Source organism: Pectinophora gossypiella, chromosome 20 (genome assembly GCF_024362695.1).
Source record: "Pectinophora gossypiella chromosome 20, ilPecGoss1.1, whole genome shotgun sequence".
Lineage (NCBI taxonomy): Eukaryota > Metazoa > Arthropoda > Insecta > Lepidoptera > Gelechiidae > Pectinophora > Pectinophora gossypiella.
In genome coordinates this window covers 2562757-2676243 of record NC_065423.1, presented here as the reverse complement: position 1 = coordinate 2676243, position 113487 = coordinate 2562757, and the positions used below count along the sequence as shown (strand labels likewise).

The window sequence follows — 113487 nt, the reverse complement described above, 5'->3', positions numbered from 1 at the left end:
CTATATCAAAGCAATTACAAAACAATGTCAAACAAAAAATTACAAAACAATCAGTATTGAAAAATATATGAATCGGTACTTCGTTGTAGCATTTCCTTGGCACCGGCTTCAGAATTATAAATTAATTAACTAATTGAAAATACGTACTAATTACTTTGTGCGAAGTAAATTTATTTATTGCTTTTTAGTTTTGCGTTTGAAGTCGGTTTTTTTTTTGTTAAAAATTTTTAACAAGAGCGACAATAATATTTGTCTACCGGGTCCTGAAAAGGGCATTTCGCTAGACCGATTGGACTAGCGAAAGGCCATAAATTTGTTTGTACAGACGCGTTTCAATAATCGAATCACTGTTCCGGAGCCGGGAAAGTGTAGCCTAAGCATGCTCTGCAGCGCATCGCTCGCAATGCGATAAACAAAACAACAGTATTGGCTACGCGCTCAGAGCTACGCGATAAACGAATTTTATAGGTTCAAATAACTTGACGCGTGCGATATACAATCTCCATGCTACTGATTTTTCCTTCAACAGCGCGTGAGGGAATATTTAAACAGGTATAATTGTTTTTAGAGTTCCCAATCAAAATGGTAAAAAGGAACCATTAGAGTGAAAGTCCGTCCGGTTAAAAAGCGGACGGACTTCCCCCTCCTATATCTCCGAAGTTACAGAACGGAATTTGTTTATATAGTTTTAGTTCATTTATCGCATTGCACGCGATATAATGGTGTCGATGCTACGGCTACCGAAGGATTACAAAAGTGCATTGCCGCTCTTCGACGCTCACTTTTTATTGGATTAATGTTGTTCCCTATTACAGTTCATTATTATCTTAGGACGCTTGTCTAGCAGGGAATGGATTATGGGAGCTTATACATGTATTTACGAATATTATGTACCTGTTTGATTAGTTTAAGTTTTGAATATAGAATAGGATAGATGACTGGGTCGAAGATAAATTATGAAATGCCTATCTAGAAATAGAAGCCACTTTAAGATAAGTAAAAATCAATCTCACTTTTTCTATTTGATTGAGTAACGATTTTGAATTAAGAATTATGTAACTCATACAAGAACACGACGTTTGACCACGTTTGTTGATGACGTCATACGTGTGTATTTTATTCTATACAAATTCCGTAGTAATGCAGTAAAAAGTATCTCATTTGACTAGGTCGCCTATTCGTGCTTTGACCATAAAGGTTGGACCACATCGGGCAGTACTGAATCCCATTCGTTCTTTTGGCATTTATTTAGGTCACTGTGGTCCTGTTCGGACTTGCACCAATGAGTTAGTGAAAACTTTGGATCGACCATTATAGGCGGGGAGACATCTCATCACCTTGGTCTAACAAAAAGCTCGGTGAGGAGTAGGTACTTAGTTCATCTTGCAATGGATGTAGGTACCTCTGACTACCCCAATTGGGATATAGTCGTGAGCTTATGTTATGTTAGTTCGAACGCGCGACAGAGCGTTAAGTCGCCTCGTCGATTCTGCTGCGTGCGGTCGCATTATCTCACTCTACACACCCGTAAGTTAAATAGCCGTAAGCCGCTAAGGAGTAAGAGAGAGCGCGCGTATATTTGTCTCGTTCGCACTTACGCAGTAGGCAGTACAGGTCAGTGACAGAAAAGGATAGAAGTATAGGATAGTGCGGCTCGGTGTGGATCAACCGTGTATACTATAAGGAGGTTATGTACCTATAAGAGCGTCTCGTTAATCTGTAAATCTAGCATGATGACTACTTATACACCAATACATTGATAAGTATTTCATTTAAGTTATAATCCAAAAGGATTGATAAAAGACTAGCCCCTGTATCCTAGAGTATAGCGCTTATAATAAACGTTAGAAACTTGGTTTCTCTTATTTAGCTTCGCAATATAATTTTCAATGTTGCCATTGTCAATAAATAGAGTTGCCATCTGTAGTATTGTGATAGTGCTTGTTATTATACCTTGATTAATATGACAACAGCGCCGGAACTTTCCAGGCTACGTTACCCAATAAAAATATAGGTGGCGTTGTAGAGATTTTCCTGCGTTTAACCTTCTACTTTCATGGATAACAGACATAAGCAACTTTTACCTTTGCTTTTGGGTATAAATGACTACCCTTGTTATTACACCCATACATAACACATCTCTTTCAAGGACAGAACGTCTAAAGACATTCCGATTCCAAGGTGTCATACTACCTATCTATTATGAACCATCAATGACCCATGGTTTCTGCCCGTGAAAGGGCTATTATTATTCTTCTTATCGTGTCGGTTGTGAGGTGGAATACCAGCCTCATCAACCCTGATAATTATTTTGATTAAAATAAAGTGAAGCAATATAGGTAGCAACATAATTCTATACGTATCTGATCCAAATATCAAGCAACAATATATATATTTATATATATGCATCTGCCATTACATTATATTTTTTAATAATTATGTACGCGAGCAATGAGTAAATAGGTAATTATCACTGTTGAGACTCCTATTCTCACTGGCTCGACAATGCACGCACGCCAATTGGGTCGTGTACTAGGTTCAAGATAAATTATGAAATTCTGATTACTAAATAAAGACAGATCTAGAACCAACGAAAAACATTTTCATTTTTCTATTAAACTTATTTATGAATTTTAACAAAGAAAAACGTAAAAATAAGTCGGGCATTTTATCACGTTTTCTATGACGTCACATTGTGCTGTTTCATACAATATCCATAGTAATTTGGTGTTTTGACGTTTAGTAAAAAGTAACTGATTTGACTAGTTGGAAACTAGCCTATTCCACAACGTCCACGCTCGCCCTCGGCTCACGTGACGCTGACGTTTGTTCATTTACGCGCGAACACACGAGACAATGTATGTACGTCTTTATTAGATATACACTACAATCACGTTAAATCTGAACAGCGCCTCAGTTTTTTAGGGAACTTAAGTCTGGAAAGCCCTTCATTTTCTTTATATCAAGGGGTCCAGGACAGAGATATAGGATACAGTCTAGTGCGAAAGAGACATATACACATATCAGAAAAATGTTGCAGCTGTTTTTTTTTCTAATCAATTTGTATTGAGGGTGGTATTAATAAACTAATCTCAGTTGAGACTGCCCTCAAGACCATGCTCATGTCTGTTTTTTTTATTTGCCCATTCTGGCAGGCAAAGGGAACTTAGCCCATACAGCCTAGTCTTTGATCGTCTTAATCTTTTTAGATCAAGTCTCTTTTTATATAAGAAGTGTCACATTGACATGATCTTGAGGGCAGTCTCGAAGCTGAGATTAGTTTATTAATACCACCCTATAACAGACAGATGGCAACCCTATCACAAGGTATTATATTCCAGAAGGGTTTCATTTTATTCATGATTTTATTTTACTAAATTATATTTCCTTCTTAACTAAATGTACTTTATCAACATGATTCCTAAAATACAAGTCTCTATACCTATGTAATTTGGACAACGGGCATTTTTTGTTCTATTGTTTCGATAATTTAAAAAAAACTTTCAAGTGTTGCCATTTTGAAAGAGAATAAATTTTAATGTAGTTCGTGCGGTTTTTTACAGAAGCAACTGCCAGTCTGACCCGGCCAGATTCCTCTTTTTTCTAATGATGAACCGTATATTTATCTAATTTTATACTATAAACAAGATTAGAATATTTTTTAATAGACTGGCAACACAACATTTTTCTTTGGTATTTCAAGCTAAAACTTATATGGTATCAATAAATAAGCATTATTATTATAAATAAATTAAACAGTTTTTATACAAAATTTGGCTACGCCTTATGCCTAATCTTAAACCTATACCGCCTTATTACAAAAAAAATGAAGACTAAAGATATAAAACCGGGTTTAAAATATAGTCCGCGGCACGAAAGAAGTCCCGAGGGCGCTAGTGTCGTTGATTCCTTATAGAAATATGACTTATAAATTAGTTCCAATAAAATCCGTAAGCTTCTTCCGTGGTGCGGACTATTTTAAACCTTTGTTTCGTAATAAGGCGGAGAAAGAACTATATATATATGGCTAAACTAAAAAGCAAAAAATAATTATTCTAGAACATTTCAGAATAATTTAAAACTTCCCGAAATGACTCAAAATTCTAGCTAACTTCCACTGCACGTCATATTGCACAAAATAAAATATGTTCTAATTTGTTGTAGCGAAGTACATACAGAGCATCATGCCTGTATCCCCGAAGGGGGTAGGCACAGGTGTAGTAATATGCCACCTACTCCTCGTCAGCTATGTTCTAGCGAAGTAGTACAAACAATATCGAACACGTAAGTAAAAAAGCTACATAATAGCATTATTGTATAGATCGGATGAGAGCCCTCAGCGCTCTCCATTTGTCCGGCCAAGCGGCTAATCTACAGCAAGTCACGTCAAATAAATAGTTGTACAGATTATACGTATAAACAATTGTATTTTAAAAAGATGGTATAAAGAATTTAGGAACCACTTGTGTATATACACTTCTCATCAAAAAAATCGAAACACTTCCGTTTTCATTGTTTCTGTCCGAATTTAACACAAAAAAGAATTCATACGATGAAAAAAAATACATAAATGTATAGCTGGCAGTTTGGCCATTACAGTAATAAGCGAAAATTCTAAATTCAAAATTAGAATTTCATTTGTTTATCTAATAAACGAAATGAATCACTGTTTTGAGACAAATGTGTGTTTAGGGTTGGAGTACATTTAGCGTTTAAAAACTAAAAATTGGCGCCTATCCTTAAACTTTTTGTTTTTTATTTCAATACTGTGACTTTGGGACGTCTGAAAAAAGGTTTTTTTTTCTAAAACGTATGGATACTTCGCCCACAGAAGCCGCCCAAGTTGTGGCATTGCTGGATTCTGGCCTTAGTCAGCGTGTTGTGGCTGCAAGACTGCATCTAAGCCTGTCATCTGTTCATAGAGTCTATAAACGTTATCGGGAGACTGGTTTGTTCACGCGCCGTTCAGGATCTGGCAGGAATCGGGTCACTTCTGAGCGAGATGATCGATTTATTGTAACAACTTCTTTAAGAAATCGACGCCTTAACGCTTTTCAACTGCAGCAGCGGCTTCGTGTTGTACGAAGGGTGGCTGTAAGTGACTCTACAATTAGAAGAAGGTTGAAGGATCGTGGACTGGTACCGCATAAGCCAGCAAATGGGCCGAAATTAACTGCAGACCATCGAAGAGCGCGCCTTAACTTTGCACGTGAGCACCTAAATTGGTCATACCTACAGTGGAGCAAAGTTCTCTTTTCTGATGAGTGTAAAATTATGCTGTATGGTAACGACGGAAGGAACAAGGTCTACAGAAGAGACGGAGAACGCTATGCACAATGCTGCATTGAAGAAAAGGTCAGCTATGGTGGCGGTTCTGTAGGTATGACCAATTTAGGTGCTCACGTGCAAAGTTAAGGCGCGCTCTTCGATGGTCTGCAGTTAATTTCGGCCCATTTGCTGGCTTATGCGGTACCAGTCCACGATCCTTCAACCTTCTTCTAATTGTAGAGTCACTTACAGCCACCCTTCGTACAACACGAAGCCGCTGCTGCAGTTGAAAAGCGTTAAGGCGTCGATTTCTTAAAGAAGTTGTTACAATAAATCGATCATCTCGCTCAGAAGTGACCCGATTCCTGCCAGATCCTGAACGGCGCGTGAACAAACCAGTCTCCCGATAACGTTTATAGACTCTATGAACAGATGACAGGCTTAGATGCAGTCTTGCAGCCACAACACGCTGACTAAGGCCAGAATCCAGCAATGCCACAACTTGGGCGGCTTCTGTGGGCGAAGTATCCATACGTTTTAGAAAAAAAACCTTTTTTCAGACGTCCCAAAGTCACAGTATTGAAATAAAAAACAAAAAGTTTAAGGATAGGCGCCAATTTTTAGTTTTTAAACGCTAAATGTACTCCAACCCTAAACACACATTTGTCTCAAAACAGTGATTCATTTCGTTTATAAGATAAACAAATGAAATTCTAATTTTGAATTTAGAATTTTCGCTTATTACTGTAATGGCCAAACTGCCAGCTATACATTTATGTATTTTTTTTCATCGTATGAATTCTTTTTTGTGTTAAATTCGGACAGAAACAATGAAAACGGAAGTGTTTCGATTTTTTTGATGAGAAGTGTATTTCGTAGAATGGACGGCCGATGGGCCGTGGGATTCTCGAGTGACCACCGCGGATCGGAAAGCGCAGCGTAGGTAGCCCCCCCCTTACAAGGTGGACCGATGACCTGAAGGTCGCGCGAAAACGCTGGATGCGGGCAGCAGAGCATCGGTCATTATGACGAGCATGGGCATAGAATAAGGAACAATACTACGCATGGAACGCCAACTCTCCGCTCCCCACTAACGGCTAAGCTAGGTTTACCTCACCCCCTCGGTCTTGCTTTAGTATGGTGTCAGACGTCACACACACAGATGCACGTGTACGATAACGTCAATGTGTAGTGTCTGTGTAAAACGACGTATGTTGTATGTGGGGTGTGTCTTGGGGAGGCCTATGTCCAGCAGTAGATGATTTCCGGCTGATGGTGATATTACCTAGACGAAGCTATACTGATTGTCGACGGCGCGAGTGTCGTGGTGCGCACCACTCGCAACTGACAGCGCCTCCAGCTCCGCACGGCGCATGCGCACGTCACTGCCGTGGGTTACCAGCTGGAAATAATATTGAAATGTATTAATTTCATATTTTTAAAGTCGGTAAAAAGTTAATATCATAAAACTAAGTATGTAATTTATTTACATTATTTACTATCTATTTACTACACTTCACGTATATTTCTTTTAAAATATATTTTTTTAAAGGCGAAACGAATAAGGGCAGCCTTGTTTGTGATACGCGTTGGTGCTAGTTCAAATAGTAAGTACACAGTGAGGAAAAAAAAATGAGAATAAGCCGCATAATTATCATCAGGAAAAAGTCTATTTAAGTATGTCCCACTACTGAACATATACCACCCTTCAATCAACCGGAGGGGTTATGGAGCATACTCCACGCTGCTCTTAACGTGAATTCCGAAGCATGGAATCTTACTTATATACTTACACAAAATACAAAAAAAAATGTCTAGTTTAAACAAAATTACATGTTATACAAACGAGCACAAAAGCTACACTAGCATATAGCACAAACAAAATTAATTATAAAAATAAAATAACAAAAGCACACTTACCACACAGTCGCACAAAACAGGCAAAAACAAGACTGCAAATAAAAACACGAAGCCATTCCATGGAAAATAAGTTTAATAATAAAATTTACAACCAAGAAGATTATAATTAAAGCTCGAAAGAACGTGAGTTCGATTTGTACAACTTATAAAACAAATGTATAACATACGTAGGCTAAATGCTGAGTTAGCCGGAAAATGTTGGTATTTACAATGTGCAAAAAAGTATGTTTCATAAGACAAGAGCAAGAGGTTTACAAACCATTGTACTTTTCTTTGTCTAACGTGTGGGATGTGAGGTGGATTACTGATGGCAAGGGAACTATCGAGCTGCCATAGGTCCTTGATGGCTCATGTAACGACTACATACTTAACAAAGGTGGCCCTAATATTTAGGTGGTGCGACACCTCAAAGTGTTGCCAATCAACCCCTCAAAATACAAAACCCAGTTGCTCCCCTTTAGATGGACCAATCTTGTTGATTTTGCCAGTCTTTTTCCGGCTAACCCTTTATAAAACTTCTATTCTAAATGTTGTTAGTATCAACCACAGGTATCAACAGTCCATCGAGTAGAGACTACGAAGGATTAATTCTACTCTAAACTTCTGGCAAACCTCTCATAAGAATCATGAATAACACGATAAGTTGTATCTGATGCAAAACTCAAAAGGCGATGCAAAACATACGTACAATAATACGTAATACTAACCACATAAGAACTATATTACGCAAAAACTACTACTTCAAAATCGCACCCCTGATGCCGGGCAGCAGCGGTATCAGTACTGGTTGGAGGCCGAGGAAATGGACTCTGGTAGGGCTCTAGCTAGAACATCACCGATTAAGAAATTGGTCGGTGTACTGCGGAACGGAAGGCGATTGGGGCAACCACCGTTGTACACGCTCTATCTATGGAGTAATGGCGATTACTCCACCGACAAGAGCGCAGCTCTTAAATAAAGAGAGAGAGAGAACTATATTGGCAATGGCAACCACTCAATAGTCTCTCCCTGTATCTTTGCTTGTGCTGCGCGTGATAAATACACGCACACACACACAACTACAGAAAATCTATGTGTGCGTCGTATCAGAATAAAAGGAATTCGTATAGTGTGCGTATCCGTATAGCTCGGCTTCTGGATGTCTATACACAAATTACCCGTTAGATGGCGTACCGAATAAATTTCATCATCATCATCATCAACAGCCTATATACGTCCCACTGCTGGGCACAGGCCTCCCCTCAATCAACCGGAGGGGGTATGGAGCATACTCCACCACGCTGCTCCAATGCGGATTGGTGGAGGTGTTTTTACGGCTAATAGCCGGGACCAACGGCTTAACGTGCCCTCCGAAGCACGGAATCATCTTACTTTTTCGGACAATCAGGTGATTCAAGCCTGAAAAGTCCTTACCAAACAAAGGACAGTCTCACAAAGTGATTTCGACAATGTCCCCATCTGGAATCGAACCCGGACCTCCAGATCGTGAGCCTGACGCTCTTACCACTAGACCACGGAGGCTGTTAGTTTATTATGTATAAGTATATTATGTATAATAGGCCGAATAAATTTATTATGTATAAATTATAAATTTCGCATCGAACGGTACTATAAGAAAGTTCTTAAAATGAACACTAGATGGCGTAACGCTTAATAAATTTCGTACTTAGGATTTTACTCTGTTTCGTTTGATTTCTTGTATGTGTTTTTTCTTATTGGATTCTAAGGTAGGCAGTGCTTTATTGCTTATTAGAGATACACGCCACTGACTCTGCACCAGATACAACTGTCTCGCCTGACAATAAAGCAAAGTGAATTTATACATTATCATTGTAGAAGAAAACAAGACTATTAACACGAGCTGACTAGCACTATTTGCTGTCTCTTTTTGAAATAAGTCCATATTGCTAGTCACTGTCTCACTCTTTCAATTGTTTCGTTTCTAGGTAAGTTGACATTTTGACACTGCGGCATAGAGTAAAGAAATACTACGCGTAGAACGGACACTCTTCGAACTAAATTTACCTCACCGCTACGCTGGGTCACTTCAGTGTAAATGGCAGTTAGCCGTTAAAGAGTAAGGGGAAGTGCGCGCGGATAGTTTGTCTCGCTCACACTCACGCGGTTGTTGCATACGGTAAAAATAAGATTTTTGCATGGAGTGTCCGGCCTGTGACTTCGAGTAAGTAGTCTTAATTAGTGTTTTAGAAAGTGGCCCTTGTTTTATTCCTCGATGCATATAGAACTTTAGCATTACTACACACATTTGTGAGTGAATCATACTCTTTTACATGATGGACTAATGTTATGGGCGATAGGCTGATCCCTTATCACCATAAGGTTCATCATATCCAGCTTACGACATCGTATCAACAGTGGCTGCAAGTTGTCTTTGATTACTTGTGGCTCTACCCACCCCATTAGGGATTACGGGCGTGAGTTTATGTATGTTTATGTTATGTATCATACTCTTTTAAGAGTACTTTTCAAATATTTATCACTAACGTATAGCAGTATACTAGTCTCTATTAGTACACTGAATATAGATTACAATTATCTATATTTATATAAAAACTTTTATAACTACTCTTGTCATAACAAGATATACCTATATCTTCATAAAATTTAGTCTTAAAACCTATATTAATTATCTTATAATCATATTTATAAATATGAATTTACAATTTATTTAAAATAAATAAAATGCATATGAGGAATCAAAAGTAATTAAGACTTGAATCAATGTTAGTTATCAAATTGATATAATAATTGAGACCACTGCATTGCTTTTTGTTCGACAATGACTGTTAAGTGTATTAGATTTTAAAACGATGTATAAATGTTTATTGCTGCTATATCAGCTATATATATACTTATCAGTTATATATATAAAAACTATATATATCATTTGAACGAATTATTGTGAAATCAATCCTAATCTACACATAGTCGCATACATTGCAAATTAATGCAGGTTTAACATCCATAATGGTGCTAATTCCTGTAAACACCATCTAATTTTATTTTAAGTTATATCTGTCATTTTCTTATCCGCCGAAAAGGAAAGGGACGGGTAATCGACAAGCATAAAATTTATGGAACACACGTCAATTTTAAGCACAAATCTAAAACAACCGTCTAAAAATTCGCCCGGGTTATTCATTTATTTACTCATTCTTCCTAAAATTAAGAGCTGTCAATCATCCGTCCCTTTCTTTTTCGGCGGATAAGAAAATGACAGGTATAACTTAAAGTAAAATTAAGAGATGTCTGCAGGAATCGGGGCCAATATATCGTCTACGTAAGCGCTTATTTGGAAATTCACATTCGGATGTTTTTTTTTTGTTAAAACCGCGCAATAGACAAACTTGTTTCATTCAATCCAGGCAATAAATTTGCGGTCTCAATTTTTACTCGGAATGAAATGAATTGAAAGAAATCGATGTTTTCAGAATGTGATTTTTCAAAATGGCGCTTGTTTTCAAAATAAGGGGGGAGGGGGGAGGTGCGTGGGGTTAAAATGGCCACATCGAAGCAATTCATCTAAAAAAACCTAACTACATTGACATTTGCGCATAAACAAAAAAGTAAGTGCGCAATGCAATCAAATAGCAATATTGTTTTCTTAGATGAATTGCTTCGATGTGGCCATTTTAACCCCCTAGTTTCTATTCGGGCGAACACGAACTTAACCTGATTTTAGTTCGACAGCTCTGAAATTAGTGCTGTCCTTTACTTACTTTGGTGCTAATTCCTGTAGACACCATCTAATTTTATTTTAAGTTTAACCTGTCACTTTTTTATCCGACGAAATGGAAAGGGACGGGTAGTCGACAGAATTAAAAAACCCTCCCAAAATTTTATATTGGCCAATAGGCCAAATCGCCTCTACAACAACAACTTAATTCTATCGAGTAATAACCCGACAAGTAAGTTGACAGCATACGTCATACAGGTTACATATCAGCGAGATGCCTATTTTATTCGCCCGGATTATTCATTCATTTTAAAATTAACAATTGTCAATCATCCGTCCCTTTCCTTTTCAGGGCATAAGAAAATGACGGGTATAACTTAAAATAAAATAAGGAGGCTGGAATCGGGGCCATTAAGTGCAAGAAAGAACTAGTTTTAGTCTTGTCAAAGTTGGTGTTTGCTCGAATAGGCACCTTCATGAAATAGTAGATATAACTACCTACTATTCTTGTGTTTGGGAGTGACTGGTTTTTTATAACAGTCTTATAGTACGGTCACGAGCATTAATATGTATACACTTTGGTACCATGTCACATTAACTTTTTTGACAAATTGAACTGTGAGTCTCACTAAATGTCAAATATGTTAGTGCGACAGAGTCCTAAAGTAGGTACATTATATTGCTCATGACTGTACGTGTGATAAACCGACATATAAAATAACTGAGCAACAAAACGAGACTAGTTGTGGATAAATAGATCAATCTTTCTATACTAAACATTAGTTTTATTATTATCACTCGTCATCAATCAATTTTAGACTGGACATTAGGAAAGAACATAGAGTAGTTTTTATATTATGAATTACTTAGGGGTGGAATAAACATGCCGCGTGCGATAACCGAAGTTCACGCGGACGGAAGACTAGTTTATGTCAAGAAGATACATCATCATCATCATAAATTTAAGAGCCACGCTCTTGTCGGTGTAGCATTTTCCATTCCAGTCTATCAAAGGCCAATTCCTTGACTTCCCTATAAGACACGACGTTAACCTTTTCTTTAATCTGTTCCATGAAGCTCTTCTTGGTCTTTCCCTTCCTCTCTTTCCTATTTATTACTCTTTTATTTTTTTATTTTGGATTATTATTACTATTTTGTACAAAACATAGCATCTGTATCTCCGGGACAGAGGTGTGTAGTACGCACTCACTCCTCGCCAGTTACGTTTAAGTCCAATGTAATAGGGCGCGAGTCTACTGCCATTAACTGGGCAGAAATCCTGGAAACCGCGTGAATTCAATGTACTACTTGACAACCAAGTCAATTGAGATACTTTTTACGAAACGTCCAGACGAAAGTTTTCTTTGGAGTTTGTATGGAGATACTGACCTATGACGTCATGAACAAAATCGGTCAAACGTTGTATTCATTGTTACTTAATTCATAAATAAAATTCGAAAATAAATCGAAAAGTAAAATGAGATTGTTTTTTTATCATCTTAGACTAGCTTCTATTTCTAGATTAGCATTTTATAATTTATCTTTGACCCAATCAAATACCCTATTATCTATGTTCCAAATATGAATTCAAATTCAAAAATCGAATTCAATTCATTGATGTAACGATGTAAGTCACGCCTTCTCCGATCAGGGTTATCACTAATTCTACATTTAAATCGTGATTATATTATTAAACGAGAACGAAATGTCTAACAGAAAGCTCAGTGAGGTGTGGATACTTAGTTTATCTTGTGATGGATGTACCTCTGACTACTCCGATTGGGATATAGTCGTAAGCTTAAGCTTATGAAATTCTTTTTTAAGACTGATTTATTTATCCTTTCTAGTTTAAGCTAACAATCGACCAGAATTCTCTGAAGAATGAAGTAAGAAGTATGTACCTATATAAATTATATGTTTGTAATCGAAATTCTTTACAACTACAAAGTTTTAAAGAAAGAAGAGAATAGAAATGGACAGTATTTGTACTTTGACATATTTTTTAAGAGAATTCCGGTCTTATAGTAACACTAACACTAGTATTTTAAGATGTAAACTCGAAACTTCCTCCACTGGACTCGGCCTCAGCTGAGAATTTTGGTATTTTAAGTTGAAATTTACGTTCTTGACTTGAGGACTTTACTGGACTTGACATTTTTCTTTTTTTTGTGGACTTGCAGATACCGGTGACCAGGCGGTGGGAACCTGCTTATTAGTAATATGTTCTGTTAATGTGTACGTTGTCTTTGTAATTATCATATAATTTATTTTTGTAATTATCGAGCCGTGCTTTTTTTTAATCGTTCTATTACTAACACTAGATTAAGTTGTTTATTGCTTGTTACTAACCTATATGGAACATGTCCGAAATAAACTTTTTTTTTACTGACTGGAGTCGAGCATATCATACTACCAACACAATAATACGAAAATAATGACGTCATGCCTCTACTCGGCCACACTGCAGTAAACGAGATAAGATTAAGGCGTTGTTTAAGAATACCGAGTTTGAGCTGTGTTCCAGGTCTTCCTTAAGATCGCCTCAGCAAAGGACGGAGTCGAGAAAGCTTCGAGTTAACATCTTAAAATAAGGGTGTAAAACTACCGAGCTATATACAACATCGCTAGCGACAAAATACAAACACATACAAGACAAAACACAACAGTACAAAATCTATATTGCAGTTGTGCGAGTTTTCGACAAACATAAGGGTGACCCGAAGAAGAAATATGATAAAAAAATAACGAAATGGGTGAATATCAAAATTGCCAAGTTTGGTGGCGAACTTTCATATAATTTTTTCGTGAAAAATTGGGTTCCGACATGAAAAAGGATCCATAAGGATCCTTTTGGATCTTTTTCATGTCGGAACCCAATTTTTCACGAAGAAATTTTGATATTCACCCAAATATAACTTAGCATTACACTTGTATCAGTGTAAAGGTCATTAGCCCATTTAGACGACTCTGCTCCCACCTAACACCGCCCGGAACTAAAACGACTGCTGGCGGTCAACCACCGAGCAGTCTGGAGGCGGGAAGCTTGCTGACACCGAACTGTCTGCTAGTTTATGTTGTCAATACAAACTATGTCATGCCATGACTTAAAACCCATATTTGAATGATATTTTATTAGTCGTGTAAGTGGGCTGAGGCCATAATAGTACACATTTAAGTCTTGTGTAACAGAGGAGAGCTTATTATTGCTAGTCACTGTCTCACTCTTTCAATTGTTTCGTTTCTAGGTAAGTTGACATTTTGACACTGCGGCATAGAGTAAAGAAATACTACGCGTAGAACGGACACTCTTCGAACTAAATTTACCTCACCGCTACGCTGGGTCACTTCAGTGTAAATGGCAGTTAGCCGTTAAAGAGTAAGGGGAAGTGCGCGCGGATAGTTTGTCTCGCTCACACTCACGCGGTTGTTGCATACGGTAAAAATAAGATTTTTGCATGGAGTGTCCGGCCTGTGACTTCGAGTAAGTAGTCTTAATTAGTGTTTTAGAAAGTGGCCCTTGTTTTATTCCTCGATGCATATAGAACTTTAGCATTACTACACACATTTGTGAGTGAATCATACTCTTTTACATGATGGACTAATGTTATGGGCGATAGGCTGATCCCTTATCACCATAAGGTTCATCATATCCAGCTTACGACATCGTATCAACAGTGGCTGCAAGTTGTCTTTGATTACTTGTGGCTCTACCCACCCCATTAGGGATTACGGGCGTGAGTTTATGTATGTTTATGTTATGTATCATACTCTTTTAAGAGTACTTTTCAAATATTTATCACTAACGTATAGCAGTATACTAGTCTCTATTAGTACACTGAATATAGATTACAATTATCTATATTTATATAAAAACTTTTATAACTACTCTTGTCATAACAAGATATACCTATATCTTCATAAAATTTAGTCTTAAAACCTATATTAATTATCTTATAATCATATTTATAAATATGAATTTACAATTTATTTAAAATAAATAAAATGCATATGAGGAATCAAAAGTAATTAAGACTTGAATCAATGTTAGTTATCAAATTGATATAATAATTGAGACCACTGCATTGCTTTTTGTTCGACAATGACTGTTAAGTGTATTAGATTTTAAAACGATGTATAAATGTTTATTGCTGCTATATCAGCTATATATATACTTATCAGTTATATATATAAAAACTATATATATCATTTGAACGAATTATTGTGAAATCAATCCTAATCTACACATAGTCGCATACATTGCAAATTAATGCAGGTTTAACATCCATAATGGTGCTAATTCCTGTAAACACCATCTAATTTTATTTTAAGTTATATCTGTCATTTTCTTATCCGCCGAAAAGGAAAGGGACGGGTAATCGACAAGCATAAAATTTATGGAACACACGTCAATTTTAAGCACAAATCTAAAACAACCGTCTAAAAATTCGCCCGGGTTATTCATTTATTTACTCATTCTTCCTAAAATTAAGAGCTGTCAATCATCCGTCCCTTTCTTTTTCGGCGGATAAGAAAATGACAGGTATAACTTAAAGTAAAATTAAGAGATGTCTGCAGGAATCGGGGCCAATATATCGTCTACGTAAGCGCTTATTTGGAAATTCACATTCGGATGTTTTTTTTTTGTTAAAACCGCGCAATAGACAAACTTGTTTCATTCAATCCAGGCAATAAATTTGCGGTCTCAATTTTTACTCGGAATGAAATGAATTGAAAGAAATCGATGTTTTCAGAATGTGATTTTTCAAAATGGCGCTTGTTTTCAAAATAAGGGGGGAGGGGGGAGGTGCGTGGGGTTAAAATGGCCACATCGAAGCAATTCATCTAAAAAAACCTAACTACATTGACATTTGCGCATAAACAAAAAAGTAAGTGCGCAATGCAATCAAATAGCAATATTGTTTTCTTAGATGAATTGCTTCGATGTGGCCATTTTAACCCCCTAGTTTCTATTCGGGCGAACACGAACTTAACCTGATTTTAGTTCGACAGCTCTGAAATTAGTGCTGTCCTTTACTTACTTTGGTGCTAATTCCTGTAGACACCATCTAATTTTATTTTAAGTTTAACCTGTCACTTTTTTATCCGACGAAATGGAAAGGGACGGGTAGTCGACAGAATTAAAAAACCCTCCCAAAATTTTATATTGGCCAATAGGCCAAATCGCCTCTACAACAACAACTTAATTCTATCGAGTAATAACCCGACAAGTAAGTTGACAGCATACGTCATACAGGTTACATATCAGCGAGATGCCTATTTTATTCGCCCGGATTATTCATTCATTTTAAAATTAACAATTGTCAATCATCCGTCCCTTTCCTTTTCAGGGCATAAGAAAATGACGGGTATAACTTAAAATAAAATAAGGAGGCTGGAATCGGGGCCATTAAGTGCAAGAAAGAACTAGTTTTAGTCTTGTCAAAGTTGGTGTTTGCTCGAATAGGCACCTTCATGAAATAGTAGATATAACTACCTACTATTCTTGTGTTTGGGAGTGACTGGTTTTTTATAACAGTCTTATAGTACGGTCACGAGCATTAATATGTATACACTTTGGTACCATGTCACATTAACTTTTTTGACAAATTGAACTGTGAGTCTCACTAAATGTCAAATATGTTAGTGCGACAGAGTCCTAAAGTAGGTACATTATATTGCTCATGACTGTACGTGTGATAAACCGACATATAAAATAACTGAGCAACAAAACGAGACTAGTTGTGGATAAATAGATCAATCTTTCTATACTAAACATTAGTTTTATTATTATCACTCGTCATCAATCAATTTTAGACTGGACATTAGGAAAGAACATAGAGTAGTTTTTATATTATGAATTACTTAGGGGTGGAATAAACATGCCGCGTGCGATAACCGAAGTTCACGCGGACGGAAGACTAGTTTATGTCAAGAAGATACATCATCATCATCATAAATTTAAGAGCCACGCTCTTGTCGGTGTAGCATTTTCCATTCCAGTCTATCAAAGGCCAATTCCTTGACTTCCCTATAAGACACGACGTTAACCTTTTCTTTAATCTGTTCCATGAAGCTCTTCTTGGTCTTTCCCTTCCTCTCTTTCCTATTTATTACTCTTTTATTTTTTTATTTTGGATTATTATTACTATTTTGTACAAAACATAGCATCTGTATCTCCGGGACAGAGGTGTGTAGTACGCACTCACTCCTCGCCAGTTACGTTTAAGTCCAATGTAATAGGGCGCGAGTCTACTGCCATTAACTGGGCAGAAATCCTGGAAACCGCGTGAATTCAATGTACTACTTGACAACCAAGTCAATTGAGATACTTTTTACGAAACGTCCAGACGAAAGTTTTCTTTGGAGTTTGTATGGAGATACTGACCTATGACGTCATGAACAAAATCGGTCAAACGTTGTATTCATTGTTACTTAATTCATAAATAAAATTCGAAAATAAATCGAAAAGTAAAATGAGATTGTTTTTTTATCATCTTAGACTAGCTTCTATTTCTAGATTAGCATTTTATAATTTATCTTTGACCCAATCAAATACCCTATTATCTATGTTCCAAATATGAATTCAAATTCAAAAATCGAATTCAATTCATTGATGTAACGATGTAAGTCACGCCTTCTCCGATCAGGGTTATCACTAATTCTACATTTAAATCGTGATTATATTATTAAACGAGAACGAAATGTCTAACAGAAAGCTCAGTGAGGTGTGGATACTTAGTTTATCTTGTGATGGATGTACCTCTGACTACTCCGATTGGGATATAGTCGTAAGCTTAAGCTTATGAAATTCTTTTTTAAGACTGATTTATTTATCCTTTCTAGTTTAAGCTAACAATCGACCAGAATTCTCTGAAGAATGAAGTAAGAAGTATGTACCTATATAAATTATATGTTTGTAATCGAAATTCTTTACAACTACAAAGTTTTAAAGAAAGAAGAGAATAGAAATGGACAGTATTTGTACTTTGACATATTTTTTAAGAGAATTCCGGTCTTATAGTAACACTAACACTAGTATTCTAAGATGTAAACTCGAAACTTCCTCCACTGGACTCGGCCTCAGCTGAGAATTTTGGTATTTTAAGTTGAAATTTACGTTCTTGACTTGAGGACTTTACTGGACTTGACATTTTTCTTTTTTTTGTGGACTTGCAGATACCGGTGACCAGGCGGTGGGAACCTGCTTATTAGTAATATGTTCTGTTAATGTGTACGTTGTCTTTGTAATTATCATATAATTTATTTTTGTAATTATCGAGCCGTGCTTTTTTTTAATCGTTCTATTACTAACACTAGATTAAGTTGTTTATTGCTTGTTACTAACCTATATGGAACATGTCCGAAATAAACTTTTTTTTTACTGACTGGAGTCGAGCATATCATACTACCAACACAATAATACGAAAATAATGACGTCATGCCTCTACTCGGCCACACTGCAGTAAACGAGATAAGATTAAGGCGTTGTTTAAGAATACCGAGTTTGAGCTGTGTTCCAGGTCTTCCTTAAGATCGCCTCAGCAAAGGACGGAGTCGAGAAAGCTTCGAGTTAACATCTTAAAATAAGGGTGTAAAACTACCGAGCTATATACAACATCGCTAGCGACAAAATACAAACACATACAAGACAAAACACAACAGTACAAAATCTATATTGCAGTTGTGCGAGTTTTCGACAAACATAAGGGTGACCCGAAGAAGAAATATGATAAAAAAATAACGAAATGGGTGAATATCAAAATTGCCAAGTTTGGTGGCGAACTTTCATATAATTTTTTCGTGAAAAATTGGGTTCCGACATGAAAAAGGATCCATAAGGATCCTTTTGGATCTTTTTCATGTCGGAACCCAATTTTTCACGAAGAAATTTTGATATTCACCCAAATATAACTTAGCATTACACTTGTATCAGTGTAAAGGTCATTAGCCCATTTAGACGACTCTGCTCCCACCTAACACCGCCCGGAACTAAAACGACTGCTGGCGGTCAACCACCGAGCAGTCTGGAGGCGGGAAGCTTGCTGACACCGAACTGTCTGCTAGTTTATGTTGTCAATACAAACTATGTCATGCCATGACTTAAAACCCATATTTGAATGATATTTTATTAGTCGTGTAAGTGGGCTGAGGCCATAATAGTACACATTTAAGTCTTGTGTAACAGAGGAGAGCTTATTCCCAATAACCGGGCAGAAATCATGGAAACTCAATTAATTCTGTACGGTCACGAGCATTAAGTATACACTTTGGTACCATGTCACATTAACTTTTTTGACAAATTGAACTGTAAGTCTTTGTCAATGTCAAATATTTTAGTGCGACAGAGTCCTAAAGTGGGTACATTATATTGCTCATGACTGTACACGCCAAAAACAGAGTCTTGACATTAATATACTTGAAATATTAAATTTATTTTCTCTAACATAGCATTATTTGGTTTCGTCATAGCACTGGGAATATCGGTGGGGGAAACAAGAAAGTTTTAAAGCTGATTCAATGCTTCAATAATTCTCTTGCTATGAATTGAATTATTCAATATATTGAGTTCAATGACCATAGAGTAAAGAGGTAAAGTGCATTTCAAGACTTTCTTTTTATTGACTTTTTAAAGTACTATTAGTACTCAATATTCTAGATAGATGGCGCAGGGGTCGTCTTAATGACGATACTTAGATCGAAAGATTTTTTTCCGGTGGTGTAATGGTTAACACGCTCGTCCCGGATTGACAACAGCTGCAGGTTCAAATCCTGTCCGAGTCAGACATTTTTTCGATTTAATTTTCTCACATGAGCTAGTGACTTGAATCGGATATTTTAGTCTCAAATTGAAGTAAACTCCACACGTTTTAATGGTTGCGGTTAATAAACCGCCAACTTAATTTCAATTTAATTTACCAGTTCTAATTAGCTTTACCTTTGTTTTGCACTCGTCCGAAGTGAACGGCACTATATTTAGAATTTATAGGACTAAAATTAGCTCTATCTCTTTCTAGCACGTGTTTGTAAGTGAAGGACGGCACTAGTTTACGAGCCGTGAAACTAAAACTTAAGTTTGTGTCCGCTCCAATACCCACCATTGACGGATAAATTACGAAAGCCGAAATACAGTCATATTGTAGTCCTACCTATGTGTAATGAATTCTACAAAATTACTGAATAAAATGAAATTACGAGATTCACCCTTTAGTTTGTATGATTATGAAGAATAAAATGTATGACACTGTGCTGAGTATACAAATTTTAGAGCTCTAGAAAACATTTTACACATAGCTACATTTGTCATATAATTTTTACTCTTATTAACTACTACTTGTAAAGTTTACATTAATTATAAAAGCTATGGCTAATTGGCTAAGGCACGTTGTATATGACAAATGTATATTTAAATGCACTTTTTTGTGATTATGTTTTACATTATTATTATGGCTCGTTTACACTGAGATACATGAGTTTGTTTAACTATTGTGTCTGGGAATCTCGGTACTACGAAGTTAAAAAAAATCGTAAAAAAAACAAATTAATCTTTTTTATCACACCAGTTGACAGTCAAGTACCCAGTGTAAACGAGGCATAAAGCTAGGAGTATCACAAATCATGTGGCCCTCACTTGGTGACGGTCGTCTTGGCAGACGACGTACTGTGTCAGCGTGACGTCAGCAGTGCCCCCTGACTCCAGCGGTATGGGGTTGGTGCGGAAGTGCTCCAGCATCTCGTGGACGTTAGGGAACCAGAGGTGTTGGACTCGACACTGCCCGGTCTCCGAGAGAGTCATTCGGAGGTGCTTTGCTCGACCCTGTGAAAGGAAAAGAAACATCTGAAGTGAAGTCTGTGCACATCCTGGTAATTCTAAAACCATTTCGAGATTTTTAACTCTCTTATTAGTTGGATGATGTTTATTTTAGCAATAATCATGTATTCATTTGTCCTTCATTTGACCATATATAACCTGTATACAAAATGTCGTTGCCAAATGCCGTTTATAATAATTAAATTTCATACAATCTGTGCAATGGCATAAACATCATTCAACCAACTTTAGGAGATGCTTTTTAAAAAATATAATAAAAAATAACTACTACATGAAAAGCAAAAATATTCAATGAAGTTTTATTTTTCATAGCTTAAACTTTCATTTAGAAATATAAAATAATAACTTCAAAAGTTCTGAAGTATCTATATTCAGTAGGTTTATCCTTTATCATTTTTTACATAACAAACGTCTCATACGCCAACTACTACCCTCACAACCTGTATAGCCAGGTAAAAGAATCTGCTGGAAAAACCTCAACACAGGGCCCTAAACATTCTTGAAAAAAAAAAATGCAATACCTTACATACCCTATTTCGTTGCAACACAGTACCTAAGTACTTATCTATCTAAACTCTACCTTGTGCAAATGCAGTATGTGGAACCAACCTGGAAATTGAATGTGAGCACGTATTCCCCGCGGCGCGTCTCGCTCTGGCGCACGAGGTAGCAGCCATGCTGCGCCGCGCCGCCCGCCAGCACGCAGCCAGCCGCCGCCGACCGCGCCAGCGTACCGTGGAACCACGGCCACTCCGACAGGCTCACGCGGGGCTCGCACGCCTCCTCCGCTATCGAACCTGCCGGCCAACATGGTATTACACCCACACTACAACCCAGCTTGGAAGGTTGTTTGTAAAGAATACCTATGGGTTGACGAAAGACGAAAGTCTGATGGTAGGCGAATCACGAGAATGTATGTAGATTGTCTGTCGGTTTTTATAGGATACACTTTGGTGAGTGTGCGCAGGAACTTGACAAGTTAATTCCACCCACTCCATTCCATTTACGGACAACTAGGCGTCGGCGGGCGTTTTATCCTTATTTTGTGGATATGTCGTGGCCAGGGGGGTTAAAATGGCCACATCTAAGCAATTCATCTAAGAAGGCAACTTAACATTTCCGCATATAAGCACAATGCAAAAAAATATCAAATAGCAATAATATTGCTGTCTTAGATGAATTGCTTCCATGTGGCCATTTTAACGCCCCCCCCCCCCCCCCCAGATCTTAGAATTGGTTATTTCATATACCACCTATCCACACTAAACGTTTTGCCTCTTCCTTTTTGATACGAACAGCAAAGGACTGAAACTGTCTGCCGTCAAAGTACACATTAAAAGTGCGAGCGAGACAGTGTGCGGCCCTTCCCCTTTACAGTTTTACGGCCATTTAAAACCTAATATAACTAAGACTGGTATCCAATACCCAATAAGAATTGACGCGGTTCTAAATATAGGGTTATTCTTTATTCTAAGATAAAGGATCAGAAGTGACATGTGGCCACAAATTGGGCAATAGCACTTCTACATTAATAAATTTCGAAATATACCTAGTTCAGCCTCCTCGGGCGTGTCAGTAGCAAGGTCAGCATTGCTAGTGCTAGCTGGCAGGTCCCTTCTCGGTGGCAGGTCGGGTGGTGCGGGCTCGGGCAGCCCCGCCAGCGACTCCGGCGGCGGCTGTGACGTCGGCGCCGACCGCATGCAATACTTGATCGTAGCCAACCATGACTTCATATCGTCCACGTCCGCTGCCTCTATTACATACTCCATGTTGTTGTCTGCCTGGAATTTTATTTACCGCTTGTTTATTTTTTAATGGTAAGGCAGTAATGATTTTTTGGTGACTGTGACATTCATTTTAAATAATTTAAAATTTATTCATTACTTTCCTTAATTTGTTTATTGATTTAATTTCCCACAAATATAAAAGCACTGCATTGCATGTTTTTTTTTTTTTTTCATTTTTTGTGGCCGAAAATGCGATCGGTCGACTGACCATAAGCAGTTTTGATGGTTTGGTTTTAGTGGCGTGCAGGACAGGCCCCCTCATTAGAAGGCTGCCTTCATTGAGGTGCTACTGTATGTTATCCCATATGTGCGTCCTTTTGAGATGTCTCATATAGTGGTTGTCACTTAAACTCCGGGCCAGTTTGTTTTGGTGATGAGTTTTATGTCATCATGTAAGATATCTATTTTTATTCTCCGACCAACTTTGCTTCACTAATGATTAAAGGCTGAATCCTTAAAGAATTTTAACAAATATTATAGGTATACTAATTTTCTTAATTGTAACACTGCTTACCTTTAATACAAATGTATTTTCATGATCAGGCATCTCTAATGCAGTTGTTTCTCTAGCTTCTGATATTAGGAAACAGAACACTCCGCTTCTAGGCTTCTGGGCCTTGGGTGGGGAGTAGAACTCCAGCATATAGCCACCGACAGTCTTTACTAACGCCAGTCTACATTTCTCCCATTTCTGTGGGCCTCCGGGCTGTTCCAAACTTTCCGGAGTTAAATAATTCACTAAGCCCTCTTTCCTACACTCTACCACTATCTTAGCTAGCTTAGTCTTACTTTGTTTGTTGAGATTCGACGACAGTTCCACTTCATCCGAGTGCTGCTTGTGAAACAAACCCTTGCCGCGCCTCAGCCCTTTGAATGACAACCTCCGGAAGAACGGTTTGTGCTGTATCTTCGGAGAGTCTGTATCTTCGGAATAATCACTTTCGTCGTGGGCGTGCGTCCCATTAGGAACCTTGTGTTGAGTTTTTAATTTGACTATTTCGTACTCAAACTGTTCCGAGAAACAGTCGACGAATTTTTTGAGAATATCCTTGTGTGAGGGCGGCGGCGGCCGGACTGGATCGTTGCTGGCATGTACGTAGTGCAGGCACGCCTTGGCGACGTCCTGGGCGGCGGTCTTTGCCTGTCGCTCGCAGAACTCAACCCATCCGTCGGGCTCGCCGTCGGATGGGCCCGCGCCAGCCATGGCGAGCAGTTTCTTGAGCAGCTCCACTTGGAAGGCGATGATATCACATTCCACACAAAAACAAACGGACACCGCAGAAACTATACACAAGAAAACACTTTTTATCTCGATAACATCAGGAATTTCGTTATCAAAATAAAATTCACGATGCTCTACAATCACAAGATTTTCTCGCGAAAACAAGTTTTGTTGCCATACGAAAAAAATAAATAGTAAACATTTTTTATCAAAGACCTTGTATAGAATAGACGGATAATATTTTAGAGTGACGATCAATTTTTTTTTTTTTTGGTTTGGTTTTCCCCGAAGGGTAAGGCAAAGGGAACTATGCCCATACAGCCATGTCTGACGTATTTTTTTTCTTGATGATTAATGAAATGATGAAAGGTGATGATGATGAAACCTAAGCCCCCACCCTCGGAGTAGAATCCTACTCCGAACCCCAAACGAATTAACTCAAAAGTCCGCATAAACTTTTGAGTTATGAAGCGGCTTCCTGACACGAAGCGAAAATAGGCAGATACACTTTGTTTATTGAATACTCCAATATAATAACACTCGCGAATGTCTTCCGACTAACTTAATGCGATCATTAACCACAAAACACCACTTCGTATTAATTATTTAGATTATTCAATGAAGAAAGCAACTGTCCCGTTCCCGCCTCCCGCCAAAAAGCCGAGTGACGATCAAACTATCACAGCTCTCTTTCTTCCCTATGGCAACAATCTCTGTGGAAAAAAGAAACAAACATAGACAAACACCGCTGTCTAGAACGTCAGTGTTTACCGTTTTGAGATGTTGTGGTAGTCAGCTGGATACCAAACCTGCCGTTAGTTTTTTGGTGTTTTGGGACATTATTTTAACTTTTTATATAAACAATCTGTGAAATAGTTATTCATTATGAACCATGGCTTGCGTAGCTATTGGTTGTGAGAGTAGAATGGGTGTTATAATGGAGAACGATCAAACAATGTCTCACCATGGGTAAGTTATCGACCACATAATACATGTTTGTGTGCAAGAAATACATTACCTGGTCTGGTTTTTGTAAAGTTTATTGAGCCCTAAACACGATGCAGACGCATATTTTCAGCAAAGCCGTCACATTTGTACAAATAATTGATTTCACATTTTACGTTAATCAGCTTTGACAGATCATGTACCCAAAGTATTATAAGTAGTGTTGTCCTTTGATATCGATAACATAATATTATGTTTGAATGTAACATCTACATGTTGCGTTATTCTATTCACGTTTAATTTATTTTTCGACCTGTTTCCGATTTGGATGAAGATTACATAAAGATATTGTATTTTCCAGATTTCCTAAATATCCTAATTTACGAAACAAGAAATTAAGAAACAATTAGATTCAGACCATGAAACGAGATAATTCTCTCTTCTGAAGGACGCCTTCTCCTTATTTAAGCCTGTGCTAATTACATTTCGATGTATCTTGCTTTCTATCGAGCAGGATACCAAACAAAAATATTACATAGAGATGCAGTACCAACAATATTCACTCACATATCTCACATAAGGTGAGTTTAAGTTTAGTTATAAGTTTATAGATAAATTTGCAGCTATTTCGTTTTTGTATTCTACATTAGCATGGAAAAAATATTTCAATACAATACAAATATTCTCTATTGCACAAAATAATTAGTATGAATAACTATTTTGGTAATTACCTGTGATTATTCCTTCTATAAATAATTAGTATGAATAACTATTTTGGTAATTACCTGTGATTATTCCTTCTATAAATAATTAGTATGAATAACTATTTTTGTAATTACCTGTGATTATTCCTTCTATGTGCAATGTGTAAACATGCAATGCTTGTGTATTTGTGTGCTCCACGTTAATATGTGCCATTCTTGCAGGTAAAGTTATAACGACCAGAGCCGACACTATACACTTCTAAAGAAAGTGAACAAGAGGAAATATTTTTTTTTTATCACCAAAAGTCGGAATTGTTCAGTGCTTCGTAGTCATTGTATTCTAACTATATTGAATAAAAATCTTATAAATAAGTATTTGCTTTTATTCTTTAATCGCATTGAGATAATCCCCGAAATATACTAGAAGGTCGTCTACTTCTTGTATCGAGAGCCGATTCGATTTCCGGTCAAGTCAATGAAAAACGTGTATTTAATTTTTATAAAAGGGTAGGTATGTGATTTATAGCAACCAAAGGGTGGCCGCAATGTCGTATTAAAATGATACTATAGTATATGTGGACTAGATGGACCGTCCTCGACCTCCTCGGCCATAACACCTTGCGAAATGACATAGATTCAAAAATGATAAATTGACCTTTAACAAGTTTGTCCATGATAATTACGTTGAATAAGTGGTTCTGAATCTGTCACCGCAACGTACGGTTCTTCTTAGGTATCTTTCTATCAGGGTACAAATAGGTATCGTTTTAACTAATTTACTTGTGGTTCTACCCACCCAGGTATGGATACTAGGTCGTTATTTCTGTATTTAATTAATCATTCAATTTGTAATGTATATTTTTTTTTAGATCTTGGACTAACATGAAATATTTAGCCAATAATAATGTCGATAAAGACATGGAACGGCACTAGTGATTCTGATACAAAAACATATACTATAGGTACGTTTCTATAACAAACCCGCTACACGAGTACAAAAGACGTTACGACGATAGTATATTTATCTCTTTTTAACTTATGACGGCTCACATGAATGCGAAAGACAAAACCTATGTTTTTCTTTCGTCTTAAATATGCTCCGTCTATTCTATACAAGGTCTTTGTTTTTTATGATTGAATGAATGAATGGTAAAAATATTTTGGTGAGTTTTCGGCAAATTTAATGATATTTCGGAAATAGCTTCGTCTCTTTTATATTCTAACAAAATCTCCAGAATACTTCCATTATTTTACAGTCAAGGAAGTTTTTAACTGCGCCATCTGTTGTCGAATAGCAAATATAATTTTACGGACATCAGTCATAGAATAACATAGAATAAAGATAATACCGGTAAAATATTTTTCTTGCACAATAGATGTCACTGTTGGTAACGTATATTGTTCGTAATGTTACTTTCAAAAGTGCCATTTCTGTAAAATGTCCTAGCAACATTTTAGAGCTTGCCTGTCCGAAACCTCTCTTCCTCTCTTTAGGGCCCTTTCTCAACAGTCCTGGCGCATGGTGTTTGTGTACAGTGGTGCAACCACAAGACACCAGTAAGGTAGCGTTATACAACTGCACTTTGGTCACTGGTGTCCTAGTGAGATAGGGCACTTAGGCTATAGGGCATTACTCGGTCGGCGCTTCAGGTCAGTTAGGCGAATAGGTAAAAATGATTATTAATTGTACTAGCCCAAATACCACCACCAACCCGCAGCGGAGCAGCGTGGTGGAGTATGCTCCCCTCCGGTTGATTGAGGGGAGGCCTGTGCACAGCAGTGGGACGTATATAGGCTGTTTTTGTTATGTTTATAATTATAAGTACTTATATACAAAGTTCTTATACCATCGTCTTCATATCGCTCACAAAGTTATAAATTTTATTACAGCTGGCCGTCGTTACGTAGACGAATAAATGCATGATATTTGCGTAGGTACTTACCTTGTATGTAGGTAGGTACCTTATGTAAATGTGAAAGTTCATGTACGAACTATTTACGTAGAAAACAGCTGCAATAAACACAGGGTCAATGTCCGTACCTAAATAAGGTAACGGCGTTTCACGTTTTATCCCGAAACCTGACTACGACAAAACAAATCGAAATTCGAAACGGCCTCCGTGGTTCAGTGATTGAGCGTTGGGCTCACCATCCGGGGGCCCCGGGTTTGAATCCCGGTGTGGACATATCACAAAAATCTCTTCGTTATCCCTAGTTTGGTTAGAACATTACAGGCCTGATTGTCCGAAAGTAAGATGATCCGTGCTTCGGGAGGCACGTTAAGCCGTTAGTCCCGGTTACTACTTACTGATGTAAGTATATAGTCGTTATGAGTCATGTCAGGGGCCTTTGGCGGCTCAGTAATAACCCTGACACCAGGGTTGATGAGGTTGGTGTTCCACCTCACAACCCACACGATAAGAAGAGAAGAGAAGAAGAATCGAAGCAGCAGTGTAGCTTTCTCCATTCTTGTCTATCAAAGGCCAAATTCTTTGACTTCCTTATAAGACACGACATTCGCGTTCTCGTCAATCAGTTCCATGTAAGCTCTTCTTGGTCTTCTCCTTCCTCTCTTTCCTTCTAGCTTCCCTTCTAGGTAATATGTTTTTAATAACTTCGACGTGTCTTATTAGAACTTATGTTAAATGTAAATTACCAAAATAACTTTAGTTTTTTTCCTAGTAAATGTGTATTCAATGAAATGTTTATGCATTATTTATTAACGTCGTTATTATAAGCAGCCGAAAACAGTCGAACTCTGTTCTACTCTAAAGCCTTCCTGTTCAATCGTAATAATCTGTGGTATAAACAGCCTCTGTGGTCTAGTGGTTAGAGTATGGGCTCACGATCTGGAGGTTCGGGTTCTATTCCTGATGGGGATGTTGTCCAAATCTATTTGTGAGACTGTACTTTGTTTGGTAGGGATATTGTAGGCTTGAATCACCTGATTGGCCGAAAAAGTAAGATTCCGTGCTTAGGACGGCACGTTAAGCTGTTGGACCCGGCTATTAGCCGTAAAACACTTCCTCCAACTCACAGTGGGAGCAGCGTGGTGGAGCAAGCTCCATATCCCCTACGGTCGATTGAGGGGAGACCTGTGCTCAGCAGTGGGACGTATACATATATGCTATTCATGTTATGTTTATGTTATGTAGTATTACACGAACCAGGGATTGTCTTTGGGTGCACTCCCATAGTGCAGGGATAATTGCCGGTAGGTGTCACACAACATATAGATTATATTGTCTTAAGGGGCCTCTACGTCTTGGCTTCGGCCCCACGTACGCCTTCCAAAAGTTCGGGACTCCATAGGCCCGGATATGGAACTGACATACCAATAATCATCATCATCAGCCCATTAACGTCCCCACTGCTGGGGCACGGGCCTTCCCTATGGATGGATAGGGAGATCGGGCCTTAAACCATCACGCGGGCCCAGTGCGGATTGATGGTTATTAACGACTGCTAATGCAGCCGGGACCAACGGCTTAACGTGCCCTCCGAAGTACGGAGAAGCTAGAGATGAAAACTTTTTATTTTTTTGTGGTCACCCATCCTATGACCGGCCTTTGCGTAACTTCAACAATCGTAGACCGAGCGCGTTTATACCAATAATAATAAAACTTTATTGCACACAACAGAAGACATTTGCCTGAGAAAATTGGGTATTTCAAGGTGGCCAAAGGCGGCCCTATCGCTAAGAGCAATATCTCTGCGATATAAAAAACATAGCTTATACTGATCGATATCAAACGCATCCATAGCCACGCAGCACAGTACATCTCTGGTGGAAAAGCACCCATCTCAACCCAAGGACTTCAGTTTTCTACTTTTTAAACTTTAATTAAGTACCTACATGAAGTTCTCGCAAATTCTCATTAATAGGTATACAAATTATTTGGTGTCTTCGACGAGTAGGTATTTAAAACTCTATTCTATTTTTAAACTTCTATTTTAATAACAAATAGGGGCGTCCTAATGCCAGTGTTATCCATCACTAATTAAGTATAGTCATTTTGTAGAGTTGGTTTGATTTAAAATACCTAGTTATTTTCTTACGTAACATAACATTCTAACATAACGTCCGTCCTAGTACGGCTTTGAAATAGACTAATCTGGGCGCCATCTCACTCGCGTCCGACAGAGTACTGCGGGGTGGAAGGCAAGAGGGAAACCACTGCCCTATTTTTCCTTAAAAAAGTGTCATGGAGAACGCTACACTGACAAGAGCGTGGCTCTTAAATTAATGATGATGAACATAACATCACATAACGCTTCTATCAAAATTGTAAATATCAATTTTTATCTGAATTGAAATTAATTGAAAGAAATTGGCGTTTTGTTGAAGAAAAACATATCAGAATGTAATTTTCCAAAAAGGCTCACTTAACACCGGGCTAGATTGATAAAGTTAAATTCAAATTAAGAATATCCGTTGTACAGAAAGTGGCAATTGACCTTAGACCTGTCGCGTGGAGGGCTTCTAGAATAATAAATAGATCTAGCTGAATGGTACAATCGTTACATTATTTATTTGTTTTTCTGTTGTTTTGACGTGACTTAAGTATTGTAAACTTAATGGTATTAACTACTTGGCCGGGTAAATGGGGAGCGCTGAGAGCTCACCCGGTATTGTTACGTCAGCTCAGAACAGTTTTAGTTTTAAGTTTTGGATCATAAATGATTATCACGTGCTCACCGGTGAAGGAAAACATCGTGTGGAAACCCCAAATTCCCAAGAAATGCATTTTCGGAGGTATGTGACCTAATCAGTATTGGGCTGGTTTTCCCTGCGGGTTGGAAGGTCAGACAGGCAGTCGCTTCTGTAAAAAACCGGGTCTGTCAAATCGTCAGATTAGGTAAACGCGCCTCGGGAAAAACGGGATAATTCAAATACAAATTCAAATTCAAAAATATCTTTATTCAGTTGGTAACATAGTTACACTTTGAATTCATCATCACTTTGTAATTCTTTAATGCTAGGGAGATGATGACTTATGTTATAAAACTGCTGATGTTATTAATGTTCTTCCTAATTTCTCGTAGGTGTATGAAGTTGTGACTAGCTGTGGTAACCCAGTTGGTAGAACGCTTGCCTCTCACTTGAGGTCCCATTGAATAATTATCTACCCGAGTAAAGAGAAAATAGGTAAGTAATGGCCCCGATTCCTGCAGACACCGCCTAATTTTATTTAAAGTTATATCCGTCATTTTCATATCCGTCGAAAAGGAAAGGGACGGATGATTCACAGCTCTTAATTTTAGGAAGAATGAATGAATGAATGAATAACCCGGGCGAATTAAAAGGTACGTCGCTGGTATGCAATCCGTTTGACGTGCTGTCTACTTAACTGTGTCGGGTTATTGACGGATGTAAAATTTTTAGACGGTTGGTTTAGATTTGTGCTTAAAATTGACGTGTGTTCCATAAATTTTATGCTTGTCGATTACCCGTCCCTTTCCTTTTCGGTGGATAAGAAAATGACAGATATAACTTAAAATAAAATTAGATGGTATTTACAGGAATTAGCACCAATTATCACGTTAAACCTAGACAGCGCCACCTATATTATTTTTGGGGAATGTAGTCTGAAAAGTCGCTCATTACAAGTGAACAAAGCATAACAATCTAGTCTAAACAATATGAAACACTAATCAATAAGTTCTCCAAAACGCTACACGAATGGCCATTGCAAAATTTCTTTTATTCTCTGGACGCTATTTTTAAAGACAATGTTTAATTCACCAGGGCAGTTCACTCAATCAGTCAATCTTTTATTTACAGGATATATGGTGGTGAAGTTCAGAATATTACATCTAGGTACAGAATGTTTCGCCAGAATAGGCACGTAAAGTAAAAATATACATAATAAAATTAAAATAAAATAAAAATGTCCTTAAGTATATAATAATAATTACAAGTAATAATTGGATAAATTCATTAAAATTATAGTATAATTTTTCATTTAGCCATTGGTATAACTTTGTCTTAAATAATTTTATTGATAATTTTTTTTTTGTCATTAGGTAACTTGTTATAGTCTGACAAACATACATAAACATTTTCGGTTGTATTTCTCTGTACGTGGTGTCTCATAAAACCGCAATCTGTGGAGGTCTCGACGACTACATACATACATAAACTCACGCCTATTTCCCACCGGGGTAAGCAGAGACTATAGAATTCCATTTGCTTCGATCCTGACACACTTATCTTGCTTCCTCCACATTCATCAATCGCTTCATACACGCACGTCTGTCTCCTGTCGCCTGTTTCGTCGACTTCTGTGACTAATTTCAGCAGCTCTTGTACATAGGTCTAAGTGTTGCCTCACAAAAACACAGGTTTCATATATGTACAGGGCAGGCAGGGGTAACAAACCAAGATTTTTGAACAAGGGCTCACAGGAGTCGAGCGGTGATTTAGCCGTCATAGCTCGTATAATTTTTTTCTGTGCAAACAATACCCTGTTGACGTTTGTGTTAATGCATGGCTTAACCGAATCACCGAATGACGAAACGAATGAATCGTTAGATGTTGCATGTCATTATTTTTGTGTGTTGTTTGTTTTTTTGTGATGTTTAAGTAGTGTAATGACTAATGACAATGAAATTTATTATTATTATTATTTCTGTGTACTTAATAATTGTCAAATTTGTTTATTAAATTTTATTTTATTATTATTTGCATGTTATTATTTAAATAACTAAAAATGTAGACCAAATGTTAAATGCTGACCAACTGCAAGTACCATTTTTATTACAAATAAATGAATTATGTGGGCCTTGAAATACCTACGTGTGCTTTTCGCATGTGTATTATGACTTCCTTCTGTTGAAATCGGTTAAACAAAAGTTGGCCATTTCTGTTTTAGGTCTATGAACCATACAAACACTCATTGATTGTGTGTAAATGTGGCAAAGTTTGTCAGTTTAGTGAACTTTTTCTTTGCGCCGCTTTGACCCAAGCACCCAAGTTCATTTCTGATTTGCCTATTAACTGTATATTAATTAAAAAGGTATAAGTATCGCGATTAAGTATTCAAAGAAATAGTACTCTGTAGACGGGTGTAGGGTTTGGTCGATCGGGATATTCGTTAAGTAGATACCTAACTTGAAAAGTGATTTTTTATTGACTTCATAGTGAAGTGTTGGTTATCGTGTTTTTGTTACCGGGTAAGAGCTTCTCATTTATCCAGCCAAAGGAATGACTTTCCATTCAAATATAATTACGCCTCAAAAAAATAACTGTTAAATATAATGTATCCACAACATCTCGAGACGCATGGGGTTGAGTGCTGTCCATAAAACTGCCCAAATTGCCTACAGCTTTTTATTGTATATATTATTCAAATTCAATTCAATTCAAAAATATCTTTATTCAGTAGGTAACATAGTTAAATTTTGAATCGTCATTGTTTACATAACGAACGTCTCATGCACCTAAAACTACTGCAGTTTCTCACAAACTGTACTTATAGCCGGGGAAAAGAAGCTGCAAGAAAATCCTATGCACAGGGCCCTAGATGTTCTTTACAAATAAGAGTTGATATAAAAAAGGTCATTAAATAACCGACTTCAAAATCAGTCTAACAAAAATTAAGAAATAATAAGTTGTTGAATACAGTTTTAGAATCTAAATTCTGAAGACGCGTAACCAGCAACCTTCGTAACCCTGCAAACCTTGTGGTTACCATATTTGTTACAGGGAACATGCAGGACATCTTTCTATTTTCGCCGACTTGGGCAGAAAGGGTTACTTATAAGGAAGTGCTAGTAAGAGTAAGGGAAAAGGTACAAATATTGAGAGTTAATGAGAACAGAAGAGGCAAGATGATTGCACATTTAAAAAGACACGACGTATTTATTAAAAACATCATAGAATGCTACAAAGAAACAGAGGAATGAGAAGGCCAAGCAGAATTTAAATGGAACAGATTAAAGAGAACGCGAACGTCGTGTCTATGAAGTGAAAGAATTGGCCTTTGGTAGACAAGAATGGAGAATGCTGCCATGAGAGCATATGGCTCTTAAAGTAGTGACGATGAATATTACATATACATACACGGGACAAATTAATAACCTTCTTGTTTTTTGAAGTCGGTTAAAAACTCTTCGTTGAAATGGAATCCAACCCGGGACCTCTAGATCGAGAGATCAGTGCTCTAATTACTAGAGGCCTTAGAGCAAATAAATAGTAAAGCAATGATATATAAAGTCATGAATCTTGTAAAGTGAATGCATTATTTTCTCGTATCAGCTAGATAAACATCGAGCATGGCGCCGACACCGCAGGAGCCCTGTGCGCAGGAGTTTTCTGGTGCTGGCGGGCTGGACGGCGAGCGAGTGGTCATATCCGGCATGTCGGGGCTCTTCCCACAGTCAAAACACGTTCAGGACCTGGAAAAGATCTTGTACAACAAGGTGAGGGCGTAGTTACCTAAACATCTTTTAAATTAATCATCATTTTATTTCTGTGGCTTGTGTCCATTGTGCTCAAATTATCTATCTACAAAACATTTCTATTTTGTTTAGCAAGTGTTACGCTTCGCTAAAGTAGGTAACGTCATTGTGGTCCTGTGCAATGCTGAAACTTAAATACAGCTGCAGCTTTTCACATCTTCTTCTTATTTTATCGTGTAGGTTGTGAGGTGGATTACCAACCTCATCAACCATGGTGTCAGACATGACTCATGTAACGACTACATACTTAGTACATCAGTAAGTAGTAACCGGGAACAACGACTTAACGTGCCTTCCGAAACACGATCATCTTACTTTTTGGACAATCAGGTGATCAAGGTGGTGCCTGTAATATCCTAACCAAACTAGGGATCACAAAGTGATTTGTCCCCACCGGGATTCGAACCGACCTCCGGATCGTCAGCACAACGGTCAACCACTGGACCACGGAGGCCGTTAGTTTTTCACATACTTAATAAAACATTTGTCAAATTTTTGTCAAAGTTAGGAAGAGCAATGATAATGATGATGATATTTAAATACTACTTATTGGTAAAACAAAATTTAGATAAGATAAAAAAGTGCTGGAAAGAGTTGAAGAAAGGAGAACCATAATGAAGACTATAGAGAACCGGAGAGGAAATATGATTGGCCACCTGATACGACACGATTCATTTATGACAAACATCATAGAAGGAAAAATTGAAGGGAAGAGAGGAAGGGGTAGACCTAGGAGAACATTTATGAAACAAATAAAAGAGAAGGTGCAGGTCGTGTCGTATCAGGAAGTGAAGGATTTGTGCGGGAAGAAGAGAGGAATGGCGATTACTCCACCGACAAGAGCGCAGCTCATAAATAAAGAGAGGGATTAAAACAATAAAAAACAAAGAACCGACATCAAAAAAGATCTAGTTAAAAAGTCTTTCCCGAGCCGTGCATGGAAACGTGCGCATGACACTGGCCGTGACGATGTTTAATAACATTTTTGTTTAGATAAACCCGGTCACCGACTCGCACAAGCGCTGGCGTTTCAGCCATCCGGAGGTCCGTGACCACACCGGCGTGGTCCCCAGCTTGGACCTGTTTGATGGTCAATTCTTTATGGTGCACTACCGTCTTGGAAACTCCATGGATCCTATGGGCAGGAAGCTGCTTGAGCAAGCTTATCAGGCTATTTATGATGCTGGTGAGTGTTTTTAGATTAAAAACTTAAGTCAGCAAATTTAATATGTTCCACTGCTGGGCGTTGGCCTATCGTTCGCCTCAATTGATCAGAGGGATTATGGAGCACACTCCACCGCGTTGCTCCAGAACAGGTTGGTATAAGTGGCTCTATCAGCCAATCCATTTGGCAGGGTTGCACGGATAGGCAACATCCCATCAAAATCTTTAAGTTAACATACACATGCGCCGGTTTAAAATATAAAACAAAAATCTGCAATTTGATCACGAAATGGCCACCACCTTTCTCTTCTGATTTTATCACTTACATTCGATTTTTAAATTTGTCTGATTTAATAACTTTGGTAAATTAATGGGCCCAAATAATTCCATTTATGCATGACTTTTGATCAAAACCAGATTTTGACTACTCCAGTAATATAGTTTGGCTTCATTTTTTCCTAGTTGCTGTGAATGCCACTTGATTAGAAGTTTTAGTGTTATGTTAAATTTTTCCTCAGGTGTGAATCCAGAGCATCTGTCTGGAAGGAAAGTTGGCGTTTACACTGGATCCTGCTTCTCTGAAACTGAGAAAGCCTGCTTTTATGTTGCAAGTTCCCGAACTGGTTTTGGTATTGCGGGGTAAGTGGTGATATTCTAAAATAGGGTAACATTGAAAAGATTAAAGAATTCTGCGTAAGATCAAAAAGGGCTGGAATCGAATGGGATTCACATCCGTGGTACAACTTGGTACGAGTATGTTCTATTCCTTCCTTGTTGCCTATCAGACTTGTCTATCAGCTCTAACTTTAACAGTATGATGCTATGAACAAATTTCATAGCTATAGTTCTTGAACTCAATTCTCCGTGAAGTCCCACTTCTTCATCACTACGAGGTCAATAATCAAGAAACTATTCTCAACAGATGCAGCAAAACAATGTTCGCGAACCGGATCTCCTACTGGCTGAACGCAAAGGGTCCGTCGATGTCCATCGATGACGCATGCTGCAGCTCCATGGCTGCATTGGAACAGGCTTACCTGGCGATATCTCGTGGGGAATGCGAGGCAGCCGTGGTCGGAGGAGCCAACCTGTGTTTGCATCCGCAATCTTCTGTGCATTGTGGCAGGTAAGCTCTTCCTCCTTTCTTCGTATTCCTCATTGCTGAGGGTCGTGACCTCCTCTACATCATTTTCTCTCGTACAATCTTTCTCCATATGTTTCTGTCGCCGGCGGTGGAGAGCGTTGTGAACTGTAGAATCCTTAAGAAATAAGGTATTTTCGATTTAAAACTCTAGAAGGAGACTAGAAAGTAGATTTTATAGTATAGCCAAAGAAGAGTGTGTATTCCTGAAGAGCTAAGCAGAGGTGCATGAGGTGAGGTGGTGTGGTACACCTACTCCTCGCTAGCTATATTAAAGTCCCATATATTAGGAGACTAGCCTATTGCCATTATCCGGTCACCAACACTGCAACATAAATTAACAACTCATAAAGTGGAATTCGGTGTTCAGGAAGTCAATGAGATAGTTTTAATAATATAATTATTTGCAGTAAGTATACTTAAAGCATCTTTGCTAAAATATTTTATGTTGTTTATTTGTAGAATCATGACGCTATGTCAGGATGGAAAGACCAAGTCTTTTGATCAGAACGCCGATGGTTTAGCCAAGTCTGAGGCTGTCAACGTGTTGTTCCTACAAAAAGCTAAGGATGCTAAAAGGTAAGTTTATATTTGAAGAAGCCTGACTTTATTTGATTTTAAATGACCACTTGGAATGAAGAAAACTTTCGGACAAGCGTATGACCATCTTGCAATATCCTAACCAAACTAGGGAATCAAACCCGGTATTTTCAAATCACGATCGTTGGTTCAGTCAACCGTTACACCACGGAGGCCGTTACACATAGGTTATCAGCAAGTGATGAAACTTTGACAATAATTTTAGAAAACCTTCTTCTTCGTACAGAATTTACGCAGAAGTCTTGCATGTGAGGAGTGAATTCACATCTATAGTGGAATGCGAGACGGGCCCAAAGTTTGGTTTCTATCGGGATCCATTGAGCATGGTGAAATTCTTGAAGAACTTCTACAAGGAAGCCAAGATTCCTCCACAGGCTGTGGAATATGTCGAAGCTTTTGGTTCAGGTATGTGAATTCGCGGTCGCGGGAAGCCGCTGGATGCGGGCAGCGCAGGACCGATCGTCGTGGAGATCCTTGGGGGAGGCCTATGCCCAGCAGTGGGCGTCATACGGCTGATGATGATGAAGTGAAAACATTCAGATGTATGTAAGGCTTAGCAAGGATTAAGGTTGGCCGTACTTTGGACTTGTTTTTGTACGATTTCGAATTGTGTATACACGTATATACGTAGATTATATAAACACTCAGGAACAATCAAGACCTTCCAAACACTAAGTATACAATACAAAAACTCTTTATTGCACTTAAATCACATTAAAAATACATTAGTATTATAATTAAATTGGTAGTACACAGGCGGCCTTATTGCTAAGGTAGCAATCTCTTCCAGACAACCTTTAGGTATAGCATATGAATTTAATGAAAAGTGTAGCGGGATAGACAGTGCAAAATAAAAAATAAAATGATGAAAAATATAAGTAAGTATATTTTAGTATACGTACGTATACTTAAAAATAAATTCAACGCTCTTCTTTATATGCTAAATTATACTGTTGCAATGAACTAGCAGTAACACGCGTAAATGTTGACGCAATTACTCGTAATTTACTAACAACATTTAAATGCAATAATCGCGTCATAATTTACTTAAACGCCTTTCATGATTTGTTTTGTACTTTATTCATAGGGTGATTCTCATAGAGAAAAAATCTGAAACGAAATGGCATCAAAGAGTTATGACTTAAATACTTGCGCGAATTTGATTTGTCGGCCTCTTCACTTTATTTGGCAACTCACGCTATCACAAAACTGTTTTTTTTTTTTCAGAAAGACTTGTCGATTGAGGCATTGATGGGAGGCCTATGCCCAGCTGTGGGTTGTATATATCACGTGTGCGTATGTTGTCTGTTTCTAACCAAATAACTTCATTGACAGCCGTGCCAGAAGCCGACAAGTCTGAGCTGGAAGCTATCGAGGAAGTGTTCTGTAAGAACAGAGACAACCCACTCCTGGTCGGCAGTGTCATGTCGAATATTGGCTACGGAGAAGCTGCCGCTGGTATATCTGCGATCACCAAGGTATATTCAATTGCACAGTCTATAGGCTACACAATTGAAATCCAAATTCAAAAATATCTTTATTCAGTAGATCACCATAGTTACATTTTGAATCGTCAATTTTTACATAACATAGCCGAGGATAAAAAGCTGGAAGAAAAGCCTCGGCATAGGGCGGTCCCTAGACGTGCTTAAAAAACAAAATATTGTTATTCAGTATTGTTGAGGAGTAGGAGCAACCGCGTCCTTTCGAAGAGCCTGGGCAAGTGACTTATTGTAGATTTGCCACAGATGGAATTAGCTACTTCACCGGACAAATGGAAGCGCTGAGGGGTCTCGTCTGGCTAATTAGCTCGCAATGCTACTTATATGTCTATAGGGATACGTGACTTATAAGCTTCGCAGCCGCGTAAGTTAAAAGCCTAGATGTGAAAGCGCTCTAAAACTAACGACATTTGACAGGTCCTACTAGGCTACCATATAGGCGAGCTAGCAGGCAACTTACACTGCGAGAATCCCCGGCGCGATATTCCTGCTATCCGAGATGGCAAGATGCAGATTGTGACCGACCACACTCGTTTCGGTCGCTCCTACACCGCCATCAACGGGATCTCCATCACTGGTATCAACGCTCACGTGTTGCTGCATGGTCACTACAAACCCAAGGTTCGTACATAACATACATCAGTGATGGCAGGATAATGGCGGACCATATCCGCTTTCATCGCTCTTACAACGCCAATAACGGTATCTCCGTTACTGGTATCTCTAACGTGTTGATGCATGGTCACCACAAGGCCAGTCGTGCTAGTGGAATGTTGTTAAATGTGCCTAAAATTCTGCCAAAAATGTCAACATCATAAATTGTTGGACTGAACCGTAATGAAAGGCAGTTATGGATACATTTAGTAGACTGTGGAATGGATTAAACAATTAGTGACATTAGCTGTGAAGTAATGTAAATACTGTCTGTACTGTCAAATAATTTAAATTTAATTTTACTTCTCTAGGATCCTAATAGATACAAATCATCGATACCACATTTGGTCACGATCTCGGCTAGGCAGGATACAGCCGTGAAGAACATTCTAGACGATCTGAAGTCTAGACCCATAGACCCTGAAGAACTGGCGCTCTTCCACAACATCCACCAGACTAGAATCTCTGGCCATTTAGGGAGAGGTTATACTATTTTGGGTAAGGATTTTCAGACTATTACATGAATACCGGGAGGTGAAGGTTTTGGCGGGAAGAAGAGAGGAATGGCGGTTACTCCACCGACAAGAGCGTAGCTCTTAAATAGAGAGAGAGAGAGACATGAATAGAAAATACTTTCATACCCCTTAAAACGTACCTAACATGATTGATAAATAAGTATTTAATAATCTCTATCTAGGTTCAATAAAACTGAATTAGGCTACATCTTAGGGGCCCCTAAGATGTAGCATAAATTGACTCTTGCCACAAATGAACATACTAATTGGTTAAAAAATTTTGGCACAATAGATGGCAAATGGAATATTAGAAGTGTCTCCTGATATTCCGCTGGGGATTCCCAATATAACAGGAAAAGCTTATTATCTTCGGCCTAAACATATTTTTTTCAGCAACCAATGAAGAAGGCCAGACAGTCAGTCTGGCTGAGACGTCGAACTACTTCGATGATGCCAAACGCCCGCTGTGGTTCGTGTACAGCGGGATGGGCTCGCAATGGGCTGGCATGGGCACGGAACTCATGCGCATACCCGTCTTCGCTGCTGCCATTGAAAGGTACTTAGTATAAATATTTATAATTTCCTTGTGGAACATTCAAGAAGAAGCTACATAGTTTTATAAGCTCCAGAGTCCTGATTTATGAACCCTTAGGCCAATAACCCAGTTTAATGTATTCCCATAGTCTACAAAAGCCCTACACGAACTGGGATCATCTTTGGAAGCACTAGGATAATGTGCACATCGCCTAACTTAATCTAATCGCCTTTCTTGCGCGAGAAAAATGACCTCAATTGAGTTCGTAGAAGTTTAAATCAATAAAACTCCAGCATAGAAACATGCTTCCATAAAAGGCCACATTGAACTTGTGGCTCCAGTGCTTCCTCCGGCCAGCCTTTCAGGAAAGCATCCAAGTCGTTGCGCCATCTCCGTCTCGGTCTGGCACGCCTGCGTCTGTCACTATTTGGAGACCATTCTGTGATGATCTTAGCCCACAGGTCGTTAGGCATCCGACAGATGTGACGTGAACTTTTATAATCGTTGAACCATTTTTCAGATGTCATAAGGCGCTTGAACCAAAGGGGGTGGATATTGTACACATCATTACTTCTCCAGACAAGACCATTTTTGACAATATTCTCAATTCTTTTGTCGGAATCGCAGCTGTTCAGATCGGTCTTACCGACGTACTGACCTCTCTGGGCATTGTGCCTGATAAGATTATTGGTAAGGGCTTTTTAATAACTTTATAATTATGTATTTTCCTTCACGAGGACGTGGATTCGCTTTCTAAGCTTCATAGTTATAGATCGAAAAATTCGCATGAGTATCACGTCATTTAATGTAATGGTTGACACTTCAACACGGCTTGAGAGCGGCGGGTTTGAATCTCGTGGCAGAATTTATCTCTTTCATGATAAGTGTTTTAAATTCTTACTTACTCTCACATGGAAGTCTTTAAATAGGCTCCGGACACAGGTTGGCCGCTGCAAGGATAATCTCTGCAGGTGGGGATACCTGGCTGATGGTTGCGATGATTGCGAATGTGGAGTATCACCACAAACTATGGCTCACCTTTTGTGCTGTCCTAAGTGCCCTAACACCTGCACTATTAAAGACCTTTACGAAGCCACTGACAATGCCGTACTAAGCGTGGCCAATTATTGGTCAGCAAAAATTTAGTTTCGATCGCCATCGACTCGCAAAGAAGAAGACTTATAACTCCATGTCAGCTTTTCAGAATTTACTCTTACTAGAATCATTATGTTTCACTTCCTTCTTATCTTCGTGTTAAATTACCTATTTTTGATCTTTATTGTTGCTGGGTCATACATTAGAAAACCTACTTTACAATGTAGGACAAACTATAACACAGCTTTTCAATAAATTCGTATGTTATATAAATTAGGTCACAGCGTGGGTGAGCTAGGGTGCGCGTACGCCGATGGCTGCTTCACGGCCGAGGAGATGATCCTGTCTGCGTATAGTCGCGGTCTGGTCTCTGTGCAGACACCCTTCATCCGGGGGTCTATGGCTGCCGTCGGTATTGGTTACGAAAAGGTATGTTATATGGTTCTTTGACGTGTCGTATGTGTGGTACCTACTTAATAGATTTACCACAGATGATATTCACTTCTGCAAATGGCCGAATTGTCTGGAATTATTGAGAGGTTAAAAAGGCCATATTGTTTCACTTCATCTAAGGGTTACAACGTCTCCTGGCGATGTCTGTATTCCCAGTATCGTACTATTATACGTATATACCTACATAAGGTCAATGATCCGATGTGTGAAAGTGTTAACATTTTGAATTCCTCAGGTGGTCCCACTCCTTCCGCCAGAGATAGAGGTGGCGTGCCACAACGCCCCTGAGTCCAGCACCATCTCAGGACCAGCAGGAATCATGAAAGAGTTTGTGGCACAACTCACCGCGCAGGGAATCTTCGCCAAAGAGGTCCCCTGCTCCAACATTGCTTACCACTCCCGTTACATTGCTGAAGCTGGTAAGACCTGTTAAGAAGAAGTCTTTTGGTTAATTATTCTCTTTCCGTCTATTTTTTGGACTTGTATCGTTGCGCTACATTATCTTTAAAATCAGCCTCAAAATGGCCTAATGGTTGAGTGTTATGTGTCTAGGTATTATGTCCCTAGTTTGTTAGGACATTGCAGGTTGATCACCCGATTGTCCAAAGTAAGATGATCCGTGCTTCTGACGGCTCAAGTAACCTTGACACCAGTGTTGATGAGGTCAATCACTGGTCTCACAACCCACACCAGAGAAGAATGGTTTTTCAGATTATCATCTTCTTAATTGTGTGGTATTTTCGTCGCAATTAATTTAGAGCTTTTATTTATTTTTTATTTATTTATTGAGTACAACTACATCATATATGTAAAACATTCACAAGTAATACAATTATTAAAATTAAGACTTATATATATGACAATTACAGTGTACATAGCATCTACAAATTAGTAATAAAATTAACACAGCAGTCTCTACTTATTTAAATATGAATAAAATGTGAAAGTAAAGTAGAATAAAAAAAAATATATGAACTTATGAATTTACTTATTACTTATTACTTTACTTATTACTTTTTTTGGGTATATACCTGTTTAGATTTATGATTTTAACGGATGCTTTTAACTGATGATAATTAAACAGGTAAAAATGGTTTTTATAAAGTAAGTGATTATTTAGAAGATATGAATGCATGGGCACTGATACTAGGCAGGCAAATTACTAAATTGTATAACAATATTTTATGTTTTTTTTTTAAGAGAACGTCTAAGGCCCCGTGCCGAGGTTTTTCTTGCGTCTTCTTTTCCCTGCCTATACAGGTTGTGAGAAGCTGCAGTAGATTTAGATGGATGAAACGTTCATTATGTAAAAAAAAATACGATTCATATTGTCGCACTATTTTAATTAATTATTAATATTGGTAACATAGACGTACTGAATAAAGATATTTTTGAATTTGAATTTATCTGTACTTAGATAATAAAAGGATGAATCCATTTAGTAGGTTCTCTTTAACATCAAATTTGTACCTCGAAAGATCTATTTCTTATTATCGTTTTTATAAGCGTGTTATTCTCTTCGTAATCTTCTCTACACATTCAGGCCCTGGTCTGCTCAAGTATCTGAGTGAAGTGATCAAGAATCCGAAGCCTCGTAGCGACCGCTGGGTTTCTACCTCCGTGCCTGAAGACAAGTGGGATGAACCAACGGCTAAATTATCATCGGCATATTACCACACCAACAACTTACTGGTAAATTGTTAGATATTGAAGCAATACATCTAAAAAAATCAATCAAATCATTGCTATTCGACACTTTCTTTAATATGCGCAAATGTGAAATCGGAAAATTTTGATGAATTGAGAATCAATGTAACGTTTTGAGACTCCATAGTCTTATGTACTTAGCCGTAGATCACAATGCTGGGAATGGGTCTCCCTTGATCCTGATCATCACTAATTTAAGAGCCACGTTCTTGTCGGTATAGCATTCGGCATGCTACTTTTTAGGGAACAATAGGGCAGCGGTTTCCCTATAGCTTAAGATGGCCCTGAAGGTGCTTGTTCACTCTGGCCTTGAAAGCACCCGGGTTATATGCATTCGGAAATGACACTCTAAGGAGTGTCTGCCGTCTTCTGCTAAGGCAGTGCCCATAATGAAGGACGATGCGAAGCGCTTTGTGCGAATAGTTGGGATATATTTATATTTTCTTTCTATGCAGAATCCAGTATTGTTTGAAGAGACGTCCCGTCTAATCCCATCGAACGCGGTGCTGGTGGAAATCGCGCCACACGGGCTGCTGCAGGCTATCCTGAAGCGCTCCCTACCAGAGTCCTGCCGGAATATCGCACTGACGCGTAGGGGACATGCCGACAACACCACCCTAGTCCTCGATGCTATCGGCAAGTAAGTATAACTTCCTTTTCTAGTCAAATTACAATCGCTTAAAAAACCTTAGGCGTAGGCCTAACACCGTTAGCCCAATAAAAACTAAATTAAATACATACATACACATATATACACATAAATAAACTCACGTCGATTTCCCACCGAGGTAAGAGACTATGGAATTCCATTTGCTTCGATCCTGACACACTTCTCTAGCTATCTCCACATTTATCAATCGTTTCATGCAAGCACGCCGGTTCAGAGTAGATCGTGCTGAACCTTATCTAAGGACATCTCCAATTTTGTCCGTGAATGTTGTTGTGTTTCTTTTGTCTAATTTTGTGTACGTCCTTCTAGGTCTTCCTCTGCCAGCCCTACCATAAACCTTCGCTTTATATACTGCTTTCGTAATTCTATTATCCTTCATCCGCTCTACGTGTTCAAACCACTAATCGTCGTTTACACCACATCTTTCTCTTATCACACTGTTAAAACTAAATAAAACGAATTAAAAGGGATTTAAATGGATTAACATAAGCAAATGACGTGACAAGTCATGTGGATTATGTCAAAGAATAAAAAACAATACTATTTAAGTACTTATAGCAAAGACACTCCGCCCCGCACCCATTAGAGCTTGGAATGTGTTTGTTTTACCTCACCCCCGATGGGACTAAAGTCTCTTTAAATTGTAAGCCGTTAAGGAGTAGGTAAGAAGCGCGCGTGGACCGTCTATCCCGCTCGCACGCCCTGGGTAAGATTTAGTTTTATATGAAGTGTCCATACTTAGGTAAGTATGTATCTAATAGAGGAACAAGGACCACAGGAGTTAGGCGAATAATTATTATAGAGTCATGAACAAAGGCCATTGTACTTGGTGGTAGGGCTAGCAGAGGAAGATCTAGAAGGACTTACATTGATCAAAAATGTGGGACGGGGCATGATGGAAAACGATTATAATATATATTTTTTTACTAACTCGTTTATTTTCGAGTTTTATCTATTTTACATTTTTGACTTAAAAACAACCATCCGCCATTTTTGTCATTCCGCAATCCTATCTTTTTTTCTCGCTCACTCATCGCTCTCTCTTTCACACACCTTAACGTTCCGTTTCATTCTGACTACCATTCCTACATTCGGTCATCCTGCTCTCAGTTTGTCGTTAATTGGCGTTATAAATATTAGAAACAGACGTATAATGCAAACCACAAATAAATAATACAATACAATAATAAAAAGATAAAGAATAATAATTTTATAACATTGTAATATTTCAGATTGTACATGGAAGGCTACAATCCCAAGGTCCAAGCTTTGTACCCGCAAGTACAGTTCCCCGTGTCTACAGGGACACCCATGCTGAGCCATTTGGTTCAGTGGGCCCATAACGAGAAATGGTATGCAATTTACGCCATTTAGAGATACATGCTACTTAAGCCTCTTATTCACTTGGAAATGTTGTGCAACCTAAATTTACTTATAACTGTCAGCAGAGGCTTAAGAGGCGTAAGCGCGAGGCCACGCGACGCGACACGACGCGAAATAAGACCTTGTTCAGGAGACGCGATTTACTCGCGTTTTCATACCACAGAGTAATTTGATTACCTTATAGATTCCTGCACGCTTGGAGATGTGCGTCTGTTAAGTACTACGATGTTAAGTACTCTGTGGTATGACAACGCGCGTAAAACGTCTCATCTGGACAGGCTCTAAATTAAGGTCCTTGGTACACGCGATGTCGCAATCTAAAGCAAAAATCGAAAAAGTATGAGAAGCAAGCCTGTGAACCACAAGATCACAGTGAGTTCCGGCAAAAACGCCGGAAATATAGTAAGTAGGTATTAAATTATGTTCTATTTTTCAGGAGTCTCCCCTTGTTCGTGAGTGCTCATAGGAAAATGGCAGCATCTTGCAAGTTCATAATATCGACTCATGATGAAGAAAGCAAATACATACAAGGAAATGTTATAAGAGGTAAGAATTGTATCAGCATGTACCTACCTAGCATAGAATAAGGAATAATATTAAGTATAGAACGGCAACTCTCTGCTCCCCACCAGCGTTTGAGCTGGGTTTACCTCACCCCTCGGACATAGTTTAGTCTTCAATCGTACGGCGTAAGACGTCGCACACACAGATGCGCGTGTACGATAACGTCAATGCGTCTGTGTCAGGAGCGGATACAGATTTTATGTCAGAGGGAGGGGAAGAGAGAGGGGGCCACCAGGTCGCAATCTAACGTCGTAGACAATTAGATACAATTGCAGTGGCCACCCATGACCCAACCTGTCGCCCAGGGAAGGGACATGGACCCTGGATCCACCCATGGTCTGTGTAAAACGAGGTTGTTTTTATGAAGTGTCCGGGGCTTGCTATTAACATAATAGGCATTAGTTTTACTATTAACAAAGTAGATAGAGTGATAGTCTCTGATATTGAGTAAGTTTTATATTTTTTTTTGTCTTATTATTTGTTTTACGATCTCCGTAGTGCAGTGGTTAAGCGTTGGTTCGAATCCCGGCGGGAATAATAACAAATAAAAAACGTCAGGGCCCATGAGCGCCGATCTTGATCTGGAAATGCACAGTCGCCGGAGCCGAAATCAAAGAAAATCGAAGAATCGAAGATTCTATCTATGTATCTATGTAAATCGGCTAGAAATAATAAATAAATATAACAAAATCACTTTTTGAGCGCTGGTTTGGTAAGGACATTACAGGCTGATCACCTGATTGTCCGAAAGTAAGATGATACGTGCTTCGGAAGGCACGTTAAGCAGTTCTTCCGGTTACTACTTACTGATGTAAGTACGTAGTCGTTACATAAGCCATGTCAGGGGTCTTTGGTGGTGCAATAATAACCCTGGCACCAGGGTAGATGATGTTTACATGTCAATATATAAAAGGTAGGTAGGTAAAAACAATAATTCATAATATACCTAATAATAAATAAAAAAAATATTCATTCTTAATAATACTGTTTTCTTCTATGACTTCATTTCTCACGTTCATTCAGAGTATACTCTGAATGCAAATGCTATGAATTGATTGAGGTAAATAATTAATTTACCTTTTTAATTCATTCGCATTCACTGGAATTGTTTATGTAAAGTGGGGACATAGGTAATATTCATTCATCGTATGACTGCACAAATTGACATCAATGAATATTCTATTATGCGTGCACTTTAGTTCCGTGCATCAAGGTTAATTAACGAATCAAGTAGTATAAGTAATCGTGACAAAGTAAGCGTGCACCTGATGGGACTGTTTCCAGCACACATCATCTAATTTTATTTTAAGTTATACCTGTCATTTTCTTATCCGCCGAAAAGGAATGGGACGGGTACTTGAAAGGTATGAATTTTATGGAACACGCTTCAATTTTAAGCAGAAAAAACAACCCTCTTAATATTTTACATTGGCCAATAACCCGACAGAATTAAGTTGACAACACACAGCGAGATCCCTATTTTATTCGCCCGGGCAGGAGTCGTAGTACGGCTTTGAATTACAGCTCTGAGCGCCATCCCAATCGTTTCAGACAGAGTTCTGCGTGGCGGAAGGTAAGAGGGAAACCACTGCCCTAAGTATTTTTCCCTAAAAAAGTAGCATGGAGAATGCATCGGTGTAGACAAGAGCGTGGCTCTTAACACGTTGACAGTCCCCATACAAAATGTTTTGACTTCATTGTAAGTCCCGCTTATTACTTAATTTTATATATTATACGTCCTGTTAAAAACGGAAAGATTAATAATATATATTCTAATTCTAAACACTTCACAATGCCTATTGAGTGCAACAGGAAGTAAACCATATCTTTTAATATCATGGAAAAATTAGAACTTTCAAAGGCCGCACTCAGGGCTCTGAACAAGTATGGGTCACGGACTTATGGAGCTAGTCCGTCATAACCCATATATGAATCACTGGACTGTCAACGTGTTAAATTAATGATGAGAGGCTGCTTAGGTCTTTGAACTAGCCATTGACTTGTTCCAGGCAAGACGGTGTACCCGTACGCGGCATCCCTGGTAGCAGTATGGGACACCCTGGCGATGTCGATGCACATGCCCCGTAAGGCGGTGTCCGTGGAGTTTGGTGACGTGCGCCTGTTCGCCTGTCCCGTGCTGCACGATCGACGGCCCCTGCGCCTGAGCGTGGCTTTGCACCGCGCTAATGGATACTTTGAGGTACCTACTCTTTCCATCTTCTTTTAAAAAAAATGCCGTTGTAGACCGGTTGGAAGAACGCTTGACTCTCACTGTGAGGTCGCTGGTTCGAATAAACGGGTTTAAACCAATCATTTTCAAGGTCATGGATCTTAACTGTAGCAGTGAAGAAAAACACCGCGAGGAAACCCACATTTCCGAAAATAATAAGTTTCATAGGTAGGTCACTTAATTAAAAAACCGGACCTGTCAAATCTTCAGGTTAGGTAGGTGGAGTGTAAGTAAGTACTGATGATAGGGTATAACTTAAAATAAAATTAGGAGGTGTCTGCAGGAATCGGGGCCATTGTCTTTTTTTTTAATTAAGATGGTTTTGCTCTTGACTTCGTTCTTCCACGAGGAGAAGAAGAGATCGACGTTGGAACGAGCTTACCCAGAAAATGCCTATTGTCTATAGTGTCTTATAAAACACATACACAATTACAATATTAATAAATAAATAAGCACTAAAAATTATTATCTCGACACATAGGTATTGGATGAGGATCGTATTGTGGCCATCGGTTATATCCGTGGCGATGTTCAGGAGTCTACGAGAGCTTTTAAAATGACCTTCGAGTCTGAAGAGGAGTTGGATGTCACGTCTGATGATGTCTACCAGATGTTCTATGAACGGGACTACTTTTATAGGTGAGTTTTGTACGTATAATGTATTCAATAATTTCACCAGAGCAACTCATTCAACAACTTCGCTCCAACAGTTAATCCCAGTAATGAGTAAATTCCAACACATTTCCCTAAACAAATACAGGGTGTTAGTGACATCGTAACGAATACTGAGCGGGATGATTCAGACCAAGATTCTAAGTTAATGGAATTTTCCGTCGCAAAATTCATGTTATTTTAGATTAAAAAAAAAAAAAAACAATTCTATACTTTTGCGATAGAAAATTCCACTTGATATTAACTTATAAATAAATAATGACCGGAATCATCTCTCTCAGTATTTGTTATAGTTTCGTTTCTTGTATACATAGTACAAAACTCTTACCTAATTGCACTCAAAACGAACATTAAAATAAGTAAACGATATTATGCGGTTAGGTAGTACAACAGGCGGCATTATTGCTAAGGTAAGGTAAGGTAAGTAAGGTAAGGTAGGTAGGTGAGGTAAGGTTGCGGTGGTATTGTAAGGTAATCTCTTCCAGGCAACCTTTAACTCAGCACTAAACACTAATTTAAGAGCCACGCTCTTGTCGATAAAGCATTCTCAATTCTTGTCTATCACAGGCCAAGACCCTTAGCCTTTAACCCTTAGATACTTATGGGAAATAATTTGAACAGTAGCGTAGCTTTAGGTGAAGTGGAAATTAACTAAACTATGTCTTAATTTCTTCTAGCGGCGAGTGCCGTAGCATCCACAAGACGAACAAGTCCCTCACAGAAGCGCAGATAGTATGGAACGGCAATTGGGTGACATATCTCGACGGTTTACTTCAGTTGAGCACTTTGAGAAACAAACATGACACTGTGTCACAACCCATTGCCATTAAGAAGATCAACATTGACCTAAAAGAGCACGATAAGTGTATGAAATTAGAATCTGAAGGCGTCACTGTTGTGCCTGCTCACGTGTTTGAGGTACACAATACTTACAGGTAAGACGTCAAAGTTTAATTTGCTGTGACCGCCTGAAGGGCCAGTCACTCGTATTCTGCCGGTGGTGCTTGCTCAATTATTGCAAAGTATGCAGGACCAAAGAAGAAGAAAAAGGAAGACGTAAAAGTCGAATATGACAATAATATCCTCTTCAACGTTACAGACTACCATAAGATAAGTTGGTCTTCTTCTTCTATCGTGTGCCTCATTAACCCAGGTGTCAGGGTTACTATTGAACCGCCAAAGGCCCCTGACATAGCTCATATAACGACTACTTACTTACTTCAGTAAGTAGTCTAAGTAGTAACCGGGACCAACGGCGTAACGTGCCTTCCGAAGCACGGATCATCTTAATTTTGGACTATCTGGTGACTAGCTTGTAATGTCCTAACCTAACCAGAGATCACAAAGTGATTTTTGTGATATGTCCCCACCGGGATTCGAATCCGGGACCTCCAGATCGTGAGCCCAACGCTCAACCTCTGGACCACGGAGGCCGTTATAATAATAAGTTGGTAATTTCCTAATGTGTAAACGAAAAATTTTAGGTGCGAGTGATTTTTGTGATATGTCCCCACCGGGATTCGAACCCGGGACCTCCGGATCGTGAGCCCAACGCTCAACCATTGGACCACATAGGCCGTTATAATAGATAAGTTGGTAATTTCCTAATGTGTAAACGAAAAATTTTAGGTGCGGTGGGATTTTGATGCAAAATATTCAGTTTCGTAAGCTTCAGTTGATAGGTGAAAACCCAGTTGACTTGAAGGCTTTAAAATTTGTTCCACGGAACCAACCTACTCTTGACGTAAGTAATAGAAAAAAAATACTTATAATTCAAATAATTTTAGCAAATAAGCATTCATAATACCAGGGTAAGCACATTCAATTGATAAATTCATATTGAAACGAAGGTGTTTTTAAAGTGACTTTTTAGGTTTTTCATTTCTTAATAAATAGAGCCATAGCTTTGTTTTTCTGTATATAATGAAATAGTAAGGTTAACCCGGGTAAGTTCGGATCGAAGGGAAGATCGGATAATTCATATTTCCCGCCAAGACGCCATTGCGTGTATTCACCGGCAACACATTTTGTTCTCTCATTCATTGCGCCCATTTCTCTAGTTTGCGGCTAGCGCTCGGACAAACCAGTCGCGCGTGACGAGCAACTAACGAAAAAGTGCGATATCGTCCGATAATCAGAGGATCCGATCTTTGACCTAAAAATTTTAAGCGTGGTTTTGGTAAGTTTTAGTACACCTATTACTTTTTAAATCTATTAATACATGCAAACAGTTGGTGTTTACTAGATTTGATTGGTTGAAACTGCCATAAGACGATTGTGGACTGAGATCCGATCTTTGACCTTGTGGTTAAACATCGGATGAAAAATCCGGTCTTTGTCGGTTCGAAAAATTTGTGATGTATCTCAAACTTTTGTGTCTACCCAATAAACCCCAATTTGGTACGGATCTGGAAACAAGTCGTCTTTCACAGCTACAAGTAGTTTTTAAACACTGCAAGTTTGTTATTTAAATATTATTTTTTGTTTGCATTGTAATTTAATAATGTACAAGCAGCATCATATCGACACACCCAGATCTGTTGAATTACTTAATACGTTATTTTATTTAATAATCGCACCTCTCTAACTGATATTAACCTTTATTCTCACCTCTATTAATGGGACCCTCTGTAAATGAGACAGATATATATTTACACCTGGATACCTGAGACACTGGGTAGTAAGTGGAATACCTCTATAATTAGCAAGTCTCTTAAAGTCCCAATTATCCAGGTTTCACTGTAATTACGTATAGTCACTTCAAAACTTTAAAATAAAATAATAAGTTTGAAAACTAAAATCCGACTACTTGAAAATCACAGTCTAAAAAGTATGAAACAAGCAAATCAGAGATGTTCAGAGGATAGCCGTTGTCATATACCTAACAACCTACCCTAGAACAATACATTCTAACATGATATATGACCACGGCTGTGCTCTGAACATCGTCTGATTTGCTTGTTTCTTACTTTTTAGACCGTGATTTTAAAGTAGTCGGGTTTTAGTTTTAAACTTATTTTTATTGTTCTTTTAAGCAAAAGATATTAGAACATAATATATTTATTTCAGGTCGGCCATGTCCTCAATATGCCTTCCAAATACCAACGAAAGTCACTGCGGGCTACCCGTTACACAAAAGAAGACTTAGAAACTGCTGTAAACAAAGTAAGAAATAAAGAGCTTACTAATTATGCTGCTTCTCAAATTTACGGCATACCTACATCGACACTCCACGACCGAGTACGAGGAAGAACGGGGATACTAAGCCACACCTTAGGCAGACCACCCGCAATTCCGATGGAAATGGAAGCTCGACTGGCTAATTGTCTTCGTATTCTTGAAAAATGGGGATGGGGCCTATCGAAAGAAGAAGTTTTGGATCTAACATCATCATTCATAAAGCAAAATGGTCTACAAACTCCATTCAATAATGATAGACCGGGCGATGCTTGGTTTCTTGAATTTAGAAAGCGACATAACTTGTCGGTGAAGACACCTCAACCGGTGGAATATCTGAGAAAACGTATGACCGACCCATTTATAATTTATGAGTATTTTAATCTTTTAAAGAATGAACTCACTGGATTGGACTCAAAACGAATATGGAACCTCGACGAATCGTCAATTACTCTAGATCCAACGAAGACGAAGGTTGTAGGGGGAGTCGGATTACCCTGTACCAGGACGACAGCTGGAACAGGGAAAGAACATGTCACAGTTTTAACCACCGTGAATGCAGCAGGAGAAAAATTAAATCCCTTAATTGTGTTTAAGGGAAAAAATGTTTATGAACAGTGGATGGCAGATAGAAACCCAGAACATGATTTCGAACTTTCGTACGCGGCTAGTAAAAAAGGATGGATGGAAAAAGACATTTTTTTTAACTATATGGAAAAAGTAGTCATTCCCAATTTGGGCCAAGAACGTCCAGTACTTATTATTTACGATGGACATGTTTCTCACGTAGACGAGAAAGTCATAACTTTAGCTGCGGCTCATGATGTGACAATTTTAAAACTTCCCCCTCACACCTCTCATCTTCTGCAGCCATTAGATTTAGCGGTTTTCAAATCATTTAAAAGCCTTTGGGATAAAAAACTCGTCACATGGCAACGTCAAAATGTCGGCTCTAAAATACGCAAACAAGTTTTTGCTGAGATGTTTGCTGAAGCTTGGCATGCAACAAAGTCAGATGTGATACGCAACGGTTTCAAAAAAGGTGGCATTGAACCTTTCAATCCTAATGTCATCCCAAAAGAAAAATTTGATCCAGCCGCATATAAAAGGTGGCAGACACATAATTCCAAACAGAATGTAATACAACCCAAAACTCTGAAGCAACTATGCACAGACAATATCAACAGATCTTTATTTAGCACGTGTTTAGCCTCTGAAAAGCCAAATAATTGCACTGAAAGTTCTACGACACAATCGAACCCGGACAAGAAAACCTTCGAAGAACTGCTGTTGGAGAACTTCAAACAAAAACCGAACAATAAAACTAACAAACTCACAAAAGTTGCTAAAGGAGGAGAAGTAATAACACGCACATATTTAAATAAACAGAAAGATATGGAACTGAAGATTGCACAGGATAAAGCCACACAACAATTGACAGCTGATCATCAAATACCTGGATCATCAGGAACAACTAAGGTTTTGAACCGAAAAAGGAAGATAGAATCGGATAAAATAAAAGATAACGCCCCCGTTGACGAAAAAGAAAAAAGTAACAAAAAACAAGGAAAAGTGAAAAGTAGTAAGAACAATAACAAGAATTCGAAAACGGACACTACCAAAATAAAAACACCGTCATTAAAAGAAGTGGATGTGGAGAGCTCTAAACTTTTAGATCTTGAGTTGGATGCAATAATCCAAGATTTATCATCTTTTGATGACGGTATCATTGAGTATCAGGATTATGAGACTATACATGAGCCTTTTGATCATGAAACTAAAAAACTGACTACGGATACAACGTTAAAAAAATATATTGAAAAATTAAGACCAAAAAAGGAAAACAAAACGAACAGGACACCTAATGTTGTTAAAAATTTTGAAGTTGGGCAAGAAATTGAAACTGAAGCTGAAGAGGTTATTTTGGATGAGACAACAGGATTTTTACGAAGAGTAATAGTTACCACGGCCTTAGTAGAGAAACCCAAATCTTATGATTTGACATTTGATGGATCATTATTTGAATTTAACAATCATTCAGCAGGAAATAAAGAAAACGTTTCCAATACTATTATGAGCAACCAACAAGAGATACATTCAAATCCCATAAGGATCATGAATAAGAAACGACAAAAGAAGAAACAAAAATTAACAAAAAAATCACGAAGTAGCTCAACAACTTCCGAAGATATAGTTATGAGCATTTACAGTGACAGTGACCTAGACGGTATAGAAATAAAAGATGATATTGAATCGATTGAAGATAATGTAGAAGACGATGATGCTACAATAAGAAAAAAAAACAATGAAAGAGAAGATGCAATCTTTGCCGAGATTATGCGCTTATGTGAAAACTTTACTGAAGAGCCCGAAAATAATGACTTATCAAGAGATAATGAGAAGAAAAGAGATGATGTAGTAACAATTGATAAAAAATATGAGAAAACTCTATTGGTTCAAAAAACTGGAAATACTAATGAGTTCAAAAATGAAGAAAACGATACTGAAGCGAAAGAAATAATCAACTACCAGGTCGGAGACACAGTACTCACTAGGTACTGCTTAAAAAATAATTGGAAATATTATGTTGGAGTGGTAACTGAAATTAAATACAGGGAAACTGAAAAAATATATGGAATAACATACTACAGGACCATAAACAAAAACAAAAATGTAAAATTCGTGAAACCGAAAAAACGATGCGATTACGATGACATATCTGTTGAATTAATTGTTAAAGAGATAGAACTGATTCAAATCAAGGAACATCCTGAAGAATATGTCTTGAATAACGATGAAGACTTAGTTTATTTTTAATATTATAATAATTAAAGCTGATTAATTCCAAAGACTTAAGATCTCATACGTAAGACTCCAAAGACTGTTTAGTGGTGGTATAGTTTATTATAATAAGTAGGTACGTAAAGCCTACGTAAGATTTCAAACATTGTTAGATGGTTTAGTTTATATAATAATTAAAAAAGCCTACGTACGATTCCAAAGATTGTTTGATGCTATAGTTCATAATAAGTAAATAAAGCCTGATTGATTTATAATAGTTTTATTTATTTCTCACATAAAACTAGGTGTCGGTTAGGATTTTGGAGTTAGCAAATAACAAAAGTGTGTTCTGGCGTGTTCATAAACTTTCATAGCGGTACAATTTTGGGTACAATTTCGATCCACAGCTAAATCGTTGCCTTAAGTAAGTACTTAATTTGTTACGAAATTCGGCCCCTGTAATATTTGTCGTCACTGTAATGTTTGAGAACCACAGTTTATTTTGATTTCCTTGTAATGGGTAAGATCGGACTACCAAAGCATAAAAAAAATTAAAATGATAATACCGCCGTGTTGCTAGGGTTCTCAAAAAAAATGACACACTATAGTTTGAATGGGTTAAGGTCGGATGTATTTTTTTAATGCACCTTATTCTCCTTGCCTTAAAATTAAAAATAGATAGTAGTCCGATCTTTGACCAAAACACAAATTCGTCGATAAAAGTAAAAAAAACAAACCCTGTACTTTGACCACGTTTTAAGCAGAAACCTTTTTTCGTAGGATAACAAAAAAAAAACAGGCATAAAGCTTGTCTTGTTATTAATCTATAAATTTAAAGCTTTTGACGAAAACATTTGTCAGAATCAAGAAAAAAAATATTTTTCTACACCTGTTTAACTTCTCGAAAAACCATCCGAACTTACCCGGGTTAACCTTATTCAATGTGTTTCTCTAGTTATTAAATAACTAGTAATGTACTCGTATACCTACATCATCATCATCAGCCCATTAACGTCCCCACTGCTGGGGCACGGGCCTTCCCTATGGATGGATAGGGAGATCGGGCCTTAAACCATCACGCGGGCCCAGTGCGGATTGATGGTTATTAACGACTGCTAATGCAGCTGGGACCAACGGCTTAACGTGCCTTCCGAAGCACGAAGGAGCTCGAGATGAAATTTTTTTTTTTGTGGTCACCCATCCTGTGACCGACCTTTGCGAAAGTTGCTTAACTTCAACAATCGCAGACCGAGCGCGTTTACCGCTGCGCCACCGAGCTCCTCATACGTATACTTACCGTATACCTACATTGACGTAAAATTATGTATTGTTGCAGTTTCTTGTCATTACGTAGATTCGATACCAATTCCATATCAATTAGGTAAATAATTTTGAACCTAACAAATTAATCGGCTATTCGCATTTTTATTACACCACATAACATGAACACCGCCTGCATTAACGATATGGCCAAACGCTGATAGAAATATCATTAAACGTTGACGTTTCAACTGTATGGTCAACTTACGTTGGCTATTTCATGAAAATGGTCGAGCACATCATGAAATGATCAATTCTAAGATCTACAACATTTTAACATGTGCAATTATGGTTCTAAAATATTCTGAATTATTTTTTAGGTGGCCAGCACTCTTCAAGTATATCTACAAATTATAGCTGAAAACATAAACAAAGAGAACATAAATGTACTTGGAATTATAAATAGGGGTAACGAAGACCTCCGCGTATTTGACGCGATCAGAAACGGTTTGAACGACATTCCTGGTATAACAGTACAGTATGAACAGATGAGGAGAGACCAAGTTCTGGTCAAGAGAGATCATTTCTTGACTGAAGTGGATCTAGTTCTGATGCAGGACTTATCTACAGATGATAGCGTGAGTTCTTTTTTTTTCTTTTTTGTTAAATGCAGTTTTCTCTAAAACAATTGGTTCGACCGTTATATTCAAATTCAAAAATATCTTTATTCAGTAGGTAACATAGTTACACTTTGAATCGTCAATTTTACATAACGAACGTCTCATCCGCCTAAAACTACTGCAGCTTCTCACAACCTGTATAGACGGCGCTACGGCTCACCACCTATCATAACATAACATAACAACATAAACCGCCTATATACGTCCCACTACTGGGCACAGGCCTCCCCTCAATCAACCGGAGGGGGTATGGAGTATACTCCACCACGCTGCTCCAATGCGGGCAAAACGGGTGGTGTTTTGCCACGTTGGTTTAATAGAAAGCTCTGTGCGGTGCGGGTACTTAGTTCATTTCGCGATGGATGTACTTACTACCCCAATTAGGATATAGTCAACCATCTAACAGTAACTTAGGCCTCGTCAATGCCTTCGGGCAAGTCTGGGGCCAAAAACAAACCTATCAAAGGTAAAAAAAGAAAAAAAACTTACGTGAGGATGGAAAATATGCAGCAAATGATAAGGTCATCGCTACACATCGTCACCAATAGGATTAGATAACATAGCCTACATAAACAGCCTATATCCGTCTTACGGCTGAGAACAGGCTTTCCCTCAATCCACCGGAAGGATATGGAGCGTACTCCACCGCGCTGATTCACTGCGAGTTGGTGCGAGGGCTGGCAGAGGAAGACCTAGAAGGACGTATATTGACCAAATTGGCGATGTCCTTAGAAAAAGTTTAGTAATATCTATTCCGAACATGTATGCATGTATGAAACGATTGATGAATGTGGAGGATGCAAGAGAAGTGTGTCAGGATCGATGCAAATGGAAATAGGCGTGAGTTTATGTATGAATGTACTTATAAATATATAAAACGATTATTATTGGATTTTTGATAGATAATCAATTGTCTGTTTGATGTCTGTCTGATGAGAAAAAAAATCTGTTTGATGATGTATCTCTTTGTCCATGTCCTTTTATCACATAAGTACAGTTTAAATAGCTTTACACTTCATTAATTCATTCAAAGAGGTACTTAGGCTCTTTTCGCTGGAGCTCTTTATGGATGGAACTTTTTTATCCAACAGCTATGCCAAATGCTGTATCGAGTTCTCCGTCGAGACAGTTTCCTGATCAGCAGCGAGGATCATACAGAAGATCGTGTGCGCCCATCAGCACTGTACCGCGTCGTCTCCACGCGTAGCCATAAAGACATCAAACTCGAATTAGTCAAATGGAGACCAACGCAAGCGACCGCAGCATCTACCGTAGTCACAGTGCGCAATAGATCGGAACTGTCGCTCCTAACTGCGACTAGGTCGGACTTACCCCAAAGACATAGGCTGGTCATCTTGTCCTCATTCCCACCAGTGTCGGGGTTGAAAGAACTCGTAAAGCAATGGAGGAAGGAGGTCGATCGTAACCAAATATATGTGGTGATGATTTCGGACAGGGATAATCTGGAACAGCTGCCGGAATTAGACTTAGCATTTAATGTGCTGGTCAATGTAAGTTGGCATCAATTTATTAAAACAATCGATATTGAAATTGCAGACAGTTTCAAAATCTCAAAAGTTCAAAGAGTAGTATTTATTCTTGGGGTGTTAAAAGAGCCACATCGAAGCAATTCATCTATAAAAGCAATATTGCAATTTGACATTAGCGCATATAAAAGTAAGTGCGCAATGCACACAAATATCTAATAGCAATAGATGAATTGCTTTGATATGGCCTTTTAACCTCTCTGACACATTGCCGTAGATAATGAAATAATGTCCCTTTTAGTCACTCTTATAGATGCACCCACTTTATACATAGTAAACTGTATAGTTATAAAGAGTGATTAAAGAGTATCAGTTTCTTAGTAGTAAGTAGTATTACTAGTATTAGTACATATCGACCCATTTAAAATAGTTCACTAACGTTCCTTTTCCTGTGACCAGGGTGTTTGGGGAGGAGAATACTATACGTCATGGCAGGACAAAGTCACTGCAGATAAAGCAGTCGCATTGCGTAGTTCCCGTGTCGGTGATTTGGAGTCTTTACACTGGGTTGAAGTTGGGGCGCCTACTGAACCCGGAATACCAGTTACCGTAAGTTTGAAAATCGCAAACACCCCTTGGAATACTAGGATTGCTTCTATGCCATCTATGTTAACTTCTGTTACTGATGCAGACAAAAAACATAGAATATGATCAACTGCTTATCCTCCCGGGTATGTCGTAAAATCTATATCTCGATATGGGCACACCCAGGATACTTCATACAAAACACCTCGTTTTACACAGACACTACACATTGAGGTTATTGTACACGCGCACCTGTGTGTGTGACGTGTGACGCCCATACCATTGAAGACTAAAGTAAGACCGAGGGGGGGTGAGGAAAACCTAGCTCAGCCGCTGGTGGGGAGCGGAGAGTTGCCGTTATATACGTAGTGATATTCCTTATTCTTTGCTACAGGACAAAAGAATCTTATCCTTTCTAACATGATGGAAGAAGAAAACAAAAGTGAACGATAAGAAAGAGAGAGAAGGAAGAATATTTTTTTTGTATTGCATTGATAGACCATTTATTTATTTCAGTACTTATTTTGTCAGTGTGTGTATAGTCAATTGTACAGAATTTGAATGCAATCCAATGAGGCTAACTTAATAGTAATATAAAATACATCAATTTATAGTCATCAATTTGTCACTTTATTTGACAGGTTCATTATACGGCTATAAACGATTATGACGTCAAAAAAGCAACAGGCGTCGCACAAATCAGATTTGAGAAGGAAACCTCATACTGCATGGATTTCAGTGGTGTTACTGACAAGTAAGTAATTTCTAGCAGTAAAAAAAAATATTACATATATATAACATAAACAGCCTATATATGTCCCACTGCTGGGCACAGGCCTCCCCTCAATCAACCGGAGGGGGAATGGAGCATAATCCACCACGCTGCTCCACTGCGGGTTGGTGGAGGTGTTTGGGCTAGGAGCTCGAGACCAACAGCTTAGCGTGCCTTCCGAAGTACGGAATCATCTTACTTTTTCGGACAATCAGGTGATTCAAGCCTGAAATATAATATAATGTATATGTGTATATTTAAAATAATCCACAGAATAAACAAGCCGTTAAAGAAGTTTCGCAGATTTTAATGGAAATAAATGATTTGAAATACCTATTATTGATTTAAAATCGTATTTTTTGACGCATTTGACATGTCTCGAGCATAATTCATCATAATTTCTTTTATGTGTTCGACTTTTTTTACGTGACTTATTGTAGATTTGGGGAAGGCTGAGGCTCGATGGCAAAAGGTACGCGCTGGAAGGAAATCGGTATCGGGGTTCAATTTGTAGTCAAAGCTTCTTACTATTTCTTATAGGGGAGATCGTGTTATGGGTGTGATTCCAACTGGTGCGGCTTGCAGTCGTGTCAAGGCTCGTTCGAATCTTCTTTGGCCAGTACCGGATCACTGGAGTCTTGAAGAAGCTGCTACTGTACCCTCAGCTTATGCTCAGGCTTTCTATTGTCTCGTAAGTTCAATCTCTTCTTCTTCTATCGTGTGTGTTGTGAGGTGGATTACCAACCTGATCAACCCTGGTGTCAGGGTTACTATTGAGCCGCCAAAGGCTCCTGACATGGCTCATGTAACGACTACTTACTTACATCAGTAAGCAGTAACCGGGACCAACGGCTTAATGCGCCGTGCGAAGGACGGATCATCTAACTTTCGGACAATAAGGTAACGGACCTTATTAACCTTGGTGTTAGGGTAATTATTGACTTGCTAAAGGTTTTTGACATGGCTCATGTAACGACATACCCTCCGAAACAAGGATCATCTTACGTCGGACAATCGGGTGACCAGCCTGCAATGTCTTGACCAAACTAGGCATCACGAAGTGATTTTTGTGATAACATCGGAATTCGAACGCGGGACCTTCGGATTGTGAGCATAAAGAACCAAACTGGGCCAAAGAGGCCGTTATAATAAAGTACTTACTGATTAAGAGGTTTTCATTTACTTCGCAGGGTGTTAAGGTCCAGTTTCGTCGTGGTTACAAGATCTTAGTTCACGGCGCTACGGGAGCATTAGGTCAGGCCACCATCAATGTGGCCTTAGCTCATGGGTGCGAAGTGTTTGCGACTGTCAGCGATATTCGCAAGAAACGCTTCTTGATGAAGCTCTTCCCTCAGATCAAAGGTAAACCAATAATTCTCATTCTTCGTAGTTTTCTATGAGAAAAGGTCGAAATATTCTGATGCCGTAGGGCTAATATGCGCAACGTTATAAAATTCTATAATTATGTCGTTTTGTGGATTGGTGCTAATAGTGAACCGAAATAAGTCATGTCGTTCTGTCAAAATTCGAACAAAAGACGTGGCACGCATTCAATAAATTGTATCGAAGTCGAATAACATACATACAGTATTGAATCGATCGAAGGACAATTTATTAAATCGATCGATAATTTCATCATGTTGCGCATTAGCCCTGCTGGGGCCTGTTTAATAAGACTTACAATTGTAAATTACAATGACAATTTGAGGTACATTGCGGAGTGTTTGATCACGAATATTTTGCAGTTTCATATTAGCTACGTAATGAACACCAAATTGTCATGGTAATTTACAATTGTAAGTTTTATAAAACAGGCCCCTGGTCAGGATTGACAATCTGTCCTAAGAGTTCGCTTACCATGACAATACGACCACGACTATCCTCTAAACATCAATATCCGTAGACTCGCATACGGGTTTATTTATTTTTTTATCAGTTTCACCATCGCTTTTAGAAATCGTGTGCAAGAGTCTTCTAAATGTTTATATACTCAGTGATTACCATGTTTCAAGCGAAAATGGTATTCTGATTAAAAATCAAAGAGATGGCAGCGGGGTAGTTTGCTATTGACTTGAATATTAGCTCTATCCAGATCCCTGATAAAACGTGTAGCTTTTCTAACAACATTATTTATTATTAACACGTCATATTATTCTATTTATTTCTTCAACATCGGACGGTCATGGTGCTAATACTGGCGGATAAAACTTAATTTTTATTTCATTTGACCGTTTTATAGCTAATGCTGTCCTTATACATTGTTTTAAGTTTACGCGGTTATTATCATAATTAAAGCACATAATAACGGGTTCTTACCGCGTTCAAATGGGGATATGAGACTCCCGATATTTCGACCCATGTGTGTGTGTGTGTGTGAAGTGCCATGACCACGGGATGAATTATGGATCTACCTACTCCACTCCAATCTTATCAGTAATCCTGTGATCATGGCACTTGCAACAGTGTCGAAATATCGGGAGTCTCATATCCCCATTTAAACGCGGTAAGAACCCGTTATTATGTGCTTTAATAATTCTGTCCTTTACTTACGATAACTGTAAGAAAGAGATAGAGCTTTTGGAACTGGCAAAGCAAATTAAATTAAAATTACATTTTAGTCTGTCTAAATCGGCACCAGTGTGTAAATAAAAAAAATAATAATATAGTGATGTTTGTTCCAGAGGACCACATTGGTAATTCTCGCGACGCATCATTCGGAGACATGGTCAGGAACCTTACGAAGGACAAAGGGTGCAATATAGTGATTAATTGTCTTAGGGGACAACTGAGAAATGTAAATGTCTCTCTAATTACCTGGTGGAAGTTCATAAAGTACAAATAGACGATCGAACCTGTGTGCATCACGAACTCGATATTGTGGTGCGGTGCGGTCGTAAGGTCGTAAGACCTGGTTAGCTAACATTTCAAGGTTAGCCCAGCTGACGACATCCCACGTTGCGTTGCCATCTTGTAAAAATAAATTACCCACTATGTTTTTATAACATAACATAACAAATACTTATATTTGCCAGGAAATTTTGAACTTTTAGTAAAAGATTTACTTACAGTTTTATTGACTTTTTAATTAAATACATTATAGTACAACTTATTGCAAGATTTATCCTGGCACACTTCTCTACGTGTGCAGCCGTGTTCTAGAATGTCAAAAGGATGACGCGCTACCCCGTCCCCGCCACCGTCTGTCGCCCCGCAGGAGGGTCGCGCACGAGATTGCCGGACTATAGTCAGTGATCCATTTAATTTACAACAATAAAATTTACGTTCTTGGAATGTTGGAGATACCAATTTAATGGTAACACAGTGGTAACACTTACGTCATCAAAGGGCTAACTGTGGCAGCTTGTCATAGGATTGAGCATACCAGCCGGGTCTGCATGGAGCTCCGACCAATAACCGTTTGACGTCCATCTACATAGATAGCATTCGTTTAATTTATTGGTCCAAGCGCTCGATACGCGCGCGGTGCGGTTGTCATGCAGACGCGGCTGGTCTTCTTATACCATGGCGTGAACGACCGTACCGCACCACGAAACTGTCCAGAGAGAGAGAGAGAGAGAGAGAAAAATTAGTCGTTTCCGAACTAGCGGTGTGTGATCACCTCACACAACATGCATCCGTTTAATGAAACAAGCTTCTTCTTCTTCTATCGTGTGGGTTGTGAGGTGGATTACCAACCTCACCAACCCTGGAGTCAGGGTTATCACAGAACCGCAAAAGGTCCCTGACATGACTCATGTATCGATTACTCACTAACAGTAAGTAGTAACCGGGACTAATGGCTTAACGTGTCTTCCGAAGCACGAATCATCTTACTTTCGGACAATCAGGTGATCAGCCTGTAATGTCCTAACCAAACTAGGGTTCACAAAGTGATTTTTGTAATATGACCTCCGGATCGTGAGCCCAACGCTCAACCACTGGACTACAGAGGCCGTTAAAAACAAAACAAGCTAAAATCGCATTATTTGCAGCTACCGTCTTTGCCGCGACAAGTATTAAGGAAAAAAAAGAATATGTATTCACTGTTGTTGATTTACCGTAGGTATCAATGAACTGCCTATCTATGTGCGGTATACTGGTAGACACCATTCAGATCCCACACCAAGAGGATTATAACTTTGGCTTGTTCTACCTCACTAAAGAACGGAATTACACGCCTATCGACTTTGCTTCCGTCCTCACGGAAAACAGTAAAGATTTACAGGTAAGTAAGTAAATATTTAATATTATTAATGAGAACGTCTAATTCAGTAAAATTTTAGATTATATTTGAATAAAACGTGGTCTAGTTTTACAATGGCGTCAATTCAGTCGGACACAAACTTAACCTTATATCAACTCTCCTCAGGTTTACCTCACACCTTGTACTTTAGTCTTCATTCGTATGGCGGTAGACATCACACACACAGATGCGCGTGTACGATAACGTCCATGTGTAGTGTCTGTATAAAACGAGGGGCTTTTATGAAGTGTCCGGGGAGTGATTTTAATCTGAGAGCTCTTAAAATAACGTTAAATTTTAATAACATTTAAAATTCACCCCATTATTTACTAATAATATTACTATCATCATCACCAGCCCATTAACGTCCCCACTGCTGGGGCACAGGCCTTCCCTATGGATGGATAGGGAGATCGGCCTTAAACCACCACGCGGGCCCAGTGCGGATTGGTGGTTATTAACGACTGCTAATGCAGCCGGGACCAACGGCTTAACGTGCCTTCCGAAGCACGGAGGAGCTCGAGATGAAAACTTTTTTTTTTGTGGTCACCCATCCTATGACCGGCCTTTGCGAAAGTTGCTTAACTTCAACAATCGCAGATCGAGCGCGTTTACCGCTGCGCCACCGAGCTCCTCATAATATTACTATATTATTTCTTTATTCACAGAAAATCCAGATCCTGATAAGCGAAGGCATAGCCCGGGGGTACGTGAAGCCGCTGACGCGCATGACATATGCGCCGGAGCACGTGTCACGTGCGTTCCGCCTGTTCGCGGCCAGCAGGCATCGTGGTAGGGTGCTGCTGCGGCTGCAAGGGAAGAGCACCGTCGCTGAACCCAGGTACGGTCGCGAGTACCAATATGTATACACTTTGAAACCATGTCACATTAACTTTTTTGACAAATTAAACCGTACGTCTCATTAAATGTCAAATATGATAGTGCGACAGGGTTCTAAAGTGGGTACATGATATTGCGCATGACTGTACCAATTTAACATTTAATTGACCCCGATGCACGCTCTTGTCGGTGTCGCATTCTCCATTCTTGTCTAACAAAGGCCAAATTCTTTGACTTCCTTATAAGCGCGACGTTCGCTTTCACTTTAACCTGTTCCATGTAAGCACTTCTTGGTCTTCCCCATACTGTCTTTTCTTATTTCTTACCTATCCTATACAATAGCCTCAGGATTTCTTTTTTATTTCCCAGTTTACGTCCTCTACACGGCGTCACATTGAATTAAGCCTAATGTCACATAGCCTATAACAACCAGAAAATCAAGTGATCAAGACGCTTCTAGTGACACCTCATTTGTTAAATTATGACATATGGTTTAGAACATAGGTGGGGCAATACATACATACATAGCGGTTAAACACATAACCCTCCTTTTTGATTCGCCGCAGTCGGGTAAAACACATTCGCAATCGACATAGACGCCACGAGTGAAACAGTCTTCAGCCAGTAGACGGAATACATTTACCTAACGCTTGCTTTACGGCATTTAGGGTAAGGTGGCTCATATTTGACTACATAAAAATGATCGTGTACTGATGATTGACCCTAATCTGTTTACAGGCTGACCTGTTCTCCGGAACTGTGTCACGTGGTGATCTGTGATGAGAACATCTTCGCTCTGCAGTGGACCGAGAGGCTCATAAGCAGGGGTGCCAGGAAAGTGCATCTACACTGTGGTCATCCTTCCAAGAACTTGCAATTGAAAGTTCAGTAAGTGGACATAACAATACATAATAAGAGCTTGCAAGTGTTATTATGGTAATAACCGCGAAAACCTCAAACAAGGTATAAGTGTGTAATTAAAAAGTATGTAAGTAAAACCAACAATCACCATTTCCAGGACCTGGCAAAGCCAAGGCGTTAAAGTGCAAGTATCATCTGAAGTCCTGATGAATAACAAGGGGATAGTGAGTGTGCTCAGTGAGAGCAACCGTCTAGGCCCAGTTGAAGGTATCTACGTCATCGCTACTGATGCATCTGAGAAGTCTGTTGATAAGATCTCCGCTGTAGTGGCTAACCTGGATCTAGCTGCTAGGAAATTATGTCCTTCAATCAGGTAATAAATAAGAAATACTGATTTATATATCGACAATAAACCACCGGGGTTGATGAAGTTGGCCATCTATCTCATAACCCACACCATAGAAGAAGAAGAATATAGATAATAGATGGATTCGTTGTAGTCGGAGTCCAGAAATGTTGGCTGAGTATCACAGGGCCGGAAAGAATTGGCAAGAGAGATGGATGGATACAGGATGAATAGTTTGATAGATATATTTATTATCGAAGGAAAACATCGTGAGGAAACCCACATTCCCGAGAAATGCGGTTCGAAGGTATGTGAGCTAACCTGTATTGGGCTGTTTCTTCCTTTGCGAATTGAAAGGTCAGAGAGGCAGTCGCTTCTGTAAAAACTGGACCTATCAAATCTTCAGGTTATGTAAGTGGACTCTGTGAAAAAAGGGGTAATGTTAGGGAGATAGTATTATATTTATTTGTAACACCAGACGCACATTATAATCAAGTAAAAAGAAATGTAATTATACACGTATATTCTATGAGAGGAAAATGTTCGTGAATTTTTGGTTTGGTATTTTAAATTTGGTATAATAAAAACTGTTGTTTCAGGTTCTTTGCGGTTGTTAACGCGGGAATATCTGTTGGGCAGCAGACTTGTGGTGTTAGGGTCAGAGATGGATTACCAGCTACAGTTCTAAATTTGCCTGCTTTGAGGAAAGTAAGTTGTCATATCATTTAAGTACAGGGAGGATTAAAATGGCCACATCGAAGCAATTCATCTAAGAAAGCAATATTGCAATTTGACATTTGCGCATATAAAAGTAAGTGCGTAATGCAAACAAATGTCAAATAGCAATATTGCTTTCTTAGATGAATTGCATCGATGTGGCAATTTTTACCCCCCGGGACGGTTAAAAATGCAATTCATCTAAGAGAGCAATATAATAATTTGACATTTGCGCAAAGTACTTAAGTGCGCAATGTCAACAAATGTTAATTTGCAATTTTTAGATGAATTCTTTCAATGTGGCCTTTTTTGCTTTCATTTTCTGAATTCCTTGGCAATCATCGTATTTCCGAATAAAACGATGATAGCAGAGAGACATTAGGAAAGTAGAAGCACTTTATATAAAAATAGAAAGATTATAATCGATCTGTCAGCTTATCAGCTAAATATTCCTAGTTCAATATTTTAAAAGGAAATGATCATGATAAAATTACTCTCAACTAATTATTTAATCACATTTTTCAGCCACATGACGTCAATACCACCAAAGAGACGATCTCATGGCGAAGTGCGGTGAATGCTACGGAGCGCGCAATACGCTCGTCACAGTCGAACTTGCTGGCGCATCCGCTGACAGTACCCCGACCTTCATTGTTGCAGCAGATAGCTGCTATTTCAGGTGATATAATATATATTTACTCTTCTTTCTCTTTTTCTTGTGCTTCGTTTTCTTGACCTGATGTAGATTTGTCTCTAATAGCCGGACAAATAGGGAGCGCTGAGAATTCGCACAGTTCAGCGCTTACCTCTATCCTCTAATTATGAGCCATATCACTCCGACAGTCCGCCTGAGAGGGTTCAGTCGGAGTGTCTCACTCACTCAGTCACTCGTAGTCACTCAGTCGTTCGGAGTGAAAACTGGCAGCGTTTGCAATTTCTCCGGCTAAGCCAAGAAAATCTAAATCGCTCAACTGATTTGGATGCGAGTTAGAATACCTAATAGATTAATAGGAGTTTAAACCGCAGCTTCAACTGATTTTGAGATTTAGGTTTGGCATTAAAGTCGTAAGACCCAATGTTCTTTTATAATGCGATCTTAATTGTCTTTTAGATATAGAGATCTCTGAAGAGACTGCAGGCAACATTACGTTGTTGGATCTTGGTATTGAAGTGGCGAAGGTGCCTGCCATCTGTTCCTTCTTACAAGACACGCACAATGTTACCCTGATGGAAGAAAAAATACCGAATCTTACGATACAGAAGTAAGTAAAATTTGTTATACTATCTGTGATAGATAGATCTTTATCTAGAAGTATATAGGGTGTTAGTGACATCATAACGAATACTAAGGGGGATGATTCAAACCATGATTCTGAGTTGATATCAAGTAGAATTTCCGTCGCAAAATACATGTCTTTTTTTTAAATTATTTTCAATTCTATACTTTTGCGATGAAAAATTTCTTTCAGAATCATGAGCCGAATCATCCCTCTCAATATTCGTAACGATGTCAATTACACCATGTACAAGTATTTACAGGGTAGCCTTATGGGTACTATGTTTTTTTTTGTCGTGACTTATTGTAGATTTGTCACGTCAAAAAATAAAATGGGTACCATGGGTGTTAGTGACACCGTAACAAAAACTTTGGGGTATGATTCAGACCATGATTCTGAGTAGAGTTTTCCGTCAGAGAAGTATGGAACTGAAAACTTAAAAAAACACCAACATTTTCATGATATTTTCGTTCATAAAAATCAATTGCTGCTCTTTAATCTCGCTAAAACTCGTCTTGAAATATACGTGGATTTCCAGGAAAATCTTTATTTATGTTTAAGACGTGCAGCAATGGAATGTACATACCCATGTGTGCTATTTATGCTTTTGGACAACGTCACAGGATAGGAAACTTTCTTTTTGTCATTTCGCAAAAAGTATCTGATTTGACTAGGTTGTCAAGTAGCCTATTGTGTTTCTACCAACAGCATCAGAGCGCTGGAAGAAATCGCCACAGGTATCAAGTTCGAGAAAGTTCGAGGCTTGAAGACTTTTTTCACGTACGTCGACCCTGATGAGCTGTTGGCTACTACCGAGATGGTGTTCCTGCCTACCCTCACTAACAGTTCTACGATGGTGAAACATTATTATTATATTAATATTGCTTTTTTGGATGAATTGCTTTAATATGACATTTTTAACCCCCATTGTTCATCACAAAAAGAGCCACGCTCTTCTCGGTGTAGCATTCTCCATTCTTGTCTATCAAAGGCCAATTCTTTCACTTCCTTATAAGCGCGACGTTCGCCTTAGTCTGTTCCATGTAAGTTCTGCTTAGTCTTCCTGTTCCTCTCTTTTCTTGTAGCTTCCTTCTATGATGTCTTGACACCTGTTAGGACTATATTTGTTTTGTTTTGTTTTACAGAGAGAAGATGAGTTCAACGTGAACGACACTTTTCTGTGCATAATACCTGGTATGGAGGGCCACCACCACCGCTTCCAGGTGTTGTGTGAGCGGCTGAAGCTTCCGGCACTGGTCCTACAACCTGGATTGGACCACCTGCGTGAGACTCCTCGGGAAACAGCTGAGAGATACGCTAAGGTATAACACCACCATGAACATAACAACATAAACAGCCTATTACGTTCCACTGCTCAATCAGCCGGAGGGGGTATGGAGGATACTCCACCACGCTGCTCCCTTGCTGGTTGGTAGAGATATTTTTCCGACTTATAGCCGGGACCAATAGCTTAACGTGCCCTCCATACCACGGAATCAACTTATTTTTTCGGACAATCTGGTGATTCAAGCCTGCAATGTCCTTAGCAAACAAAGGCGATAGACTCGCAAAGTGATTTTGACAATGCTCCCATCCGGAATCGAATCCTGACCTCCAGACCGAGAGCTTAACACTCTTACCACTAGACCACGGAGGTTGTCATATGTTGCCATTATTACCAGAAACATATATGTGATAGCTGTGTTCAAATTTATGTTATGACATAGAATAAGGAATAATACTCTCCGCTCCCCACCAGCGGCTGAGCTAGGTTTACCTCACCGCCTCTTGGTCTTACTTTAGTTTCACTCGTATGTTTTACTTTACTTCAATCGTATGGGTGTCAGACGAACCACAAACAAATGCGTATGTGTAGTGACTGTATAAAACGAGGTTTTTTGTATGAACTGTCCTGGGTGTGGTTGTGAACTTACAATTTGCAAATTATCGGGTGCTGAGTATTGCACTCTATTAAGTACCTATACTTAAAAGCAAACTTTGCAATTTGACATTTGCGCATATAAAAATAACCGCGCTTTGTGAACAAATGTTAAATCATTATCACTTCTTGCTTTTTATAAATGAATAGCTTCAATGTGGCGACTTTAATCCCCTGTCTTTGGATTCTTTATTATTCTGCGTAGTAGTAATGGCATATTATAATAATTATCTAGAATTTCACGTGCTTACAGTACTGTAGTTACTGGTTATTTGACAAATAATTTGTTTTTCTACAGAACCTTCTGAAGAAAGCGTGTGTTCGAAGCAATTTCTACCTTTTGGGTTACGAAAGTGGAGTTCTAGTTGCCCTGGAGCTTGCTGCTATTTTGGAAGATCATGGTATGTATTGTGGTTATCATGTCTCAGGGATCACGTCTGTGTCATGGTCTCAGGGATCCTTATTTATCTGACATTTAATTTTGTTATAAGTAATAACAATATTTTGTCTATTGGGTAGTTTCCTAGGGCAAAGATAAATTATGAAATTCTGATTATTAAATAAAGACAGGTCTAATGGTGACAAAAAAGTTTTCTTTTTTCTATTTATAACTTATTAATGAATTTTAATAACGAAAAATGTAGTAATAGGTAAGTACGAGATATTGTCACTTTTTTGTGACGTCACAGTAATAATTCCATAGTAATTTCGTAAAAAAAATGTTTATTTCTCTCACTAGTATTGTACTATTCTATATTACATAACTTAATTTTTGGCAGGATTGATCGGCACAGTATTTTGCCTCGGAGGAACTCCTGAGGAGTTCCTGGCAATTCTTGATGAAGAATTAAGCGATATACCCAACGACGAGGCTCTACAAGACGCGGTTATTCACCACATGTATACTCTTATGACTGGCAGCGAAGAGGGCCTGGATAAAGCGCTGGAAAACTCCTCAACTTGGCATGAAAAGGTTGAATCTTGTGTGAGAATGTTACTTGGCAGAGTTGCTCATTCGGCTCAGTACGCCAGAAGTCTATTACAGGCTGCATACGCAAGACTAAAGCAAGGACAAACGTATAAATTACAGCCTCGCGAACTGAAATCGAAACTTGTTCTGCTACATGCAGCAAATTCACACACAGACGTGTCCCCTGCGAAGTTATTACAGAGATATTCCCAACACTCAGTCACTGTTCACGAACTTTGTGAACCATTAGCACATTGCACACGAGATCTCCGTTGTTCAGCAATCATCAACAGTAGCATAGATCCAGAATTAATCAAATCCTTCAACGAGAGGAATATCTGCGACACATACCTCATGAATGCCGATACTTTCATGACGGTAGTCACAGATGCTGATAATATTGAATGAAATGTACTAATAATTTTATACGCTCCAGTTGTTGAAATATGTTGTCTGTTATTGTACTATTATTTTAATCACAAGGGATTTGGTTGTTGTGAAAATGAATGCTAATAAAGATATATTATCTGAACACATCTTATAGTTGTTTCTAGTTGAAGAAAAGTTTAGATTTCGATTTAATAAAAATCCATACTATTCTTATTATAACTTTATTGAAATCAATTAAAATGACATATATTTATTCGTTCTAGAGTGGTAAATACAAATCTAATTAAAATAATATATTGCATTGCAGAATAAAGGTCCTTCGCTCAATCATGTATTGTACGAATATTAAATAATCGTATAAGTAACTAAAAGTAGTGCCAAAGGAGATTGCTAACTTTCCCGTCACATTACTATAGTGTCACGGGAAAGAAAAATCTCCTATGACTCGACTGGTAGTGCCAAGCAGTGTGCCTAGGAAAACAAAGGATAAAATCAACAATATAAATCCTAAATACACAATAACCAACAAGTATAAAAAGAATTGAATTGTGAGCTCCAATTCAAATATTTATCCACAGAGTAAAAGGAATGCTGAATTTATTATTAAATTCTTTTAATTTATTTAGGTTCTTTTGAACATTATATGCATCTTTTATCTTTGTTTTTGGGTATAAATGATGACCCTTGTTACTACATCAAGACACAACACATCTTCCACACAATGGTACTAATTCCTGCAGACGCCATCTAATTTTATTTTAAGTTATACCTGTCATTTTCTTATACGCTGAAAAAGAAAGGGACAGGTAATCGACAGGCATAAAATTTATGCAACACACGTCAGTTTTAAGCAGTAATCTAAAACAACCGTCTAAATATTTTACATCGACCAAATAACCCGACAGGGTTAAGTAGACAGCACATCAAACGGATTGCATACCAGCGAGATGCCTATTTTATTCGCCCGGGTTAATCATTCGTTTTAAAATTAACTTGTTGACAATCAACTGTCCCTTTCCTTTTCAGCGGATAAGAAAATGTCAGGTTATAACTTAAAATAAAATTAAGTGGTGTTTGCAGGAATCCAGGCCATTGTCATTATTATTCTGATCAAAATAAAGAGAAGCAATAGGTATAGGTACTTAGCAACATTATTTTATACATAATATGATTCAAATGTTAAGCAACAATTATTTTTATTATGCCTCTGCCGTATATCATATTTTTGAATAAATAGTACCCGAGCAATGAGAAAATAGGAAATTATCACGTTAAATCTGGACAGTGCCATCTTTTTTTTTTGGCCAACGTGGCCTGGAATGTTCCTCATTGTTTTACGACTTACGACTGACGTCGGCGACGTTGCCATGGCGATTAGGTAAGTTACACTATAAAAATATTTTGTTAGTTTATTTGTAACAGCCTCCGTGGTCTAGTGGTCAGGTCAGAGCGTCAGGCTCACGATCTGGAGGTTCGGGTCCGATTCCCGATGGGGACATAGTCGAAATCACTTTGTGAGACTATCCTTTGTTTGGTACTTTTCAGGCTTGAATCACCTGATTGTCTGAAAAAAGTAAGATGATTCCGTGCTTCGGAGGGCACGTTCAGCCGTTGGTCCCGGCTATTAGCCGTAAAATCACCGCCACCAACCCAGTGCCCAGCAGTGGGACGTATATAGGCTGTTTAAGTTTTATGTTATTTGTAACATACTTATTGAAATAATATAACTATCGCATCATAAAAAAAAACATTAATTCATTAATTTTTTTAATATTTTTTATAAAATAAAAAAAAACTTCAATAAAAATAAATTTTAACTGAATGATAACTAATTCAACTTAAACATAACAATAAATAAATTACTATCGCATAGGAACTATACGATAGACAGGTAGGTATACAGATGGGGATGGGGCAGTATGGGATCTTTATCAAAATTAGTTGATATTTAAACCGGACCTGTCAAATCTTCAGGTTAGGTAAGCGGATCCTTTGAGAAACGGGATAATGCTAGGGAGATGATGAGTGTTGATAAAATTTGCGGACAATTATGAATAAAATTCAAGCTTATCACGAAAACTGCGTTATATTTTAATAAAAAAATATTTAAATTAAACAAACAACAAAGTACCTAACTTACACCAAAACCATTACAAATTATAATTTGAGTATTACAAACGGCAAAATTTATGCTAAATAATAAATATAAATTAATCTTCTGTTTCAGCAAATTGTACTTTATCGAGTGTCTCGATTTTAGATGATTCACAAAGATTTTGACTGTAATAGTCTTCTAAAATTTTCGCGTCTAAATATTTGTTAACAATGGCAGAGCACTTGAGATCCTCTGGAACGAGTGGCAGAGTTGAATCCAATTGGTGTACATTTTCAAGCGAGCTATCACTTGATGACTCAGTTTCAGATTTAGCTTTTATAACGACAATCTTTGAACTCAGTTTAGGTTGCTTCCACACGTAGTCGCGGGCAATCAGAACTCGTCTATAGGTTGAATTAATGACTGCACGAATATAGTCTATGGAACGCGAACTACGGTTTCTTATCAATAGAATGCACTCATCTACTTTTGCTTCCCAATCCCCAAGTTCTTTTATTCTTGTTTGTAATTCATCAGATTTACTTTGTACTATCGTACTATACATGTGCAGAATTAATTGATTTTGCAATTCTTCTAAAGCGATATTTCCAAACTGCGCTTCCATTGTCGCGCAGATGTCTTCAGGCCCTCCTCCCAGGCAATATACGACCCCAGTGAGACCTTAAAAAAAAACAAATTTATTTTAAACCAAACATAACGGCACTTAAAGATTAGGTAAACCTTAAAATACTCCCTCACCGCAAACATTCGCCTGCAATGTAATGTTACAGATCCGAGCATTACATCGATGTGTGAGGAGAATCGCTATAGAGCAAATATGTAGTATAATTATGTAGTATTGTAACGTAATGTTCAAAATCGAATCTTGTTCTTCTATCGTGTGGGTTCTGAGGTGGATTACCTACCCCATCAATTCTGGTGTCAGAGTTATTATTGAATCGCCATAGGCCCCTGACATTACTCATATAACGACTACGTACTTACAGTAAGTAGTAACCGGGACCAGCTTAACGTGCCTTCCGAAGCACGGATCATCATACTTTTGGACAATCAGGTGATCAGCCTATAATGTCCTAACCAAACTAGGGATCACAAAGTGATTTTTGTGCCACTGGACCACGGAAAATCAAACTCAAAATCGAATCATAATTATTACATTACAGGGGGATGCTTCCGGTGAAGGAGTACCTTTAGATAAAAATACAAAAAAAAAAATACAAATGTTAAGTCATTCAGGTCTGTTTATGATCAAGAATCAAATATTCTGTACTATACAGCCATAAACATTATAACTGGATTCCTTTGATGAATCGCCATGTGACTCAAAGGTTTAGGTGTCACTGTTGTCTTGTGGTACACCGGCTTGCTTCTCAATCGGCGAACGCCAGTTCTAACCTCGTTACCGGATTTGCACCAATGAGTTATAAAGTTTCCACTAACACAGTTGGCTCGACATTTATAGACGGCGATACGGCTCACCACCTATCACGTTGGTCTAACAGAAAGCTCAGTGCGGTGTGGGTACTTAGTTCATCTTGCGGTGTATGACCTCTGACGACTGAGCTCAAGTTATGGTATCTACTTTAATGTAAATGTCTACTTACCGCGCTTTTCTAATATCATAGCCATTTCAAGAGCAACAAGCACGCCAATTTCGTAGCCCAGCAGATAGAAAGTGTCTTTTAAGATCAGCCTTTTCAACATTCCCTGAAAAATAATTTTACTTTAGCAAGTGACATACATCTGCTTAAGTGACATGCATGTGCTTCTATGCTGTTCTGGGAGCAAATAAAAAACATAGAACACGTTCAGCTGCTTGTCTTCCCGGGCATGTCGTAAAAACCGACAGAGGGATTGCGTCCTCTAACATGATGGACTAATGTTATGGGCGATAGGCTGATCCCTTATCACCATAAGGTTCATCATATCCATCTTAGGACTTCGTATCAACAGTGGCTGCAAGTTGTCTTTGATTACTTGTGGCTCTGCCCACCCCATTTGGGATTACGGGCGTGAGTTTATGTATGTATGTATGTAAGTGACATACATAGTTTACGTTATTTAAATGTTTAGTAAAACGAAAAGTGGAGCAGCGAGGTAGAATATGCTCCATACCCCCGGTTGATTGAGGGTTATACCTAGCAAAGGGACGTATATAAACTGTTTATTATGTTATGTAAATGCTTACATCAACAACACGTTGCGCCATTTCTTCAATGGTTTCGTCTAACATATCAATTCCTGGTTGTAGGACTAATGCGGGTAGTTTAAGCCTTTCGCAAAGTGTGTCGAATCTACGATGATGTCCTTCTATACCAGGCACTATGCAGAGGTAGGTTAGTTCGTTCTCAAATGCGACTGCACACTGTAAACAAAAACAGACTCATTAAAACAGTGTACAATAAAGATATTTTTAGCAAGGCGGAACTTTTTACGATATGTAACGTAACAAAGTCTCCCTGAAGAGGTCGGAAGAGGTGCATAGTATTCGTTCGCAGCCACTCTTCGCCAAGAATGTACGTAGCATGTACATAATAGTTATACATTTCAAGGATTTTTGTTTGTATAGCACTCACTCAGGGAAACTCACAAAGATAAAATTAAATTGTAAAAAACTGTCTCGGACGGGATTTGAATCTGCATCTCTTGTCAAGCCGGGACGAGCGCCTTAACCATTACACCACCGTCCACATCTAGTCCATGCGAAATGACAATATAGTCCCGTTCGACTCAGGTATTGTCGATTTAATTTTCTCCTCACAAGTTCCTCCCAAAGCTATTGAATCTTTCTCAAAGTTGTTTATCTTTTTATATTATTTTTCTCTGGATATCTTACCAAGTCCGACGTATGTACTAATGTTGATTTCGGTACGATCTCGTTACTGGATATAAGCTCGTCATCATCAACGAAGTTGATGTATGAACTGAGTCCCTTCAAATCTTGTTTCCTATTCAATAATTGTTCTTGCAGTGTTTTCAACCTTGGAAAAAATATAACAATAAATTAATCTATTTTTCTCTCAATCAATTCTTCAAATCAAACTACTGGGGGTCTTAATTGTTGATATTCATCTAAGAAAGCAATATTTCTATTTGACATTTGTTTGCATTGCGCAATTAGTTTTATATGTGCAAATGTCAAATTGCAATATTTTGCTTTTTTGATGAATTGCTGCGATATGGCCTTTTTAACTACCAATCAACTATCAATAATCAACCACCAATAAGATATCTACTTACTCAGCTAGAGTCATTAGAAGATAATCTTCTTTAGATATTGTAACATTGTACTTTTCTTCTATAATATTACTTAATTCTTGAGCTTTCCCTCCGTCTAGACCGAGTTGTTCCAAAGAAGTATTGTCATTATTGGTGTCTGTTAAATTTACTCCTGTGGAAATATAATAAATTATATGATACATGGTAACTTCGAACCACTGACCTTCACAACACAGATTATCCTAACGAAAATCTGAGAAGCTACTTTATTATACAGTGTGAAATAAGTATAAATATAATATACTATAAAAAACAGTATATAAAGTGGCTGGCAGAGGAAGACCTAAAAGGACATACATTGACCAAATTGGAGACGTCCTTAGAAAAGGTTCAGTACGATCTACTCTGAATCGGCGTGCGTGTATGAAACGATTGATGAATGTGGAGGAAGCAAGGGAAGTGTGTCAGAATCGAAGGAAATGGAATTTCATATAAATAAAAAATATTTTTATTATCTATTACTTAGTAAGTACTTTGGAATTTCTACTCCGCGTGCTTTACTTTTTTATGTCAACGTACCTAAAAGTCTTTCCACGTCAACCAAGAAGTTCTTTTCCATAGGTTTTGCATATGTTAATATGATAGGTTTCTTGGAAGACAGAGCTTTTTCGATGCCGTCCAATGCACTGGGCAGTCTTAATATATTGTGGTCGATATCACCACGATTATTTAAGCTAACGTCACTAAACTGAAAATTGATAAAAAATCAATTAGTTTATAATTTGATCAATTAGTTTATAGTATATAATTTGATTCATTCACTAATCAGGAGTTGTTTGTTGCAAGATTTTATTTAAGTATGTAGTGTAGCTACTTGACGATACCTTTTCAAAGTTATGCAATTCCATAGATACTACAGGAAAACCATCTTGAACCCTGTTGAGGCATACTTCACGATCCAAATAATTTTCGTTAATAATTGCAAAATTCCTAAAATGTTAAAAATAAAATTGTCATAATTATTATATTATATTAAATTGACACAAATATTCATAGATCGTCTATAAACTAAAACGTACCGAAGCGATGGACATAACTGTCTAGTTGCCACATCCAAATGGGATACCAAATTTTTCAGATCGTCAGCAGGTCTGGCGTTGGTAGCATCTATGTTTATGATATAAATACCCTCAATAGGAGCTAATCCATTGCATTCATTTAGTATTTTGTCAATAGAATCATTCTCCTTTAGGTTTCCATATGATACGTAGACTTGTACGCCGATTTCTTGCCAACCTCTAAAAAAAAAAAATTATTCAAAATAAATCATACTGAGTACATAACTTATAATGAATGTATGACATACTTTATCTATGGTCAGATGATATTGGAAGAAAACAATCGATAAAATCTGGGAAAGAAAAAATGGTAAGAAAGAGAGAAAATATTGTACGAATACAGAATTTATATACAGGTAGATAAAATGAACTTACATAATCTTAAACTGAAGATAAGTTGAGGTATGGAAGGAGTGTATGTAAATCTTCTTAACTCCATTGCTCACTAGCCTGTCGGCTAATTGAACTCCAAGATCCGATTTATCGCAAAAGATTAAGTGAGAATAATCTGATGAGTATTCCGGTCTGCAAAAAAAGATAAATGAACATTTAAAATCTTGTTTCCTCAGAAGACGACAAACTAATAACTAAAAAAAACACAAATCTCAAAAGTGGACACTACATATACACCAGAAACATCACGGAGTAACGCTTGATTCTCACTGAGAAGTCATAGGTGAGAATCCCAGCGTAACCCAGCTAAACGAATGATTTTCGAATTTGTTTAAATTATCACATCTTGAGGAAATCTACATTCCCGCGTTTCGGAAGTATGTGACCTAACCTGCATTGGGCTGGTTTTCTCTTCGGGTTGCACAGTCACTTTTATAAAAAACCGGACCTGTCAAATCTTCCGGTTAGTAAGCGGGCCCAGTGCAAAACTTAAAACTGGAAGATTTGACAGGTCCGGTTTTTTATAGAAGCTTTTATAAGGATAGGATGTATTATTGATGACTTGTGGCTATTCCAACTTTAAGTATGTTAACTTTAAGTATGTTATGTTCTGTTACCTTGAGTGTGTTATCGGCACAGAGTGACGCAGGTCTACGAGCACTCGACCGCGGTGGCGGCTGGCTGCCAACAAGCGGAACGCCCGAGGCATGTCTTGTGGCGAGTATGTGACGCGAGATAGAGGACGAACGAAGCCTTGCCTGATGCCACCAGCAACCAGCAGCTGAAGAGTCTGAGAAATAAAACCTTTCTTAATAACATCGGTATGTTATAAACATTTCCGCGCATCAATGATAATCTGCGATTGGATACCGATATCGTGGTAGAACCCGGAAGAGATGGCGTGCTGATCTTGGCTGTTATCGGAAGGACTGGACAGAGTTCGCGCGGGACCGCGCGGAAAGACATGGAAGAAGCCTTTGCTCAGCAGTGAGATCAAGGTAGCTAGTAATAATGGCCCCGATTCCTGCAGACACCTCCTAATTGTATTTTAAGTTATACCTGCCATTTTCTTATCCGCCGAAAAGGAAAGGAGCGGATGATTGATAACTGTTAATTTTAAAATGAATGAATAACCCGGGCAAATAAAATATGCATCTCTTTTGATATGCTCGTTAGATTACGCTTCATAAATCATCTGTTTCAGATGATCATCAAAAGCGCCAGATGATGATGATGACTACGAGATGTTTAGACACAAACATATCTATATGCAGGATGAGAGGACGACGGAATACCTTTATGAAATTTATAAATACCTTAATTTCTTCTACATTCATGTTATTGAATATTGTTGAGAAGTCGACTGTGTAATAAAATCGGTCGTTCGTTAGATTGTTCATTCCAAATTCGAAGTTATCTTGGCGGGTGGAGGATGCAATGTCTAAAGCAACACCCAACGCTGCGGTACAGTTTAAGGTTGCCTGAAATTCAAACATACAGGGTATTAGTGACGTCTTAATGAATACTTACGGCGATGATTCAGCTCATGAGTTAATATTAAATAGAACACTTTCCATTGCAAAAGTATAGAATTGAAAATAATAAAAAACAAAACATCATGAATTTTCTACGGAAAATTCTACTTGATATCAACTCAGAATCACGAGCTGCATCATCCCCCGCAGTATTCGTTATGATGTTTTTAGCGCCCTGTATTTTATCAATATTCAGCAATCTGACATTAGAAACACGCCACGCCAGATAAATAAAATTGTTAATCTACAATTAGTCACGTCAAAAAATGCAATAAAAAAGTAAAGTCACAAGGATGTCATACTTGTCTGAGATCACTGGAAGAAATATTATTCATGATGACAATAAGGCAATTCTCTCCTTGAGTCCTCTTCGTCACCATATCCTTGAAGGAAATATCCCGAGAGCTACCAATATTTTCCGCTGAAACATATTATTTATTCATTTATTACATTTGCAACATAACAGAAATCCATACCGTATTATATAACACATTAATATCAGTAAGTCATTAAGTAATATTAATAACAATAAAGCCATGGTAGCGCAGTTGGTAGAACGCTTGCCTCTCAATTATAGAAATAAGAGGCTTATTGAACGTGGAAAAATTGGTAGCCTTGCTGCTTCGCTTGATGTCAAAATAAATTTAAAAGTACCTGGCAAAGTTGGGAATATTTTGAGTAAGAATCTCTTCTTATGTATGTCGCTAACAGTGGTGAAGACGTTGAGTTTATTCGCCAAACAGATTGATATTACTGCCTGACCCAGTGCGCCTGCGCCACCGTGGATAAAAACATTATTGTTTGATATCCGTGTACCAACTCTTCCATTGTATCGGATGTTCTGTAACACAAAATTTTGGGGGATGATTCACACCATGATTCTGAGTTGATATCAAGTGGAATTTTTGATCGCAAAAGTATAGAATTGAAAAATAATAAAACACTCAAAAATACATGAATTTTGCGACGAATATTTGCACTTGACATTAACTCAGAATCACGGTCTAAACAATCCCCCTCAGTATTCGGTACGATGTCTCTAACACCCTGAACTTATACACGTCGATTTCAGAACATCTTTTTCCCGCCATGTAATCAGTATGTAGTAGCCGGGACCAAGGGCTTGTGCCTTCCGTTCGAAATAGGGATCACCTTACTTCTTCGGACAATCAGATCAATCTATAATGTCCTAACCAAACTAGGGACCACGGAATGTTTTTCCGGGACCACTGGTTCGTGAGCCGAACGCTCAATCACAAGTTTTTATAGGCGGTTAAAATAGAAATTCTTTATTCATCCATGAAATTAAAAATTAAAAATGAAAAAAGAATCTAATATCAAATAATGGTCTATTTGTTAATAATAATAAAATAAACATTTACCAAGATGTAAAAGGCAAGGCAGTAAGCCAAGGGTACAGTGGCAGCCTCCTCCATACTCCAGTGGTCTGGAACTGGCCACAGCAGTTCAGGGTTAGCGTGGACTTTTCCACAAATTGCCCCTTCTTTGATCACGCCCATAACGCGTTCGCCTCTGTAAGTTTAAAAATAAAATAGAAACCTTTGCAAAAAACTAAAATGGCTACTATACTATACTTAAGTATTATTATTTTAACAGTTATGATAATTTAAAAACTAATAAAATTATTAATACTTTATCTAAGTATGGTCTAAAGAAACCACTGCCAAAAATGCAACATTGAAACAATCCATCTAAAAAGCAATATTGCAATTTTAGATGAAAAGTAAGTGCGCAATGCCAACAAATATTAAAAAGCAATATTGCTTCTTTAGATGAATTGCTTCAATTGCCTTTTGAACCCCCCCAGCTGTAAGTTATAATGACTTACCTTTCAGTAACACCACTGAAATCCATACCGAACCTTCTACTTTTTTGATTATCAATAAGTACATTCATAGCTCGTTTTACATCGATGATGTTCAATCCAGCGTACTGCACCTGGACAAAAAGTAAGGAATATTTAGTGTCAGCTTCGTTGGAAAATTTGTTAGATGTAAGTAATTAAAACACATAATAACGGGTTCTTACCGCGTTTAAATCAGGGATATGAGACTCCCTCATTTATGACACTTCCTCATTTATGAGTCTCATATCCCTGATTTAAACGCGGTAAGAACCCGTTATTATGTGTTTTAATTATGATAATAACCGCGTAAACCTAAAACAACGTAAGTAAGTAGTTTAAGTTCTTGTTTGATAATTGGGACGTTTATTATAATTATTTTGCACTTACCTTGACCGGAATACCTTCTTTAGGTATAAAAGGCTCATCAATCCACTGTAAAGAGTTCAAGTTGCCGAATTTTGTAATTTCAAGAGCCACAGTGTTTCCAGAAGTTTCCTTATCTTGCAATGGAACATAGTACTCTCCACCCCATGCTCCTTCCTGCAAATGACACAAATTAACCTTTCAAACCGACGGCATTTTGCAACGTAGACTCCGGTATCAGGAAGCTTTCAACACGCATTCCTTTTCATCACGACTTTTTATTTTATTAATTTCAAGGGTGTCTATCTCTATAATCTACGTCCTGATAATAAAGATAAAAGTAATGAAATTATTATTTAAGTATTTAAAATCCTCAGCTATTTAATGTAAAAGTACACTTACATTATCCAAAATGTTAAGAACCAGATCGACACTAGGTATATTCATAATGTCTTCTTCTACTACCTTATTTGCCATTACTAAGAAAATGTTGTAGGTATTAAATTTGGCATTCCATTCCTTTACGAATTCTTTCAGACCTTTAGGTGCTGGGTATGAAGTTAAAATAAGTAGTTTGTCCTTTCTTCCTAGTAAATGTTCACAAGTTGTTTTAAAGTGGTCCAGGTCTGAGCTATTTCTGATAGTTATAGCTGCTTTTATAGGCGAAACATTTGATGGTTTCCACTTAGCTAATTCCAGATGTTCGTTTCCTTTTCCAACTACAGAACAAACTTTGCGATAGAAAGTAGTTGGGAATATTGTTTCAGTGTGTTTGTTCAACTTCATCATGAAAGTATTGCTTACAGCCACGTCGTAGAGAGCTTTCATATCCTGAAAATTGAATATTATATGCTTAGTTGATGATGATCGTTTCAAAATGTATTATAAAATTGAATTCAATATTTCTTGTAATAATAATGTAACCTTACCTTATTATCCAAAGTAACGTCATTAAGAAATATTAAATCAAATTGTTGTTCCCCAACTTGGAGAATTTCATCCTTTGAAACCGAAACAATATTCAATTGAATTTTAGGAGGACTATCCAAATAACTTTCAATTTCTTTCAACAGACACGATTTATCTGAGCCATTTATACATAAAACGTTAAGAACATTTTTGTTAAGATTTTCAACTATAATCTGGATGTAAACATATAAATATGTGAGTACCTGTAAAGAATAGAATTTATATTAGTATAAAAGTAAGGAGAGTTTAGTACGTAATAATACAATTAAGGAAGTTGATACCAACATCTACAGTTTCAGTTTCATTGAAGGATACAAATTTAAGTTCCTTTAAACTGGCTAAATTTCGTAACACCGAGGATTTATCTTTGAATAATATATCGTGCTGTACGGTAACGCCTCCACACCTTAAAGATAAATATACATTTAGACACATGTTAAAATGATTAAATGAAATAAATAAAGTTGTTAGATGAAACATTTACATACTTGATTATTTTAAATACTTCAGAAGTTCTAACATCAATGTTAGAACCATCGTTATATTTCTTTTGTTCCTCGATATTGATATATAGGCTATTAATGTGATGAATTTGTGAAATTTCTTTGTGTTCTCTTTTGAGGATATTCAGTTGTACAATTCCGTCAAGGAATGTTACCCAGTTATTCTTCCAGGCTAATTGAGCGCGACTGAAGGACATATTAGAACTTTCGATGCTCTGGAAATCGTTACTGGAACAAAAATCTTAACTTTATACTTCTTCTTTCATATGGGTTATAAGGTCATCTGACGTCCCGAACTGCTGGTGGTTTTGAAAGGAACGTTGTGGAACTTTAATGAATGTTAAATGTAGTGACAAGACTAGGACAAGATTTGGTTTCGTACTTATTGCTTTCATTATAGATGCAAAGTGCTCTGTGCTTATTGCGTTAGACTACATAAAATAAGAGTCAAAAATAGAGTGTACTTACGAGTATTGATAACCTCTTTCATAGAGAAGCTTGTACACATCATCTTTGGTTAAGACAGTAGTTGAGATATCGTCATCCATAACTATATCTTTTGGTTCTTCCGGAGCGACCTCCACTACATTTATGAAACCAGCGGCTATAACGCCGAATTCATAAGATACCTGATGAAAGAAAAGAAGTGTTATATATTTTTTTTTTTACCTTTGATGGGTTTGCTCTTGGCCCCAGACTTGCCCGAAGGCATTCACGAGGGCTAAGATGGAGCGAGCTCGCCCAGAAGGTGCCTGTTCATTCTGGCCTATATACAATATTTTTTAAAAACTTCAGGGTATCTAGAAAACTCGGTGAGTTCATCTTGCGATGGATGTATCTCTGCCTACTCCAATTGGGATATAGTTGTGAGCTTATGTTACGTTATTTGATGCAATATCTAGGATCATAAGGTTACCTCAAAGCGTCCATTGCCCCTGTGTAACATAGTACTGATATGCAGTGCTCTATCGTCCGTCAACAATGGTTGCGTTTGGAAATTGACATCCCTGAATTTCACTGACAATAGTCTTCGTGGTTGACCCAATGTCATCGCTAAAGTATCCCATGCCATAATCAATGCCCCGGTGAATGGGAACACTCTTTTACCTGAAAAGTTTCGCATAAAACATCATTCAAGAGTATAAGTTCGTTTATTTTTAATGTTGAATCATCAGAGAATTCTATTTTAGTTCTATCTTATTCTATCTTATAATCCTTTAATCTAGGTACCACTATTTCGAAGCTTGTTATGGTTGAGGAGAAAAGGAAGCGAAACAAAAATCTTTTCTCGAACTGCAATTGATTTTCAAAATTTCGAATTGTAAAAGGAAGACTTTAAATCATATATAAAATATTTATTGTATGATCATTTTAAATCCAAACGTTGTTAGTAACATTTAACATTTTATTAGCTTCCAAACAGCAGATTTAAAACGAGTATAAATTAATAATAGGGTACGAACCATCGACGACATTTCCTGACAAATATTCATGTTCTTCGTCGTATTTAGATATGACTGTGTTGTACATGGCAACCTTTGTGCCTTGCAAGTTCAAGAAATGACATATTTGCCTGAAAAAATACAACAACAACATTACAACAATAACAATTTTAACACAAAATCTTTATGTAAGCTCTCTTTATGAGCAGTAATTTAGTGTCGCCACGGAAAATATAATTTGAAGATGATACATACATTTTTTCGTCTTTCACCCATTCTACCAATTGAGCCAGAGGTCGTGTCTCAGTCGACACAGGGTAGTTGATTTTTGGATACAGAGCGCTCACATCCATATCGTAGCCTTCCATGTAGAGACTGAAAGAGAAGGTATATTATCTTCATTGTTTCTAAAAACATAAAATAAGTGTTTAGATTTTCGTTAATATTATTTACTTTGATCATATTTTGCAGATGTAGCTTTTAAATTTTATTTTTTTAATAAGTGTATTATTATAAATCTTCATCTTCGTGACACCGTATCTAATACTGAGGGATTGGAATTTTTCGTCATTTTTTAATTATTTTGCGACGGAAAATTCCTCTTGATATCAACTTAGAATCATGGTTTTCGTTACGGTGTCACTTACACCCTGTATAAGATGGATAATACATATATGTGATGAGTTTGCCAGTAATCTTACAGAACAAAAACACATTGTGGCACAAATAGGGACATAAAACACAAACATTATCGCACATCACACAAAAAATAGTGGAGAGATTCAACCAACATCTTGCAATTGTTTACGTTAAAATTATGAGCAGCATTTGCAATAGAAATCTTCAAACTGTGTATTTAAGGTTTAAGGAAGAGTCGCGGAAAACAACTTGTATGCGGAACTTACTTGCCGATAGCATCGAGCACTAGGAAGGCGTTATCGGCATGTCCCCTACGCGTCAGTGCGATATTCCGGCAGGACTCCGGTAGGGAGCGCTTGAGGATAGCCTGCAGTAGTCCGTGTGGCGCGATCTCAACCAGCACCGCGTTCGATGGCACAAGACGCAGTGTCTCTTCGAATAGTACTGGACTCTAAAGATGGTAAATTAAAAGTTTCACGAACGTAATTTTGTAGAAGTATTTTTTTTCTTTCTTTGTATTTTACTGTCTATAGACTGGTAATGTTATAAACCATCGTAATTCTGGAGGTGGAGGCCTGTAATACAGGGTATCCTAATTTAGGCTCCAGCCTCTACAGATGATATTAATGTACATGTTATTAATAATTATGAATAAGAATAAGATTGTGTTATTTGTAGTGAAAATAAATACTTTACTTACTTTACGAACAAATACACTCTGTATGAACGTAACATTTGTAAAGAAGTAAAATATTCAATATAATTCTTTATCTACATGATGGTGATGATGTAAGATCAAGTACGAGTTATGATAATGGTGATAGTGTAAAAGTTGTTGATACATATGAGTTCCACATCACAGACCCTTTCGAGCATGACAAAGTAGAAGTTTATAAGGAGAGAGAAGGCAGCTTTTCAAGTAACATTAGCAGTATTAAGATAATCACTAACAACATTTATTAATTAGATGATACATTTAATTACGTCAATGCGAGAAGAATTTGCAAGTTTACGCTCAAAACCGTCGATAGTTTGATACTTAATGACCTCTATGATGACGTGATGACAAAGCTTAAACACGACAAGGACTTACCAAGAGATTGTTGGTGTGATATTCTGCTGATGAATATTTCGCGAGTGGTTCTTCCCAATTATCTTGAGGTATGGAAGTAGACATCCATTTTTCACTACGAGCCTTTGGTTCTTTTACTACACTTTTTAGAAGACTTAGCAAAGCCGGTCCTGCAAAATAAGTAATGATAATAAATTCAAAAAACAAGTTAGCCATTATTTTTTCGACGTGACTTATTGTAGATATGCTGCAAACTTAGCCGGACAAATGGGGAGTGCTGAGGGCTCTTACCCGGTACAAAATTTAAGACAACAGGCCTGAGGGTATCCAGTAGCGCGCTAACCTCGGTTCAGGGCGTCGTCGTCCGACAGGATTATATTTGAAAGATTTAAGTGGTAAGCGCTGAATGAAGGAAATCCTCGACCACGTCAGTGGGGTTAGTATCAGGGAACTTAGTCATTATTTTTATTAAAACAAAAGCATAGAGTACATACCAGCCTCAGCGATGTATCGTGAATGATATGCGATGTTGGAGCAAGGTACTTCCTTAGCGAAGATATTCTGTTCTGTCAAAGTCGCCACAAATGTCTTCATAGCTTCAGCAGGGCCTGATATAGTACTGGACTCGGGACCGTTGTGACAAGCAACTTCTATTTCAGGTGGAACCATTTTCGAAATCTGCGTAATTATAAATAAAAGATAACCTTAGTTAATGAAGTGGCACCGAAAGAAAAGTGGAATGTTGGGGCACAGGTAGAGGTGAATATGATATCAAGTGTTACACTGCTAATCATTCAAGAGACTGATATACTGATGAATAATATTGCGTAATTACCTAGGAAAATGCGAGCAAATATCGGCGGCCATTATATAGAACGTATAGCTATGATGATGAAAAAAAGATAAAAAAAAATTTCTTGACAAAAAAGCCATGTTTTTGGATGGGCATTTCCAAAACTAGGTAATATTATGCGGAGGATTATACAATCAAAAAACTAAAGGTCATGGACTGGTATAATAACACAGGTTGTTAGTGACATCGTAACGAAAACTTTGAGGGATGATTCAGACCATGATTCTGAGCCGATATCAAGTGGAATTTCCGTCGCAAAAGTATGGCACTGAAAAAAAGAACACTAAAGTTTTCATGAATTTAGCAACGGAAAATTCCACTTGATATTAGCTCAGAATCATGAGCTGAATCATCCCCCACAATATTTGTTACGATGGTACTAACACCCTGTATATAATCTACCCTGTATATCTCTAATCGTAAGACGCCAATACCGAGTTTCCCGCAAATTACCTTATCCAGATTATGAGCAAGACTTAAAGAAATACAATAAACACGTAGATTCCTACTCCATTATAGTGACTAGAGAATATATTTTTTAAATTCTAGTTTAAAGTGTTCAACTTCTGGGCTTTTGATCTCCAACCAAAGCATTTGTCTGCCCTCTACTCTTGCATTCAACTGTGACTGAAATAACTTTAAAGTTATAACGAACCTGTTTAAATCCAACCCCGACAGCAGCCATGGACCCTCTGATGAAGGGTGTCTGCACGGATACCAGACCACGGCTGTACGCCATCAGGATCATCTCCTCAGCAGTCAGACATCCGTCTGCATACGCGCAACCTAACTCTCCCACACTGTGACCTGGAAAGATTATGCCAATATTTTGTGAGGAGCGCTCTTCACAACTGGTACTAGATACCTACTTCTTATTCTCTCGTGTAGTTTGTGAGGTCAATAACTAATCTCATCAATTCTGGTGTTGAGCTGCCAAAAGCCCCTGACATGGCTCATGTAACGACTAATTGGTTCGACTGCTTAACGATACGCGCACAAAGCAAGGATCATCTTACTACTGCAATGGCCTTACCAAACTAGGGATCACAAAGTGATTTGGTATGACTTTGTCCCCACCGGGATTTGAACCTGGTACCTCCGGATCGTAAGCCCGATACTCAACCTCAACTGGACCACGGAGGCCGTTACCGTTTCCGAAATACTGGTTTAGTATCTTTAGCACTTATATGGTTTAAATTACACATATTTAAAGTCTCGATATATAGTTTTAAATACTAACCTATTATGTTGTCTGGAACTAAACCAATAGCCTTCAGAACATCGGTCAGTCCAATCTGAACAGCTGCTATACCAACAAACGAATTCAAAATATTATCGAATGTAGTTTTGTCAGTAGACGTTATGACATTGACGATATCTATTCCTTTGGGTTGCAATACTTTGTGACACCTGAAAAATATAAGTTAATTAATGATTTATTAACAGATTTAATTTTTTTAAGAAATCCCTACTAAACTACTGGTTTCTTCGTGTTAGAATCTAGAGAAGTATGATATCGAAATCCACGAAAATAACCATTATTTTCCCTATGCTTAGATATAGAGGGATTGTTTACAGAGGTTTCTTTTTGTACCTATTAATTTAATTCTTGGGCCTAACAGTATAACTTAATATAATTTATAGACTAGTTCACCGCAATTTGCAACGAAATATAATATATGTTAGATACATCGGTGGAAACTGCTTTGGCTTAATGTGTTTAATTATAAGTTTATATCTTTAAGTATCTATTGTGTAAGCTGTTTGTTTCCTTAATAAAGAAAAATAAAATAAATAAATAAATAAAAGGAAAAGAAAGGGATGCTCAAGAATGGCTTACAAGGGGAGAAGTCTCATAAAAATGTAAAAGAAAAGAAAAAGAGAGTCGTAAAGAAGTTATAGTGAAGTTTAGCTTGGGATAGAGACAGATGGAATATGTACACGGAGAAGAGAGTAGCTCTTAATTTAAATGAGGTATCTTTCAAGTGCAGAATGTCCCTATCCCAAAATTACCCTCCACATTGACGCAATTCATCTAAAAAAGCAAAAGCAGGGTCACCAGGGATGTCGCCTCTCAAAGTAACTCTTGCTAGAAATGTATCTTTACCTTTCAATAGCGGCAGCGAAGATGGGTATGCGCATGAGTTGCGTGCCCATGCCTGCCCATTGCGAGCCCATCCCGCTGTACACGAACCACAGCGGGCGTTTGCGCTCGTCATAGTACTCCGCTTTCTGAGCCAACACTTTGGTTTCGTTATTTTCTTCGTTCATAGCTGAAAAAATATAAATATAATAGCATTAAAATTTGGTGAAACCGAGATCAAAAAGTGAAACAAATCAATGTTTGACCCTATTTCCTCAGCTGGAGGTTGCTTGGAAGAGAATGTGCAATAAACTGTTATATTATTATTATTTTATACAGGTGTGTCCCACCATAATATTACTTTTTTTGGCTTATTGCAGATTTGCCTCGAATGACAGTCTCTGCCTTGGCGTACAAGGGGAGCGCTGTCGGCTCTCACTCGGCAGCTGGCCATACCCTAACATGCATGCAATTGTAGGTACTTACCTACTTGTAAGAAAAAGCATTATTCTATAGCGTGGGCTGTAAGGTGGATTACCAACCTCATCAACCCTGGTGTAAGGGTTATTATTGAGCCGCCCAGAGAGAGGTAACGGTTTATTATGAAAAATGACACCACTTACAATAAACACCATATCCTCGCGCTAAATGCTTGGTAATCTTCATACGGAAGATACTGTGTACCAGAGCAACTTCCTCAGGATCGATGGGGCGACTTTTGAAATCGTTCAAGATCTTCTCGACTCCTGATTCCCGTCGCCCTGAAGCCAGCACTAGATGCGGCATGGCCGTGTGGTATTGAGAAACATTCTGTAACATCAAACTTGAGCTTAGAGCAACACGAGACTCCGGCGTACGCTGATGAAGTTCTATTTGCAATGAGAACATTAAGAACTGGAAAGGAAGAGTCGACTAGAGCGTTGGCATTTACGAATGGCTATGACAACATCTGCCGCGAATGTGCTAATAAAGACAGTTAAGCACCTATACATAAGAATCACAAACCACAAGACAATCGCATTAGCTGACACTAACTAATCAGGTTTTCATAACATATTCGTTACAGCGCATGGAACCGTAAGTTTTGAAAGAAAGAAAGAAACATTAATAAAAAAAAATGCTATTAATTCATTTTCTTGACATGAAATGAAATAATCGTTTTGTATTTTCTAGTTATATAATTCTTATTTTAGACGCCTCACGGTGGTGGTGGTGTGGGTTGACATGATGATGGTGTCATTGAAAGCCTACAAAAAACACAAAGGATCCCTAAACTACCTTACCTTTGGGGAGTATTCTCCTTGCAGTAGGATGTGAGCATGAGCGCCAGAAATGGACATATTGTTGATAGCAGTGAATGTCCGTTGGAAGGGCGCGTGTTCTGTAAGGATGCGCAGGCGGCCCTCCGCGATACCGGCCACGTCCATGCGGGGGTTGGAGCAGTTGATATTGGCAGCTATCGAGCCTCGCTGGTATGCTAGGCACAACTGCAAATAAATTATTATAGAATCTATATTTTTCGTAGCTAAAATCAGTTCCTATTCACTGGATACCCTGCCAGTCTATTCACTGGATACCATACCAGTTTTTAGATGAATGGCTGTTTATACCTTGGCAACCCAAGGGCACGCAACCTCATCGGATTTTGCGTGGCATAGACATGTGTAAATATTGCCCAGTTGGAACCATTCGGGCTGCTTGAAAACTTGAGAGAATGGTTTGGGTTAGCTTGTCTAGCCCAAACATGTGCATCAGAATCTTGCCATTCGCACAGTCTGTAGCTTTGAAGTATCAACGTCGGGGTTACCAGTTTGGCGGCGACGGTATGCTGCCGCTTGAAGATGGAGTACCGAACAAAGCATAGTACCCACACAAGTCACCAGTTGGTAGTGTGACTAGGGTTCGACGATCCGATTGAGTTATGTTGGAAGTTGTATATATTGCGTCTCGCTGTGTTAACTTCGCTATCGCGTTTCAGGACTGCATTATTGAATGTGGCGCCATCTGTTGCATGCTGGTAAAACTAGGTGGTCAACTAGTTGGGTCCGCGATAAACAGTATTTAGTATTGATACTTTACCTTAACTATAGCAGTCAAGGCCGACACGGCGTGCGTGTATCCAACGTTGGACAATACGCTGCCAACGGCTAATGTGTTTGTACGATCTTTGCAGAAAACTTCATCAATGGCATCCAGTTCCGCTTTGTCAGCATCTAGGACAGCTGGAAATACGGTAGGATACTGATCATTATTCGTTTCTTTATGTGTTCTGACGTCTTCTCTCGTGGAGGACATATTAAGCATAAATATAATATATGGAGGGCAGCATAATATCAAAATATTACGAACCATTCCCAAATCCTTCAACGTATTCTACTTCTGAAGGAGATACTTTAGCATCTTGATAGAATTTTCGGAAAAAATTCGTTAGCATCTCAGGATCGCGATAAACTCCGATTTCGGAGAATCCGCAGTCTATGTGGCGAATGGAAGCGTACACCCTGGAAAATATCAAAATCGTTTTTTATGCCACAAAACTATTTATAAAATTATTAGTCTTGTTAATAAATTGCTCTACAATAGCAGCGGTTATATAACCGCCCGTCTGTCGGAATCCTTCATTATCATACGTAGTTGTGCTACGACGCTACAGGTCCCAGTTAGCTACGATTCGCGGCGTAGCCCGCACGTTACGTCGATCACTTAGCGTGATTACTTTTCCTTAGGTAGCATTACGTAGTTGGCCGGAAAAAAATGTCCTTTAAGACAAAAAGCTTGAGGATGACCAGGCAGACGCAAACCTCGGCTCAGGGCGTCGTCTAAGGGGGGAAATGTGAAAGAATTAATCGACCTAGTGGGTCGATAGCGATAAGCGCTGAATGAGGGAAATCGTCGACCACGCCGGCGGGGTCGGTATCGGGGTTCTGGTACTATTTACTCCAACTGGGCACCCTCGGGCCTGTTGTCTTAAATTTTGTACCGGGTGAGAGCCCTCAGCGCTTCTCATTTGTCCGGCCAAGTAGTTAATGCAATTTGCGGCAAATCTACAATAAGTCACGTCAAAAGAAAACTACTACACATTTGTGTATGTATTCAATACCTACCTCTTGGCATCTTTGTGTTTCTGTAGATAGATAACACTGACTCCCTCAGATAGCGAATGACCATCAGCGTTCATATCATAGCTTTTCACGTTACCATCCGCACATACAGGCACCATTCTGAAAATGATCATTCCAATACTAGTCAAATCACTTACTTTTTACTAAACGTACATTTACTTACTATGGAATTTATATGAAAAAGCAACCTGTGACGTCATAGAAAAAACGTGTCAAAATGTCGCACTTATTATTACATTTTTCTTCATTAAATTTCATAAATAAGTTAAGTAAATAGAAACATAAAACGTTTTTATTTGGAAATCAGAATTTCATAATTTATCTTTGACCTACGAAACTACCCAATTGAAATGTAAACTTTCAATTATTTTCAATTTACAAATGTTACAAGAAAAATCAAACTCGCGTGCGTAGAAACGGCGCCAAAACAAAAGACGATAAGCTTAATGAATTCCAAAATTTTAAAATCAATAGGTTAGTAATAAAAATAAATTGTCTCCAGAAAAATGAAAACACGGCATCTACCAAAGATATTACAACTCTACGGAGATTTTCAATAATATAATTATTTTAAATAAAAAAAACCCTTCGAATTTTTTGAAATAAGAATTAAATAAAAAGTATCATTAATTATTATTAAGAATAAACGCCTTCTCTTCCTCAAATATAATATAAGTTGTTAGCCACATTTATTCATAATAAATAATATTAAATTGTAGTTAAATATATTTATTTTATACCTATTGATGTGTATAAGTAAGTAAATTGATATTCCTTATTCCTTAGCTTATGATCCTTTATTTCAAAATTTCGTACCTATCCAAATTCCTTTCTCCATAAACGTTTCCTAAGTTTTTATCCTCTACATTCAAATCTACATTAATGGCAAATAGGCAAGTCGCATGACGCCAAAGAAAAAATAAAAAAATAAAAAACGCCTTCTCTATTTTCCGAGTTGGTAATGAAATGCAGCTTTTTAAATAATATTTCTGTATGCCTGCTTATGTAGGTCGGTTTTACCACAATTCTTATTTCTCAGCAAAAGAGACATACCACGGGCCTTATTTATTCATTTAGCCAAATTGCAACGATGTTGCAACGTTGCCATGTCAAAACCATTATTTTTATCATTGGCACTGTTTTTTTTTACATAAGATTATCATAATCATGGCTATCCCCATGAAGAATTGGCCATCGAAGCGGTCCAACTCAGCCCAAAGTTTATTTTTACAGAATGTTGCCGGGACTGGACATTACTCACTTGTGATAATTTAAAGGAGTTTGAGGTTGTTGAAGCAGTTGTACACCGCCCACGATGGCAGCCTCACACTCTCCATTCAATATAGAATTGTATGCCCTGTGCAACGCTACTGCTGAGCCTGCAGAGTCGCAATCTACCAAGACAGATGGACCACGCAGGTTTAAGTAGTAGGAGATACGATTGGCACACATTGCTTTGTTGCATCTGTGAAAGAGTAAGCTTTATTACTAACATAGTTCTTAAGTTTGTTACTAACCAAATGGATGTAGTAGTTCGATAATATTTTTTTTTTTTATTTTTTTTTTATGTTTTTATTAGTCACATCACACTTCGCACCCTTCATACAGAACCCCTCGTTTTACACAGACACTACACATTGACGTTGTATTGACGTGACATTGTATAACATAACATAAACAGCCTATACACGTCCCACTGCTGAGCACAGGCCTCCCCTCAATCAACCGGAGGGGGTATGGAGCATACTCCACCACGCTGCTCCACTACGTTTTGGTAGAGGTATTTGGGCTAGTAGCCCGGGACCGGGACCAGCGGCTTAGCGTGCCTTCGGAAGCACGGAATCGTCTTACTTTTTCGGACAATCAGGTGATTCAAGCCTGCAATGTCCTTACCAAACGAAGGACAGTCTCACAAAGTGATTTCGACAATGTCCCCATCGGTAATCGAACCCGAATCTCCAGATCGTGAGCCCAACGCTTGAACCACTAGACCACGGAGGCTGTGACGTGACATTTACGAAAGTAAAACTAATCAATGAAGCTTTTCCTGTTCTCAAAGGTTGCTAAGAAGAAACTACTGCATGAGCAATTAAGCCGCCTGTTGTGCCTTTCTGTATCTGTTGTCTTTATTTCTGTATCTTCCTCCACATCACTAATTTAAGAGCCACGCTCTTGTCGGTGCAGCATTCTTTTTAGGGAAAAATAAGGCTTGGTTTCCTTGTTGCCTTCCGCCCTGCAGTACTCTGTCTGACGCTAATGGGATGGCACTTAGAATAGTCTATTTCAAAGCTGTACTAGGACTCCCGTCCTCCGCCTTTGAATAGTGCTGACAGTTACTGCTGCCCTCTGTCAGGTACCAAATATCATCATTCATCTTGTGTCCATTATGCTAAATTAAGTATTTGTCTATCTTAAATGCTTCTTAGTACTTACCCTAAGAGTCCAAAATGATTGTCAGTTGATTGCGCAGTCGTCTCAGCCTCGCTCACGCCAGTCGACACAAACACTGCCACTCGCTTCCCGGATAGTTCAGTCGGGCAAATACCTACAAAATATTAATACCAACATAACATAAAATCAGCCAGTGAGATCAAACAGGAGAACAGGAAACAGTGAGAACAAAGCAACATGTTCCCTCGGAAAATATTAGGTCTTTACTTACGAAATTGCCGTTTTGTATCTACTTATACTTTTTTCTTGCATTTTTTTTATTTGTATTAATCGAAGTAATCACCCATGCAATCAATGCATCTTTGCCAATGCAGTGCAAAAAAATCAGGGGGACATATTTCTGGATCCAGGGGTAAAATAAATTACCCGCAGACCCACTGGCCATCAATGTTTAGAACGGTAGGACAACGGGTAACAAAAACCCATGGACCCACCAGGGAGACAATATGTTGATCGGACCACGGGTGAAAGGGGTAAATAACTAGTGATAGACTGTCAGAAGACTATCGATAGTTCAAAAAAATCAAAAGTCATAATCCCCCTAGCATTATCCCGTTTTTCACAGGGTCCGCTTACCTAATTTCAAGATTTGACAGGTCCGGTCTGAACTTCCAACCCGCGAAGGTAATACAGGTTAGGTCACATACCTCCGAAAATGCATTTCTCTGTGGGTTACCACGCGTCATTAAGCTTTCTTTTAAACAAACGTGATAGGTGGTCAGTCGTATCGCCGTCTATAATGGACGAGCCAAGATAAAGTCTGGTACCTGGGCGAACCTGCTATACAGGTTGTGAAAAACTGTAGTAGTTTTAGGCGGATAAGACGTTCGTTATTTGAAAATTGACGATTTAAAGTGTAACTATGTTACCTACTGAATAAAGATATTTTTGAATTTGAATTTAGAACCGGCGCTCGCCGTTTGAGAAGCAAGCTGGTGTACCAGTGACTTCATTGTCTTACCGGCATCAAAAACAGCCTGGTATGAATGCTCGAGGAGTTTCCTGGTTAGCGGATCCATGCTGATACTGAGCTTGTGGAAGATCATGAAGAATTGGGCATCGAAGCGGTCCAACTCAGGAATGATACCGTGGTGGTTGGTCACTTCTGGCTTCTTGAACTTCCAACGAGGACTAGAAATGTGCAGGAAGTTTTTCTGTAAAGAAATAATCAGAAAGAAAGAATTAAAACATTTATTTCCATGTTGGATGCCACATTAACAAACTTAAATGTTGACGTTGAATAAGGAATAATACTTCGTACGGCAACTCTCCGCTCCCCACCAGCGGCTGAGCTAAGTTTACCTCACCCCCTCGGTTTTACTTTAGTCATTAATCGTATGGCATCGGACATCACACACACAGATGCGCATATCGGGGTGTGATGTAAGTAAATAACAAAAATTAAAATAATATACATAAAAATATATAGGTAAGAGCCTCTGCTGTTAGAGAGAGTTGCGGTTAGACCGCTCAGGATCTGGAGGTACGGATTCGATTGCCAATGGGGAAGTCATCGAAATCACTTTGTAAGGACAATGTTGGCTTGAACCACCTGATTGTCCGAAAAAGTAAAATTATTCCATGTTTAACAACAACATAAAAATTAAGCATAACGGAAAGCGTCCAAAAAAAAAGAAACGATCTTCCTCAGCATAATGCTGTGACATAATTATGCTTTGCATTATTATTTAGTTCTTCTAAATGATTTGTGGAACAATCAGGTGATTCAAGGCAACAATGTCCTTACAAATCAAAAGACAGTCTCATAAAGTGTTGAAGATATTTTTTAATATCCCCATCGGGAATAGAACTTGGACCTCCAGATCGTGAGCCCAGCTCGACCACAGAGGCTGTTTAACACGATCCTATAGAAGTTAAAAAAACCTTACCTTATCATAGAGTTGATCAGCAAACTCCAGCATATTATGGCTGTTGGGCATGGCGGCAGATATTCCAGAGATGACCACCGCGTTTGCATCCAATCCTCGGTCGACTTGGACCTCAGGATGGATTTGTTCAGAATGTAAGTCTGGTATCGGCGCCATGGCGGTTTCTGTGGATATTTTCCAAATACATTTTTTTATATATATCTAGTTAGCAGGCCTTTGGGGCCTGTTGGGAGGCCTTTGCCCAGCAGTGGGATCTTGTAAGCTAGATTAGATTAGATATATATCAAGTTATATAACGTCGTGGTAATGAGGCTACGTTCCTCAAAGACAATATAGATGGCGCTGGTAAGATTTTCCTTCATTTAACCTTCTAATTTCATGGATAACAGACACATGCATTTTGTTTTTGGGTATAATTAAATGATTACACCCAGCCATTATTGCATCCTCCACTCTTTATCATTCTGATCGAAATAAAGAGAAGCAATATAAGTAGGTAGAAATAATTCTATACATGATGTGATCCAAATATCAAACATCAATTATTTTATATATGCTTCTGCCATTACATTATATTGTTGATATTTTTTTTTGACGTGACTTATTGTAGATTTGCCGCAGATGGCATTAACTACTTGGCCGGACAAATGGGGAGCGCTGAAGGCTCTCACCCGGTACAACATTTAAGACAACAGGCCTGAGGCTGCCCAGTTGGGCGCGAACCTCGGCTCAGAGCGTCGTCTGAGAGGAAAAATATTTGACAGAATTAATCGACCCTAGTGGGTCGATAGCGATAAGCGCTGATTGAGGGAAGTCGTCGACCACGCCGGCGGAGTATCGGGGTCTTGAAGTGTTTATCGCGAGCTGATTGGCTGCCTCTATGGCTAGAGTAATCGGGTCGTCGGGATCGTATATTACTAGTTGAATAATTATGTACCCGATAGTAATGAGAAAATAGGTAATTATTACGGTTAATCTAGACAGCGCCATCTATAATGTTTTTGGGGAATGAAGCCTGTAAAGTCCGTCATTACGGCCGTCGCGAACTGATTGTTCGCCTCTATGGCTACTCGTAATAGTAACCAACTGAACGTAAGTTATAATCAACGAATGATAGAGTTGAATTATTTTGAATTTGGATTCGGAATACTTAATAGGGTCGTCAGGGTCATATTACGTAATTCGGACGAATGTGTGTTGCGTGTTTCTTGGGTAAGTACCAACCTAACGTTATTTGCCTGGGCCCCACGCGGTCATACATTGGATACAGGGTGTTAGTGACATCGTAACGAATACTGAGGGGGATGATTCAGACTATGATTTTGAGTTGATATACAATGAATTTTTTTTATATTTAGGTAAGCACAGATATTAAAGCCGATTTATTTTTTGAAATTACTTTTTTTATTCATTATAAACTCGTGCGACTCTGTCTGTTTTTGTCATTACTTCCTAGTCATAAGCTGATTCAAGCGGGTTACCACAGGTATATGTACATTACACTTGCACCATGCTTCGGCCGAGTAGCCAATACCATTATCTCCCTAGCGTCATCCAGGGTCGCCTTATCTAACCTGAAGGTTTGACAGGTCCGGTTCCTTACAAATACAAATCTTTATTGGTAACGTAAGCTACATGTCATTGGTAAGTCACTGCATCCCAACACTCCTCCGGTCGTAGCGGCTATCCGTTCCATCGGATTAATGAGTGGGCGGACGAGAGAGTGCGTCTGTGTATGCGCGCGCGCTTACGCACTTAAATATGTCCTGCGCAGATGACAGGTTTTGGAAAATGGATCATCATCATTGGTAAGTACATTAATTAAGTGTATACATTATTATAGCAAAGAAATTCATTAAATTCATAGAATATGTTCTTAAACAACCACTCTTTTATGAGCTCTTTTATAGAAGCGACTGCCTGTCTGACCTTCCAACCCGCGAAGGGAATACCACCCCAATACAGGTAAAGTCACATACCTCCGAAACGCATTTGTTGGGAATTTGGGTTCCTTCACCGCTGTGCACGTGATAATGACGTAACATAAGCTTACGGCTATATCCCAATTGGAGTAGTCAGAGGTACATCCCTCGCAAGATAAGCTAGGTACCCACGCCTCACCGAGATTTTAGACCAACCTGATAGGTGGTAAGATATATCCCCGTCTATAATGGTCGAGCCAACTATGTCAGTGAAAACTGCACTTACGAAAAATAATAACTCTTTCCGTCCGGTACCCAGTTTCGAATCAGCGCACCGTATAATTAGATTCAATACGAAATGAAATGAAATTTAAGGCTATGTATAATTTTAAATCAATTTATATTAATTGTCAATTCATTTAAGTTTCCAAACACTTTAGAAGATAATACGAAGAAAAAACACTTTAAAAAAATCACTCAAAACACGGACATGACGTAAGCTTTTACTTCAAAAAGACTGAACGTTTAAATTCTGATGTAATATTAAATAAAGTAATTATGTTTGCACTTCCTACCAGACTTTATGGATGTTGATAGACACTTCAGAACAGCCGCCTAGATCCTAGGACACTGAAACACAAACTAAGATATGTGCATAATGAAGTTGGTTTTTATACGATCACATTACCATTGTCACATAGCATTTACATAAAAGAACCAGGAATTAAATTAACTATTTTACAATTGTCACCAGCACCGACTTAATTTTATAAATTATTTTTATTTAAGACGGAAAGTTTTTCATTTCAACGGACCTTTTTATGGAAAACTTTATCATTATTATTTGAAAAGAACCTAAATATTTTCTGAGGTTCCGAAATGATGATAAAATATTAAATTTTTCGGTCATAATTAAAATATAATCTTTACTTACAAATAGTTCACTGCTGATGAGTCTACGAGTAAATTGAAAATGAACGACTTTTCATTTTGTTACAACCGGCAGGTACCATATTACTAACACTGTCATTGTCTGACGTATACATTGGTAAAATAAAACAACTCTTTTATTAGTAGGCACTTACATTTATTTCTTAAATCACTTTAATCTCTTTCTGTAATAGTTTTTGAAAGTATATCAACAATTATTCTAGTCCTTTCGGATAAATACTGGTCAATTTGGCCGAGAACTTTTACAACGTGCAGCATTTTTTGAACTCCTTTCTTGAATTTCTCCATTCGCTCTGCACTACTCTCTTCTTCGTCTCTAACTCTTGCTTTATAAAGAGACGGAAAGTTCATCGGAGCACCTAAACGTGGTGCCGACGCTGAGCCGACAGATTTCAGAGTTGGCACTTTGAATTTCGGCACTTTTATTTTGGGTACTTTTAGTTTCGGGATTTTAAGCCTGGGGTCTAGTTTTGGGTAGAATCCTTTTGGTGGGGGTATAGATATGGGAATGTGGTTGTCGGTGGCGGACGCTTGGTCGTCTGGTCCTATGAGAACGAACTTTCCATCGTTGGCAGATTTTGGTAGAATGTTTTGTATCACAGAGCAGAGGGTCTGCTCCTCTGTTCGAGAATTGTCTCGTGGTCTCGACCTGAACACGCCTGGTGGAACATCCTGAAAATTACCAGAAAAAATGTTATATTTATTATTTCTTTTACTCATTATCATCTCCCTAGCATTATCCTGCTTTTTTCACAGGGTTCGCTTACCTAACCTGAAGATATGACAGGTTCGGTATTTTAAAGAAGCGACTGCCTGTCTGACCTTTCAACCCGCGAAGGGAAAACCAGCCCAATACAGGTTAGGTCACATACTTCCGAAAATGAATTTCTCGAAAATGTGGGTTTCCTCACGATGTTTTCGTTTTCCTTTGCCGAAATCATTTATGGTCCTGAAGTATTTGTTGACGCGAGCTGAATGACCGCCTCTATGGCTCAAGAAATCGGGTCGCCAGGATCGTATTTTACGTCCATCTGATAATCCACCTCATAACCATCAGGAGTCAGAATCATTTATTCAACGTAATTATCATAGATAAACTTGTTGAAGGTCAATTTAACATTGTTGAATCTACGTCATTTCCGTGTTATGGCCGAGGAGGAGGTATTACAAAAAAACTGCAACAGCAACACATCTTTTAAATCAATGTGGGTATACATTACAAGTTATTTACTAACTAGAGGAACACATTTAATACCAGGCATTTTTCATTTATGAGATGAAGGTAAGCTTCATATGAGCTTAAAATTTATTTTCTGACAAATTCGAAACACTGTCTGGTATTTTATTGTTAAAACGTATACATAACCCCAATAAAGTTGAATTTAATTTACTTCGTTTACTTAACAGAAGAAGAACAAGTACTTATGTAAATCTTACCGTTTCTTGTGATCCACAGTCAATTGTTAACCTTAGAGGCTGACCGGCGTTTACTATGTGTAGCCCCTAAAACAAAAAGAATGTAGGATAATTCGTGAAAAGGGCCGTCCATTAATCATGGAATGTTTTTTTTTGGCATTTTAACCCACCCCGGGGTGATACATGGTGAGGTTCAAGACTAACCCCCCCCCCCCCCATCCTGTATCACGTGTATTTTTAGTACCTACTAAAATGATTGCACGAAACGCCGCTTTTCGGCCGAAAAAATAAATACTCGTGATATATTACTACTAGTGATGTGCCGGATCGTTAAAAATGTATATCCGCGGATACGGATCTGAATACGGATATTTAGTGTAAAGAAAAGAAAAGGAAAGGGACGGGTAATGGAAGCATAAAACTTATGCAACACACGTCAATTTTAAGCACAAATCTAAAACAACCGTCTAAAAAATTTACATTGGCCAATAACCCAACAGAATTATGTTGACAGCACACGTCAAACGGTTTGTATACCAGCGAGATACCTTTTTGATTCGCCCGGACTATTAGTTCATTTACTCATTCTTTCTAAAATTAAGAGCTGTCAATCATCCGTCCCTTTCCTTTTCGGTGGGTAAGAAAATGACAGGTATAACTTAAAGTAAAATTAGGAGGTGTCTGCAGGAATCGGGGTCAACGTCTGTATAAAACGAGGTTGTTTGTATGAAGTGTCAGGGGTGTGCTAAGGCCTCCCTGAGGTTTGCTTCTTTGAAACGTTAAACATACACATTCACCATCTCTTTATCTGTATCCCGTTTTTCATGAGATCCGCTCACCTAACCTGATGATAACATAACATAACCTGATGATAGGATAACATTTATGAAACAAATAAAAGAGAAGGTGCAGGTCGTGTCGTATCGGGAGGTGAAGGTTTTGGCGGGAAGAAGAGAGGAATGGCGGTTACTCTACCGACAAGAGCGCAGCTCTTAAATAGAGAGAGAGAACCTGATGATGTGATAGGTCCCGTCCGTCTTTCACAGAAGCGACTACCTATCTGATTTCCAATCCCCGAAGGGAAAACTAGCCTAAGGTTGGTCACATACCTCCGAACCTTATTTCTCGGGAAAAGATTTGCCTCACGATGTTTTCCGTGCGCACGGAGAACATGATAATAATTTATGATCCAAACATTAATTCGAATATTATTGCCTTAGGCCCGTGCTGGAATCGAACCTGTGACCTCACAGTGAGAGTCAAGCGTTTTATCAACTGAGCTACTACGGCTCTTTTTATCACACTGATCAACACGAAACTCAAGTAAACGTATTAACATTAGTAGGTATAGGTATCATAAAGTTCATTATGCAGTGTTGATAACACTTAAAAACGTGTTATTCACTTCACTATTTGATACCAACAATTGCTTAACACTAATATAAATCAACTATCAGAAAGGTAAATTGATTGCGCCTTGTTATTTAATTCCGGTGCCGCAAATACATACATACATACATAAACTCACGCCTATTTCCCACCGGGGTAAGCAGAGACTATAGAATTCCATTTGCTTCGATCCTGAAACACTAACAAATATTTGGTGCCGCAAATATTTTAATAAAATAAAAATACTAAATAATAAAATTTCGGAGATGGAATTTATAGATTGTATACTTATTGATTAATTAGCTACTTCACAGTTTTCGTATAAGTGTTTTAATAATTACTAACTCTTTTTTTATACCTCTTAAAATATTTTATTTTCTCAAAAAAGCTTTGTATAGTAGAAAAAAAATTTTTTTTTTACTAATTTCAAACGCACGAACAGTTGGTCACGTGACATTTTGCCCACTGACGTCACATTTTAATAAACAAAGAAACTGTCAAACAGCATAACTTGAAAACTGACAGATAGGTTTTATTTTACGATACGTGATATGACGTCACACGCAGCTCAACCGTGTTTTGGATCGTGTAATAATGAGATAAAAAAATATATTTGTAGTCAACACTTAAAAAATATACAAACTGTACGCCAACGAAATTACGCAACAAAGCACTTTCTAACCACTGTAAAACACATTTATGTTCACCGCAAAACAGGCCAAGTTCTCACAAGATCGCAACTAGTTCTGAATTACAAACTACTTAATTCTAGTTCTGACGTCCTTCACCCTTTTACGATTCCGAGAACTAGAAACTATACGAACCAGTATAAAGAACACGTATTGATTCATGTTGCAGTACTGTCATTTTAGCAGTTAGCTGCTAACTGCCGAACACGATCACGTCCCATTGTGAAGACTTGTGCAGTCAGCAGTTTCAGACGCCCTGAATACCGCGTTCGTTAGGTTGTTTGCAAGCGTGGGTAGCGTTGAGCCAAGCTCTTCACAGATTTCAATATAATTGGGTATTTGACCGGGTCAAAATGCTAATCTAGAAATAGAAGCCAGTCTAAGATGATAAAAATACAATCTCATTTTACTTTTCGACTTATTTTCGAATTTTACTTATGAATTAAGTAACAATGAGTACGACGTTTGACCGCTTTTGATGATGACGTCACAGGACAGTATTTCCATACAAACTCCGAAGAAAACTTTCGTTTTGACGTTACGTAAGAAGTATCTCATTTGACTAGGTTGTCAAGTAGCCTATTCACTTTTACCACAAAGGACTCAAGTATGCAAGTATTAATTTAAAAAGGAAGAAACATTATATTTTGTGATTAGAACACGCTTGTCATTTTCTTCTCTTCTTCTTTATGTAGGCTGGTTTATTGATACTTTCATTAAATAAGAATGTTAATGTCAAAAAATGATGAATCATGATTTGATCTTTATTTTCATAGAAAGTGACTCATATCAAAATGGTGACTCGTACTGGGTGGTTTCACCTGGATACCCTTTATTAAACTTCCTATAAAGAATATTAGAGGTTGGTTTGGACACGTAGAGCGGATGAAGGATAATAGAATTGCAAAAGCGGTATATAAAGCGAAAGTTGATGGTAGGGCTGGCAGAGGAAGACCGAGAAGGACTTACGATGACCAAATTGGAGATGTCCTTAGAAAAGTTTTAATACGATCTATTCTGAACAGGCGTGCGTGTATGAAGCCATTGATGAATGTGGAGGAAGCAAGAGAAGTGTGTCAAGATCGAAGCAAATGGAATTCTGTAGTCTCTGCTTACCCCGGTGGGAAATAGGCAAAGAGTTTATGTATGTATGTGTATGTATAAAGCCCCCCCAGAATATCGTCTTATTTTTTTATTTTCCTTTACTCCTTTTTTTTCATTTTAAATACTTAAATTAATTCCGTTTTATTAACATAATAAATACATTACTACGAACTTGGATGACACTGTCTTCCACTACGTGACATTTCTCGCCATTCCGGAGTAAAATCACATCAAACTCAGTACTAGCTTATCTATCTTACGTGCTTATAGAACATATAATCAGATGATTATTAATTTTAAAGAGATATTTTATAATCCTACAAATTTACGAGTGTTTTAGTAGTATGCAGTGGTTAGTTCACAGTTTCTATGCGGGGAGTGTGGTGCTGTGTTTATTAGCCAAGTTCTATTTCGAAAATGAACTCAAGAAGTCTCGTGTTGTTGCTGATTGTAGCTGCAATTGTTGTAGAGGTTTGTTTCAAAACTTTTTTGTTTCAAAGCGTTATCCCTTTTTGGCCAGGTCCGCTTACCTGACGTAAAGATTTGACAGGTCCGATTTTCCACAAAAGTGACGGTTTGTAAGACCTTCCAATCCTATACAGGTTAGGCCAAACACTTCCGAAATGGATTTAAGTACATGTATTTTTGGCTATTTTTCCTTCGAGTTGGAAGTCAGACTGGCAGTCGCTTCTGTAAAAAAAACCTGACCTGTAAAATCTTCAGGTTAGGTAAGCTGACCCTGTGATAAACAGGATAACGCTAAGAAGATGATAAATGATAATCACCAAAACGAAAACCAACCCCGAATCTTTTTAACTAGTATATAATTGACTCTATCTAGGGTTCCCTACCGTAAAGGCATACATCAAAATCGTCCCGTCATAAACTAACTACACTGAATTTCGTAATGTCTTTTTCGGACATTCGAATATTCATTACTATCGCTTCAAAGTATACTAAGTATATTAAGTATACTCTATTTAGAAACGGTTTTTAACTTGACCTCGCAGTCGTACTTGATTCATTTGTATTCGTTCAAATGACAAAGACTTAAAAACTTTACTTCATCAATGAATGTAAACTATTACAAATGAAAAAGTAAGGCGATTTTCACACGACATCGCATTAGGGGCTTTAGGCCAGGTTTCCACTGACGCGGAGATGGGCGGAGAAAAGCGGAGATGTGCGGATTTGACCAATCATAGCATTCGAGAGAGCGAAAAACGAAGACGCTCTGTCACTCTCTCTCTCTCACGGTGATTGGTCGATTCCTGCACATCTCCGCTCTTTTCAGCACAGCTCCGCGTCAATGGAAACGAAGCCTTATTTTTGAAACTTTTTGTTTGCAAGATGAGACAGGTATATAATATTTTCGCACGTGAGTTGAAGGCGAGCGATTCAAAAATATAGCCCCTGTACTCGTGTCGCGGGAGAGTCGCATTGACTTGTATTATGTAATATTATGTTCTTAACCCACCTATCCCAATCTATCCTAAAAATTTGCTTATATAGATATAGAATAGAATAGAAATAATTTATTTTAGATATAAGTAGGTATAGGTACACAGTAGGAGTGAACTTGATTAAACCTTATTTCTAAAAAGGAACGTCGGGAAGGGATGTTGTGACACTCCGACATTGAGGGAGTGCCACAACGCTGATTTTCAGCTGTGCCCCAAAAATACTAAAACAATATAAATGCTTAAATCAAAAAAATAATGAAACAAATTAAAATTAATGAACTGTGTTGATAAAGTGCGTCATAATCGTTTGCAACTTGGTTTGGCTAAGTCCCCAAGTGGAAGAAGTAGAGGGTGGCAAACTAAAGAGCGCTGTATTTTGTTATAAAACAATTCGATAGTTTACTAGGTCAAAAAATATTTTTTCTATTTAACTTATTTACGAATTTTAATAGAGGAAAATGTATTCATAATATAAGTAGATAAGTCATTTACTTTTATGACGTCACAGGTTGCTTTTTCGTACAAAATCCATTGTAATTTTGTGTTTTTACGTTTAGTAAAAAGTAACTGATTTAACTACAAAAACTAGCCTGTTGAAAACAGTTTGGGACTTAGGTCTTTAACATTGGTTTGGATTAGGTAAGTATGATAATGTTGAATGTTTACCGAACACCGTATCTATAAATAAATAAATACAATCGTATTGAAATATCAATTAAACATTTATTTAGTTGTTCGCGTGCCTTCCGACTAGTACCTAATCAAGTCAAAGGTGAAGAAACACGATTTCACTAGCGTGGTGTGTTGATGCTTTGGTGTGAAGCATGAATACTCGAGGCAAGTAACATAGTAAAAAATCAAAATAGTTTATTTGCTTTAAATAGTACATCATATATAACTCCGTTATTGGGACTTCCTAGTACGCCTCATGTAAAGACCTGTGTCAGGAAGCCCCGCTCTTCCTTATTGCTATTACAACTTTGGTAGTCATAATATATCCCCCGATACCGACCCCGCCGGCGTGGTGGACGATTTCCCTCATTCAGCGCTTATCGCTATCGACCCACTAGGGTCGATTAATTCTTTCAAATATTCTTCCTCTCAGACGACGCCCTGAGCCGAGGTTCGCGCCCAACTGGGCACCCTCAGGCCTGTTGTCTTAAACGTTGTACCGGGTGAGAGCCTTCAGCGCTCCCCATTTGTCCGGCCAAGTAGTTAATGCCATCTGCGGCAAATCTACAATAAGTCATGTCAAAAAAAACATAATATATCTATTTATTTCTTTTAACAATAATAATCAACGTTTAAATAAAAGTTAAAGAGAAATACTTATGAGATAAGACGTGTGTGTGTATGTGTGTTATGTGTGTGTGTGTGTTATGTGTGTGTGTGTGTGTTGTTAGCCCTACGATGCGACAGCTAGTAGAGTCACGACATCGTACAAACTAAAACTTATTCTTCTTCTTTTATCGTGTGGGCCAGGTGTGGTGTCAGGGCTATTATTAAGCCGCCAAAGGCGTGACATGGCTCATGTAACGACTACTCACTCACATCAGTAATTAGTAACCGGGACCAACGGCTTAACGTGCCTTCCGAAGCAAAGATCATCTTACTTTCGGACAATCAGGTGATCAGCCTGTAATGTCCTAAACAAACTAAGGATGAAAAAGTGATTTTTGTGATATGTCCCCACCGGAATTCGAACCCGGGGCCTCCGGATCGTGAGCCCAACGCTCAACCACTGGACCACAGAGGCCGTTAAAACTTATTTACTTATTTATAAAAAAAAACAAAAGTAATGCTAATGAAAAGGAGCTTTACACTGTAGAAAAAAAGGTTAAGTTTTAATACACACTTCCTCTCTTCCCTTCAACGTTGCTGTGCCCATCAGGGTCCATATTTTGTTTTTAGTTCCTATGCCATGTTCCTAACATAACACTGCAACGTTCAAGGAAAGAGAGGAAGTGTGTATTATTATTTTTCTACCCCTTTGGGGATACAGGCGTGATATTAGTTTCTTGTCATTTCTTCTCCTCAGCCATAACAACTTGCGAAATGACGTAAATTAAAAAATGTTACGTTGACCTTCAACAAGTTTATCCATGATAGTTACGTTGAATAAATGATTATGATTTCTGATTATTTATTTATTATTTATTTTTTATTCTTTTTTTTTATTTTTTTTTATTTAAGAAAGAAAGAAATAAAGAAAGAAAATATTTATTTCCATATTGGACGCCACATTTACAAACTTACATTACAGAAATAAAAAAAAATAAAAAAAAACTAAGACAAAAAGACAAATAATAATAATTAATAATTATTTATTTGTTTTTTTATTATTATTTTTTTTTAATTATGTTATGTAGTGTTGTTTAATTTAAATTGAAAAAATCTTAACACGCAGTTGGCTCGACCATTATAGACGGAGACCACCTATCACGTTGATCTAACAGAAAGCTCGGTGAGGCGTGGTTAACACTACTATCGTGTAGATTGTGGGGTGAGAGCCTTCAGCGCTCCCCATTTGTCCGGCCAAGTAGTTGATGCCATCTGCGGCAAATCAATAAGTCACGTCAAAAAAAAGTGGATTGTGAAGTGAATTACCAACCCCCATCAACCCTGGTCAGGGTTATTACACAACTCCGTACACTACACACAACACTACTTAGTAGGGTACTTAGATGGATGTACCTCTGACTACCCCAATTGGGATATAGTCGTGAGCTTATGTTGTGTAATGTGTGTTCCAGGGCAGCGTGTTCGTGGACAAGTCTCTGCTGCGCGTGCGCCGGGGTCTCCTCGACGACTGCTTCACCAGCCGCGCGGACGAGCGCCCGTTCTACTACCCTCTCATCAAGTACTTCAACAAAGTGAAGGATGTCTTCGTCAAAGGGTTCAACGTTCTAGCGGACAATGCTAAGCAGTATAAACTTACTTAGGGTTGATCCAAAGTTAGGATCAACATCTACACGTCGATATGTCGCCACCTTATAGTGAAAAAGAAAAAAGAAAAGTCGTATGCCCCTTTTTGAAAAATCTTGATGCTTAAATTATGATTTTACTTTTTTGTTGATCCTTATCTTTTGTATTTTCCTTCAATAGAACTTAAATTTCATTTAATTAATTACATTAAATTACTTTGACAATACAGACTGATCACCTGATTGTCGGAAAGGAAGATGATCCGTGCTTCGGAAGGCACGTTAAGCCGTTGGTCCCGGTTACTACTTACTGATGTAATTAAGTAGTTGTTACATGAGCCATGTCAGGGGATTTTGGCGGCTCTATAGTAACCCTGACACCAGGGTTGGTGAGGTCGGTACTCCGAAGGAGAATTACATTCCAGGTTAAAATTGTGATTAAGTACAACCTTTTAGTTAGTTTGAAACTAGTGTCCATTGCGAGGTTTTGTTAAAAGGATCTTAAGTACCTGTGGTTTTCACTATAAGGCGACTACATGTAGCATCGTATATGTTCTTACCGGGGTAGGCATAGATACAGAATTACACTTACCTACTATGACCCTAATACACCACATCACATTTTATATTTTGTAATATCACTTAGGAAATAATAAATTATTATATCGTCATCACTTTTAAGTTCTTATTCATAACTTGCAGTTTAAATTAGAATAAATTTTATTATTATTTTAGTCAGTGTTGTGCGCGTCTATAATTGGCAGGCATACCGGAACTTTCGCTATGTGTATTTTATTTTTTGTGTTTGTGTATTTACTGCTGTTGATGCACAAAAATAAATAAATGTAAATGATAAATGTTAATATGTATATGAAAACACAGTTAATAAATAGATTAAGAAATAAAAACACCTTTTTGTAATAAATAATTATGGTAATTTATTTTATTTTACAATAAATAAACAGGCGTGTCATTATCACAGAAGGCAGATCATCATCATCACCATCTCCCTATCATTATCCCGTTTTTCACAGGGTCCGCTTACCTAACCTAAAAAGGAAGATCATTGAACTCTAAGTTCAAAAAAACTTAGGTAATGTATTTTTTAACGTTAAGAATTCTTCGGCTGTCAACCAATTTTTCCTCCTAAACTGTCTCAATTTCTTCACGATGTCCTGACCATTAAAGAATGGTGCGGGAACTTTAGGTGCAGACATAGTCTTCAATCCAGAACCTGAAGGTTTTTTCAAAGGTATTGGTAATATTTTAGAATGTGGATACAAGAATGGGTGAAACGGTGGAGGTGTGACAACGGGAGGAGGATTGAGAGGTAGCATGTTAGCTGGAAGAATTGTTGGTGGAAGAGACGGCCTGAGCAGAGGAAGGACTATTCCAGGAGCAAATAGAGGCGGGAAAAACTTAGAAAATATAGGTGACAACTTAGGAATCAATGGAGGCACTATATAAGGTTTCACTAACGGCGATATTGCTCGTAGTTTGCGCAAAGCCGGCACTACAGGAGGTGGTTTCGGCAGTTTTGGTACTTTGGGCAGCATGGCGGCAGATTTGGTGTTCACGTTGAGTAACAATGGAGTTCTGCTGGCCAATCTCTTGATGACCAGAGGACTGGATGGTCTCTTCTTCCCGAGAAGACCCAAGCTGGGGCTAGCCGTGGATTGACTCTGAAAAAGGTAGGTATTTAAAATAATAAATGAGTAAAGACGAATAACATAACATAAACATTAATGCAAAGGATTGCCCTCGATCAACCCGAGGGGTTACGGAGCTTACTCCATCACGCTACTCCACTACGGGCTGGGGAATATGTTTGCTAGTAAACCATGGCTTCCAACCCAAGTAGCAACAGATTGTCTTAAAAGAGAATTGTAGATATCTTGAAGGCAAGTAGACTAAATCAAACCCTTGTCTTGGATAAGTCTTATAGGTCTCAAAGATATCCCTCAAGATATCTTGAAGATACAGTTTAGTAAAAGTGGGCACATACTTTAACTCTTATACAAGACAGACTTAAGACAACGCTAAGTCAGACTTAAACCCTACTTTAGACAATGTTCTTGCGTATTCTAAACTTAGAATTCTTGTAGTATCACTTAATACCAAGAATGTATACTTGAAGATATCTACAATACTTAGTTAAGACTATAGGATTGAATTGCACTGAGTCAATTGTAACTTAACGAAGTTAAACTTCAGGTCATACTAAAACGATTTTTACTTCACGCGTCTTTATTTTAGAATATAATGGCGAACATTTACATTAACACAAGAAATGAAGTCTGTAAGAAAATGGCGTCTAAAATATTTGTTAAGTTGTTTTAACAAAAGGTTATTCTGCCGTTTCACATACAGGAAATTATAAACGCATGATTGTTTCTCGTGTAAAATCGATAGAAAGTGTTAAAAAACAGAAGGGCCTTTAATATACCAGAAAAATAATAATAAAATTTGGATTGATTATTCAGCAAATAAAAAAAATGGTGACATATAGTATAAAGAAATTCATTTTCTATTAATATGTGACAGCTAAACGCAGTAATTGTTACTACAACAGAAATATATATTAGTTTACTTCAGTTTTTGACGATAATATTGTCAAAAAAATATTACATGTTTTCTTCCTGTAAATGCAAAATGGCGTTAAGTAATATTTTTCTAAATGAAGTAAGACTTTAGAAACAATTGATTTCGTAAGAATCAGTTTAGAAAAGTAAAGTCAAGTTGCACTTCATCAAGTACTAGTTAAGATAAATTTTACTTCAATTGTCTAGGAGTATACCAACTTAAGACAAAAAGTATTTAGTGAATTCCTACTTAAAACTCTTATATCTAAAGTGATCCTCTATTTTGATTTAGTAAAGTAATGTCGTAAAATCATGTTTGTTTATTCTGTGCCAGAATCATCTATGTAACAAGTAACAATTAAAATCGAACAAGCTTAAAACCTATGGAAAGTATGTTTGTTTGAGAGGTAAGTTTTTCGACTCGTGGAAGATAAAAAAATATTGTTATGCTGAGTTCTTACTTGGATAGGAATGTGATTTACTTAATTATTTAATATTTATCACAATTGGAACTAACAAACATAAACTCAATTTGCTAATGAGTCTCCGCGCATACTTTCTCATAGGTACCTACATGGTTCGCTGACGCAAATTAGGTACGATCACCGCGCTTCTAATTGCCAACGGAAACAATGTGATTATTGTAAAAATTAACGAGTATCCGTTGCATATTGTATATACGAAGAACCCTTGCAATTTGATTAACGTCGTGTGTGTGCGCGGTAGTTTCTAATCCCACCAAAAACATTATTGTTAAAAAAGGCGGCCTAATTCCCGACGTCTTTATCAAGCTAAAAAAATAAAGGAATCGATTCTAATGCCCACTTTAAATGCATTTAACCATACACAAAACTTAAAATAGATATGTTTTGTTTATGATTGTGAATAAAGCTTAGTTAAAAATAGGTACATTTTAAAATTATTAAAAGAAAGAATGAAAGAAGAAAGAAAAGTATCTAGACACGCGGTAGCGTGTCAAGCCAAGTTCAAGAAATAGAACTGGCGAGCCGCACCGTGTGTAATATTACACAAACCATTTGGAGGCACTTTTGACCCCCTCATAAATCAAAAACTATTTCACATAAACGTATCAAATTTGGCTCATATATTGAGACTTGTGAGATACATATAAGTGTTCTAAATTTCATAAGCTTATCCTAAAATCCTCATTTTTATCATTGACTGACTGACTGACTGACCTATATAGATCAAAACTCTAACCCAGTTCCAGATGACCTAGAGTTAAAATTTGGTATGCAGATAGGTAATTAGATGAATATAAAGGAAAAAATAAAAAAACTGGCAACTTTTTAATAATTAGATTCTATCATGAACGCTTAACATAAATACCTAATTAGTGCCTGTATCTAACTATAGATATAAGAATCAGTAAGTAATCAAAACTGACAGCCGGTCTTTTTGTGGTAGGTATGTAGATTAACTTAACATAACATACAAACACGCCTATATGCCCTATCGGGGTAGGCAGAGCACTAAGTGATCATAAAACCACTTGATGCCACATTCGACAAGTACTTTAAGGGTAGGTAAGCAAGTTGGAACATGTGTTTAGCGGTGATAGGTTGTCAGCTTTTTGCCCACGATACAACACAACTCTCATCCATTTTACTGGCATATTTTTTTTTAACTTAACGTGAATCTTAAACGAGTTTAATAGGTATTCAAATGTTTTATAATCTATAAAGTCGACTTTAATTTTGAATTTGTCCTTTTAAAAGGACCCACGCGTTACGAGGATATGTACTTACCTACAATAAGACAGACCTTAGGCTACAATATATTATCTTATGTTATAAGAAGATATGATATGTTATACTGTTACTTATAAATAAATTTCAGGACTGACCATTGAACTTGGCACCCATTTAGATCTCACTTCTTTTGTCGTTGAAGTCAACAACCAAAGCATTTATCATAATATTGAACTTGGCTCTCATTTCACATTTATGTTTTTGATTGGATTTATTTATTATTAGACTAATAGGTACCTAATTTTATATTTGAACTTAGCAGATTTTAATATAAAACTCGATTTTTCATGGTGTAGTGTTGCCGTGCGCTTAGACTAGGTTAGACTAGCTTAGTCATTATTTGAGAAGATTTGTGCGAGACGTAGCTACCTGGGCCGCCACACGCTGGATCGGATTTTAAAAACAGGAACTTACGATTTTTTTGCCAAAAAAATTTCAAAATACAAATACAAAAAAAAAATGATGGCAATGAAGAAGATATCGCATCGCTAACAAAAACAGTGGGATGTGCATTATCAGAGGTTAATTTTCTGTATTTAATATTCTGCCTTCGAAAACCACCAGATCCTTTTATTATTTGGACGTCATCCATCTTT

General features: G+C 38.0%; 5 protein-coding genes and 1 long non-coding RNA gene across 7 annotated transcripts; 3 read left to right on the top strand and 3 right to left on the bottom strand.

Moving 5' to 3' along the window:
• Window positions 1-5840: 5840 nt before the first annotated feature.
• LOC126376381 (SH2B adapter protein 2) lies at window positions 5841-23873 on the bottom strand (the record flags this gene model as incomplete). Its single annotated transcript, XM_050023706.1, has 5 exons — window positions 5841-6670; window positions 20514-20699; window positions 21324-21511; window positions 22264-22495; window positions 23016-23873. Coding segments are annotated over 5 exons (1581 nt in total), but the record flags the coding sequence as incomplete, so codon positions are not given.
• A 517-nt stretch (window positions 23874-24390) lies between these two features.
• LOC126375968 (uncharacterized) lies at window positions 24391-25689 on the top strand. Its single transcript, XR_007567668.1, has 3 exons — window positions 24391-24692; window positions 25030-25249; window positions 25595-25689. It is a non-coding gene; the product is annotated as an uncharacterized LOC126375968 (long non-coding RNA).
• Window positions 25690-32435: 6746 nt separating this feature from the next.
• Window positions 32436-71189, top strand: LOC126375852 (fatty acid synthase-like). 2 transcript variants are annotated; one of them, XM_050022900.1, is made up of 40 exons: window positions 32436-32548; window positions 33633-33796; window positions 34829-35021; window positions 35518-35638; window positions 35922-36125; window positions 36603-36719; window positions 36967-37145; window positions 38076-38218; window positions 38660-38863; window positions 39208-39394; window positions 39805-39967; window positions 40467-40636; window positions 41319-41470; window positions 41730-41913; window positions 43038-43186; window positions 43657-43841; window positions 45104-45223; window positions 45691-45800; window positions 47828-48018; window positions 48530-48687; window positions 49398-49655; window positions 50350-50464; window positions 56319-56576; window positions 57710-58129; window positions 58565-58714; window positions 59332-59444; window positions 60003-60153; window positions 60653-60824; window positions 62144-62256; window positions 63526-63687; window positions 64374-64546; window positions 65284-65433; window positions 65564-65779; window positions 66352-66460; window positions 66995-67148; window positions 67581-67731; window positions 68455-68602; window positions 68892-69068; window positions 69984-70086; window positions 70465-71189. In XM_050022900.1, the coding sequence occupies exons 2-40, from the start codon at window positions 33650-33652 to the stop codon at window positions 71061-71063; spliced, it is 6969 nt and encodes a 2322-aa protein (XP_049878857.1). In that variant the 5' UTR covers window positions 32436-32548; window positions 33633-33649; the 3' UTR covers window positions 71064-71189. The 2 variants fall into 2 exon arrangements, with proteins under 2 accessions (XP_049878857.1, XP_049878856.1); XM_050022899.1 differs by having other exon boundaries at window positions 32442-32548; window positions 33637-33796.
• Window positions 50773-54953, top strand: LOC126375862 (uncharacterized). Its single transcript, XM_050022928.1, has 2 exons — window positions 50773-50899; window positions 51790-54953. The coding sequence occupies exon 2, from the start codon at window positions 51808-51810 to the stop codon at window positions 54712-54714; it is 2907 nt and encodes a 968-aa protein (XP_049878885.1). The 5' UTR covers window positions 50773-50899; window positions 51790-51807; the 3' UTR covers window positions 54715-54953.
• Window positions 71190-72951: 1762 nt separating the features above from the next.
• Window positions 72952-99230, bottom strand: LOC126375854 (fatty acid synthase-like). Its single transcript, XM_050022901.1, has 40 exons — window positions 99177-99230; window positions 96680-96843; window positions 95752-95944; window positions 94773-94884; window positions 93601-93804; window positions 92322-92438; window positions 91567-91718; window positions 91297-91439; window positions 90501-90704; window positions 89841-90027; window positions 89242-89407; window positions 88375-88544; window positions 87790-87941; window positions 86776-86959; window positions 86303-86451; window positions 85476-85660; window positions 84826-84945; window positions 84592-84701; window positions 84045-84235; window positions 83597-83757; window positions 83114-83356; window positions 82911-83031; window positions 82586-82828; window positions 82059-82487; window positions 81681-81833; window positions 81276-81385; window positions 80809-80959; window positions 80081-80267; window positions 79729-79847; window positions 79208-79372; window positions 78509-78681; window positions 77874-78023; window positions 77460-77678; window positions 77265-77370; window positions 76960-77128; window positions 76402-76552; window positions 75998-76142; window positions 75350-75526; window positions 74766-74868; window positions 72952-73821 (listed from the first exon to the last, which is right to left on the bottom strand). The coding sequence occupies exons 2-40, from the start codon at window positions 96833-96835 to the stop codon at window positions 73256-73258; spliced, it is 6936 nt and encodes a 2311-aa protein (XP_049878858.1). The 5' UTR covers window positions 96836-96843; window positions 99177-99230; the 3' UTR covers window positions 72952-73255.
• A 475-nt stretch (window positions 99231-99705) lies between these two features.
• LOC126376380 (uncharacterized) lies at window positions 99706-100622 on the bottom strand. Its single transcript, XM_050023705.1, has 2 exons — window positions 100578-100622; window positions 99706-100224 (listed from the first exon to the last, which is right to left on the bottom strand). Exons 1-2 carry the CDS (start codon window positions 100620-100622, stop codon window positions 99706-99708), a joined length of 564 nt encoding a protein of 187 aa, XP_049879662.1.
• Between the last annotated feature and the right edge of the window lie 12865 nt (window positions 100623-113487).

What these genes read in the sequence shown, in the direction of transcription:
- LOC126375852 (XM_050022900.1), top strand. Translation starts at nt 33,650, where the DNA reads ATGGCGCCGACACCGCAGGAGCCCTGTGCGCAGGAGTTTTCTGGTGCT. An exon ending in TTCAGTGGTGTTACTGACAA is followed by an intron (nt 59,445 to 60,002) that starts GTAAGTAATTTC and finishes TATTTCTTATAG; the next exon opens with GGGAGATCGTGTTATGGGTG. An exon ending in TGCTATTTTGGAAGATCATG is followed by an intron (nt 70,087 to 70,464) that starts GTATGTATTGTG and finishes AATTTTTGGCAG; the next exon opens with GATTGATCGGCACAGTATTT.
- LOC126375862 (XM_050022928.1), top strand. Translation starts at nt 51,808, where the DNA reads ATGCCTTCCAAATACCAACGAAAGTCACTGCGGGCTACCCGTTACACA.
- LOC126375854 (XM_050022901.1), bottom strand. Translation starts at nt 96,835, where the DNA reads ATGGCGCCGATACCAGACTTACATTCTGAACAAATCCATCCTGAGGTC. An exon ending in AATCATTTTGGACTCTTAGG is followed by an intron (nt 93,805 to 94,772) that starts GTAAGTACTAAG and finishes ACTCTTTCACAG; the next exon opens with ATGCAACAAAGCAATGTGTG. An exon ending in TGAATGTAGAAGAAATTAAG is followed by an intron (nt 78,682 to 79,207) that starts GTATTTATAAAT and finishes TTTATTTCTCAG; the next exon opens with ACTCTTCAGCTGCTGGTTGC.
- LOC126376380 (XM_050023705.1), bottom strand. Translation starts at nt 100,622, where the DNA reads ATGATTCTGACTCCTGATGGTTATGAGGTGGATTATCAGATGGAC. An exon ending in AGGTGGATTATCAGATGGAC is followed by an intron (nt 100,225 to 100,577) that starts GTAAAATACGAT and finishes GGTAATTTTCAG; the next exon opens with GATGTTCCACCAGGCGTGTT.